Here is a 125,230-nt window from a genome sequence, read left to right as displayed (position 1 = left end):
ACAAAAAGACCCCTTTGAAACCTTTGATTCCCCACAAATACACTCCCTTCAGTCATCATGTTCTCTCCTCTACTTCATGGTCAAAAATGTTGAAAAGTTGAAATAATAACCAGGAAAAATAAATGAAAATAAGCATAGAAGCTACTGTTTGCCAGACAGTGCATTCTTTGTTTCTGCTATAGCCTTAAAATGTCTCAAGTTTCACGTCACTTGTCCTATAGACACTGTCTTTCTTTAGCTGTAACCATGCAGCCATTATCTCAGTGAATGACTCAGCCTTCTTTTTAAAAAGCCAGAGGTTCTCAGCCAGCACATTGAAATCACCTGGAGATCTTTAACGTCCTAATGCTTGCCCACGCACCCGTCAATTGTAATTGTCTGACACATGGCTTGGCATCAGCTCCCCAGAGGATTCTAATGTGCAGCCAAGACTGAAACCAATGTAAAGCTCTTGTGTGTGCACTTAAAGTAGCTAATAAACAAAATTTTTAATACATTTCTTTACACATATTAATCTCAAATTCTCTTGTATTGCCTCCTAAAAAAAACCAAAAAACTAGGGGAAATAGAGCATACATTGTTGGTGGGGGTATCAAATGGTATAGCACTTTGTAAAACAGCTTGGCAGTTTCTTAAAATGTTAAACATAAATTTACCATATGAGTCTGAAATTCCACTCCTAGGTATATATCCAAAAGATATGAAAAAATGTCTACATAAAGGCTTGTATGCAAATGTGCAAATGTTCATAGAAGCATTCATCATCATGGCCAAAAATATTATTCAAATATCTATGAACTGATGAATAAATTAACAAAATGTGGTCTATTTATACAACTAAATGGTAAATCCATGCAATTAAATGGAATACTATTTGGTAATGTTTTAAAGTACTAACACATGCTACAACATAGATGACCTTCAGTAACATTAAGCTAAATTAAAGGAGCCATACACAAATACCCTATTTCATGATTCCATCTACTTGAAATATCCGGAAAACCAAACCTATAAAGACTGAAAGTATCTTGTTGGTTGTCTGAGACTGGGAATGGGAACAAGGATTAACTGTAAATTAGCAGTTGGGTTGTTACCAGAGTGATAGAAATGTTCTAAAACTGGATTGTGTTGATGATTGCACATCTGGGTAAATTTACTAAAAATCATTGAATTGTATACCTACAACAAGTGATGTGATGTGTAAGTTATACCCCAATAAAGCTGTTAAGATCAACCATCCCTGGGCTTCTATGTGTCTGAGAAGTGCTCAAGGTTGTGTATAGATGAGGCTTATGAGTGCGGCAACATATAGGCCACTCCATGTCCCGTCCTCTTGTTTCCACAAGACCAATGGTTCTCAAAGTATGGGCCCCAAACAGCAGCATCCACCCAGTGTGTTAGAAATGCACGTTATCGGTTCATCCCACATCTCCTGAGTCAGAAGCTCTGGGAATGGACCAGCATCTGTGTTTTACCAAGTGCTCCGGGCGATTCCAATGATGCTAATGGGTGAGAAACACTGCACACAATCTACATGCCAGGCTCTCTCCTCTCCCACCTGCGGGAATAGGAGTGATTTATCTGTTGAGATTAAAAGAATAAGCGAGGCTCTTTTCATAAGACCAAAGAAGCTGAAATAACCCAAATGTCCATCAATAGGTAATGGATGAACAAACTTTGGTATATCACACCAGTATTTATACCAATGAAATACTAATCTGCATTTTTTTTTAAAAAAAAAAAAAGGAATAAACTACTGATAACAGTAAATCATTCTGCTGAGTGAAAGAAGCCAAACACAAAAATATTATTTTTATGGGACAGGCAAAACTTAATTCATGACAGAAAGCACCAGCAGTTGCCCAGGGCCGAGGGAACTTTGGGGGCTGATGGAAATGGTCTATATTTTTATTATGGTGCTGTTTATAGGGTTGTATTCGTTGGTCAGAACTCAAAACTACATTCTTAAAATTGGTATGTTTTATTGTACATAGTTCTATCTCAATAAATTTGGTTTTAAAAGGAAAAAAAAAGAAAAAAGGAACTGGGTCTAAGTGACCCTCTCTCCGTTCCTTCTCTCTGGTCTTCCTACCCAAAGAGGGGGCCCGGGCAGGGGACGTGGGGCAGGAGGCCCTTGTCTCTGCTCCTGTTTGCATGTGGTAAATGCAAGTAGTCAGGACCCAGGCCTGCCTCCTGGAGAAAGATCTGCCAAAAGCCAGGTCTCCCCTGCCTCCCCCAGTGCTGGGTTCCATGGGGAGGCTCTCCATGGGCATCTGAGTATGCATATCCGCTCTAATCCACACCCACAGCTCCCTGGGGAGGGCCTCCAGGTCTGGGAGACAGCCCCTTCCTAATTTATGTCTCCCTGTGACAAGGTGGCCATCTTGGGGCTTTTCTGAAACCCTAGCTCGTTGCTGTCTCCAGCTTGGCGCTTCATGCCATCCTTTCTCTGTTCTTTATTTTTCTTTCTCAGGTTTTTCCCTGTCTTCCTTACTCCGTCCTGGTGTTTCTCTCAGTTTTGCTCTCCTGGGCCTAAACAGCCTCATATTTCCTAGCTTTCAATTCTCCATCCAAAGGAGGTCTAATTGTCATTTCAGAAGGAACCTATTCAAATATAAATATTCAGTTTTATACTCTGTAACTCTTCCCTTCCCCAGTGTACCCAACTCAGTAAATGATACCACATTGGCTCAGGGTACCAGGGACCCTAGGAGTCACTGTTTTTCCTCCCCCACCCCAACAATGCCAACAGCCACTTCTCTATGTTTTTTCCAAAATGTATTGGATACATCCAGATAAAGGTCTCCAGGCTCCCAACTCTCTCCTCTGGCCCACCTGCAAGCCACCACCACACAATAGAGCAGGGCTGGCAAACTTTGTCTTTAAAGGACCAGATAGCAAATAATTGAGGCTTTGCAGGCCATATGGTCTCTGTAGCAAGTACTCGGCTCAGCTGCTATAGAGCGTAAGCAGCCTCAGACTTAAGGCTTATGGCATGTAAGATACTTAGACAAATGGGTGTGGCTGTTCCAATAAAACTTTATTTATAGTAATAGCTGTGTTTTGTGCTGGTCTTAGCCTATCGATAGTGAGGCTATCGGCTAGAAATGCCTGGGGCAAGAGTTCCATCCATTTCAGGAACTCTTGCCTGAAACTTACGGAGTGCCTCTTTAAGACAATCATTAGGACGCTCAATGAGGCCAGCCAGCTGGGAACGTTTACCTGGGTGGAAGTTCCAAAGATAGAAGTTGGAGAGTCTGCTGTCGAGTCTCCTCAGAGGTGAAGTGTTGCCCTGGTCAGTCAATGTCTGTCTACCCAAAGGGAACAAGAATCAATGCAGTAAGGAAAGAGATGACCTGTTCTGAAGAGGAATTCCAGGAGGAGTCCCCTGTAAGTATCCATGATCCTGGGGCTCTATCTGGAAGCCCAGCAAAGGGGACAGCTGGCAGATGAAATGGAAGAAATCCCTCTGCAGGAGAGAGTGTGGTGGGCCTTCTCGGGAATGTGTCCCCTTCTGGATAGCCTCTGTCGTTTGGTCTGGGAGCAGAGAGTGTACTTGTCTACCAGAACCTTGGCTGCCAAAGAGGGATTCCCCTGGCGTGAGCCCAGGCTGTTCAGGGGTGAATTCCCTGATGGCGAGAGGTTGCATGGCCCATTTTTCAAGTTGGTGAAAAGGGTTTGTACTCTGAGGCGTCTGTACTTGGCTGCGTGTGGAGGGCTAAGCGAGGGAGTCCGCGATAGCGTTGAAAACAGCGTCTGGTGTGGAGCAGTTCGTGTGGACAGAAACATAAGTAGCAACGATAGGAACTGGGGACCCTGCTCATGTCTTCCCTGACTGGCTGCCCCAGGTGGGTGTGCCTTGTATGAGGAAATTGTCCTCAGCGGTTGGCGAGAGCAAACCTCAAGGCCTGGCAATGGCCCAGGAGCTTGAAAATGTAACTGCCTGAGGAAGACCCCGTTTTAGGGCGTCCCTGAGGGCACTCTGCCACTAGCAAGGAGTCTGAGGCGGTGGGATGCCGGCCACCAGTGCTGCACCGCATACAGGGGTGGTGCGGCCATCAGTGAGGAACCTGACCCCCTGTTCTAGCTCAGGCTGCTGCCCTGTCCCCTCGCTCTTGCCCGGGGCTTCCCAAGTGGCCAGAGGGGAGGGAGCAGGGAGCATGGCTGCATCCTCGCAGGCTCTCCGCGAGGGGCTGAGCTTGGGGGAAGCCACGTTCTCCTGTCATTTGAAAGGCCTTTGACATCAGAGTTACCCTCTCCTGAAGGTACCATTTCTACTTCACCATTTCTATTCCTCTATCCCAGCGCCTATAGGAACTTGGGTACAGAGTGGTACTGGGTGGGGGCTGATTATGGCCTCTGTTTCTAAAAGAGCCTAACAGGATGCCAAAGCTGGCGTCTAAGGGGAGAGTTTCAGGCTGCTGGGGCTGGGGCTGGGGGCGGAAGCTTAGTCCAAACCCACATGGGAAGTCAGATAGACATGTTTGGTCCAGAACTCCAGGAGGCACAGTCAGGTGTGGCCACGGACTCAACTCGGACTGTGGAGCCAGCGGGACAAAGGTAAGGCTCCTTGGACTGCCTGTTGGGCAGTTTCTAAAGCCCACTCTCAGGCTTTATCCCAATGGGAGCTGGCAGACCTGCGTGTGGCTGCAGAAATAGGTGCAGAATCAGTGAGAGATGAGGAATGTGTTCCTGAAGGACATGAGAAGACCCTGGGATGTGATTGACGGTTGACTGTTGGGGGAATTTCTCGGCCCTGAGACGATGCCCAGAAACTTGATGGTGGAGGCGGCGCCTTGAATCTTGTGGAGGGCAGTTGCCCAGCCGTGTTGCTGTGGGTGGTCTGTGCGGGTGAGCGCATCTGCCTGTACGGCCTCCTCAGAGGGACCCCTGCACGTAGGTCGTCAATATAATGCAAGATGGCACTTTCCAATTGGCGGCAGAGTTTATGTGCAATTGCAGGACTGTTTCAGTACCTGGTTGGGAGCCTCGTAAATGAATATATACTGAGCCCCTTCCAGAGTGAAAGCAAGTTGGGCCTGGGATTCCTCCATGATAAGCACAGACTAGAACATTCGAGCTAATTCAAAAGTTGGAAGGATGCTCCTCAGCCATTGTATGTCCTCAGTCAGTTGTGTATATAGTTTAGGAATTCGAACCTTCATCACGGCAATCTGAGCACTGAGGTGTCAGTAACCAGTGACGGGTCTCCAGCCAAACGGGGTGTTGAAAGGGGAGGTTGTGGGCTCAATGACCCCATCTCAGGTTTGCTGTTAAGACGGGGCATAAGCCTTCAGCGCCCTGCTTCAATGAGTGTTTACTGTCCTGACCTCAGGAGAGAGACTCACCGCGGGTGTCCATTTGGTGAGTCTCACCAGGAAGACCAAGAAAATTGGGCTTGTAACACGGGGCACGGGCATGCCTCCGGGTCTCCATGTCTACAATAAGGAAGGAACCAGCGGGGCCACCAGATGAAGCTCTTTGGTGTGAATGGTCCCAAGAGTTACATCCGAATGGGTTTGTAACCTTTGATGGTTTCACCAGCAATGCCCTGTAGGTAGAAGGGCTTCCTGTTTGGAAATCTAGAGGGATGGCCTGGAATCACAGTGCCTGAGCCCTGGATCCAATAGGGCCGCAAAGAACTGTGCATGTTTATTTTCCCAGTGGACCACCAGCATGGCGCAGGGTGGTGGTCCCTGGAGGTGGGACAAGACCTGGGAGCTGCCAGCACCCTAAGGTGGGGACTTTGGTGGCTGCCAGTCCTGGAGGCGTGGGAAGCGGGTAGTGGGAGTAGCGGGGACTGGCTGGGCCTGAGGGTTACAGGGCAGCTGTGTGGTCAGAGGCTGGACCACAGAAGGATGCTGGTAGCTGGGACAATGCTGGTTTCAGGGCCTGGAGCTTAGAGTCTGGAGGCCCAGAGATTAAGTGGCCAAGAACCCTGAGTGGTTGTAACTCCCAGGAGAGGTTTGCCTGTGCGTGCCAACTGGGGCAAAATTAGGTGGGGGTCTTATGGGGAGGGAGTGGGTAGCCCTTTCCATTGAGGGGATTTGGAGAGGATGAGACTGAAGCATCTGGGCGTCTGCGAGGGACTCCCTCCCTGTCCCACAATCGTGTCAGCACCCTCCAGTGCCCTTCGGATGGTTTGTAGCCCAATAAAATGTGGCAGCTCTGTCCTGTAATTAAGGGGAGCTCCTGTAAAAGGGATTCTTTGGATTCAGGGTCAAATGGAGTCTCTTCAGGGGTGGAAGTAAAGATGGAGTCTCTCTCTCTCCCTCCTTCCTTCCCTTTCATTCTCTCTAAAAACCAATGGGGAAAATATCCTCGGGTAAGGATTAACAATGAGAGAGAGAGAGAGAGAGAGAGAGAGAGAGAGAGAGAGAGAGAGATATGCCAGGGAGTTTGCTCACCTGTGCTCCCCACCCACATGTGAGGACAGAGAGAGGTGGCCATAAACCAACCAGGAAGCAGGATCTCACCAGGAACCAATAGGCTGGGGCCTGGATCCTGGCCTCTGGCCTCCTGGGGGAGAATGTGTCTCTGTTGGTTAAGCTGCCCATTCTCTGGCCTTTTGTTGTGGCAGCCTGAGCTGACAAAGGCATATCCCTTGCAAATTACTTTATATTCATTCACATTCTGTCCCCCCAATGCAAACAATCTTTGTGGTGTTTTTCTACTTCATATGTGTTTTCAGCGTCTAATTCTCTGTAGTTAGCAAGAATTTGTGGTGTTACAGTGAGGACAGAGAAGAAAATAACTAAGCTGTCTTTAATGCCTACCGAATGCCAGGTACTATCCGAAGTATCGTACGGACACCATTCCCATTTCACAGTCTCGTCATTCCTGTGAGGCGGCGCCCCCTTTTCTTTCCAAATATCACACAGCATAGAACTCTCGCATGTGAACTCAACTGTGTCTGACTCCAAAACATGAGCTCTTTCCTCTGTGAAATTATTTACCCTTACACCTAAAGTACACAAAATAAAACTCTGATGTTCAAATGGGGGGAGAGTGGGCCTAGAGATAGAGGTATATCTTACAGTGAAAGATTAACATGCAAAAATGAAATCAAAGCCTGCTGTACAGTGTAAAGGTCAGTACGCTCTCAGTCCAAAAGCTGTCAGAGGAAAACACACAGCTATCTGCCCAGGACGCACGTTCATGCAAGAACAGAGGCCCACATCTTACTCTTCAGATTTTAGCCTGCAGAGCACAGCTTCGGGGCGCCAGTTTTCAAGACTCATCCTGCTCTGCTGGTTAAGAGGCTGCCAGATGCTCTGGAGGGCAGAACCCACACTTGCAAGTGCCTCATCAAGTCCCTGAGACATTGTTGGGACTCGTCTGAGGTTGTCAGGGGTGTGTGCTGATGGTTATTTTCCATAGAGATGGGAAGGACACGTGAAAATATGAAAGTCACACCTAACTGCTTACCAGCTCTACTCCAGGTAGCAGGCTCATGGGCAGACACTGACGTTGGGATCTCGGCTCTCTACTCAGCCCACCTCAGTCCCACCTCTGACACAAGTAACCAAAGGGAGGAGGTGGAGGGCAAGTTTGGAGGTCCAGACCTGCTGCTTTGCGCATAGTTACTACAACTAATAATGGGTCATTCCATCTGTGGGTGCACGGGCAGTGTTTCAGGGGAGCCAGCGGAGTGTAACAATAGTCCCGGTACTCAAAGCACCTTCAGATCAATTAGAGAAAAAGGTGCCCTCGTGTCCAACAACTAGGGATCTAGGGCCAGGCGCTGGGATAGTATGTCGTTACAAAGACAGATGTCGTTGTGGGCTGAGGTAAGGAGTCCCGGAGACGACCTTGAGAGATGAATGGAACTGGGAGAGGATAAGGACGGCAGGAGGTGTGGTGCTCCGAGATGTCCGTGTCCTCATCTCTGTAACCTATGAATTTGTAAAATGGTAAAAATGTGACCAAATTGAGGATATTGAGATGGGGACATTTCCCTGGGTTATCTGAAGGTGCCCAATATAATCACAGGGTCCTTATAAGAGGGAGGCAGGAGAATCAGCGAGAGGAGAGGAGAGAGGAGATAGGACAACAGAAGCAAGAGATGGGAGTGGAGCAAGGAAGGGACAATGGAATGCAGGCATCCCTCTCCGAGCCGACAAAGGCAAGGAAATGGATTCTCCCCTCAGAGCCTCCCAAGAAGAAACCAGACCTGCTGACACCTTGACTTTAGCTAATGAGACTGATTTTGAACTTCGACCCCCATAACAGTGAGATAATAAACGTGTGGTAATTTGTTACAACGTCGATAGGAGACTAATGGGGGGAGGGGTGATTCAATTTGGAAAAGCAGCAAGATGAACAGCCCAAAAGGCAGTGACTCTGCGTGACAATAAACCCCCAGTCCCAATACTGGAGAAGGATGAAAAGTGTGATGCCATGACCTGTTAGTTTGCTAGGGCTGCCATACCAAAGCACTACAGATTGAACAGCTGCAACAACAGGAATGCACTGTCGTGCAGTCCGGGAGGCTACAAGTCCAAGTTCAAGTTGGCAGGGCCGTGCCTCCTCTGAAGGCAGTGGAGAAGCCCCCAGACCAGGATAAGTAGGTAAATGGAAAACTGAGAAAGGTACTCCCAGAGGTTGTGCCGACCCCTTAGCCCTGCCCAGATTGGGAGGGTAGTTAAAGCTGGCCAGCCCTCCAAAGACCTTAAGCCTGTGCTCTCATCCCCGCATTCCGCCTTCGCAGAGCTCAGTCACCATGTGGGCCGAGGCAAGCTGGTTTTCCTACCTCTACCTCCACGGTGTCCTTGATCATTTCCTTTCAAGGGAACTAAAAGAATAGTGATTTATGTCATTTTATTTTTAAAACTAGGTTGCCTCGAGTTGTTGTTTTAACCCCCCCAAAATAAAAATAGATTGATAGTCAATTACTAAATACTTATTCAGAGTGCTCTGATACTCAAATGCCCTTGTTATCCAGTACAGGATAAGAGAAGCATTCATTAAATAAAAACTGAGAGCGGGTTTGTGCCAGGCACTGTATTAGGCACTGGGAACCCAGCAAAGATGAACTAGTCATAATCCATGTCCTCAAGGGATTTCCAGACTAGGTATGAAGGCATGAGAAGAGTCAACACTCACCACACAGATGGCAGATGCTACAGTGGACACACCGACAGGGGGTTTCATGTGTCCCCTGAGGGACCCAGCCTGGATGGAGCGTTAGGAAGTGTCCTGGAGCAGATACTGGGACATTAGTGGCATTAAGCAGATTAAGGGAGTCTTAGTCCATTCAGACTGTCATAACAAAGTACCACAGACTGGGTGGCTTATAAACAACAGCACTTTATTTCTCACAGTTCTGCAAGCTGGGAGTCCAAGAGCAGGGTGCCAGCATGGCTGGGTTCTGGTGAAAATGCTCCTTCCCGCTTCAGACTGGAGGGATCTCTGTGGGGGCTCTTTTATGAGGGCACTAATCCCATTCATGAAGGTCCCACCCTCTTGACCTGAGCACCTCCCAAAGGCCCCACCTCCTAATGCCATCATCTTTGGAGCTAGGATTTCAACGTATGAACTTGGAGATAACCCAGAAATTCAGATCACAGCGATGGGTTAACAGACTTCTCCCGAGAAGGGCCAGATGGTGACTGTTCTTGGCCTTGCAGGTGGCCTGTTCTCTTTCTCAGGTTCTCAGCTGTCATTGTAGTGTAGTCCTGGCAACTGTAGACGATATGCAAATGACCAATGTGGATATTTCAACTACACATTATTCATAAACACTGAAATGTACATTTTATATCATTGTCATGTGTCACAAAATATTATTTTTTTAAAAAAATATTTTTTATATGTTTTAACCTTAAAAGCCCGTCTTAGCTGGTCGGCCATTACTAAAGCAGGTGGTGGGACAGACTGGGCCCGTGTCTTGGACATTGCTGAGCCCTGAGCTAGATGGGGAAGTGAGGAAAGCCGGAGTGAAGAGGAAACAGCTCGGGAGAGAGGCACATAGGCAAATTCAGGAACTACAAGCAGTTGTTAAAGATTAATTTTTTTTTAAAGTTGAAATCATGAGTCTTATGCAAATATAAGCAAACATGTGACAAAGATTTAATTTTTAAAATTTTTTTTTGAAAAGGGTTATAACATATGATGGCAGGTACCAACTCCCTAATGGGTATAAGGAAAGATGCCAGACAACCCATTCCATCTAGGAGCTGGGGAGGGTACGTATCTGACCTGGGCATTAGAGGGGCGGGGTGCACTCACTACCCTCAGCAGTGAATCAAGACCAGCAGCTTCTCTCTGAGAACTCTGCACCAGGAAGACAACTGTCAGGCTGTATCTCTAGTCTCGGGAAAGATTTTACTTAACTTATTAATGAATGAGAGAACCAGTAGAACATAACTCCTCTGAAGGAAACGTTTTAAGACACACACATATAAGCTATCAGAAATGCTGGGGTCAGTTGGTCGATGTCGGTAAGGCAATGGCCAATTGTGTCTCCACAGGACACAGCGTGCATTTCTGTGGACAAGAGTCCTTTGCATTATCATCCGTGTTCTAAGCCTTAGAGTGTGACATAGCTGAGAGAGCGAGATAACCAGGAAGATGCACTGCACAGGAAGCCAGTCTTTTTTTCCTCTCATTTCAAAGACTTTCACAGTCTTCCTGGCACAGTTCAGCTGATTGGAGGGGAGGGCTCTGGGAGGATTGTTGTATGGTAGGTATCAAAACCTGGTCTAATTTATTATTTCTGCTTCTTCCTTATGAAATCAGCTCATTTCAGGGAAATTAGAGGAACTATTAATGTCTGTGTAACCATGGGCAAGTTACTTAACTTCTCTGTGCCTCCGTTTCCTCAGCTGCAAGATGAGAATAACTTGGCACCTACCTCACAAGGCGGATGTGGGAATTAAATGAGGGAGTATGCCCCGCTTGCTAGAGAATACTTCCATTTCTCTGGACTCACTGACACCTCAAAGTGTGCTAGCGTGACAGCGCCACGAAAGTGCGACAGCAAAGAATGAAACACCAGAAATGTGGCCAGGCATCATGGGCTGTTAGAGTGGCAAAGAGGCAGGATGCTGTGGAGCCACGGGTGGTTTGAGCTGAATCATTTCACTGTAGGTTTTGGTTTCCTCACCTTGAGGGCAAAGAGAACTATAATTATCCATGACTCTTTGTTAACAGTTTTACTTAGAAATGACACAGCTTGCCCCAGCTTGGTGTGGCTCAGTGGTTGAGCGCTGTCCTCTAAACCAGGAGGTCATGGTTCGATTCCTGGTCAGGGCACATGCCTGGGTTGTGGGCTTGATCCCCAGTGTGGGATGTGCCAGGAAGCCTCAGGCCCCAGTTCCTCTGGCTGTATGAATTGTTCCATCCTCCTCTGTAAGGAAAGGTACTAGGAAAGTGGGTTATAAAAGAAACTGAAGGGTAAATCGACCAGAGTTCTCTCCAGGTGCCAGTGGGCTCTGCCTGGGGTCACTCTGAGGTAACACAGGGCAGCTGACCTAGCCTGCAGGGAGGGCTTTGCAGGCAGGCCCACGCCCACCAGCCCTTGCAGCTTTGACAGCAGGTGTCAGCTCAGCGAGCACTGATCTTAGGTCACTCAGGTTCCCCGAGTCTTATTAACGGCTGGTTGGCTGTGCTTAACCTCCACGCACCCCGTCAGGACTTGCCAGCCCTCTGGTGCCCCGTGAAGACTGCTGAGCCCTCGTGAAATCTCCTGGAGTCCGGACAAGCCTCTGTGAGTGCTGCTTCCTCAGCCCGGCCGTTAGGTGGACCCCCGAGGGGGACGGGCCTGGGGTCACAGCTGGACAAGGGTCACCAAGGAATTCTGGTTGAGATAAGGCTGCTATCTCTTGTTTTTTTTTCCAAAAAGAAAATAGCTTGATTGCTTTTCCTGAACAATAATAAATGCTCTTTTCTTCCCAGGCTGCCTACGTAGGGGTATGAAACGTTCACTTCTCCCATATTTGAGTTCAACTAAATGCATGGAAGTGTGCTCTTAAAACAAGTGGATTTTAAAATAATAATAATAATAATAATAATAATAATAATAATAGAAAGGAAGAAAAAGTGGACTTTACGGTATGTAAATTACACCTAAAGGAATTTGCCGGTTTTGTGACTAAGAAGTGGAGCTGGGACTCCATACTGCTGACCTGGGGCCTGGGCCTGCCTTCCTCTCTTCCTCAGAAGAGGGAGCAAGCAAGAACAAGAGTGAGTGAAGGAGGGATCGGGAAAGATGTCCACAGAAAGACCGTAGGCTTTCAGGTGATTTTTATTTTCTTCATGTAAATGAGCATTTTTATTATCGTTCAGGAAAAGCAATAAAGCTATTTTCTTCTTGGAAAAGAAAACAAGTTATGCCAAGACCTCTGTTAAGAAGAGCTCGCCCTAGCTGGTTTGGCTCAGTGGGCAGAGCATCGGCGTGCGGACTGAAGGGTCCCGGGTCCGATTCCGGTCAAGAGCACATACTCTCTGGCCCTGGTCCAGGTGTGTGTGGGAGGCAACCAATCGATGTGTCTCCCTCACACCAATGGTTCTCCCTTCCTGTCTCTCCTCCTCCCTTCCACTCTCTCTGCAAATCAATGGGAAAATATCCTACGGTGTGTTAGATTTCATCAAATAGTTGAATCGACACCCCTTCCCCTGGGAACTGAGCTTTAGGCCACTTCACAATGGACATTCCCTTTCGCTTAGAGTCTAAGCCAGTGATGGCGAACCTATGACACGCGTGTCAGAGGTGACACACGAACTCATTTTTTTCGGTTGATTTTTCTTTGTTAAATGGCATTTAAATATATAAAATAAATATCAAAAATATGTCTTTGTTTTACTATGGTTGCAAATATCAAACATTTATTTATGTGACACGGCACCAGAGTTAAGTTAGGGTTTTCCAAAATGCTGGCACGCCGAGCTCAAAAGGCTCGCCATCGCTGGTCTAAGCCTAAGACCATTATCTCTCCCTTGCGAACCTTCCCAGGGTCTGGACCTGCACAGAGAATTCTCTGCCCAGAAAAAGCCCGCCTGGAGTCCTTTAGAAACCTCTGACTCCCCATCTTTGGGTGCTGGCGCCATTTGGGGGCTCAGCCCATCTGGTATCCAGATGACCTAATAAATTTATAATCCCTTACCACTTTGGCCTCATGAGTTCCTCCTTTGGTGATCCTACCAGGGTGAGGATTAACAACAAAAAAGAGCTATCCTGAGGGACTGCTTCAAATTAACTTGCAGACTAACTTTTAGATTTAATGGACAAATTATTGTTCTTAAAAAATACCTCCTCTCTGACAACACTCTGACCATAAACTTAATCCTAAGAGGTAAATAATTAAGCCATTATGAGATGAAGGCATATATCCTAAGAATATGCCATCAATTAACAGGAAAAAAGTCATAGTCACCTATACATGGTTATTTGAAGGCAAATTTCTGAAATTTGAACAGTGTTGTCACTTTAATTATAACTTTTAATTATAATTTTTATTATAAAATTGGAGATACAGATATCAGGAAGAAACCCCTCAAGATATAATAAAACCACTCAAAAAATACAGCAAGCCTTTTAAATGTATATATTTAAATAATGTCTTTTATGAAATTCCAATGTTTGAGATAACTTTAAATACATGCAAATATTATTGTGTATGGTTTTATATTTTGCATCATAATTTAAAAGGCTTCAGGGGAAATAGTATTCGATTAATAAAGCAGATCACAAACCGATCAAATAACAAACTGGAAAGTCCCTCCATTAAGTCCCTTCATTTTGCTTAAGCTCCCCATTGGAATTTCTACCTAAAAACCAAATGCTACTCTTTGGTCTCCTGCCACCTGGTGCTGTATGGAAGCTGTTGGTTTGTAAAAAGAAATGAAACAAGTGAGTTCAGCTGATACTGACTGCAGGCGTCCTCTCTGCTCAGCCCTGAAATGGGAAAGAGATGATGCCAGTCCTCTAGGAGTTTGCTGTCCAGTGCACCTGCAGGGAATAAAATTAAAACCAACCGTGGCATCAATTTAAGATATAGCAATAAATAAAAACATGCAATTATATAACAAGTAAGAACCTTTGAAAAAACACTTTAGAAAGAGCTGAAAAGTCTATAAAATTAGTGTTTGGGGAACATTTGTTGAATCTATTCCCTAATCTGATACATACCTAGGTTGTGGGTTCAATTCCCAGCTAGGGCATGTAGGGGAGGCAACTGATCAGTCTCTCTCTCTCTCTCTCTCTCTCTCTCTCTCTCTCTCTCTCTCTCTCATCAATAAAAACATATCTTTGTGTGAGGATTAAAAAGAGAGAGAGAGCCTGGCCAGCGTGACTCAGTGGTTGAGCGTCCACCTATGAACCAGGAGATCACAGTTTGATTCCCAGTCAGGGCACATGCCTAGGTTTCTGGCTTGATCCCCAGTGTGGGGTGTGCAGGAGGCAGCCTATCAATTATTCTCTCCATCACTGATGTTTCTATCTCTCTCTCTCTTTCCCTCTCCAAAATCAATAAAAATATTTTTTTTTTTAAAAAAAAAAGAGAGAATGGTGTATTCAGGGACTGAATATGTAGAGCATAGCTCTCATGGCGAGTGTGGGAGAGATGTTGCCGCCAGATTATAAATAGGTTTTGTTATGCACACTAAGAAGATCAGGGCCTGTAAGTGAAAGGGAGCCAATGAAGGTTTGTAAGCAAAACAATTTCACAAGTATAAGTGTGTGTTCCCTGGTGACAATGAGGAGAATAGCTCAGAAGAAACCAGGACAAGATTTAGGAGGCAGCTAGAGTCTTCCTTAGCACAGACAATAGAGTTGTGAAGGCCTGAGGCAGGGGGCGGGGACTACTAGAAGAGGTCCATGGGGGGTGGGGGAGGGAAAGTGGGTATATGTTATCTTTTCCACAATAAAGATTTTTAAAAAGTAAAAAAAAGAAAAAAAAGAAATGATGGCAGCCCCAACAGACATGCTGATGTAAGGCTGCAGAGCACAGAGCAAGTGGAGTGAAAAGGCTGACTTAGGGTTCAGAAGCTGGGGGTGGCCTTCATAGCAGCATTTGATGATCTCATCTTGGGAAAGCTAAGTTAAGAGTCAATCTGAAAATGTAATGACTTAAAACGTTCTGCTTTAAGCAATTGGGGTAATACAACTTTTTGGTCATCAAGACCCGGCCACAAAATACTAAATTTGGTTTTTCTAAGCAAAATAAAACAGTTCAGTCAATACTATTCAGCTTCTTTCTCCAACCTCCTCCCTTCCTCCGCGCCAGCCCACCCCCTACTGTTCCTGAAAGGATCCTAAGCGTAAACAGGCCAGTGAAAGGCGAGACCTTCTGACTGACTAACAATCTTGAGTAGAAGCGGTGAGAATCAGGTGCTGTTTCCAACAGAAGGGAACAAAGAAGGAAGCACCAGAAGGACTGAGGCTTTACCTCTCTCCGTTGGGTGATGCTCGGAGACCCAGGCTGAGCCCAGCAGCTTCTTTCTGAAAGGACACGATGGTCCTTTCTGTGGGGTACTCTCCATGTCCCCCCTGCTGCTGGTGGAGGTGGCTTCCTGGGATGCCGTTGGAATAAGAATTTCTGGAAGCCCCATGGGAGGGTGAGGTATCATGGAAAGTTTCATTTCTGTGGATTTAAACCCATGAATTTCCAAGGTCACCTCCCCCTCCGCCCAGTCCAGGAAAAAGTCCCATTTTTGTCTTCAGCGCAGCTAGACACAAAGCCACTGCCCAGAGTTTCCACTCCTTATTCGCACAGCTCAGTCCAGCATCTGGGTAGCTTAGAGAGAGAGAGGGAGAGAGAGAATGAATATGCCTTTGTCTGGGGATTTTGTGTTTCCAAGTTTTCACAGGCTCACATGGGCTCCAGGCCTCCGGCAATTATCTTTGTTCCCAGGTTAGACTGACAGGCAAGCGCCTTCTCTACGTCACCCCACCTTGACTGCATGTTTCCATCTTCCCCTTTGTTGCACCTCTTCCCCCAGTGGTTTGCAGGAATTGCAGTGGTTCCCTGGGGAGTGAAAAGTTTCAGCTTCCTGGTGAAGCTGCCCAGATGACTATGCTTATAATGTCTGGCCGTCCCTTTGCTTTCTTCCTAATATTAATATTAAAAACTGGCTAATTACAATGTGACACCAGTTCCAGCAAGCCACGGTCAAAGGAAAGTCACTAATACCGCACCAAGCACCAGCCTATGCTGGGAAGAACACAGGGACTTTGGGGGAAGCAGCCGAAGAAATAGTCAAGGCCACTTCCCCCTTTGTCACTGAACCCCATCAATGGTTTAGGGAGGCCAGGCTCCGAGATTTTGATTGTGTGCCTCAGGGGAATGAGAGGGAAAGAGAGAGATTAAGCATAGCTGAGGTCCCTGACTTGAGCAAATGAGTGGGTAAAGATGTCATGAACTGAGATGGTACGGAAATGAGGGAGATGGACAGGTTGGAACGACTGTGAACAGTGTTATGCTTGAGGTGCTGGTGAGTCATCCGGATAGAGATTCAATCAGCAGTTGAAACATGAAATCAAAGTTCAGGAAGCAGGTGGGGTTAGAGTTGGAGAAAGAAGTGGTTTAAGTTAGTAAATAACCCAAATGAGTTGCCTGAGGAATACACACAGAAAGAGAAGATGTTCAGGTGGCAGCGGAGGAAACACCAATGCTCACGGGGAAGGTAGAAAAGAGAGTACTTTCTGCTTCATCTCCCTGGGATCGGAAAATATAAACAACTTTGTTTGCTTGGTGACTTTCTGATATATTCGAATCCAATTAAATAATGGAGAAATAAAACCTATCACCCCAATCTAGTAAGTACCTAATAGTATCGTTTCCAGAACTTCACATTATAGCTTGCACTACCAAAGTATCCGGGTAATGGTGAAAATGGAGAGACGTTTTCCAAGACTGAGTGAATCCTGAAAGACTGGCCTTTTCCATCCTGAGGATGAGCCCATGTTGTGCTGCAGCAACAATTATAGGCAAGGACTGCAGCCTCCTTGGCCCAGCCACAATCTAGCCTCTGGAACTTCTCATTTCTTTCTTTTTTCGTCTTTTCTGTTTGGTATGAGCCATTTCTCCCTTCTTGACAGATGCCAATATAAATCAATGAAACAAGTTAGTTAATGTTGTCTTAATGTTGTCTCTGTAGAGATGTTTACCGCTCACATTCTAGAAGCCAAAATATGCCATGGACTGTCTCGCTCTTCCTCTGTAAGTTTCATCAGACACAAGATGCCTTTCTGAAGGTAAAGCTGGATGATCAAGCAAAAGACTCTACAAGTTAGTGAATCGTGAAAATGCCTGCATTTATCACTCTTTTCCAGGTTAAGAGTGTGCTTTATAAAAGTATTATTATTGCAAGTAGGAAGGAAAATGTGTTTGAATAGGCCCATAATTTTCACCCACGTGAACTTAGAGCATCTCCCCAAACAATTCATTCCTTGAGAGGGTGTTGCACCTCTGTGGCTTTTGTGAGCACAATGTAAGCTTTGATTCTCTGCGAGTCTTCCTCCTGAATTTCACACTGTAGGAGCAACAAATCACTTAAATCTTGGTTATATATTTGGCAGGAATGTTGCAATTTGGGGCTGTGGTCCCTGATCGCAACTCCCGTAGTCATTTTCAGAAGTTTGGCACATAAATACCGTTTGCTGTAAAATCGAGCTCTGTGTGTGTGTGTGTGTGTGTGTGTGTGTGTGTGTGTAAGTCAGTCAAAACCTAAGGCAAGTAACTTTACAAATCACCTTTTTTGGCAAGTTTTGGAATACCTCTCTCTTTTTTCCCTACCCTCAGATGCCTCAGGGAAAACATTTTCTACTTAAATTGACTCTCACTTTCAGGTGTGCCTTTACATGCCCTGCCTGCTGCCTGCGCCTCTCAACAGACTCTCAAATCCTGGTAAGTCTCACCTTCGATCTCACTGGCAAGTTGGCATTTTTTGGATTAAGTGAAGGTATCAGCAAGCTCAGAATTTGTTGGGTATGTGGGGAAGCAGCATAGAGTATAATATATCAGAGCATAGAGTATAATCATTGTTTTTACAGAAGGATCAATAATCAGACATGCATATATCATACAATACCCAATGGGAAGAGTGGAAGCTTAGTGCACAGTGGGATGCAGCCAATGACCTGACGTTCTCTGTTCCTTGAAGGAAGCACGAAATAAAATGTTGAGCTGCACCATTTAAAATTGTGTATTAGGTAAATGCTTATTTCACTATGGTGATACAACTTGTGACAAGTTAGAAAAAAATTCAAATTCTATAGAACTGTGCGTGTCTTCAAAATGTTTCTGTTAATATCCTAGGTGTGTGTAAATACTGTGTTAAAAAACAACAACACGTACTTTCTGCTGTAATTGAAAGGAAATAAGCTTTATAGCTTCCAGTTCTGCATTCCTCTCTGTGATGCAATTTAGGCAACACAGCTGAAATATCTAATGATTCCTGATGCAAAGTGGAAAAAGATATTACACAAATAAGGGAAAGTTAAACATAACTTCGTTGACTGAGCACAGCCTGCAAGTGAGGGCAGATGAAGTAATGATAGTGAATAATCAGTAAATTAAAATCAATTAGCAATGCCAGAAAGTTAGATATTTTATTGTCTATTGCCACCCTTCATACATTCTGAGACCTTTATTGCAACACAATATATTTTAAGACCTGCGTCCTCCAGCACCATTCATTAAACCAGGGGTCCTCAAACTATGGCCTGTGGGCCACATGCAAATACCAAATATTGTATTTGTTCCCGTTTTGTTTTTTTTACTTCAAAATAAGTTATGTGCAGTGTGCATAGGAATTTGTTCATAGTTTTTTTAAAAAAAAACTATAGTCCTGCCCTCTAACGGTCTGAGGGACAGTGAACTGGCCCCCTGTTTAAAAAGTTTGAGGACCCCTGCATTAAACAATGACCAAAGTACATCCACATGCTTCTCATCCAAAGAGAAGGTAATAGTATATTTATTCATCCCAATTACTTTCACAGGCATCACTTAAACTCACCAGTACAGTTAGCAAGAAAACATTTCACGCAGCCCCTGTGAGGCTTTGCAAATGTCAGCTCTGATAAACCAGCCTGAAAAGCAGCACCAACTAAATGGGCAGCTCGAGGAAGGATGGTGTGGAGGGGATTACCACGGCAGCTCGCCGGTGCGGCATGTGCCGCTGTGGGCTCCATAATGCCTGTGTAGGTGACTTCAGATAATAGAACTCCTAAAAGCTGCCAGACTTACCATAAGACTCATGTAGTTTGGGGCTCAGCTCACCTGAAATGGGAAACAGAAAACAGGGAGTAAGACCAGAGCTGAGCAATTTATAGAAACAGAGGGTGGGATGCCAGGCCCTGGCTCAGGGCGCGGAAGCCACCTGCAGTTTCTCAGACTCAGCACGGTTGATATTTGGGACGGGATAATTCTGTGTCACGGGGCTGGGGTTGTCCTATGCATTGGAAGATATTGATTTCGGGGCATCCCTAGCCCCTACCCACTAGGTGTCAATGGTATCCCTCTCCCCTATTGTGACAGCCAGACGTGTCTGCAGGTGTTGCCAAATGTTCTCTGCAAGGCAAACCAACCCATTGAAAACCAGTGCACAACACTTTTCTGAGAAGCAGAAAAGCTGATCTGGGCCTAGGATTTGCAGCGTAATTACAGGGATCAGCCATAATCCACATTCACTGAGAAAGAAGTCAAGGGTTTATTTGCAGTGGGACGTAGAAAAGGAAGAAAAGCGGGCATGAGTTAAATCGCTTTACCACATTTTACTGGATCATTTCAGGAAGAATACTTTTAGCAGCCTGAATTAACCAGAATTAACCCACCTCTTCAGCTGCTGTGCCTCAGGCTTTCAGAGATCGCTGGATTAAAGGATTTTAAATCCCAATGTTCAGTGGGGCCACTTGCATTCTTTGGGGGGAGGAAGAAAGCTAGGGACCCCAGCGCTTCCCACCTTCTTCTAAATGGGCCCTGCAGAAGTCCCTGGTGTGAACGCTTTGGACCACAGGCCAGTGCTCTGACTTGGAAGCTGTGATTCCTTCACAGGATGTGGTTCAGGATCTTTGCAGAAAGCCTAGTTCTAAGTGAAGACAATAAGGGGAATGAAGCCCACCATAGAATGTCTTCCAGCTATGATATAAAAAATTAGGACTATTGATGGGTGATTATCTCTATAACCCTCTTTGCCTCCCAAGCAATTTCTATTACAATATTTAAATTTTCAGATTTAAAGACAGCCCAGTTTCACACTGGGGCTCTGGAAAGCAGATATATATATATATATATATATATATATATATATATATATATATATGAAATAGGGAAAATGTTAAGGACTAAAAGCCAGAAACTAGGCCATGGGGGAAGAGGCAGGTAAAAGGTCAGCACCAGGGAACAACCAGGACTGGAAATTGATGCAGGGATCTCAAAATCAAGGTTACAACAACCCGGCAGGAAAGGGAGCCTCCAGAGCATAACTGAGACTTTCAAGTGGGGGTGGATGAAGTGAGGTTAGTGGAATAGCCAGTAAATAAAAGTCAAGCTAGAATGCTATGCTGCAATTAGTGTCAAGGTTAGACACTGGTGTATTTTAACACACACACACACAAATGCAAACTACAATTAATTCAAGTCAAATGTTTTTTTAAATATTTTTCTGAGTACTTATTTAAAAATATATTTATTGTTAAGAGTATTATGGATATCCCCCTTTTTCTCTCATTGCCCCCTCCATCTGGTTCCCACCCCACCCAAGGCCTTCACCACCCTATTGTTTATGTCACTAGGTAATGCATATATGCATTTTTTTTGGTTAATCTCTTCCCACCCACCCTTCCCCTTTCCTTGAGATTTTTCAGTCTGTTCCATGTTTCCATGCCTCTGGTTCTATTTAATTCATCAGTTCATTTTATTCATTAGATTCCTTGTTCACTTATTTTTATTTTTATATTCAATTGTCGATAGATATTTGTTATTGCCAATTTTTGTTCATATTTCTCCTCCTCCTCCTCCTCTTCCTCCTCCTCCTCCTCCCCCTCTTCCTCCTCCCCCTCCTCCTCCTCCTCCTCCTCCTCCTCCTTCTTCTTCTTCTTCTTCTTCTTCTTCTTCTTTTTCAAGAATACCCTTCAACATTTCATGTGATACTAGTTTGGTGGTGATGAACTCCTTTAGCTGTTTGTTTGTTTGTTTGTTTGTTTGTTTGTTTGTTTGTTTTGTTAATCCTCACCCAAGGTTATTTTTCCATTGATTTTTAGGGCAAGTGGAAGAGAGAGGGAAAGACAGAGAGAAACATAAATGTGAGAGAAACACATTGATTGGTTGCCGCCCACATAAGCCTGATCAGAGCCTGGGCCAGGGAGGAGCCTGCAACCAAGGCATGTGCCCTTAACTTGAATTGAACCCAGGGCCCTTTGCTCTGCAGTCCAATGCTCTATCCACTGAGCCAAACCGGCTAGGACTCCCTTTAGCTTTTTCTTGTCTGTGAAGCTCTTTATCTGACCTTCAATTTTAAATAATAGCTTTGCTGGGTAGAGTAATCTTGGATGTAGGTCCTTGCTATTCATCACTTTGAATATTTCTTGCCACTCCCTCTGGCCTGCAAAGTTTCTGTTGAGAAATTGGCTGAGAGTTGTATGGGCTCTTCCTTAGAGGTAACTAACTGCTTCTCTCTTGCTGCTTTTAAGATTCTCTCTCTTTGTCTTTAACCCTTGGCATTTTCATTATGGTGTGTCTTGGTGTGGCCTCTTTGAATTCCTCTTTGTTTGGGACTCTCTATACTTCCTGGACTTGTAAACTATTTCTTTCACCAGGTTGGGGAAGTTTTCTGTTATTATTTCTTCAAATAGGTTTTCAATATCTTGCTCTCTCTCTTCTCCTCTGGCACCCATATAATGTGAAAGTAGGTTGGAAGAAGGGGAGGATCAAATCAGCAACTTAGAAAACAAGATAGAAAAAACAACAACAATCAGAGCAGCAAAGAGAAAAAATAATTTTAAAAAATGAGGATAGTTTAAGGAAAATTTTGGATAACACGAAGTGTAATAACATCTGCATCATAGGGATACCAGAAGGAGAAGAGAGAGAGCAAGGAATAGAGAACTTATTTGAAGAACTAGAGAGTAAAATCTTCCTTAACCTGGTGAAAGACACAGAAGGTAAAAGACACACAAGTCCAGGAAGCACAGAGTCCCAAACAAGATGGACCCGAAGAGGCCCACATCAAGACACATCATAATTAAAATATCCAAGGTATTTTTATCAAAAATAGACCCAGAGACATAGAAGCAGGAACAGATTGTTGAACCTCAGAGGGAAGGCAGGGCAGGGTGGGTGGGAAGAGATCAACCAGTGAACCTATATGCGTATTTGCATAACATGTGGACACAGTCAATGGGGTGGTGAGGGCCTGGGGGGCAGGGTGGTGATGGGAGCAGGCTGGAAGAGGTTAATAAGGGGGAAAGGTGGACCTATGTAATGCTTTCAACAATAAATATTTTTTTAAATAAATAAATAAATAAATAAACATTAAATGCCCAAGGTTAAAGACAAACTGAGAATCTTAAAAGCAAGAGAAAGTCAGTTAGTTACTTACAAGAGAGCTTCCATAAGACTGTCACCTGACTTTTCAACAGAAACATTTCAGGCCAGAAGGGATTAGCATGAAATATTTAAAGTGATGAAAAGCAATGACCTATGACCAAGGCTATTTTACCCACCAAGGCTATCATTTAAAATTGAGAGAGAAATAAAGAACTTTCCAGACAAGAAAAAATAATAGTAGTTTGTTATCACCAGATCAGTATTATAAGAAATGTTAAAGGGCTTGGAAAAAGAGGAGGAGGAGGAGGAGGAGGAGGAGGAGGAGGAGGAGGAGGAGGAGAAGGAGGAAGAGGAAGAGGAAAAGAAGAAGGAGGAGGAAGAGGAGGAGGAGGAGGAGGAGGAGGAGGAGGAACAAGGGGAGGAAAATGAATAAAAAATGACCCTCAAGTTTCTGGCCTAAGCACATTGATCCACGGTAATGACAGTGGATTCCCAAACTTTGTTACAGATGGAATCACCTGGAATCTTTAGAACATACTGATGCCAGGACCTCACGTCCAGGAATTCTGATTTAATTGGTATGAATGTACCTGGGCAGCAGGGTGTTTAAATCTCCCCGGGTGATTCTAATGTGCAGCAAAGTTTGGGAACCACTGGGTTATGCTCTTCCCTTAGAATGGAATCCAGGAGAAGAGCAGGCATGTTGGGCAAGTTAATGAGGTTTAGGTGTTTGTGAGCCATCGGTGGTTCTCAACCCTGGCTACACATTAGAATCCTCTGGGGAGCATCTTAAACACATTGACATTTGGGTCCCACCTCCAGCGATACTGATTGAATTGACCTGGGATGGGCCCGAGCATTGGCAGTTGAGAAATCTCCCCAGGTACATAGCATAAAATATTATTCAACTCTAAAAAGGAAGGCATGAAGCATGCAGGCAGGAGTTCTGAATCCAGAACAACATCAGGATTTGAGATTTCATGCTACCAAACGTGTAGCTGGGCAATTGACCAAAGCCACATGCTCTGACTGAGGAAAAGGCAACAAGAATCTGCCACCTAGAAAAAGTGCTCAGGGTCAGGTGTCCCACACAGAGCCGACTTCCTAAGGCTCCATTCTGGGCTCCCTATAGGTCTTCACTAGGTTGTGTATGCAGTTATTATACCCAAATCGCAGATTTTTAGGACAGATAGAGCTCACTTTCAGCTGGAGATGCTTCCAGAGGGCTGCTTCTCACTCGGTCATTGTCTTATGACATTGGACATCTAGAATGCCCCCCAGGCTGTGTCAACTTGGATCACCGAGTGGGAAATTCGTCTAAAATCGGGCATTTCAAAATACTGTCTAAAGGACTTCATAAGGAGTCAGGCATTTGAGTTTAGGAGGGTGGCATTCAAGGCAAAGGGCATGAGAGGAGGGTGCAACAAGCAGAAAGTGGTGTCCTCATGCTAGAGTTCAGGGAATGTGAGGTTAGAGGGATAAAGATGTGGGATTAATAAGATAAACAATTTATTAGGACAGGCCTTGAAGGCTAGAAGGTCAAAAATAATTCTCACATGTAAATAGATGAAAAATATTTTTATACTCACTACCATTCATATAAATACATTAAAATAATAATAAGGTACAATTTTTTGCTTTTTAAATTGATAAATATTTAAAAATTCATGATACTCAATATTGGTAAGGGCTCAGGTCAACAGCTGTTCCCATAGGCTGTTGATGAGAATCTAAAATGGGACAAACTTTCTGGACAAACAAACTGAATGGCAGTTTGAACATCCAAAGCTGTACACACACCACACACACACACACACATGTATGCACACATGTATATATGCAAATGTGTGTGTACTCTTATGTATGCATATATATGTCTGTATACACACATGCTGTTTGATTCATTATTTCCACTCCATTTAATATATGCTGGGGAATAATTACGGATATAAACAAAGACTTAGCAAAAATATTTATAACAGGAAAATATTGGAAGCAAGGTACACATCAACCAATAGGGGATTTGTTAAAGAAATTTTGATTCAGAGGAATACTATTCAGTCATTTAAAACCAACGCAGAAGAACATTTTACCTTCTCTCCTTCCAATCCACTGAGATGCACGTACACTTTCATCCGTGTCAGGGCCCCCACAACAGTGACTTGGGGAGCCCTCTGTCCAGAGGGGCCTGGCTGAATCCACAAAGGGGTCACCGGTTTGGTTGGCGGAAGCCCCCAGGTGATTCTGATGCCCCACTAGGCTGAAAATTGCTTATGTGAAAATATATTGCTGGTACAAAAAGATGTGTAGGTTATATTGATTGAAAGATGCATATGATGTGATATCATTTTTAGAAAACATTTATATGCAAGGAAAAAAGTATGGAAGAACATGTAGCAAGATATTAACCACTTTTCTCTAGGTGGTAGGGCTATGGATAATAATTCTTTCATTTTGACTGTCTGAATTTTCTGTTTTCAATAATGAATGCATACTAATCGCATAATTTTTTTTTAAATAATAAGATGGGCAAAGGAAATTATATTTGTTCCATATTATTTCCCACAAATGATTGCATTTTGTGATTTCAAAATAGAAAACAAATATTTGTAAAAGTTGTATGTATTCTTTTTTGTTGTTGTTAATCCTCACCTGAGGATATTTTTCCATTGATTTTTAGAGAGTAGAAGGAAGGGGGAGAGATAGAGAGAGAGAAACATTGATGTGAGAGAGGCGTATCAATTGGCTGCCTCCCACATGCCCTGATCAGGGCCAGGTATCGCCCTTGACCAGAATTGAACCCAGGACCCTTCGGTCTGCAGACCAACACTCTATCTACTGAGCCAAACTGGCTAGGGCTATTTACTCTTATTTTTTAACATCTTGGGCACTATAGGTATTTTGTGTCCCTAAAGGATAAGAACCATCAGACAGTTTTTCAAATCATTTATAATTGATGCAATTAATTGAGTTTATCAGTAACTGATTTAACCTCCTTTTTTTTTTTTAACTCAGCAGAATTGGGTTTAATCATTTCCTGACAAAAGAATGCAATTTCAACTGACCTTTCTTTTGCACCTTGGTGAGTATTGCCAAAAATCAGTGTTCAGCTTGCATTACATTGTTTTAAAATATTTAATGGAAATAGTTTTTAAACATATTCACCTTTTTTCTATACTGCTATATATTTGCATAGCTCTTCTGTTGTATAATTGTCAGGCAACTAAAAAATTTCTCTCAAATATGTTTAGTGTCCACACATAGTTATTTCTATCACTCTTTCATGGAAGATTAGCCTCAGTAGATAAAGTAAGATATTATTAAAGAAAGCAAAATACTTTCAGATTCATAATTTGCAACTACAATGCATTTCAATTTTTAAAAATAGCTCTGCTTTGAATGTAGCACTTGTCCCAGTGATGTGGTCTCATGAAGAGCTTATAGGCAAAATCCCCTCTTCTGAATAAGCAACAGCTCTGAGCTAAAAGGCCAAATTCTCTATGTCTGTGCTATTTTTAATACGCTGAGAATAATTTACATTAGTCATAGAAAAGATGTTTCCAACAATTTCTCTCTTTGATCCAGACTTTTCTGTCTATAACAGACCTGCTTTTGCTTCCTGAGTACTAACTAACTTGCTTAGAATCTTTTCTTGAAAGATTCATAGTGAATCTCTTCATGGCAGCAAAGTTTAAGAATCTTGTCTTTTGATTGGGTTGTTTTTCTTTTGTTAAGTTGTATGAATTCCCTGTAAATGTTGGAGATTAAACCCTTATCAGTGATAACATTGGCAAATATGTTCTCCCATGCAGTGGGCTTTCTTGTTGTTTTGTTGACGGTTTCTTTTGCTGTGCAGAAGCTTTTTATTTTGATGTAGTCCCATTTGTTTATTTTTTTCATTAGTTTCCATTGCCCTAGGACAGCGGTTCTCAACCTGTGGGTCGCGACCCCTTTGGGTGTCGAACGACCCTTTCACAGGGGTCCCCTAAGACCATCAGAAAACACATATATAATTACATATTGTTTTGTGATTAATCACTATGCTTTAATTATGTTCAATTTGTAACAATGAAATTGGGGGTCACCACAACATGAGGAACTGTATTAAAGGGTCGCGGCATTAGGAAGGTTGAGAACCACTGCCCTAGGAGCTGTATCGGTGAAGAAATTGCTTTGGTATATGTCTGAGATTTTGCTGCCTGTGGATTCCTCTAGTATTTTTAAGTCCTTTATCCATTTTGAGTTGATTTTTGTGTATGGTGTGAGTTGGTGGTCTAGTTTCATTTTTTTTGCATGTATCTGTCCAATTTTCCCAACACCATTTATTGAAGAGCCTGTCTTGACTCCATTGTATGTTCATGCCTCCTTTGTCAAATATTAATTGAGCATAGTGGTTTGGGTCGATTTCTGGGTTTTCTATTCTATTCCATTGGTCTATATGTCTGTTCTTGTGCCAGTACCAGACTGTTTTGAGAACGGTGGCTTTGTAATACAGCTTGATATCTGGTATTGAGATTCCACTTACTTTGTTATTCTTTCTCAGGATTGCTGCAGCTATTCAGGGTTCTTTTTTATTCCAGATGAATTTTTGAAAAGTTCGTTCTAGGTCTGTGAAATATGCCATTGGTATTTGAATGGGGAGTTCATTGAATCTACAGATTGCTTTGGGTAGTATGGACATTTTAATGATGTTGATTCTACCAATCCATGAACACAGTATGTTCTTCCATCTGTTTATGTCTTCCTCTATCTCTTTTTTCAGTGTCCTGTAGTTTTCCACACATAGGTCTTTTACCTCCTTAGTTAAGTTTATTCCTAGGTATCTTAATTTTTTTTGGTGCAATGGTAAATATATAGTAAATAGTTACCTTTCGAAAGAAGACATAAGGAAGGCCAAGAGACATATGAAAACATGCTCAAAGTCACTAATTATCCGAGCGATGCAAATCAAAACGACAATGAGGTACCATCTCACACCTGTCAGAATGGCTATCATCAACAAATCAACAAATGACAAGTGCTGGCGAGGATGCGGAGAAAAAGGAACCCTCGTGCACTGCTGGTGGGAATGCAGACTGGTGCAGCCACTGTGGAAAACAGTATGGAGTTTCCTCAAACAAACTAAAAATGGAACTCCCATTTGACCCAGTGATCCGACTTCTAGGAATATATCCCAAGAAACCAGAAACACCAATCAGAAAGGATAACAAAGCGGCATAATTCACCATAGCTAAGATTTGGAAACAGCCTAAGTGCCCATCAGCAAATGAGTGGATTAAAACACTGTGGTACATCTACACAATGGAATACTACGCTGCAGTAAAAAAGAAGGAATTCTTACCATTTGCAATAGCATGGATATACCTGGAGAGCATTATGCTAAGCGAAATAAGCCAGTCAGAGAAAGATAAATATCACATTATCTCACTCATTTATGGAATATAATGAACAACATAAACTGATGAACAAAAACAGATTCAGAGACAGAGAAGCATCAATCAGAATGTCAAACCTCAGAGGGAAAGTAGGAGAGGGTAGGGGTAAGGGGGAGAGATCAACCAAAGGACTTGTATGCATGAATATAAGCCTATCCAATGGACACAGACAACAGGGGAGTAAGGGCATGAGTGGGGGTGGGGGGGTAATGGGATAAGAACACATATGTGATATCTTAATCCAGTGGTTCTCAACCTTCTGGCCCTTTAAATACAGTTCCTCATGTTGTGACCCAACCATAAAATTATTTTCATTGCTATTTCATAACTGTAATGTTGTTACTGTTATGAATCATAATGTAAATATCTGATATGCAGGATGGTCTTAGGCGACCCCTGTGAAAGGGTCGTTTGACCGCCAAAGGAGTTGCGACCCACAGGTTGAGAACCGCTGCCTTAATCAATAAATTTAAAAAAAAAAAAAGAATTTTTAAAAAAGAATCTTGTCTTTTAATTTTGCAATTTTTAAACCCCAAGGCAATTTCCCAATTAGATTTCCTGATTATGGAGGAAAGACTAGCTCTAGAAGGGAAATGCTCGTTTGTTCTCTGTTGAAAATTCCCTGCCTCAGAGAGGTGAGTCACAAGCCAGTGGGAAGGAACAAGGTGTGTCCGGCTGCACCCCCAGGACTCTAAAGCTCAGACCTGGCCTCAGGTAGTCAGAGAAGAGTTGTCTCATCTACAGCTGGCTTCGATGTTCTCTTTGGGATGAAACCACCATTCAAAATGAGAAGCAACCACTGAAGATGACTGTGCCTCCTCCCCAGCCTCGATAGTGTGTGACTTACACCTTGCTCAGAGTCCTCCACAAGGAGCTCCCCCTCTCTGGAGGAAAAGTCTTCAAAACTAAATTAGCATAATGCTCTCCAGTTCCATCCATGCTATGGCAAATGGTAAGAGTTCCTTCTTTTTTACAGCAGCATAGTATTCCATTGTGTAGATATACCACAGTTTTCTAATCCATTCATCTCTTGATGGGCACTTAGGCTGTTTTCAAATCTTAGCTATGGTGAATTGTGCTGCTATGAACATAGGGATGCATATATCCATAGTCAGAGAAGGATAAATACCACATGATCTCACTCATTTGTGGAATATAATGAACAACATAAACTGATGAACAAGGACTGATCCAGAGACGGAGAGGCATTGATTGGACTGCAGGCCTTGGAGGGAAGGTAGGGGAGGATGGGGGTAGGGGGAGAGATCAATCAAAGGATTTATATGCAAGCATATAGGCCTAACCAATGGACACGGACAACCGGGGGGTGAGGGCATGAACAGGGGGGTGGGGGGGGGAGGGTATAACATGGGGATAAGGACACATATGTAATATCTTAATCAATAAAAAATGTATTTTTTTTTAAAAAAAACTAAATTAGCAGAAAAGTCTGAGCTGCAATACATCCTGGATTTCTAAATCCAAGGTTCCCTGATCTAACCCAAATGTCTAGGTTTGCCTGTGGTCAAACCATAAACCAGGGAAACCCCACATCATCAGCTGGGGCACTTTCTGGTTTGACCCCAGGCATTCATATAAACACCGAGTCTATCTGAACACTTTGTCTTGCATTCTGACTAAGGAAAACAAGAAGAAAAGCATCCTAAAACATGCACTGGCCCCAGGTTTGGGGAACGGGATGCAAAGTGCAAACCTCATCTGACGTGCATTCTTTGGACTTTTCCTTACCCATATAAACAATGCGTGTGAGTACACCAGTGTATGTTTACAGCCTCTAAAACTCTGAAGTGCACTCCAAGGTACATGAAAACATCTTACGTGTTTCCGAAAATTATAGCAATATACAAAATTACTGAGAGATTATATAATAATGGTTATTTCTGCAAAGTGATCCTTTGTTTTACAGAAAATTTGCTGTGCATTTTCTTTAAATGACCAGCTCTACATTCATTCTTAGTAAGTTTCTATCTTTAAGTTGTGTGTCATTTTTTGAGGAAAATGTTGATTTTCTAAAGACATAAACATCTTTATCCTTCATCTTTGTTGAATTAGTTCCAGTGTAATAATTACCAGTGTAATAATGTGGCAGCTGGAATCTCTAGCCCAGGTAGGATATTGCTCAGTTTATCTTCAGGCATGAAGCCTTAACTACTTATGTTTCAGGCCACTTTTTGCCAAGTATTTAGACCATAAGTTCATATTTGCACTAAGCATATTACATGAATAATGGTTAACTAAGTCCCAGAATACGCTTATTTCAGAAAAGTACACATCTGAATAAGACAAGTTTGGCCAAGTTAGGTTATAAAAGCAGGTTAAATCTCTAAGGCAACAATTCCAATAAAAGACTTCAGGATGGAACTTGTCTAGAGAATAAAACCCTGAAGGGAAGTCTTAGTTAATCCACATGTAGCATTAGCAGAGATTTTATGTCTGACCCTGTTTCAAAAAGCCTCTATCTATTGGAATCCCAAATTCTAATTAGTTATTTGTGCTGGATGCCAATTCTAGGAATAAATGGAGCTCTCCATTTGGATTATTGGGTGAATAAAAGGTAAATTCATGTTAAAAAATCTAAGATCATTTATCATACAATGAAATAAAAACTGCATGATGGACTGTTTCTTCACGCATCTATCTCAAAGAAAGAGAAAGAAATGTTGGGCCTTTGTTTTAGAAGAATAATCTTTGCCATGAGATTGAAGATAGAAAATATCCTATTCAAACTGACATTTGGTAGCCTGTGGGGAAGTAGATATGATGTATCATATTCTTAACTGTGGAACTATGACCTATGTATGTTTACAGACTGATAATAATAATAATAACAACAAATAACCAGATTAAAAGAATGCTTCGTGTGGGAAATGTATTCATAAGAGAAATAACATTATTTTTCAGAAGTCTGTATTTTTGGAGGAAAAGTTGAAGGAAAGAAACCCATTAGATATAAAACAAATAAATAAAAAATTATTTATTTTTACAATTGAGAAAACTGAGAAGAAACCAACTTAATTCATAGTACGGTAATTTTTTTTTTCATTTTAGGCCAATCCTCTCACTCCTGTCTATTGAAATCAGGTCTTGGCATAAAAGGTCTCAGGGGAAAAGTGCATAAGAGCAGCTGGGACAGGGGTTTACTTGATTCACCATCCAGAGGCCAGTGGGGTAATTTTGAAAAAGAGAGAATTGTTTGGACTTTTTACTTTCATTTTGAGATCATTGCCGGTTCTCATGCAGCTGTAAGAAATAATACAGAGATATCCCACATACCTTTCACCCAATTTCCCCTGTCTTGCATAACTGTCGTACAATATCCCAACCAGAAAATTGACATTGATATATAGTCCATTGACCTTATTCAAATTTCACCAGTTTTACATACACTCGTGTGTGTGTGTGTGTGTGTGTGTGTGTGTGTATCACATGTGTAGGTTCCTGTATTCACCACCAGAGTTAAGATACCAAACAGTTCCATCCTCTTAAGGATCCCTAGCGTTACCCCTTTATCTCCACCCCCACATCCCTCCCTGCCTCCCCAAACCCCTGACAATCTACTCTCCATCTCTACAATTTTGTCATTCAAGAAATTGAATTGTGGAGTATAGAACCATCTGAGACTGGCCTTTTTCACTGAATGTAACTCCTTTGATATTCGCCCACACTGTTGCATATTTCAGTGATTTTCACTCCTTTTTTATTGCTAAGTACTATTCCATGGTATGGATGTACCACAGTTTGCTTAACCATTTACCTATTGAAGTAAATCTGGGTTGTTTCCAGTTTTTTTTTTTTTTTTTACTATTATAAGCAAAGATGCCATGGATATTTGTATTTAGTTTTTTGTGTAAACATAAATGTTCATTTCTCTGGGAGTGCAACTGCTGGACTGTATGATAAGCACATGCTTAACTTTATAAGAAACCTCCATACTTCCCCCCAAATGGCTGTGCCATTTTACATTCCCACTAGCAGTGTATGAGTCAGCCAGTTTTTCCACATCCTCTCCAGCATCTAGTGTTACTGCTACTTTTTTTATTTTACCCATTCTGATAGGTATGTAGTGCTATCTTATTGTGGCTTTGATTTGCATTTCCCTAATGGCTAATAAGGTTGAACATCTTTTGGGGCGTATTTGCCATCTGTTTATTTTCTTCAGTGAAATGTCTACTTGTGCCACTTGCCATTTTCTAGTTGGTTGGTTTCCTAATGTTGAATTTGGAGAGCACTTTACATATTCTAGATCAACACCTTTGTCAGATTTGTGATTTGCAATTATATTCTCCCAGTCTGCAGCTTGCCTTTTTACTTCATGAAGTTTCTAATTTTGATGAGGTCCAATCTATCGATTTTTCTCTACATGGATCATGGTTTTGTTGTCAATTCTAATAATTATTTGCCTAAGCCTCAAAGATTTTCTTTTACATGCCATAGAAGTTTTGTAGCTTTATAGATTTACTAGAAGCCCAGTACATGGGATTTGTGTACTGGTGGGGGGCGTGGCCTGCGGGAATCAGCCCGCTGTGGGAGCAGCCACTCATCCCGGTCAGCCCAGTGGCTGTAGACCCACCTTCTGAGTGGCTGCTCCCACTGTGGGAGCACACTGACCACCAGGGGGCAGCTCCTGCATTGAGCGTCTGACTCCTGGTGGTCAGTGGGCATCATAGTGACTGGTCAACTGGTCATTCTGGTTTTACCGCCATTCAGTCACTGGACTTTTATTATACAGGATATTTTACACTTAAATCCATGATCCATTTCGTGTTAATATTTGTATAAGTCATGAGGTTTGGGTTACAGTTTAGCTTTTGCCTATGAGTGCCCAATATTCATCACTATCTGTTGAAAAGGTTATCCTTCCTTCATTAATTACCTTTGCACCTCAAAAATCAGTTCAGCCTTTTTGTGTGGATCTATTTCTGGATTATCTGTTCTGTTGATCTATGGGCCTATTCCTCCACCAATATTACCCTCTTGTTTACTGTAGCTTTAATATCAAGTAATTCTGGGTCCTGTGTCTTCCATCTATTTTATTCCTTCCAAATTATCATGTCTATAATTTGAACTGTCATCAGGAGAAAACTAGTGCCTGGGTTTGGGCCTTGAGACTCAAAACAGAATTTTAACCCTTTCATTAAATTTAAAAAGAGTGTCTTGTTCAAATATACTTTTAAAAGAAAAAATAGAACTATGTCTATAAATAGCTATCAATAAAATATTACAGTCGACTCACATTGGATTTGCATTTAACTTTATATGTGTGTTAACCTTAGAACTTAGCCCCAGGGAGATTCTACTTTGTTTTCTTCAATCTTCCCAACAATAAACTAATCTATTCATATGTATGGGTTACAAAAGTGTAACTTGAACATAATAGAGCAAACCCTGGGCGAGAACCATACAGGCAGGAAAGAGTTAGGATTACCCTACCCACCCCTCATTTACATGGAGAGATTTAACAGTTATTTTAACTCGAAATTTAACATTTTGAAACAAATAAAACTTTAAAAATAGTTTGTAAACTGAGAATTAAGAATGTTATCTCAGAGGCTGTGCATGAAAAGTAGAGACTTGAGGTGACAATTGAGATAGAGTTGCTCTTGCAATCATCTTGTATCTCTTGTGACCAAATGCCTTCCAGACAGATCTGTTGGACAGCAGGTCTGAAGGCCTGCATGGGCTATACAGACTGAAACCCAAGGGGCATCAATTGTTCCAGGACTCATCTGAGCCCAACAATCCATATTATTAAAAGGATCAATTGGCCCTGGCCGGTTTGGCTCAATGGACAGAGTGTCAGCCTTTGGACTGACGGGTCCTGGGTTCGATTCTGGTCAGGGCACATGCCCAGGTTGCAGGCTCGATCCCCAGTGGGAGGCATGCAGGAGGCAGCCCATCAATGATCCTCTCAAATCATTGATGTTTCTATCTCTCCCTCTCCCTTCCTCTCTAAAATAAATAATATATATATATATATATATGTATATATATATATATATATTTATAAAAAGATCTGTTGAACTTACACACATTTTAGGAGAAAATTCTTTTCCAAGAATTTTAAACTCTGGTTGATTTGGTACAGGTTGAAACAGCAGGTGTAAGAGGCAGACTTAGGATTCTCGCTCCTCGTGTCTGTTTTTTGCCCTGCAATGACACATGGAGAATTCCCAGTCCAGAGAAGCTGTCCCTGATCGGCTTCTTAGAAGCAGAGCCTGAGAGGGGGATTTGTGTGAACGTGGTTTACTGAGGGATGCTGAGAGGAGTAAGGGAGAGGGAAGTGCAGTCGGATATGGTCCCAGCTGCAGGCAGGCTCCAGCCTCCTCCCAGCGAGAGGTTCTGAGCATAATTTGCACAGTGAAGTGCAATGGAGCCAGCCTTCGAAGTAAGCATTTATCATTCATTGGCTGCAGGATGGCCCAGGTGGGGACATGAATGCAGGTGCTATAACCCCGCAGGCTAAGAGATTTCCATCAGATGAGGCCCCAACAACATACAGGACAAGGGTCTTAATGCTCAACAGAAATGGTACTAAAAATAGATTAACTTTTCGAACTTAGCCAGTTGCTTCTTTAAGTCTTCTGCTGCCCTTTCTAAGTAGCTGTTTCTGTTGTGTTCAAGGGTGGCTCAGTTATGCGAAAGCTGAAGATAAATGCAACAGGGGTGCCTGTCATCCCCCCACCGGCAATCTCCTAGTGGGACGCAGCACACAGCTCACGGCTTCGTCTACCTGTGGGCTGGATGGAGCCCAGAAATACTGCATCCTCAGCTACCTGGAGGTGGGTTGGTTCATTGTTTATTTGTTGGGCTGCTATTTAATCAATGATGTAGATTCTTCCAGGTGCCTCTGGGGCTGCTCAGACAACAGTGTAAGAGACACCATTCCTTTCAGAACATCAGAGACACAGGAGACACAACTCAAAGCCAGGAAACCTTGATAGATTAGAAAATAGGGAAGATCTGCTTCGTCTATTTATTGTAACCTGTAGGATTAGAGAGAAACGTCTTTTCAGCTCAGTCTTTGAAGGGAATTACTATGCAACGTGGCTGCCTTGGCGACCCCGGGGAGTAAGCATAATTGACTTACGCAGTGAAGCTTGAGGACCTCTCAGGGCCTCAAGGCCATTCTGCTAAACATGAGTCCTCATGGCCGGGCCCTAGAGATAGCGGGCGCAGCTTGGAATTCCCTGTGCAGCCTCACAAGCCTCTTGGAAACTGCCTTGCCTATAGTACCCCTCTGTGAATGTATTTGGGGCCTTTTTTTTCCTCTTAGAGACCAGTTTATTCAAAGGACAAGTTGCCTTGCAGTTCTTTTCCTCCCCGTGTTCTGGGAGCAGCGCAAGTATCCAAGGTCATCTACGCCTCGTACCTGCTGACAAGCCCGCGGCGGTCACGTCAGGCCTTCAGTGAGAGGACGTTCAGGAAGGAAGTTGGACCCAGGCCGAATGTCGATGGCCCAGGCTTTTCCGCGCATTGTTCTTTAAGGCATCTCCTGGAGGCCTCTGGGAAAGGCTTTGTATTCTAATTGGTTTCTAGTAAAAGAGGATGATTATAAATAAGTGGAGACACTACCTGAGAGCTTAGCGCTGTTCTAAGTTTGGGAAGTGCTTGTGTCAGAAAGCAAATTCTCTACATGTGCGAGGAAATGGCCCTGGGGACGTGCTGCTCAACTCTAGGCCAGGTGGGACGGAGGACTCTTTAAGTAACTTTACGAGTCCAGGGCCTGTGGACAAAGAAGTGGTTCTCAGCTCTAATATTAGAAACTTTCCGACCCAGACGCCAGCCATCTTGTTCTTCTGCCACTGGCATTTACTTACTATGGTCATAGCCAACTCATGATATACTCAGACAATAATCAGAAAGTCATATTCCTACATCTTCATTTCACTCAACCAAAACCAGAGAAAAATAAAAAAAATTAAACTTCAGACGCTTTTTTTTTTTGGCCTAGAGCAGTGGCCGGCAAACTGCAGCTCGCGAGCCACATACGGCAATTTGGCCCCTTAAGTGTGGCTCTTCCACAAAATGCCACGTGCGGGCGCGCATGTACAGTGTGATTGAAACTTCGTGGCCCATGCGCAGAAGTCGGTATTTTGTGGAAGAGCCACACTCAAGGAGCCAAAGAGCCGCATGTGGCTCGCGAGCCGCAGTTTGCCAACCACTAGCCTAGAGAATCACAGAAATCTTAAAAATCTTAGAGCTAGAAAGAAATCTCTGGATATCTCTAGGCTGACAAAGTATCACAGGCAGGGCTGTTCTCCCATCTATTATCTGGCAAGTTGCTGCCAAGCAGAGCATCCTCTCCAAAACCTGCAAGTCATCATGGACCCACAGTGCTACCCAAGCGGGACCTCCACTTCGTCACCACAACGAAACATCCCCTGCAGCCAGTCTCAGCAAAGACTAGGCTCCTGAAATGTTTACAGGAAGAGTAGCCCGCAAGCCCTGAGTATAAACATCTCGCCCAGGAATCTGTGTAGTATTACTGGAAGTACTTTGAAGCCTTGACATCTTTCAGTGGAATCGCAGGGCTTCTGCTGCTCTTTCAGCCTCCCCATAAGCAGAATTGATCTAGTTTTCATTGTCCCACGATTTCCCAAGTGCATTTTTGGTTTTCTCCTAGTAGAAGGTTTATGATGGCCAGTGATTCTAAAAAGGTGATATGGATCTCCTGAAAGGCTGGTTTATTTTTAGAGACTACAGCTGAAAGAGTCAGTAAAATCATTATGCATTAGCCCTGGCCAGTAACTCTGTTGGTTAGAGCATCGTCTGATATGCTACGGTTGTGAGTTTGATCCCAGATCGGGGCACATGCAGGAATCAACCAATGTGTGCATGAATGGGTAGAGAGGAAGGTTGATGTTTCTCTCTCTCTCTCTCTCTCTCTCCCTTCCTCTCTCTAAAATCAATTTTTTAAAAAGATATTTTTAAAAAATCATCAGGCCGAAACCGGTTTGGCTCAGTGGATAGAGCATCGGCCTGCGGACTGAAAGGTCCTAGGTTCGATTCCGGTCAAGGGCATGTACCTGGGTTGCGGGCACATCCCCAGTAGGAGATGTGCAGGAGGCGGCTGATCGATGTTTCTCTCTCATCGATGTTTCTAACTCTCTATCTCTCTCCTTTCCTCTCTGTAAAAAATCAATAAAATATATTTTAAAAAAATCATCAGGCATTCATTCAATAAATTTTATTGAACATCTGCTATGTTCCAGACACTATAGTAAGTAAGGAGAATACAGCCATAACCAAAACAAATTCCTTGCCCTCATTCATCTTAAAGTCTAATGATGGCAACAGACAGTATTCCAATGACTATACAATATAGTCTCAAATAGTGATAAGCGCTTAGAGAATATTGCAGAGCAGGATAAGGATAGACACTAGCGGAGGCCATAGGGTGGGAGGAGGTGGACTTCTAGAAGTCAAGGAAAATCTCTCTGACCTGAGAACAGCTTGTGTTAAGCTGTGAATATTCCAAGGCAGGAGAGTTCTTGGAAAGCTCAAGGAAAAGCAAGAAGTGCGCACAGCTAGGGCTGAGTGCATCAGGGAAGACAAGCAAGAAGGTGGCCCTGGTGAGGTCATGTAGGCCCTTGTAAGCCATGTCAGGACATAAGCTCAATGTTCACCAGCGCATTCGCTGTTGTAGGCAATTTCCACCAAAGGGAATTATGATAACCAGCTCCTGCTCCCTGAAAGCTTTGCAAAAATGCTCCTCCAGGGCCCCACATATCAGCCAGGAACAACTGTGCGGGTCATTGGCATCGTTCAGAAATCCCTGGAGATTTCCTTAGGAGTTTTAAGTGAGTATAGCTACAAGCAGACATGAAGTTAAGCAAACTCCAAGGCCAATCTCAGCAGTATAGCTTTTGAAAATATATCTCAAGCAAAACTAGTTCCAGTTCCCAAAAAGACCTTCTAGCCTGTGAGACAAGAGGTGGGGCTCTCTGATGTGAGTTTATAAAAATCTTTTACAAAATCCACAAGTGTAATACGAAGATTTTGGCATTGGAAGCTTTTCTACCAAAAACTGTCTGAGAGAGAGAGGGTGATGATTGCAGATAGCCTAGTGGTCCACTGCTTTATTAGTTTCATAGCAAATATTCTTATTTTTTTTTTTACTAAAGGAAATAATTCCACTGAAAGAGTATATTCTAATTACTTCTCGGTAGTTTAAAATAATCTCCAGATCATCTGCCTCTTGTATGAGAAGAAAATTAGTTCCACATGTTTGCATTTTTGCTCCAACTATGTAAATTTATAAAAATTCTTTCATATTTTAAATTCATTTGTTATTGTATTTAAGCACCTATTGAGGGAAAAATTGATGTCTTGTTATTTCCTTTGCTGTTTATTTTTAGATTGAATGACAAATATAGTAAGTACAGCTTGTTTTTAAGTTTAGGTCAACAATAAGTAATTACAATTCTTTATTTTAAATTTTAATGGTGACATTTTCCAGGGGGAACAAAAATGCTTCATTTGTGACTCCAGATTTCCATACGATCCGCACACCCATCCCAACAGCCACACCATTGAGAATGTGATTACAAGTTTTGAACCAAATAGAGAAAAGAAATGGTGGCAATCTGAAAACGGTATGAATAAGATCCTGTCCAATTTTTTCTTCGTATTTTTAATAAGGTGTCTTTCTGTATGATTTTAACAGTGTCAGGCAAGGAGTGTTTTTGGAATGGAACTGTATCCATCAGAATGTAGAGCCCTGTATAAGAACAAATTTCCTTTTCATTTTAAGAAAGATTATTTTTTTTCTAGAGAAATAGAAGTGTATTTTAAGCAAAGGCTCAGAATGTTTCACTCTTTCCATGTATGAGAAGAAAATATCTCTGCATTCTTTTGTTCTTTGTAAAAAAAATAATGAGGAAATTTATGAGGTGTTGGTAAATAAAGGCTAATATAAAACACAGTAAGTGGAATTAATAATTCCAGGAGAAGTCTCAGAGTTCACGCCATGTGCTTCTCCTTCTTCAACACATGAAGAAAGAGAGAAAAATGACACTTTGCTTCTTCCCGCAAGCCAAAGGTTTTAATATAAAAATTGAATTGAAAGGATAGTTGGCTACTGACTGACGTTCTCTCCCTTCTGGATTTATGCCCTTCTCTGGTCACGATCAACTGTGATATTGAACCTCACACTGGCCCTGACTATTCTAAGTTTGAACCTGACTGAGGATTCCTCATGTTCCCCGCTCCGCCACCCTCCCCAGCTTTGGGCCTTATGTGCTTAAGTCAATGTAGACTGGCTCACTCATGATGGCTCCTCTTCAACACGGTGCCAGTTCTGCTTTATAGCTGTCTAGACTCCCATGCCAGCGTTTGTCCCACATCTCCTCTCAGAAGGAATCCCCTCTGTCAGGGCTGATTACATAGAACCAGGGTTCTCACCCAAGCATTTTAGAGAGGAAACGGAGATCTCCTTCCTGGAAAGGGTGAGGAGCCCATGACAGAGCCTGGGATGTGGCTGCCTGCTCAGCAGCAAACCCTGCCCCAGCCGCTCACCGGAAGGTAAGCTGCCCGCCGTTCACGGCAGCCCAGCTGCTGTGCTGTGAGCTGTGCTGTCCAGTATCGGGGCCCTGGCCACATTCCTCCTGAGCACGTAACACATGGCTCATTCAAACTGAGATGTGCTAGACGTAGAAAACCATCCCAGATTTCTAACACTCAGTTTGGGGTGAAAATGTGTGACAAAACATTGCTAATTTTTGAAACATTGATGGCATGTTCAAATGAGAATATTTTTTATTTATTGGGTCAAATGTATTAAAAATAATTGCACCTGCTGAAATGTAGCTGCCAGAAAAATCTAAATGACACCAGCGACTCATATTTCTGTTGGACGGCGCACTTTAGCGAGATCAGAGCTTCCGTCGGGTCCAGACTAGGGCCAGCCGTCCGTGTCCATGATGAGGTGATGGCAGCAAATAGCCTCCATGCAAAGTCCTGGCCAGGACAGCTCCGTCTTCTCAGCCACAGAGGAGCCCACAGATCCTCACCCCAAAGGAAGGCTCTAAGCTGTGTTTTATGCTGACTGACAATAAAACTGGTGCAAATGATTGTTAGCAGCTGTTGGAAGGACAGGGTGTGTCGATTGTACCATGCCCTGGCTTGCTAGCTCACACTGTGTGTAGTCAAGATGTGAGTTCAAGGACGTGAGCCCCGTTGTTCCACCTATGGGAACTGTCCCGGAACTCCTTTGGTGGTATGTAATACTGCCACACGGTGGCCATGGGCATGGATGTGGGCACGGTCTGGGTAAATCCCATATTGCTCTCCCATAGACCTTCTCCTGGGCATGGAATGGCATGGAAACCACTCCAACAGACTAGGAAAGAGTGTTGATCACCAGCCATGGGCTTTCAAAGGGTTTTATTATAGACAAGCCACAGTGAGGGGTTAACATGATAAACAAGGGTCTCTCAAAATCACTGATTTTCTCCTTTCTGGATTTTTCTTTAGGTCTTGATCATGTCAGCATCCGATTGGACCTAGAGGCATTGTTTCAGTTCAGCCACCTTATCCTGACCTTTAAGGTACAGATGTGTAGGTCTGCTGCCCCTTTTATCTACTTACCAAATGCTGGGCTTACCTGAAAGTTTGCTTCCCCGCTTCCTTGCAGAGAACGAAGAGCTGTGTATCCCAGGCTCCAGCTTTGTCATTGGGGTTTTTGTTCTTGAATTGAATCAAAATGCCACTGCTCATTAATTAGTAACTTACATGGCCAACGACAACAAAAAAAGTCTTAGAAGATATAGCACGACGAAAAATGTCAAGCACTAGGGGATAGAGACCACAGAACAAGAAAGGCACTTTCAGGCAAACAGGGCAAGAACTGGAAATTACTTAAGGAAATATGGAAAGATTGTGATCAAAAAAGGAAGAAAAATTAAAGGGTCTTTGTTAAGGCTGCTGAGGTACCAGAGAAAATCCTGTGCTATAGTCATTCTCTAATCATGCATCAAAATTCGAATTTTGATGTCAGGCCTGGTGCTAAGTTGTTGTTATAAAAAATGAATATAAAATAAAAATTTGTTTTTTAAAAAAACATTAGCCTTTGCCCCCCAAAGAGCTCACAATCTAGTCATGGATACAAATTTATATATTTATATATTTATATATAAAGCACATATATAAATTTAAAATCATAATACGGGGTGATAAGTGCATAGACATATTAGAATGGTGGGGAGTTCGTTGACAACACTAAATCTGCCCTGGGGAGCCCAGATAAGCTTCATGGTAGATTTTCAAGGATATAAGGGTTTGCCAGAGGAAAAGCATCCTAGCCACCACCTCCCCCCAAAAAAGAAGAAAAAAAAAACATGCAAAATGCTGTATAAAATATCCATTACATTAGCTTTTTAAAAATTAATATGCCATCTTTCTCCAATTAATAAATCACACGGCCATAAACATTTTTAAATGAAATTAGATCTTACGGCAAAATATGTGCTCATAAATACTTGCCCACTTTTGGAAAGAGATTTGGTATGTTCACTGTATAGAGATTTTAAGGGATACAAATAAAGTTTGAAAACAGAATTAGAAAATATAAATGTTTACTGTGAAGCGGTAATTAAATCTCCCATTGTGAAGTATTACAAGTTTAACTCGTTTTTCCATAGACTTTTCGGCCTGCTGCAATGTTAGTTGAACGTTCCACAGACTATGGACACACCTGGAAAGTGTTTAAATATTTTGCAAAAGACTGTGCTACTTCCTTTCCCAGCATCACATCTGGCCAGGCCCAGGGTGTGGGAGACCTTGTTTGTGACTCTAAATATTCGGATATTGAACCCTCAACTGGCGGTGAGGTAGCATTTCCTTTCTTGGATTCCTTTGCTGTAAAATAAGCCTGTTGTGGTTGTTGTGAATGTGGTTGATTTAGATGAAAGCAGTGCTTGCTGAAAAATAACTTGAGCTGTTGGGTTTTAAGAATAACAGTTTAAATTGAAACGAGTCCTGAATCCATCTCACATTCAGATAGATAATAAATGCCTTCTAAGAAACAGTCCTGCACTGTGTCCATCTGAAGGTGAGCGGGGACCAGCATCCAGGCTGGGCACCAGGGCCTGGGGGTTCAGAGGCAGGAGCATCTGTTTCGAACCCTTGCAAGGGAGCGCGTAGGCGAGTGCAGCCCTGGACTAGTTGTCTCATCTCATCTTAATCTACAAACCACCACGCAGGTGGAATCTGCCAGGAATCTCCCCCTGAACAACGCTGGTAACTGGCAGAGGGTCAGGGTGGGAGTGGGGTTGGCAGGTATTATGTATCACGTGTCATAGAAAGAATAGGTGGTCGGCAGTAGCTCCAGAATTCCCTGCCAAATCCAAATTCGTCATGATTTGCTGACCTGTGACCCCATCACTCCACCCAACCCAGAACAGGAGCCCTTCTTGCGAATGGTGTCACGACGGCTCCCCCGAAGACTGTTTGTAACTTTCATTTTCCTTCCTGGTACTTCTACATATTCATATGAAAACCCAATGATAGCCGGTATCCTGGGCTAGTTGGGAGGCAATGGCTCGGCCTGCGGGGAAGATCAGGATCTCTTATATAAGAGCATACCCTTTAACAATCAAGTTCTTGGGTGAAATACTTACATTTGCCCACATTTGTTTTACAGGTTGTTTTTAAAGCTTTGGATCCCAGCTTTGAAATAGAAAACCCCTACAGCCCCCACATCCAGGGTATGAATTGCTTTATATTTTTTTCACATCCATTACTTTTCTAAAAATTTCATGTTAGAAGTGTCCTTGTCATTACATTTCTAGAGGACATTAAGGGGACGTCAGTCAAGAAGGGTGCCTTGAACCGATACAACCTAAAGGCACTTCGGTTCGTTGTTTTTATTATGATTTTCCTTTCTCTAGACCTTGTTACATTAACAAACCTGAGGATAAACTTCACCAAGCTCCACACCCTTGGGGATACTTTGCTTGGAAGGAGGCACAATGACTCCCTGGATAAGTACTACTATGCTCTCTACGAGATGGTGGTCCGCGGCAGCTGCTTCTGCAATGGCCACGCTAGCGAATGCGGCCCGATGCAGACGGTGCCAGGGGATGTGTTCAGCCCTCCGGGAATGGTGAGTCACGCAGCCAAGAGACCAGCTGGCTCCCCTACCCTTCTGTCCTGTCCCGGAGCTCCATGGAGATCGGACTTTCCACCTGGGGATCCACACAGTGCCAGCCTTGTGTCGGGGCAGGTCTGGTTCAGCCTGGCCTGGCAAAGCCTTGTGGATTCTGCCGCTCACGGGCATTGTTGAACTTATGACCAGAATGTCTAACTATGACTTTAAGGCAGCCCATCTTGCTCTCTCTTGGCTATTTGTTTTTTTAGGGAATGGCGATTTGGTGAGGAGGACCCATAAGTTCACATGCGTTCCCTCACACAAACTTATGGATGGTCTACTGTAGCCAGTGCCGTGGTGTTTGAATAATAGCTGCTATTGTAAGGATGGTCACCCAAGTAGCAACCTTACACTATGATGACTGTGTCCTCCTAGTGCCAATCTCTCCCCTTCTTGGGACTAGGCTGAGGGAGTGATGTAGTAGAAGAATTGTATTGTCATGCAGAGTCCTGGGGTGAATCTACTAAATAATTTAAACTAATCATAACCAGACCAGGCATCAGACAAGGCTTGAGGCTGAGGCTATTGTACCTTCTTACTCAGCTCTCTCCATGTGTCAGTGGAAATAGAACTTCTCCCTTTGAACTTGGTCATTTAGGGCGTTTTATGGAGAATCACACACCTTTCTCCCGTTTTTCTGTTTTCTAATTTCCTCTTTTCCCTTATGCTTCTAAACCACCCTGGACACACATGCACGTGTACACACACACACACACACACGCACACACACACTACACACATCATCCCTGCAGTGTGCTGCCCTGACACTAGCATTCAGAAATACCAAAAAATTTATTGTAAATGTTTACCAAACATCTTAAATTTTTTAATTGTAAAAGTTATTGCATCTAAATAAAAAAAGATCGTATAGGTTGGTATTGTAACTACCATATGGGAAACTAAACTTCAAAGAGGCCCATGGTCTGGTATTTCATTTTCCATTTAAAGAACTGCAGCAATGCTTGGCCAGTGTGGCTCAAGGGTTAAGCATCGACCTATGAACCTGGAGGTCATGGTTTGATTCCCAGTCAGGGCACATGGCTGTGTTATAGGCTCGATCCACAGTGTGGGGCAGGCAGGAGGCAGCTGATTAATGATTCTCTCTCATCATTGATGTTTCTATCTCTCGCTCCTTCTCCCTTCCTCTCTGGAATCAATAAAAGTATATTTTAAAAAAATAATAATAAAGAACTGCAGCATCCTCAAAGATGAGCCCTCCTTTAACACTGCTTGCTTGTCACACAATGCAGGTCCAGGGCCGGTGTGTCTGCCAGCACAATACAGGTGGCACGAACTGCGAGCGGTGCCAGGACTTCTTCCAGGATGCGCCGTGGAGGCCAGCCGCGGGCTCCGAGAACAACACTTGCAGAGGTGAGTGGGGAAGAGTCCTTAGCACAGACTGAGGACATTTTTTTGTTCGTTTGGAAGGTGGTGAACCGGGGCTCCCAGCTCCAGCTGGGTGATCTGCTGATGTCTCCCGTTATCTCACCCGGAAAAATCACCACCGTATCAAACCTTCACACCAAAAATTAACATGAATTTGAAAAATGAAACAATGTGATTATTGGGTGAGCCCTTTCTAGGGGAGGGACTGAGCCCTGTAATAATATCAGTGGGGATGGTACCAACCCAGGAATTGGGTGAGGACTAGATTCAGTACCAAGATCCCTACTATTGCCCTGAATCACCAGACATTCCATGAATGTGACCTTAAACTCAGATGTCAGATAATAGGAGAAATGAGGTCTGGGTTGAGTTTGACTGGTTATTATACGTTTTATAAAATGTTTAGGCTAATAAAGTGCAGGTTTTTTTGTGATGTACTTGCTGCCTCTAAATTTTGATAAACTTCCGAACGAACTTGTTATTGCTTCTGTTCCCATATTTGGGGGATATAAGATTGAGCGGGGAAGAGGTCACGAGGAGAGCTCGTGGAAAAGCCCCATCCGTGCGTCACGTATACATGGCCCAGCACATGTTTATGCATTTATGGGGGGAAAACAAACACAAACCTCACAGACACTGCCACGAAGACAGACAAACTCCCCCAAGCAGACTGCCTTTCCCTGTCGCCTGGCGCCACCCCAGGTGGGTGGAAGGCCCCTGGCCACCCTCCCAGCGCTCGGCCCCGGAGAAGGAGAGGCGGCGAGGCTTGGTTTTAACATCTCCCCTGAGAAGCCCAGGGCCTACAGAACACGCGATGTAAAAATTTCAGACTTACAACTTACAAAGTAAAAGTATTCTTTACCAAACAGCAATAAAAATATTGCACTTTCGGGCTTCTGGATCACCCAAAGGATTTACTTTTGTTTACTTGATTTAAAACAACAACAACAACAACAACACACACACACACACACACACACACACACACCTAAATATTAACGTTTTGGGGACACATTTCAGAGAGAGTATATGGGCAGAATAAGAGTCCTGGACAGACCTTGGAAAGCACCTAGTTTAACTGTTTGTATACGTGTGTCCATAAAAGAAGGTGGAGGCTGAAGAAAGAGGAGGGGGGTGCAGGGTTCGTGTGCGGGATGCCAGCCAGGCTGCTCCCCAGACCCGGTGAGCCTCGCGGTGACTCTCCCCTTCCCCAGCTTGTAGGTGTAACGGCCACTCGGACCGCTGTCACTTCGACCTGAGCGTGTACCTGGCGAGCGGCGGGGCCAGCGGGGGCGTGTGCGAGGACTGCCAGCACCACACCGAGGGCCAGCACTGCCACCGCTGCCGGCCCCTTTTCTACAGGGACCCCCTCAAGGCCGTCTCCGACCCGTACGCGTGCCTGCGTGAGTCCCCAGCCTCTGGCCGCACCCTCCCACTGGTTTGAGCAAATGCTGATGGAGCAGGCCTCATGTGGCTTAGCAGCACCTCCACACGGCCCTCTTAGGGGCAGTGCGAGTTTGCAAAGCCACTTTAACTCTAAGAGCGTTTCTTTCTCTTTGCAAATTGGGCCAGATGCCTGGGGTCCCTCGTGGTAGTCTTGCAGCAGTCAGTGGCTTATACTAGAGCATCAGGAAACTTCTGGATTCAGCCAGGAGGCGGCAGATGGTTTCAGAGGATGCCTAGACACCTGGACTTTCCCGGAGGTCAGCCCCAGCCAGGAGCTGGCTGCTGACATTAGCTACATTTGACTGCTGTGGGCCATTTAACTATGTTGTTAAGATTCATGAGCTAACTATTATTACCTTTTTAAAAAATATATTTTATTGATTTTTTTTTACAGAGAAGAAGGAAGAGGGATAGAGAGCTAGAAACATCGATGAGAGAGAAACATCAATCAGCTGCCTCCTGCACACCCCCCACCGGGGATGTGCCCACAACAAAGGTACATGCCCTTGACCGGAATCGAACCTGGGACCCTTCAGTCCGCAGGCTGACCCTTCAGACGCTCTATCCACTGAGCCAAACCGGTTACGGCCCTTGCTTCTTTTTTTAACCTTAACATTTTTTTCCTTTTATTTCTAATCTCAACTTCGAAAAATAAAATATTTCAAATATATACAAAATAACAGAATAATATAGTAAACACCCTTATAACCACCAGCAGCTTTGTCAAAACAGAATGCCTTACCCTATCATCTTCAAGACTTTAATAGAACAGGACAGGTACTATGATGTCCTAGGTGCACATCTGTCCCACTATCTTTGGTAGTTATCACCATACTATTTTCACATATGTTTGATCTACAAACTATATATATATATATATATATATATATATATATATATGCATATTTTCAAACTTTAGATAAATGATATTATGTTGTGTGTATCCTTGAGTATTTCATTAAACACTATGTTTAAGATTTTTGCTTATCAGGTGGCCCTAGTTTTCCAATTTTAATTTCTGTGGCCTTATCAGGTGGCCCTAGTTTTCCAATTTTAATTCCTTCCTTCCTATAAATGCAACAAAATCTATTTGTCCATTTTTCTTCTGATGCTACAATACCGTATACGTGGCCTTGTGCACATGCACAAAGACTGTCCTTAAGAGTCATACCCAGGAGTAGAGTTACTTGGACATAATATGAACTCTTTCAAATTAATTAGATAATGCTGATTGTCCCCTAAGAGGGTATACCAATTAACAGCCCAACCAACAGTGTATGAGAGTGCATGTCGCTCTACATTCTGGCCAACACTTGGTTTGATCACACCTTAATTTTTGCTACTCAAATAGTACCTCACCAGTACTTTAATTTACATTTCCTTGCAGGAATGAAACTAGAGTGATGCAAACAAAGCACCTAGGCCCCCAAATTTAAGGAAGCACCATTCTCAGAGTCATGTAAGCATAGGGTTGCCACTTGCACTAACCTGACAGTGAGTGCCTCCTTAAATGTTGTGCCCTGGGCACCTTGCTTTCCTCTCTCTAATACCAGCACTGCTCTCAATTATTGCATAGATAAATACTCCAACCTGATTTCAAACACACGGTGCCAGTTACAGATAACTCTGCTGTAAACTAACAAGTTAGCCCACTATTACTTCATGGATGCTGGTGGAGGACATGAAACTCCTGGGTCAAAGACAAAGGACTTTATTACTCACAGCACAGCAAGCAGCAAGATGCTTGTGTTGGTCTGAGTTCCCAAGTCCCCAAGCCCCAACTCCCATGGGGCAACTCAAGGATACCAGATGGTTCCTGTACACCTAATGGGCTTACCTCATAGCCAAGGAAGACTGGAAGAGGATTCATTGCTTTTATAGCAGTGGAAGCAAGCTCATTCTTTGTCTGGGAGGAAAGGTTTTCTCGTTCCTCAAAGTAGCTGGCTGCAAACACAATCTTGAGCTATGGCCTGGATAAAGAACAGTTGGGCCTTGCGTTGTTGGCACACTCAGCAAAAATGTTCGGGTGCCCAGTACCCAGAAATCCTGCTTCTTAGGCTATCTCATCAATAGGATGTTGTATTGGATTGGGGGACTTGCTATGAAACTACAATTTCAAACTTTATTAATCACAATACCTAAAATGAAGTCTTACACAGAAGTAATTCAGTAGCTACCTGAATACATACAATATTCTAGATTTCAAACTTTAAACCATCTCAATGTATAAAAAGCAGACATGATGTTTTTTTCTCAGATTACTTAGTTGGTACCTAACTGCATGAAATTTTACCTTACATGGCCTGTTTAAAATTGATACAAGAACTGGATTCTCATGAAAAACATTTTTTTAATCTCTGTCCTAAGTATCCTACATTTTTTTAACCAGAATCTGTAATTACACACACACATACACACACACACACACACAACTTAAAAGAAAATAAAATTGCTCTCCTAGGTACAATCAGTAAATTATAATGATTTGAAACAGGTAATCCAAGAGTATGGAAAGAGATTGGGAATAACTAAACCAAGTGTTTTGAACACATTGAACAAAGTCTTGTTCCTTCAGAACCATATCAACTAGATGGTGCTTTTGAAGGAAACCGAGGGAAGAAAACGAGTCCCCTGATATGAAATTAAAAAGCCGTGCTTTGTAAATAAGTTGTTTCTCGAAGAAAGGCAGATGAGGAGCTTGTAAAAACTACCATCATGAGACTCCCAGCTTCTCCCACTTTACCTAAACACATGTTTATGTGTGTGCGTGTGTGTCTGTACAAATGACGTGTTTTAAGACTGACTAGCAGCAATCTCATATAAATTTTCTCTAAGTTGTTTTTGTTTGACTCTAAATATTTACATAATCTGATTCCACGCATAAGAGTTGACTAATTTTAAGTCTTCCATGATTAAAACACATTCAAATGTGATACAGGAAAAAACACACACAAAGATTTGGTAGACTCAGCCACTGATAATAAAAGTTTGTTAGAATTAAGTTGTGTAACACCAAGTTTATGGAAATTCTATCTTAAGGGCCCTGACATGCCAAAACCGGTTTGGCTCAGTGGATAGAGCGTCGGCCTGCGGGCTGAAGGGTCCCAGGTTCGATTCCGGTCAAGGGCATGTACCTGGGTTGCGGGCACGTCCCCAGTGGGGAGTGTGCAGGAGGCAGCTGGTCGATGTTTCTCTCTCATCGATGTTTCTAACTCTCTATCTCTCTCCTTTCCTGTCTGTAAAAACTCAATAAAAAATATATTAAAAAAAAAGGGCCCTGACATAGGGTTATTTCAAAGTAAAGTTACTACCCTCTCACCCACATCCCCCAAAGGCTGCTTCTGCACATAATTAAATTATACTCTGGAACTCAGCGCTGACCCCTTGGAGAGTGTCCCAAATAAAGCTGAGCCTCTTCCTTTTGGCTACTTCTAAAATGAATCCAGTTTGTTCCTTCCTTTCTAGAAGCAACTGGCTTTAATTACAAAAGAATTGTGGTTTTTCCAAACTAAACAGAAACCCAATGCTGTTTTTCCATAGTAAGATTTTCTCACCAGTCACAATCCAATAGCAAACAATTGAAATCCAAAGATTCTGTCAGACAACCAACTGATTGCTTCAATGACGCCAAACAACGGGGTTTGACTAGATTTTATCACTATGACCTAAATGGTAGTTATGTAAACATAGCCTTAGACCTGAGGGTGTTATTTTTGTTAATCTAAAGCAAACATGTATAAGTGTGAATAGAATTGGTCCTTAGAATCAGGATATTTATTTTAAAAAAATTTTTTTGCATTCCTTAAAAGTGGAATTCCTTGAAAACCCAGCACCACAAAGATACAAGAGACCATGGTGGTCATCTGATGTCTCCAACTTGTCCTCTAAACCAAACACCTCTCTGCTGATGAAGGGGTCACTGCTCTCTTGGGCAGTCCTAACCATTAGTTCTTTCTTATACTCAGTTAGGCTCTCCCTTTTGTAACTTTCACCCTCTGGAATCATTCACACTATCAGCATCCTTTATCCTTGACATTCCTTCCTTCAGTTCAACTGTCTGGGGAAAAAAGCAGGGAAGGGGAAATTGTACATTAGCTGCTCCTTTGCTACAGGTGACGGTTTATCTTATTTTCCAGAATCTCTTCCAGGTTTTGCCCCAGTAGCAGGCATCCCAAAAGAAAACAGGATATGAACATTTCTTGCTCTTGCCCCTTTGTTTCTTGTAGGTGCTCCTCCCAGGAGCAATTCAGTGGCACAGTATTGTACAACCACCACCTCTGCTCCAAACATTTTAAGACCCCCATAGTAATCAATCTGTTTTTAATGTTCAGTTCTCACAATAGCCATCTTCCTCTGGTCCTCTTACTTTAGAATCACTTAAAAGTCTTTTTTTTTTAATGGATGGAATTTTTCAACATTTTTCAAGACCAGAGGTCTAAGAGATATTTCTAAGCAGCCCTTATCCACTTGTCTAATTATTTAAACATATTTAATGACTTTAAAAAAAGTAAAATAGTTATATCATGAGTAAAATGCTATGCTTACATTTCAGGCTTCCCACAATTTGCCGTTAACTAAGAGAATGCATGTCTATGTCCCCAGCTTGTGAATGTGACCCAGATGGGACCATATCGGGTGGCATTTGTGAGAGCCACTCTGACCCTGCCTTGGGATCTGTGGCTGGCCAGTGCCTGTGCAAGGAGAATGTGGAAGGAGCCAAGTGCTACCAGTGCAAGCCCAACCACTACGGACTGAGCGCCACTGATCCTCTGGGCTGTCAGCGTAAGTCGACAGCGGCTGGGCAACCAGCCTGGATGTTTTAAAGCCTGGGGCTGCCTGTCAGCTTTAAAATCTGGTCATTGCGCCCTAACCGATTTGGCTCAGTAGATAGAGCATCGGCCTGTGGACTCAAGGGTCCCAGGTTCGATTCTGGTCAAGGGCATGCACCTTGGTTGCGGGCACATCCCCAGTAGGGGGCATGCTGGAGGCAGCTGATCAATGCTTCTCTCTCATCGATGTTTCTAACTCTCTATCCCTCTCCCTTCCTCTCTATAAAAAATCAATAAAATATAAAATCTGGTCATTGCAGTGTGGTGGTTGCCAGAGGGAAGAGGGTAGGGAATGAAGGGGGTCCTAATAAATGGTGATAGGAAATTTGATTTTGGGTGGTGGGCACACGGGGCAATATTCAGATCCTGTAACAGAAAGCCACACCTGAAACCTGTATGATTATATTAACCAATGTCACCGCAAGACATTTAAATTTTTAAAAAAGAAAGAAATTAAAATTTGATCATTGTAAATACCTAAGAGTCCTGCCAGCCTCTCAGGGTTTTTTTGTTTGTTTGTTTGTTTGCTTGTTTTTGGCTACCATAGTTCTTTTATGCCTTTTCCCTTTTTATTAAGTTTACTGGGGTGACACTGGTTAACAAAATTATACAGGTTTCAGGTGCACAATTCTACAGCACATCATCTGTGTGCTGTATTGCATGTTCACTACCCCAAATCAGGTCTGGATTCATCATCATTTATCCACCCATACCCTCCTCCACCTTCTCCGAACCCCTTTCCCCCAGAAATCACCACATTGTGTCCAGAGCCTCTCAGACTTTAAAAGGGACACAGAAACTCCCATGAATTTTATTCAGTTCTTGGTGGTTTGCCGAGTTTGTCATAAGGGACCAGCAGGGGGTGCTCACATTTTTTCTGCTGGAGCAAACAGTGGAAAATGCCAGGAATTTAATGCCAAGTTGTGAAAAACAGCCTCCACTAGGACCCTCCTACACAGATTTGTTAAATCACATTATGGGTTTCTGTAAAGACTGATGACTTCTTGAGCAATTTTCATATGATGGTTTCTTTTGATTATTTTTAAAAATATATTTTATTGACTTTTTACAGAGAGGAAGGGAGAGGAATAGAGAGTTAGAAACGTCGATGAGAGAGAAACATCGATCAGCTGCCTCCTGCACACCTCCTACTGGGGATGTGTCCACAACCAAGGTACATGCCCTTGACCGGAATCGAATCTGGGACCTTTCAACCCGCAGGCCAACACTCTATCCACTGAGCCAAACCGGTTAGGGCTCTTTTGATTTTTTAAAACTACTTTTCCCTTTTCTTCTCACGTCCCTCCTAGCATTTTTATGTTCTCTGACAAAGAAAAGAAAAAATTAAAAAGCCAGGAGAGGAGCTACAGGGAAATAGAAAGAACCTCAGAGTTTTCTGGGGCCAAATGAAGGGACCCTTGTCTTTAGGATCACACACATTTACAGCTGCCTGGGGTCTCAAACAGCCGTAGCATCTTCAGGGAATCCGGGTAAATAAGGTCCCTTCTGTCACAGCATCACACTCCACATTTTTCCCACATAAAGAACTGTATATTATTTGTATATTTTGAGAGCAGCTTGCTGAATCTTAGTGTGATAAAATTTTCTTCTTGAATTTAATAGCAAAATTCAATTTCAGGAGAATGAATTACATGTCAAACCAATTTCCCATCACACTTTGCAGAAACCAGGCATTTCCCCTAGCTCACTGACTGACTTTATGCCCTCAGAGAACAGGCCAAATAGTGGTTTTTGTTTTGTTTTTTTCTTTTGTAACAGCTTTAGTGGGGGTTTAATTCACATACCATGCAATTCACCTTTTAAAGTGTACAGTTCAATGACTTAGTATACTCAGAGTTGTGTAACTATCACTATAATCAATTTCAGAATGTTTTCATTATCCCGGAATGAAACCCCATACCCTTCTTCTGGCTATACACCCAAAAGATTGAAAGCACAGTCTGGAAGAGATATGTGCACTCGTATCCATAGCGGCATGTTCACAGTGACCCAACGGAGGATGCAACTCAATGTGCATCCATGAATGGGTAGATAAACAAAATGTGGTGTGTACTACAATGGAATATTATTCAACCTTAGAAAGGAAGGAAATTGGCGCATGCTACAACATGAATGAACCTTGAAAACATCATGCTAAATGAAATCAGCCAGATAAAAAAGGACAAATATTTTATAATTCCACTTACATGAAGTACCTAGACTAGTCAAATCTATACAAACAGAATATAGAATGATGATTGCCAAGTGCTGGCGGGGGAAGGGAGAAATGGGGAGAGACGGTGTTTAATGGGTAGAGAGCTTCAGTGTTGTAAGGTGAGGAGTTCTGGAGGTTGGTTGCGCAGCAATGTGAGTGTACTAACCCTACTGAACTGTAAAATGGGAAAGATGGTCAATTGTATGTTAAATGTATTCTTGCACACAAAAAAGAAAACCCACATTCTTTACTTAAATGGCAAAGATGGCAATTTTTTAAAAATATATTTTTATTGATTTCAGAGAGGAAGGGAGAGGGAGGGAGGGAGAGGTAGACACATCAATGATGAGAGAGAATCATTGATTGCCTTCTGCACACCCCCTACTGGGGATCAAGCCTGCAACCTGCAACCTGGGCATGTGCCCTTGATCAGAATCGAACCCAGGGCCCTTCAGTCCATAGGCTGATGCTCTATCCATTGAGTCAAACCGACTAGCAGTGATGGCGAACCTTTTGAGCTCGGCGTGTCAGCATTTTGAAAAACCCTAACTTAACTCTGGTGCCATGTCACATACAGAAATTTTTTGATCTTTGCAACCATAGTAAAACAAAGACTTATGTTTTTGATATTTATTTTATATATTTAAATGCCATTTAACAAAGAAAAATTAACCAAAAAATGAGTTTGCGTGTCATCTCTGACATGCGTGTCATAGGTTCGCCATCACTGGACTAGTGCAAGATGGTAAATTTATGTTAAATGTATTCTGCTACAAAAAAAAAAAATACAACACCGAAACTGGTTTGGCTCAGTGGATAGAGCGTCGGCCTGCGGACTGAAAGGTCCCGGGTTCGATTCCAGTCAAGGGCATGTACTTGGGTTGCGGGCACACCCCCAGTAGGAGATGTGCAAGAGGCAGCTGATCGATGTTTCCCTCTCATCGATGTTTCTAACTCTCTATCTCCCTTCCTCTCTGTAAAAAATCAATAAAATATATTTTAAAAAAAATACAAACAACTCATACTCTTTATCTACTACCACCCTATTATCCCATTCCCCCAGGCCTCAGTAACACTAGTCAACTTTCTGATTCTACTTATTTGTGAACATTCCGTAAACTGGAATCCTATCATTTGTAGTCTTTTATGACTGGCTTCTTTCGTTTAGCAGGGTTTATAAAGCTCATCCATGTTATAGCATGAATCAGTACTTCACTTCTTCTTATTGCTGGATGATATTCCATTGTATGAATATATCACACTTCATTTATCCATTCATCAGTTGATGAACCTTGGGTTTTCCCATGAACACTGGCTTTTCCTGCATGGGAAAGATACAGATCTTGTTCTGGTAGCATAATTTCTTAGTCTTCATAACATAAGCAGGACTCAGAAATGTCTACGTGCGGAAGAGAAAGGGGAGAGGAGAATGAAATGTAACAAGGCAGTAAGAGAGGGAGAAAAGAGGCAGGGAAACAATAGGTGCATCTGCCAGAGCGGGAGCCGTCGGTAATTACTGTGACACTCAGACACCCTTGCGCCGAATCCACGACCCAGCCAGCATCACTCAGGATAACAGTGCCAGGCACTCAGCTTGCATGACTTTCTCCACTTTCTTGTCTCCTCCTAACGGCCATCCAGTAGGTCTACACGAGGGCTCTGGGAGTGTCTGGCACTGGATCTCCTGTGCAGGGTTGTGTGCCAGACAGTAATCATGCAGCCAGGCAGACAATGAGCTTGGCAGGCCTGGCTGCTCTGTGCTCTTGTGGCCACGTGTCTTGCTCAGTGTGGGCCACTAAGGACATTTACAAACGTGGGGAAATAGAAGTGAATGATTGTGTTCCTGTGCTTTCAGCCTGCAACTGCAACCCTTTGGGGAGTCTGCCGCTCTCGACCTGTGATGTGGACACGGGCCAGTGCCTGTGCCGGCCCTTTGCCACCGGCCCACGCTGTGAGGAGTGCGCTGTACGTATTTGCCTACGATTTTCCTTGTAGGTTGGGATGCAGATTTCTATGCCATTGCCGAGGAGAGACTTGGTCTTGTTCATTGCTTTCCTTGTCCTATTGTATTTCTGTATTTACACTACAGAAATCAGCAAACACTAGGAATCGGCCCCCACCCTCCCGCGGAGAGCTGGTTGTTAAACATTCACCAGCACGCCAACATTTACCAGATAGATCTGAACAGACCCAGGCACCGTGTCAATATTTTGTTGTTTTCATTTTTGTTTGTTTCATTTTTATTGTGTTTTGCTTTATTGAGCTTCACAGATGTTCCTGGCTTTTAAAATTTTATTTTTAATTATACTTGCCATTAGTTTCAGGTATATACAAAATAGTGATTAGACATTTATATCCTTTACAAAATGATCACGATTAGTACAGCAGAAGGAATATAGCTCATGTCGATAGCTTTATTCTTTGTTCACCTAAAAGTGCCAAGCGGTAGACTATACAAGCATTTATCTGCCCCCTCCTTCAGGCTCACCAGACCATTGGGCCTCCTCTTCTGTCTTCTGTCCCCAGTCACTTTACCACCCCTGCCACTCCTTGCCTAAAAATACTTTGGATGAGCTCATTAGAAAAACCAGACCAGAAAAAAAAACCAACTTGGATTTAACTGTATTGTAGATTCCTGTGGGAAATAAACTCTTGGTTTTGTTTTTTGTTTTTTTCAGACTCCACTAAACATATGAGCATGTATGTCTAAAATTAGTCAAATAAGACATTTTTACTCCATAAGCAACGTGTTATGCAATTAGGGAGTTCAAACCCCACTCGTTTCTTTGTTCTCTGATCTTGGCAGCCCATCCTGACATTTTAGAGAAAGAAAAAACAAAAACTTAACCTAGTAAAGGAACAGTGACCTTGACGTGTCTGAAGAAATGTAGCTAATAAATATGAAACATGTGCCTATTAGGACATAGTTTTGTGCTAAAATGTTAAGTAATTTTACTGAAAACATATGAGGATGGAGCAGAGGAGGTGGGGAAAGAAAGCATGGAAGTAGGGATGCAGAAGGCACTGTACATGAGCCAGGGCACGTCATCTCCAAGCTTTACTCAGCCACGAGAGCCACGCCAAGCGCGGTGACCACGTGTGGACAGCACGGAGAAGCATGCAGAGCTGTCTACCAGGATCCATGAAAACACATAAACCTTAGACTCAGGCTGACGTTTTTGATGGGCAGGTTAACGGCCAGTTTGCAATTAACCCGATTGTATTTGCAGAAGGAAAATAACGGAGCAGTGGGCACTTGTCCACTGTGACTGAGCCCGTGCATCTGCCAGGTGCCCCCCATCCACATCTGTCCCGTGGTGCCCTGGACCTGCGCAGAGGCGGCCACAGGACAGCATACCCTGCCCGGAGGGAGTTTCACAGCCACATCCTGAGTGAAGCAGTCCCTTTCACATTGTTTGCGCCTAAACGGAAATTTGGTCTGGGGAAACTTATCAAAAGTCCTTTGCTGCATTTTGTAACAAATAATAACTTTGAATGTTTAAAATAAATATTTTTGAGTAAAATTGGCCATAAAATTTTACCAAGATAAAAAAAAAAAAGTGTGGGTATTAATAAACCCACTTCAAACAATAGTTCCATGCCTAGTAAGAGCTTAACTTTATCTGAGCATGTTAAATGGAGATTTGAGGGGAAAGTATTTTTCTGAGCATTCTATAGTAAATCTTACCAGATTTAAGAAATAGTTGTTGGTTTTTCACCAGTTGTTTATACTGACTAAAGGTCAAGATGTTGCAATGATGAAAAGTCTTAAATAACAGAGCTGACTCTCTCAGGGAGAGAGATTATGCCAAAACTACTTTATTTATAAACAAGTGATTCTACTAAACGATGATATTCATATAAGAGTTCAAAATCGGTTTGATTGATTGTTTTATCCCAAAACGTTTCAGTATTGTGTAAGTGAAAATCCCTAGGGATTTTGCAGTAAGGGCATCTGTTGGTTTTATAAAAGCAGTTGCAAACAGGCTAGTTGAAGGACTTCTCTTGACTGGCCTTAACCCAGCTTGAGGCTAAATTGGTTCTGTCGGAGGAACTGTGTGGTTCCCATTGCATTTCCACTTGATCCAATACACAGACATCTCACCTGTCCCCTGCATTTTAAGTCCTTGGAATGGGAGCTCTGTGTCCTTGAAGGTCATTACCAAGTGCTCAGGCAAAAAGGGCTCCCGTGTGATTGTTCAGGCTGTGTGGCCATTTGACAGGCATCAATTGAACTGTAGTGCATTCAATATTATAGGCCAAAGCAGCAAATATCTTCACACCGGAATCAACTGAGCACTTTCTCTTTGTAGGTGGGATACTGGGGACTGGGAAGTCATCTCCATGGATGTTCTCCCTGTGACTGTGATATTGGAGGCGCTTATTCTAATGTGTAAGTCGGGAAAATGAATGACAACACTTTGTGACAATATTCCTCACTCAAAAAAAAATCACATAAAAGCACATTTTTTCTGATATGCTCATCGTCAAAGGTGAAGGAGTTTATTTCATGACAAGCAAAGGGCATTGAAAAGCGATGATCTCGAGACATGAACCAGAGCCCAGTTGACTTATTTTACTTGAAATATTTTTAAGGCTGAGATGACAGTTCTACTGCCCGGGTCTCCCGTGAGAAGATGGGCTAGATGCCTGCAAACATGTGATCTGACCGGCCTAAAACACTAACTTTTTACCACCCTGTAAAGAGACCCTAAGGTCTCCTTTTCCTGGTTTTAGAGCAGAATCAGCCACTGAGGAAAGAAGTGGCTACTTGGTTTCATGGATCTGGATTGGCTGTTCAAGACCAGACTTATAGAGCCCATGGCCTCTCCTCCCCCTCCCTAGGAAAGTGGATTGATCAATTCAAAGAATGGATCCAAACGTGGGGTACAGTTTGCTCAGCACCCCCATGCCTTCATTTTCTGTGTCCCCTCCACGTTTTTTCAGATGGATTTGTTTTTCCCCAGGTGCTCTCCCAAGGATGGGCAGTGTGAATGTCGCCCGCATGTCACTGGCCGCAGCTGCACTGAACCGGCCCCTGGCTACTTCTTTGCTTCTTTGAATTACTATCTGTATGAGGCCGAGGAAGCCATGCCTCTCCAAGGACTGGCCCCTTTGGTGCGTATTACATTTCCTTTCAGTACAGACTTCATTTGGTGGAGTGTCAGTAAATACATACAGCACGCCCTTGAGATCATGGGTAAGGTTCCTGGGAAAGCGTGGTTTTGCCCACAAACGCAGATCAGAGTAGAGTTTATTCTATCGTGGAACTGCAGATTAGAGAGACTCTTGAAGGCAGAGTCTGCATTTCATTGACCCGTCTACCCCAGTTCTAGCCTAGAGCCTGGGACATAAGGGCAAAGTGGATTAAGTTGTGATAAAACAGACTTGACTTTTGTTCTTTCATCACATAGAATGTGTTTATTGAGCATGTACTTGTCTATCTCCCCCACGACACTATGTGGATCCCATTCACCATTGTGGCACCAGAGCCTGTCATATGGGAGGAACTTGATAGATCTCTGCTGATGAATGAATGAATGAATGAATAAAGTACATGAAAGCAGTGTAAACGTGCTCTCACCTCCTGAAGTTGCTCTGGGATTAGCCGTTGTCATTGAAGTCAGCAATGGTCACAGGAGTGTGTGATCGCAAGTGTCACTTCATCTCCTACAAGTCACATTCCTGTGGGATATGTCAACATAAGAAACATCCAAACCTGTAAGAATTTTTATCAGTTTATTTGAGCCAAACTGATGACAGTTGCGGGGAAGCAAAATCTCAATGGATTGAGGAAATGCTCCAGGAAATGGCAGTTTTACCACTTATTTTATACATTACAATCAAAGGAAAAGACATAAGGGGGTGACATGAAATTCATTGGTGATAGATGAGGGAGGTGGGAGCAAGCAAAGTGGGAGAAATCTCTGGGACTGTATAAAAAGTAAAACAAATAGACACATACTTCTTTTCCATAGGTGGGTGTAGCATAGTTAACAGTTAACGATTAACATGGTAACATTAATTAGGAGGGCTTCCCGTGGTTGTGCACTCTGGTGAGAGACTGTACCCTGAGGGGTTTGGAAAAAGAGGGTTTCTCAGACATTCCAAAGTGTGTTGTCCTAGATGCAAAGAGACTACAGACAGGCTCAGGGAAGGTACAGATTGACCTTTGTCGGGGAAGATGCCAGCCTAGGACATGACTACCTGCCATGACCTGCTTCTAGTTAGAAAGTTTAAATTCAGACCATCCTATGTGTTATTTGAGTTTGTAAGGCCGCCAGGCAGGCCTCCCCTGAACTTGTCAGGTTTAGTATGTGGCCCCTTTTTCATCCACAGATATTTTCCCTAAAAATACTTTTCTTCAAGTCTTGTTAGAAGCACAGGTTCACACATGTAAAACGATGAGAGAAAATACAAATTAGACGCCCATGCCATTCTTCAGCATGTGACTCCAGCCATGTAAGGGATTATGACAAAGGGAAATGTAATGTGAGGTGAAAGGTAAGGTCTTGAAGGAGAGAAATCATGCGAAAGTTCATTCTGAAGACAGGGTTTGGACAGGAAGCTGGGAACTCATTCCAGCTTCCAGGGACTAGGTCATTTCCTGATGTCCCTTCCTTATCTGGACACTGATAGAAATTCAAAGACATAAAAATTCATAAGCGATAAGAAAGGCTACTAAGAGTCTTGGAATTTTCTCTTTTAGCGACTGGAATTAGGGCAGCTACAGGAGGCTTTTATTGTCCCCACATAGACTTACACCTGAGGTGGGTGAAATGGAAATGAAATAATTCAATGTCTGCATTCTTCCTGATGGTTTTTAACATTACATCTTTATAATGGTGATGAAAAAAGACTTTTGGAAATGAATGTTGGTATTTATTTTTAGGCTATACCAAATAATAGAGAAATCTCTATAATAATAAAAGCGTAATATGTTAATTAGACAGGACAGCAGAACGACCTTCCGGACGTCATTCCGGACATCCTTCCAGACGAAGCTGCAGCAGTGGGGGTCAAGGCAGAGGCAGTTAGGGGCAATCAGGCAGGCAGGCAAGCGGTTAGAGGCAATGAGGCAGACAGGCGAGTGGTTTAGGGACAATCAAGCAGGCAGGCAGAGGCAGTTAGGGGCTATCAGGCAGGCAGGTGAGCAGTTAGGGGTGATCAGGCAGTCAGGCAGAGTGGTTATGGGCAACCAGGCAGGCAGGCAGCCAAGTGGTTAGGAGTCAGCAGTCCCAGATTGCGAGAGGGTTGTCCAGAAGTCAGACATCTCTTGAGGGGTCCCGGATTGTGAGAGGGTGCAGGCCAGGCTGAGGGGACCCCCCCCCCCCGCACAAATTTCATGCACTGGGCCTCTATAGTTGCCTTGGCCTGGCTCCTGACACAGAGTGCCTACATCCTTTGGAATTCCTGAGTAGTAAGAGCACTTAGGAACATCTTTTGTTATAATATTTGGTCTTTGACCTGACTCCTGCTGCAGAGCATCTAAATCCTTTGGAACTTCCTGAGTGATAAGAGGAGATAGGAGTGTCCTTTGTTCTAGTGAGGCAACTCTTGATGGGATCCTGGATTGCTTCGGGATGGGGACTGTCACCAGAAAGACCAAGCCATTTCATTAAAAGCTTGAAACTTCCAGCCCCACCCCCATCCTCCAGGAAGGGGAGAGGGCTGGATATTGAGTTAATACCTGTGTAATTATACCTCCATAAAAATCCCAGAAGTACTGGATTCAGAGAGCTTCCACATTGGGGAGCACATTCATGTGCCGGGAGCATAGTGCACCCCAACTCCAAGGGGACAGACGCTCCTCTGGAAGGATTGTCCCTTCCAATCCTCACCCTATATATCTCTTCATCTGACTGTTTATCTGTATATTTTATCATATCCTTTATTATATAATAAAGCAGCGATTGTAGTATTTCCCTGAGTTATGTGAGCTATGCTAACAAGTTGTTAAACCCCAGGAGGGGGTCACAGGTAACAGCCTCTACTGCTGATTGGCATCTAAGGTGGGAGGCAGTCACATGGGACTGATCTCATGCTAATGTTATCAGTGGAAATGGAGTTCTTTGGGTGCCTCAGGGAAAATAATTTCCTGAGACCCCCACAGGAGAAGGGGGTCTCATGGAAAGCTTTATTGATGATGTGAAATTAAGGGGGTTCACCTCCAAGATCCCATCTCTGTCCCGCCATGGAATCTTGGCTTCAGCGGGGCTAGAATTAAGGCCACTGTCCAGAGTTTATGTTCCATATGAAAGTACAGTACAGTACAGCATCTGGCTGGCTTACCTGTGTTCCCAGCTACAGTCCATTGCGTGTGGGATCCACACAGCCATGGGCCATGTGGCTGCTTAAGACCCTAGGACGAGTGAGCATACAGAATGAGTACAGGTCATGGAGCAAGTGAGAGCAAGAAGAGGGATGGGATTTTAACTTTCCAAGATGTTGAGCATTTGCAGTGACTTCACCCCCACCCCCTCCCAGCCAATGATCTTTTTCCCAGGCCATACTGACAGGCAAGCACCTTCCCTATGTCACCCCCACTTCACTGCACATGCACCCAAATCTTTTGTTTGATCCCTTCCCCAGTGATCTGCAGGGAATGGACTGGTGGTTCCCTGGGGAGCATGAAGCTGTAGCTTCCTGGTGAAGCTGCCCAGGTGATCATGCTTATAACGTCTGACCTCCCCTTTGCTCTCTTCCTACTATTAATAGTAACAAACTAGTTAATTATGACGATAACACTAACTCCAGGTAGATAGTGTCAGAACTGAATTAAATTGTAGGACAACCAGCTGGTGTCAGAGACTTGGGTATGGGAATAGCCCCACACCTCTGGTGGTGTGAGTGTGGTAATAGTGTGAGAGTAGAGAGAAAACACAAGAGTGTTGGAATATATATATATATATATATATATATATATATATATATATATATGGCTAAGCGATCATCCGACAAGCTGGTAGGTATGGCATGCACTGACCACCAGGGGGCAGACGCTCAGCGCAGGAGCTGCTGAGCTGTGGTGACTTGGCAGCGGTGGTTCTCCGGTGATGCATGCCAGAACTAGAGAAGAGGGAGCCCTATTCCTCATGGGGCTGCGTGATTCCACCTTTGGCCATGGGTTATGTTGTTGCTGGGGCATGTCGCCCCGAATCTGGTTTACTGCTGAGCTGCAGTGACCACAGATGCCCTTAGAGCTTCGGTGCTGCCCCAGATGCGATTGGCAGGGAGGGACCACAGGAGGTTGGCTCCAGGGCATGTCCGGCCCATCTCGCCCAGCCCCACCCCGCTAATTAATTTCCTTATAATTAATTTCCTTTCAATGTGAACGAATCTGTGCACCAGGCCACTAGTACAACTATAAATACGATATTTCCCATTTTTTAGGTAAGAAGACACAAAACAAACATGATTATCTGAAATAGATGGACTGTTACTTAACATTTATTCAGTATGCACCATATGGTGGGTGCTGACAAGCAATTAAATAAGATGATATCACATATACTAATATAGCTCCAAACTGTGAATATAATGACTAAGATGAATCCTTACTCTTCTCTTCATGGCTTAAAGAAAAAGATGGGGAATACAGAATGGGTTTAAAGGGCGAGGAAAATTGCTTAAAGGATTGGAAAGTAATAAATATGACAGAGGAAAGGAAATTAAATGTTAAGTGTTTAAAGGTTAATAACATGAGTAATTTTCCTCACCACTAAGAAAATGATTTTTAATTATAGTGTAAAGGATTTAAGTTAGCTACCATTTAATTATTTGTGCATTCATTTAACAAAGTTTATGTGTGCTGTTATATAAATAAAACTTCCACTGATTTAATGCTCTGTGCTTTACACTTTATATACATTATCTTATTCAACTTTCCAAATATCCTACATATTATCATCTGTAATTTCCAGATGAGGGGAAACATTAGAGTGGTTAAGTAACTTGCCCAAAGTCACACAGCTGGTGGACAGTGGGTCCTGGATTAAGAGCCAAGTGTATCTGCTTTCAAAATTTGCTCTGAATCCATCAATATATTGCCCATCCACATACATTATGCTGAGCTTCAAGCTAAGGGTGGCATTGAAAGGGATTAGTTGGAGACCCTGCCCTCCTGGAGTTTTTAACTATAGCAACTATATTTACATAGCTAGCTCAGGATTGGGGCAGTGCCATATGAAAGGGAGAATCAATAAGTGCACTAGGATTTTGGAGCCTGAGTGACCCTTTATGAACAAGCTTAACACACAGGTAGAATAATCTGGCCTGAGACTTGCAAACAATAAGGGTTTCAATTAGTAGACTAGATGAGAAGACAGTGCAGCCAGGTAATGGCTCAGAGGAAAAACAATGCAGTTGTATTCAATACAGGTAGAACAGGAAGTTTATAGAGGGAAGAAGTATTGAAGCTTTCTGAGCAAGGGAATGATGTGATGAAGACTATCCTCGGTGTCTTATAAATGCAGTCTCACCCAAGAGAAGTCTGCACCAGTCCAGACGGGAATAAAGGTCTAAGCTGAGAGGTAACAGCAAAGACAAAGGATGGAGATGGAGATATGAAAGGGCATGAATTCCAGATCACATCTATGAGCAATTGTCAGGATACTCAAATTGGAGAACTAAGGATGACAATGAACTCTCTTCAAAAGGTTATATACGGCATGCCTCAGAGTGTTGCGGGTTTGGTTCCAGACAATAGCAATAAAGCAAGTCATAATATTTTTGTTGGCAGAGGGTCTTGCCTTCGGCTGTAAAAACAAACAAACAAACAAACAAAAGCAACATCTGAAAAGCACAAAGTGAAGCACAATAGCACAATAAAACAAGGTATGCCTATATATAGGGTGTCTCCAAAAAAGTAGACACACACCTTGAATAATCATAAAGGAAGTGTTTATTAAAATACATTTCATCGAGCTATCAGCTGTTAAAGTGTGTATACATTTTTGGGACACTCCCCCAAAAATATTTGTCTTAGCCCACTTGGGCTGCTATAACAAAAACCATAGGCCAGTGGCTTGTAAGCAACAGACATTTATTTCTCACAGCTCTGGAGGCTGGAAGTCCCAGATCAAGGCACCAGCAGGTTCAGTGTCCTGTGAGAGCCCTCTGCCTGGTTCACAGACACCTGTCTTCTGCTGACGCCTCACAGGGCAGAAGGGGCAGAAGGGCTCCCAGAGGCCACTTTTATAAGAGCACTAATCCCACTCGTGAGGGCTCCACCTTCATGACCTAATCACCTCCCGAAGGCCCACTTCCAAATACATCACATTGAGGGTTAGGTTCCAGCATATGCATTCTCAGGGGAGGACACAAACATCCAGTCTGTGCCAACATCCTTGCTGCTCAAACTGTGGTCTGTAGAGCGTCGATACTGTCATCACCTGGGAGTCCATTGGACTCGGAGAATCTCAAGCCCCACCCCAGACCCACTGGATGAGGTCTGCGGCTTAACAAGATCCCAGGCGGTTCCTGTGCAGCTTGGGAAGCACTGGTTTGTTTTCTTATAGAAACTGCCTGTGGTCACCGCAGTTAATACTGATTGCATTTGCCATAGTCTAGAATGTACTATAGTATGTAGATAGTTAAGTCCATGATGTGTTTTCTGTATAGAGTTGGTCCAACAGTGTATAATTTTGTGTAATGAGAGGAACACAATTGGTAAGGAAAAGAAAAAATAGACGAGGACCAATTTACATAATCTCAGTGTGTCTTGTCCAAAGGGTTCTCCTCACAGAAAAGTGGAGGAGCAGCCAGTCAGGCGCAGTGAAACTCTGAACAGCAAACACTAGAATAAGAGGGTCTTAAAGTGGCCACCGCTGACCTCAGAGCTGCCTGCCCATCATGAGCCGCCTGTGAAATTAAAAACCTGGTTTATGCCCAGCCAGTGTGGCTCAGTGGTTGAGCATCCACCCATGAACCAGGAGGTCAGGGTTCGATTCCCAGTCAGGGCACATGCCCGGTTGCAGGCTCGATCCCCGGTAAGGGGCATGCAGGAGGCAGTTGATCCATGATTCTCATCGTTGATAATTCTCTCTCCCTCTCTCCAAAACCAATAAAAATATATTTTTTAAAAATCTTGTTTATGAAACCAACAATGAAACATCAAGCAAATACCAATGTCCAGGGTACAGTGAAATTTTGGAAATGAGCAACTGGAGATTGTAACTGGGCTGGCAGCTGAATGACTAAGGAGAAGATATAAAAGAGGAGCCCACAAAACCAGGATTTTAAGGAAACTGGAGTTGCATGAATGCAATTCCTCTGCTTCAGGCTGGCTGGTGCAATTTGGCTATCCCGGTATAACCCCGCCGTGGGAACTTACGAGGCCAAATCCCACAAACTGTAAGAACTAAGAGCAATTGGTCTGGAGTGTGTCAAAAGTTACAATAGCTAATTAATCTAAAAAGTTACAAAGCTAATTAATCTTTGATCTTTGTACCATGCCTATTGTTGATTTTCTACAGCTTTCTTCTTGAGATTTTAGGTTAAAACATAGCATTTTTGTACTTTTTCTTAAACACCATGAGACCAGTAGATAAGAATATTTTCCCAGTTCAGAATTTCACTAGTATAGGAGCCCTTAAAAATAAAACCCAAAAATCTTAGGACCACCCAAAACTCTCTGTTTTCACAGAAAAACAAAAAATTATAAACTGCCTCCAATGACTGCTTCCTGAGGCTATTAAATGAGGATCATAATTACCTTTTAAATTATGGTATAATTTGAAATTCTTCAACTATGGTATAATTGGGTCTTTTGTTGCTTACTTAAGCTGTCATTTCTTTTCTTTTTAAGATATTAGCAACAGCTTTGCCTACATGTGATGTGTATTTGCAGCAACAAGGAAGCTATTTCATAATTGACAGAGGAAATATAATACTGAAGAGAAATCAGGAACAGAGCGTCCATGCTGACCAGCAGAGCGAGGTAAGCCATTTCTTCATGGCCATTTCTGTGGTGCCTTCAACCACTAACCCAGATGCACCCAGAGCTGTGCCTGGTCTGTGTGAGCACCCAGTCAGTGTGAGCTCTATTAGCCTCAAGAATAGAGTGGGGGGAAGGAAGAAGCAAGCCCCAAGTAGTTAGAGCCCCTGGGCAAAAACTTCGATCGCTTTATTTCTTTTCACAACAAAAATTCCTGGAAAGCTGGATTCTGAAGAGTTAGAGACTCGGGTACTGGGAATTCACAATTTCTTGTCATTTTAGTACGAAAAAGGTACAGTTCTGAGAAATGGCTCTCCTCCTAATTTGAGAAATGAAACATGCTCATGTCCCTGGGATGATGGTGCATGGCTTGGCCCTCGATCCCAAGGCGGTTGTAATCTGTCAGTGCTGGTGTGAGGGCCAAGGCGATGCCACCTCCCCGGGGCCCTGCTCCAATGGCTCCAGAAGGCTGGAGGGGCCTGAGGACCTCACAGCCAGCCAACCATTATCCACTCAAAGGTGGGACTGCTTCAGGCCCATGTCCTTCGTTCAGTCGCTACACCGGGATCTTTACTGAGAGTCCCCTGTGCATGTGCGTGAATGGGCATGTTGCAGAAGCAAAGGAAAACAGACGTTGGCTGTCTTGTTTACAAACCTAGCGCCTGAAACGATTCATTTCATATAAGAGACCTTCTTAGGTGAATGAAGTGGTTGAATGAATGGCGACAGAAATATGTAGCCATGGAACCTGTCTAAGATTGTTGTTGGGAAATGAGCCATGTGCACAAGTGACTGATGTGTGCCAGGCGGGCCAAGTACACAAAGGAGGTGCGCATACGTGACGTGGACTTCAGTTTAGGGAGAACTGGCTCCTGCTGACGGGGTCCATGAAGGCTGGGTAGTGGTGTTCCTCCCTGTGCGTGCCTACATGCCAGTGGTGGCGGCCTGGCTCTCTCCTGCTTCCGTGGCCCTGCCGCATGCCCAGGAAGCCTTCTCTGGCTTCTCAATCTGAAGTCCTCCTGAATGAGAAGGGCGGGGAAGCCGTCACTGCCCCCTCCCGGGGCTCCCTGTGACACAGACCAGTCAGCCTCAAGTTTTACTGTGTGCAACTATGACCCTATGAGTTCATTTCGAATGCATGTTGTAGGGCAGTGATGGCAAACCTATGACACGCTTGTCAGAGGTGACACACAAACTCATTTTTTTGGTTGATTTTTCTTTGTTAAATGGCATTTAAATATATAAAATAAATATCAAAAATATAAGTCTTTGTTTTACTATGGTTGCAAAGATCAAAAAATTTCTGTATGTGACATGGCACCAGAGTTAAGTTAGGGTTTTTCAAAATGCTGACACGCCGAGCTCAAAAGGTTCGCCATCACTGTTTTAGGGCCTTCCCCTTGAGATGCTGGGTCTGAGGATGGTCAAGAAATCTGCCTGTTTGCCAAGCACCTCAAGGTGATTCCGATTTTGCAGACCCAATTTAATAGACTCCTGATTTAATAGACAAAACTTCTCAACCATTACTTGTCATATGTGAAAAGTAACGCCCTAATTTTAAAATTCTTTTAACCCAAGATTTGCTTTCAGTTAAATTAATAGGTTAATTTTTTTTATTAATTCATTGTTATTTTTAACAAATTTTAGCAAATAGGCCATATGTTGGAAGAAACACTATAGTAATTTCATCGACGTAAATAAATATTACATATCTACAACTATAGTCTACGTACATATTTAAACTGGAGTTACTACTCGCAAACAATGTTCCCCGAATAATTAGCATGTGATCACACTGCATCGTACATGCTAACGGGTTCTCTTGTCACATGGTGTGACTTTCTGCAGAAGTTTGAGCACATGCTGGCCTATGTTCCGACCTGCGCTAAGCCCCGCCCCTCCATGTGCATTTGTTTATTCCCAGTGACTGGTGAATGCATGCATTTACTAGACCTATTCAGTATACATTTAAAATTACAGTAATGCATATAGAAAATTTTACTGCAAACTTAAACTTTTCATACATACTTAATTTTAATTACACAAAACGTGTCTACATAAGTAAAAACAGATAAACTAATTTGTTAATTTTTTAACATACACATTCGGAAAACCCACTTTATTATATAACTAGAGGTCCAGTGCACAACATTTGTGCACTGAGGGGGGGGGTCCCTCAGCCTTGCCTGCGCCCTCTCACAGTCCAGGACCCCTCGGGGGTTGTCTGACTGCTGGTTTAGGCTTGGGCCTGAACTGGCAGTCGGACATCCCTCTCGCAATCCGGGACTGCTAGCTCCTAACCACTGCATGCCTGCCTGCCTGCCTGATTGCCCCTAACTCCTATGTCTGCCTGCTTGATCATCCCTAACCACTTGCCTGCCTGCCTGATCACCCCTAACTGCTCACCTGCCTGCCTCATCACCCCTAACCACTCTGCCTGCTTTCCTGATTGCCCCTAACTGCTCACCTACCTGCCTGTCTGATCATCCCTAACCACTCGCCTGCCTGACTGATCGCCCCTAATCGCAGCTTTGTCCAGAAGGATGTCCGGAATGACATCCGGAAGGTCGTTCACCTGTCTGGTCTAGTTAGCATATTATACTTTTATTATTATAAATTCCTCCATATCTCTCAATGCCAGAAATATTACTCCTGCCAGTGCCTTCCCTTCCCCTTTGTGCTGCCCCAGCTCTCCGGAGATGGCAGTGTTAGCAGTTGCTCTGCTACTGCACCCCAGGGACCATCAGTTGTGTTACTCACGGGGTTCTCACTGCCGGATGAACAGTACATGAGCCACCTCCAGAACTGCATCGGAGTCAGTCCACTTTTAGGGAAACTGGTACCAACTGTCTCAGGTCAGAAGCCTTGGAAACAGAGCCTAACACTGGATTCTGGTACAGATGATTTATTTAAAAAGTGTTTTTAAGAAAAATTCTTTTTTTTAAAAAAAAAATTGATTTCAGAGAGAGCAAGATCCATTGCTACACTTCATTTATGTATTCATTGGTAGATTCCTGTGCCCTGACCGGGGATCAACCCCGTAACCTTGGTCTATTGGGACGACACTCTAACCAACTGAGCTACCTGGCCAGGGCTCCAGGAAAAGTCTTTGAGAGAGCGAGGAAAACAAGATAGAGAAGGGGAAAGGGTAAGATGTGGTCTCAGGTGAAACAAGCCTTGATCCACAGGGTGCTCAGAAGTGAACACTGCAGACAAAGCTGTTCCGCTCCTCGAGACAACCAGGCCAACAGCCTTGGCTGCGAGCTGTCTTGGGGGGTGTAGGAGGGCAATTCTCCAGAGAAGAGGAGGCAACACACACACAGCAAGTGGGTGACGGTGCACCAGCCGGGTAAGGGGATCCCAGAGAGGTACCTACAGCGTCTACTGCAATTGTGAGAGTGTTTCTGCAATGTTTGAAAATGTTACATGTGATTGAGTTTACATACACCCCTGTCTACTGAAACCTAGGGGTACAGTTTCTCATTCCCATGTCTGTCTCCAATGCAAGATTCTAAACTGCTCTGTGGCAGGAACTCTGTCCTACCCATCTTTTTTTTTTTTTAATATATTTTATTGATTTTTTACAGAGAGGAAGGGAGAGGGATAGAGAGTCAGAAACATCGATGAGAGAGAAACATCGATCAGCTGCCTCCTGCACATCCCCCAATGGGGAAGTGCCTACAACCCAGGTACATGCCCTTGACCGGAATCGAACCCGGGACCCTTCAGTCCGCAGGCCGACGCTCTATCCACTGAGCCAAACCGGTTTCGGCTGTCCTACCCATCTTAGCATTCCTAATTCAGAGGCTGACACTGAATTGTTACTAAGCAAATGTGTGTCAAGTGAAGAGAAGTTTGAGGTAGATCACAGAGCAACTTGAACTCCAGGCTAAGTAATTTGGGCGTGATTCTGTTGGCAGTTAGAGTTTGAAATGCTTGTTGGCAGTGGTGTGTAATACGTATTGGACTTGGGAGAAAATGGAGAGAACAGCCAAGAGACGGTTGCAGCAATACAGGCAAAAGCAACAAGAGGGAGGATTCCCGTGGAGGCTGTGAGTATGGAGAGGCAGATGCAAAAGCCATTAAAGAAAAATTATCTACAGGATCCAGATGGCCCCAGGCTGACATCTAGGACAGAGCCTTTTGGGGATGTTAATCAATCAAGTGAGTTTAGTTTTGTGCTTATCTGCCTCCAAGCAGATAGAAGACCATTTCTCATGTTTGCATGGAAGAAATAGCTAAATAATAAGCACATGTGAGTTTTCTCATTGTCATCAGACATTTAGGCAAAATCCATGAACTAGGCATGGGAATCTGTTCTTTCTTTCCGTTTTTTTGGCCGGGATCCTACAGCTGTATCTGAGAAAGCCCAAGGTCATCCATGTGGAATGTGCTGAATTCATTAGCACATGGAGTACTTAAAATTAAGGTGGTTTCCAGTGACGCTGCTTTCAAATCAATCATTCTGTACGTAACATATGTCCCAAAGCTGCAGATTGAGCACGCTATTCTCAGCTGTACTCTGGCCTGGATCCTGGGTGGAATAATTTATCCGTGACTCAGATGGATCATATATGGAAATATGTGGGTTTCTTTCCTTTTTTTTCTCCAAACTCGTCCAGGCCTTGACTATCGGCAAAGCTTATGTACACTTCTCTCTGATTTTAGGGCTCAGTGACTTTTGGCTGGGTGCCTGCCGTTCACGTTGTTTTCCGAGAGCCCGTTCCCGGGATGCCCGTTACGTGGACGGGGCCTGGATTTGCCAGGGTTCTCCCTGGGGCTGGCTTAAGATTTGCTGTCAACAACATTCCCTCTCCCATGGACTTCACCGTGGCCATTCGCTATGAAACTCAGGTATCCTTTAAGTCCAACGGCTTCGAATGGTGAAAAATTGGAATACATTCTTGCACTAAATGTTTCCATCCCAGTCTTGCTAGATATGTTTATCATCAAAGTATTTGCAGAAGAAGGAGAACATCTGGAGAGCATTATACACCAAAGGGTTTCCTAAAGATACTAAAGCAACATAGCGAGCCACATGCACACATGCTTTATTCCAGGGAGAGAAGCTAAAGTTGGAGTTATATATTTAAGGCCCTCGATCTAAGGAAGTGGTGATGGAATGTTTATATAAGAATAATAAATAACTAAAATAACATAAACCCTGCCTCTCCTGGGACTTTTTTTCTAAAAACTTAATAAACTAACATACATGCAGAGATTCAGACTCCAGGGTTGCAGCAGAAGCATTTATTTGCATTTGGATTTCCCCTGAAAGAAGAGAAAAGCTGAAAGCAGGCTGCTCTCTTATCTCCCATTGCCTTACTACCCTTCCTGGCCTTTTAAGAAGTATCTAAACAGAATAGGGAACAAATTAGGAAAATACTTGATTTAAAGCAATAGTTTCTAACCTTTTCTTTATATAAACTTTTCTTTGATAATTTGAAACCCCACAGACCATCCCCCCTGAAAAATATTTTCTATGGCGGTGGCAGCGGCGGGGAGGGGGGAACAACGATCGTTCCAAAGTCGCTCTGGGGACCACACTCTGGAAGCGCTCACTGTGTGCTTATGGCCAGAGCTGCTGATCCGTTTTGAAAATCTTGATATGACATATTTCTCTGTTTCCCACTTACACTCAAAAGCCAAGGGACTTCAATGAACTTTGACCTAGTGAGTATGACAAGAAAGTTTTAAATATATCTATATATAAATTTTTCCATTGAGAAGACACATCTCTAACAGCTTTAAAATGCTTTTTCAAATTGTAGGGCTTTCAGAGGATAGCTAATTGGCATATAAACAAATATAAATACATCTAGTAATATAATAAATACATCTAGTAATAAAATAACTAAATCGTATAATTTATATACTAATATTTACATGATAATGTGGAAAAAAATGCATCTCCTTTTGTGGAGAATTCCACACTATTATTTTTGTTCTGTGATTTATGAGCGTGATGAGTTAACTGCTGCTTGGAAGGCAGGGGTTAAAGGGAAGACGTGTTGGGAATACAGGGTTCTCTCAGGCTCGTGAACTATGTCGCTATGGCCAGAAACAATATTCCTCTACCTGGGTCACAATTCAGACACCAGCGAGGTGGGCCTGAGAGTGAACCTCTAAGACTTTTTTCAACTAGAAAATTCTATTTGCCAAAAGGGCCCTGGGTAACAATTCAATTCCATGCAGTCTTCATCAGGTATATGTTTGTGCATGCAAAACAGGCTCCCACATCCTCCCCGTGACATGCTTTTATGTCCTGCCCATCTAGTCCGCAGCTGACTGGGCTGTCCAGGTTGTGGTTAACCCCCCTGGAGGGAGCAAGCACTGTACACGCAAAATCCCACCGCAGAAGCCTCCGTCTTTCGCCTTACCCGCGACCTCCAGGTATGCTCCGGGCCTGTCCTCAAACACTGCAGGTTTCCTAGCATTTTGTTCATCTATCCGTAACATGTATTCAGGAACTAGTGGGAGAAGAGGTGTAATAACCCTTTCCCATCCTCTCAATGGCTTTGAGATGTGAGAAAGTGAAATGCTACAAGAATAAGAGTAAAATATTCAGTTGAGTTCTCTCAGCTGAGAGTCTGTGAGGTAAAAAGCTACTACGTTTGCCTCATCAGAGATTTGTGGCAAAATAAACCAGAGAGCCTGTTGGTATTAGCATGGCAGGTAGGATGGAGGTCGTTTGTATTATCTTTTCCCCACCGCAGTCATGACAACCCATGGCCAATAGTTTCTAAGGCTTTGCTCTCTGGCACAACCTGTGGAAGAGCCACGGAGACTCTGCATTTACTGTCCACCTGGACCTTGCCGCCACGCCACGGTGAAACCCACATCACGGCACAGGTGGAACGCTGCCAAATACCGGGGTCACTTCCGTTACATAACTGTACTTTTGTCGTTGAATTGTTGCTTTATTTCTCCTAATACAGAGTCGTGCTGCTTCCCACACCCATCTGTTTAGAACCAGATGTACAATATTCTATAGACGTCTATTTTTCCCAGCCCTGGGAAGGAGGGTCCCACGCTCATTCACACATCCTTGTTGACTCTGTAAGTATCACAGAGCTTGGTGGGTGCTGCCTTCCAAACTGAGCTCCATTAAAATCCCACGTTTAGACTCTCTGGTGAAATGTTTCTTGAGACGTGTGGATGTATTTGTTTCCTTCCAAAAAATCACCTATTCTCTCTAAAAGTCACCTAATAACAATTGCAAATCTTACAGAACAGGAAGTGCCTGTAATGGTTTGAAGTGCATCTTGCTCATATTCTATCATTTACTCATATAGAGTCAACACCCTATAAGGTCAGTACTAAGATTATTCTCATCTGTAGACGACAGGGCTAGTTCAGGGTCACACAGCTAGTAGTGAGGAGTCTGGAGTCAGAGTCAGACTGTCTGATTCCAGAGCCTCTGCCCTGAGCCAGGACAGCATTACTGAGTTTCGGGGGAAATCCCACCACGTTAAAATTAGCATCTTGCAAGCTCCCATGTATACATAGTCTGCTTTTATGTTGTAATCAGAGTGCTCATACAAGTATGGATGTGGACATTTTTCACTTCGCATTATATCATAAGCATTTTTTACTATGTTTATGTAGTTTTCTTTCTAGGAACAATGCATAGTATTTCTTTGAGTGACTTTTTAAATTGTATTTTTCAATTACAGTTTAATATTTTTTTGTATTAGTTTCAGGTGTACAGCGTAGAGGTTAGATAATCATACACTTTACAAAGTGCTCTCGGCACGTACTTACTATAATAGTATGGACTCTATTCCCTATGCTGTGCTTTAGATCCCTGTGACTATTCAGTAACTACCAATGTGTACTTCTTAATCCCTTCACCTTTTTCACCCAGACCGCCAACACCCCTCCCACCCAGCAGCTATCAGTCTGTTCTCTGTGTCTATGAGTCTGTTTCTACTTTGTTTGTTGTTGTTTTTTGTTTTGTTTATTTTGAGTGACTCCTTTCAGCATCTTTCCCCCACAGAGCAGGACCACAGGTGGTCCTTCTAAACCTCCACTCTGTGCACTGCAGACCCAGGCTTGTCACTGGGCAGAGTTTGGCACTGAGTGAATTTATGTAATTTACTTATCTAGTCCCCTACTTGTGGAATAGTTTCTTCTATTTTTCAGTATGTATAGTTGGTATATATTTTTCAGTGTTTTAAAATATAGTCCTATTTATCTAAGGTTTTATGGCTCTTGAAATAACTTATCAAATTAATTTCTGGAGCTATACTTCAACTAATTTTCAGGATTCCCAGTGAAAGCACCAGTTTCATCCATCTTCAGCAAAATTGTATAGAATTGTTGGGGGATTTTTAAAAGTAATTTTGTGTATAAAAATCCAATTGCTTTGTTTAAATTGTATTTTTAAATATTTCTAAGAATCTTCTAATATCTTGATTTAATTGGCAAAATGCAACCTACAAATTATATTAGAACACAGCCATGCCCTTGTTTTTAAGTATTATCTACGGCTGCTTTCAAGCTACAAAGTCAGAGCTGAGTACTCATTACAGAGACCTTAGGGCAGTGGTTCTCAACCTTCCTAATGCCGCGACCCTTTAATATAGTTCCTCATGTTGTGGTGACCCCCGATTTCATTGTTACAAATTGAACATAATTAAAGCATAGCGATTAATCACAAAAACAATATGTAATTATATATGTGTTTTCCTATGGTCTTAGGCGGCCCCTGTGAAAGGGTCACTCGACCCCCAAAGGGGTGGCGACCCACACATTGAGAACTGCTGCCTTAGGGCCTCAAAGCCAAAAATATTTACTACCTGGCCTTTTATAGGAAGAAGTTTGTTGATCCCTGATTTAATTAGATGTATCCATATTTTGTGAAATGTGTCTTCAGTTTTTTGCCATTGAACATTTTAAATTTATATCCTCAAACTTTGTTATTTCATCATCTACTATAAAATTCAATATGAATCAGGTATATCTTGGATTTTATTCAACAAGCTCATCTATTATGGCATCAAAAAAACAATTGTTTTAAGATTATTTTACCAATGGTAGATTGTAAGATTTAGCAAAAAAGGAAAGGAAAGAAGGAAGGAGTGAACATGTCTTCTTTTCTTGTTATTTGAAAAGCTTGGTCTTCTTCCCCAAATCGACGCATTGGAGGATTTCTACAGCAAGCAGTATGTAGATGGACATCAGCTGCACTCCTGTGTTGAAATTGCCTCAGAACCAGGAGCTCAGGAGCTCCCCGGTGCATGTGAAAGGCTTACAGCGAGCATGTCCGCCAGGCTACACAATGGGGCAGTGGGTGAGTCTCCCTGAGTAGGCTCTCCTGAAGCACTGCTACTTGTAAAAATGCTTTTTGGAACATGAGTGAATCAACTTAATTTATTTTAGCATCTATTCCAAACAACCAATCTTGCCCGATGATTAGATGCACAGAGCAATCTAGGGATGTGTTGGAATCAGAATGTGCAGTACAGGAGCTGTATAGAAAGAGGAGCCTTGCAGTAGTAGCATTAAGATGCTAGATTGCAGGAACAATCATCCTAAAAGTGTATTTCTTTAGAAGCCTGGGATTTTAGGACTGAAATGAACTCTAAACAACTTCTTTCATCCCCAAACCGTCACTGAATAAATGAGACCATTAGGGTCTAAAAACATTACTTGCCCATTGCACTAAGTTTAGAGCAGGTTTCTCACCCTCACTAGTTTCCAAATTTTGGCCTTGTTGTGGGGAGGGGGTGAGGTCTGTCCTGTGCATTATAAGATGTTTAGCAACATCCCTGTCGTCGACGTACCTGATACCAATAGCACCCTTACACTGGTTGTGACATCCCAAAATGTCTGCAAACTGTGACATATGTCCCTTGGGGGCAAAATCCCCCCCACACACACACACCAGTTGAGAACTACTGCTATAGAGTGACAGCTGTAGTGATACCCTGGTCTTCCTAAGTTCCAGGCATTTGCTTTTTTTAAAATATGTTTTTCTTGATTTCAGAGAGAGGAAGGCAAAGGGAGAGAGGGATAGAAACATCAATGATGAGTGAGAATCATTGATTGGCTATCTCCTGCACACCCCCAACTGGGGATCAAGCCCGTAACCCAGGCATGTGCCTTGACTGGGAGTTGAACCGTGACCTCCTGGTTCATAGGTTGATGCTCAACCACTGACCCACACTGGCCAGGCCCAGGCAAATGCTTTTTCTTTCATACTGAAGGGCTACCCATAATCTCACAAGAAGTATGGAATAAGAAAATTCAAAGGTATAGTCCAGCACTAACATAAATCATCGGGAATTGAAGTAATAATAATATCAATAATAATAACTAAATTGGAGCAATTAATGACTAAAACATTTTAAGCCTTTCATTAACTTGAGTAATGTTTATTGTTGTTATATTTAAGTAATGTTTATTGAGCATTTATTAGATGCCAAACACTGTTCTAAGTACTTCATAAACATTGTTACCTTTAATCCGTATAATCCTACATTATGCCCCTTTCACAGAGAAGGGATTAAGGTACATGAAAGAGAGGAAAACCAAAGCCTCTAGGGGCATGAGGTGCTTCTCGGCCACTTCCTTCACCTCTAACAGCCTTCTTTCGTTGCCTGCAGCCTGCCAGTGTCACCCCCAGGGCTCAGTCGGGACCGGCTGCAGCCCACGTGGAGGCCAGTGCCCATGCCAGCCTCACGTGGCCGGGCGCCGCTGTGACAGGTGCTCAGCAGGAAGCTACGGTCTGGGGCATCACGGCTGTCACTGTAGGTAACAGAAAACAGACGCTCTTGTTCACAACCTTGGAGTTTCGAAGGGAGGAGAATTGATGTGTGGCGTCTCAAAGGGGAGCAGAGTGGGAATTGACTACATTACTCAGCTGTCAATGTAGATAAAATGTATGGAATTTTTTTTTCTACCATCCTTCATCTAGCCATTCACTGGGCACTGAGTGTGCAGAGCTCCGTAAGGAAGTGTGAGTGATGAGAAAACCACGGTTCATGCTTCTGGGAGTTTGCAGTCTATGTCAAATAGAGGGTAGTCCGGGTAGGCTGTGGGATACCATGAAGGGAGTTGGCTGTGCAAACCCAGCTGTGTGATTTGGTCCGTAAGCCAGTGGCTGGAAAGGCTAAAACAATGATGAGATTGGGAAGTGGAGAAAGGGGCCAACACTGCGACCAGGATATGACGCTTCTTGATGCTGGGGTTGCAAAGTCTCTGAACTCATTTTGTAATCTGCCCGTTAGTAAGGACTTGGATGGGGCTTCACCCACAGTAGTAAATTCAGTTATCCTACATGTCAACGTATGTAGTTCTCTATTCTACCATGTAAACTATTAGTGAAATACTGTTCCCCACAGAAACCTGCCTTAGGAACCATGAAAACCATCAGGTACATCAATTCTCCTTTCAGGTAGGGAAACATCTTGTCAGTCACAGAGAGATGGCACACCTTCCTGGTCATTGCCTGTCCAGCAAACTGCCCATAAAACAGCTTGGGTCCATCACCACCTTTTTTTAATTTTTTAAAATTGATTTTAGAGAGGAAGGGAGAGGGATAGAGAGATAGAAACATCAATGATAAGAGAGAATCATTGATCGGCTGCCTCCTGCATGCCCGCTACTGGGGATGGAGCTCGAAACCCAGGCATGTGCCCTGATGGGAAATGAAAACTTGACCTCCTGGTTCATAGGTTGACACTCAACCATTGAGCCATGCCAGCTGGATCATCACTGCTCTTTTTTCCCTTTTCTTTAAAAAAATGAATTGCTTGAGATACACAAAGGAATATATATTTTTTCCATGTAGCACCCTGTAAACCAAACAGGCATCACAATTTTTTATAGGAAAGATGAGCTCAAGTAATTCAACAATTTAGCAGAAAAGGGTTGAGCCTTTACTATCTTGTCCAGGACAAAGAAAAACCTGACGGTTTTGAGAGGTGTGTCTTATATTTTTTATAGTCTTAAAGTTTGACTCACAAGATATATGGAAGTTCAAGTCATTAAAAGCACATTACTTGGCTGGGGCTTTTTTCTGGTTCAGGGAGCACTGCCTCCCCACCCCACCCCCACCCCTACCCTTTTAGGAAAAAAAAAAAAAAAGCACATTACTTGTTCAGTTCCTCTGCATAAACAACATTTATCAAACCCAGTTGTTCACAGCTTACCGTTTGTTGAGTGAATTGGTGAATTGCTATTTAACCAGCAGTCCCCTGGTGCTGCTCTATGCCAGGCTCCGCTCTGGGCCCTCTAGAGACTCCCTCTCTTCCCCTTGATTGGGGTGAGCTGGAAAGTTAGGGACTGCAAAACCAGGCCTGTACCTCTTTCACCAGCACACCATTGCCCCCCACCGCACCGTGTTCTCTTTGCTTTATCTAGTGTGTCACTGCCACCCTCAAGGCTCAACGAGTGCTGTGTGTGACCAAATAACCGGACAGTGCCCCTGCCAGGAAGCGGTGGCTGGCCGCAGCTGTGACGGGTGCCTGCAGGGCTATTTTGGATTTCCCAGCTGCCACGCCTGCCTCTGTAATTCGTTCGCTGAGCTTTGTGATCCAGAAACAGGATCATGCTTCAATTGTGGGGGGTTTACAACTGGAAGAAACTGTGAAAGGTATGGAATTCATATGTACTTTTATTATTTTTAATATATTTTTATTGATTTCAGAGAGGAAGGGACAGGGAGAGAGAGATAGAAACATCAGTGATGACAGAATCATTGATCGGCTGCCTCCTACACACCCCACACTGGGGATCGAGCCTGCAACCTGGGCACGTGCCCTATCAGGTATCGAACCATGACCTCCTGGTTCTTAGGTCAACGCTCAACCACTGAGCCATGCTGGCTGGGCTGGACTTCTATTTAAAAAAAATTTTTTTTTGTTCCAATCTCACAACACTCCCCAAAGGGCCACTGAGTAGTAACTAACAGTATTGAAGTGCAGAATGGTTGTTCTGGGTGGGAAGATAATGTCATTCTGTCGTCCTTCAAAATCTTGTTATAAACCAGACAGTGTCTGATTAAATTAATAACAGGCATTTGCCTGGCACCTTGCTTTTTATATTCCTGAAATAAGACATGTAAATTGAGTGCTATTGTATGGCGCTTAATGACTATACCATGGGACTTTCAACAGCAAAAAGTCCTCATGCAGAGCATGAAAAATGAGTTTTCGGAGCTGCACGGTCCTAATGCATAGCAAATGCACACTGGCTAACATGTAAGCTTTTCCTGGGAACATTTTGGTGAAAATAAATTGCCTTGACAGATGCATCGATGGTTACTATGGAAATCCTTCTTCAGGACAGCCCTGCCGTCCTTGCCCATGTCCAGATGTTCCCTCGAGCAATCAGTACTTTGCCCATTCCTGTTATCGGAATCCTTGGAACTCAGATGTAATCTGCAATTGTGCTCAAGGTTATGCAGGTAGGCAGGAGGCTTCACTGATGGTTGTTTTGCTTCTATTTCACACGGCTATCTGAAAAGTAATCACATATTAATAATTTATCTACCTTGACCAAATGAATGTTGCAGGATATAAGTTAATGGTAAGAAGACACAATGCGGTAAATTGCTGCTTTATAAACAAAGAATTTGAATTATTCAAAAACCAGTGACTATTTAAAACTCATCCCCACTGAGCTATAAATGTTAATGCTGTTCTGGAAAACTAATGGACCAAATGAGTTTAAGTCAAATTAATTTATTTAAAATAAAACCATCACATGTTAAATATATATGTGATAAAATAAATATATGTGGTATATATTACATATAACGTAAGCAATTAAAAAGTAAATAATAATAATAATAATAATAATAACCAATCCAATGCTTTCTTTGTATAATTCTGACCAATCAATTTGACTGGCATTTCACAGATACAAATAATTTTTCCAGAAGTCTGGAAGCACTGATTTGGGCATGGAATGGAGACTGCATAAGTTAATTCAATATTTGTATCTGTTGCTCAAAAATTTTATTTTGCATAGATTAAGCATGAGTGTAAACATGTTATGTAAACAAGGAAGAAAACTTACAAAGTCCACTTGATTTAATCACACTTAGAAATATGGTGCTCGTATTTTCTTCAGTGATAATTACCATAACAATAATAAATTACATGGATAATATTTTTATTATCCCTATGGTTACACATCTCTTGTTAATTGCCTTTTCTCTTACAGTCTCTTCTCCCTGTACATTTTGGCTTGGTTGACCATTTTTTAAAATATGTATATTTTTTATTGATTTCAGAGAGGAAGGGAGAGAGAGAGAGAGAGAAAGAGAGAGAGAGAGAGAAACATTAATGATGAGAATCATTGATTGGCTGCCTCCTGCATGCCCCCTACTGGGGATCGGGCCCACAACCCAGGCATGTGCCCTTGACTGGAATTAAACCCGGGACCCTTCAGTCTGCAGGCCAACGTTCTATCAACGTTTGGCTCAACTGAGCCAAACAGCCAGGGCTTGGTTGGCCATTTTTTAAGAACTGAGCCCATGGTTGGGCTCCCAGAGCATTTCTAAATGGGATGAACCAAAATGTGGCGAGTAGACCCACAGTTTGGACACCTAAACAAGTGCAGTTGCCTCATGGTTGGAAGGACAAAGAGTGTCGGAGAGAAGGGATGGTTTCTCCATGCAGTGCTCAGTAAGAACAGCCTCTTGGACTCATACATCGAGGAAACTGCTCTCAGCCATCTTCACTGCTAGACACATATCTCAGGCTGCTGCTGCTTCACCTCCAGGCCCGGATGGGGTGGGCCCCGGGGAGAAGAAGGGCTGACATGAACTTTGGGCCTGGAGTACACTGTTTTGACCCTGGTTCTATAAGGATCCAGGGGTCCTGTGCCCACAACTTTTAGGTTTTAAGAAAGACTAGAATCCATTCTTCACCAAAGACATTTTAGCCCTGGATAATCATTTTGCCCTCCGAATGAATAATAAGCTAAAATGGATGTTTTGTTTTAAATTAGAACACTTTTCCTTATTCATCCTCAATGTGTTACCTCTCATTATCTCTAGAGGTGCCCAATTATTCTCTATTTATACCAATCTCCATCCCCCCTCTCCCAACACACACACACACACACACACACACACACACACACACACACACACACACCTCTGTCACCTCATTCCCTTTTTCTCTCTCCATCTTTCAGGTAAGCAGTGTGAAGAATGCTCTGCTGGTTTCTATGGAAATCCCAGAATTTCTGGAGCACCTTGCCGGCCCTGTGCCTGCAACAACAACATTGATGTCACTGATCCAGAGGCCTGCAGCCGAGTAACAGGGGAGTGCCTTAAATGCCTGCACAACACTCAGGGGCCCAACTGCCAGCATTGCAAACCGGGTCACTTCGGATCAGCCCTCAATCAAACCTGCAAAAGTAAGCCTGCAAGGCTCCTGGGGGGAGGGGGGGGGGGGAGACTGGCAGCAGAGTGGCAGCTCACGAGTGTTGTAGCAGCTCTCCCATGCCCGTTTCAGCTAGGCCAGGGGTGTCAGCACCCCCTGGGTGGTGGGCTGGGGCACTGAACTCATCAGCAGAAACCGGTGCAGCTATCATATACTCGCTGGTGTCATTAGTTTGCCTGTTCTGACTATTGCTCTAAGTGCAGTGGTTCTCAACCTTGGCTGCACATTAGAATCACCTGGGAATCTTTTTAAAATCCTGATTTCTGGGTCTCATCCTCCGAAAATTCTGTTTGTTTGTTACTAGTGTTGTGGCCTCACCCCATAACAAAGAAACAGAATTTCTGGAGGATGAGGCCCAGAAATCAGGATTTTAAAAAGATTCCCAAGTGATTCTAATGTGCAGCCAAGGTTGAGAACCACTGCTCTAGTGGATTTTTAGCATTATTCCTCGGAGTGTGGTCCAATGTGCACTGAGCCAGAGTCTTCTAGGGGTGGGAATGAGGCATTAAAATGCAAATTCCTGAGCTGTACCTCAGACCACGGAATTGACACTCTGGGAGTGAGACCCACAAATATGCATTGTGACAAGCTCATCAAGTGACTTTAATGTATAAATATGAGAATCATTGATGTAGACGAGGACATAGGTTTAATTCTAGGAGAAAGAAAGAGGAGAAATAAACTTCTCTTTTTTAGGAGATATCAGTTGGGCGATATTTCAGTTCACCCAATTTGGTAAACCATTTGGTTTCAGATCTCTCACATAAATGGAACTTTGGTGCGTGTCATAAGGGAAAAAGTGAGACTTGCAGTCTTTCTCAGTCTACTTTGTGAGCTCTTCGAACATCGTAGGCACAACCAGATGAAACTGCTGTTCTGGGGGATCAACAACAGCTGAATGGGTTCAACCTACTTAATTCTTTGATAAATTCTGTACTATTGTAAGGTCTTGAGCCCTTTGGAGAAATGATCCATTTCTCCAAGTTTGCATGGGTTGTTGACAGCCATTGTTTTCACTGAATTTACCTCCTGTTATCTCAGGATGCTCCTGTCATCCTTCTGGCGTGAATACCTCTGAGTGTCCCCCTAGTCGGGGAGCTTGCATTTGTGACCCAGACTCTGGCACATGCCCCTGTCTGCCCCACGTCACAGGGAGGACCTGTGACCATTGCGCTGATGGATACTGGAACCTCATCCCTGGCAGGGGATGCCAGCCATGTGACTGTGACCCCCGGACCTCTCATGGGAGCCACTGTGACCAGGCAAGATACTTTAAAGTTACTAAGCTCCTCTTGTCTATTTCCTGCCCCTTTTCTAGAATGGGCCATTTCTTCAGGGGGTGCTGTTTCCTTTTGTTGGAGAATGGTACTAGAAACCAAGGTCTGGGCACCAGATGACCATGTCTGTTTTATGGGCTCCCCTCCACTCCTCACACCCGCAACCGCCAAACGTGGAACAAATTGGTAGATCGCCACATGACGGCTTGGCTTCCTAATTCGTGAGGAACTCCTAATGTTCGTGGCATCACTCTCTGACGTGATTCTTAGGCCTTTGGGGAAGCATATTTGTAGCAGCTCAACCAGGAGTGCAGTTCAGTCATGGAGATTGGGGGGAGCCGGAGAAGCTGGAAATCAGATGGCGCTGGTTTAACCCAAGAACCCCTGACAGCAAGAAGATTTGGGGTTGTCTGACCCAAAGGGAATGCCTAGGCCCTAGGGGAAGGCTGCTCTTCACAGTGAGAAAACTTTCACTCGAGCACAGAGGACACATATGAATGTTTAGATCCTCAGCTGTTTAAACACTGTGATAAATGTCTCTCTCTCAGCCAGTAGGCGGTCCCCAGGGCATTCTTGCAGAGAGATCCAAACGTGCCGTCCAGTATTTTCATCAACAGTTTAAGACGGAGCTGGAGAAACAGGTTTATGAGATTTGTGGATACTGCAAAGTTGTAAGCTAACGTGATAAAGACAGAACAAGAGACAAGATATCCTAACAGGCTGCCTTATTGTCTGGAAACCAGATGAGATATTAAGAGGATACAAGTCAAGTTTTGCAATTGTGTTTTTTAAAATTTGCATATCTATTGGGTGGGAGTAATACCTTGGCACCAGCTCATGCGAAAAAAACATTTGAGGATTTTCACTGTGTGCTTCAAGTGAGCCAGCTGTGTGGATGGGCTATTAAGGAGGCGATGCCCATTCCGACTAGAGTCGGAGGGGGGGCGGGGGAAGCCATACCCAGGTTCAGGGCAGTCATTGTCCCACTGTCCTCTCTACAAGACAAACGGCTCCATGAGCACAGTCGTCATTTCTGAGTGCCACATTGTAAACATTATATTAGCAAACTGATATGTGTCCAAAAGAAGACAACCAGGATAGTGGAGTAGAACCATGCTACCCTCTGGCAAAGGCCTGAAGGAAGTTGGGGTGCTCAGCCTGAAGAAGAGCAGCAAACACAAGTTGCGAATGACTGTAGTTGGGAAGAGGGCTGTAAGAGGAAAGAGGGAGGCTGCCAGTTTTGTGCAACCCATTAGGCCTCAGAACAATGGGGGCACGCTACAAGGAGCAGATTATACACCAGTGTAATAAAGCATTGCCCATCAATCAAGGACAACCAGCAATATGACAGCCTTCATGAGCAACAGGAGCCCCTTACCTCTCTACATTTGAACAGAAGCTAGTGGTTACTCCAAAGATGGGTAGCAACGTAGCCGATGCCGTTACTTTTGTGATCATGCTGCGTATTCACGGGAAGATACTGGAAGAGGTGTTGTTTAAGCAGATTTGGTCAAGTATAACCGCGGGCCACTCTACTAGTGATTTGCTTCTATGTTTTTCTCTTAATTTTGCAACCTCCTCGGTTTTCAAAAAAGCTGCTCAAGAATCCAGTGGGGGTGGTACAAAAAAATTCAACCCTCTTCCCCAAACACAATTAAATAACTATTATTAAATGATCAAATTTCAAGTGCAAAAAAAAAAAAAAAATGTTTGTTGAGCAAAACACTGGCCCAATTGGGAGAAACTCCATCGGACATTCCATCGTGGAAACATTATTTGCCAAATTAATTGATGAATGTTAGTCCAGGCCTTTAGCCTCTCTGTGTTTTGGGGAAACTCCCATAACTGTAGGGGAAAAGAATGTGGCCCGTTTCCCATGATGTGTTTTGTTTTCATTTACATCTGTGTATGTTTCCCAGTTTGGGGCCACCTGTCCTTGAACAGCTGGAAGCAGGCGGTATATTCAAGCGCCCTGAGCCAAAACACATTGACTCCTGATCCTTGGGATTGTCGGGGGTGGTGGCTGGCCGTGGGAATCATCCCTCCTCTGACTTTGCACAGCTGTATGTTCTAAATCACTGGAGGGAAAACTGTTTTGTATTAAATGCATTTTTTTTAGATCAGAAAGCTTGTCAATTCCTCACCCATGAATGTTCTCACAGGTCACAGGCCAGTGTCCGTGTAAATTAGGCTACAGTGGGACACGCTGCAGTGAGTGCCAGGAAAATTATTACAGCGATCCACTCGGGCGATGCGTTCGTAAGTATTGCTATTTCTAAAAACATGAGTATAGTCAACCTGGTCCTACCACGCGCATGCTATGAACCAACTGATATCCCAACTCCTTTATTTTCTAGAAAACTCCAAAAGTTTAATTCCAGTTTTGAAAATAATATCTTTTGTAGCCCTATAAAAGAAGATTTTTTTCTTCCTTACTAAAACTTTAGGCTGTATGAAATATTAGCCTAGATCAGCAATCGCAATCATTAGAAAACACATATAGCATATCAGATATTTGCATGACGATTCATAACAGTAGCAAAATTACAGTTATGAAGTAGCAACGAAAATAATTTTATGGTTGGGGGTCACCACAACATGAGGAACTGTATTAAAGGGTTGTGGCATTAGGAAGGTTGAGAACCGCTGGCCTAGATTCACACTTGTAGCCTATATTAACATTTCTCAAAGTCATTAAAATGGAACAGGCCTGTGAGATCATAAGTTGTAGCCAGTTTTCTGCTAGTTGGAAGCAGGTTGACAAAAGCAGCTACTCTGGAGTGAATTACAGGCTGGGAGACGGCTCAGGGCTTCCTCAACGTGGCTCTCATTCTCTGGGTCTACCACATGGTCACGTACTCATTGACTCTACAACACACCTAGAGTGCCTACTGAGAGCTCTAGGAAGTGAACATGGAAGACAAGGCCCTGACCTCATGGAGCTTGTGTTCTAGTGCCTCTCCTGCCCTGCCTCAGCACCCGCAGGACTTAGAGATGTGCAGCCAATAGAACTTCCTGCAGAGGTGGAAGTGGTCTACGTCTGCGCCGTCCGGTGCAGGAGCCACTAGCCACGTGTAGCTGTTGCGCATTTGCAACGCGGCTAGTGAGAAAAATAATGGTTTATTTTATTGAATTTGTTGAAATCTCTCAATAGCCCCATGTGGTTAGTAGCTACCATATTGGACAGGACAGATTTAATGTCTGGATTAGGTCCTAGGACAGTGATGGCGAACCTTTTGAGCTCGGCGTGTCAGCATTTTGAAAAACCCTAACTTAACTCTGGTGCCGTGTCACATATAGAAATTTTTTGATATTTGCAGCCATAGTAAAACAAAGATTTATATTTTTGATATTTATTTTATATATTTAAATGCCATTTAACAAAGAAAAATCAACCAAAAAAATGAGTTCGCGTGTCACCTCTGACACGCGTGTCATAGGTTCGCTATCACTGTCCTAGGAGAAAGGACTTTTTGCATCTCTATTTAAAGTCAGCTTCCAAAAAGAAGTCAATTCAAAGAAATAACAGATGTGATGGGCTTATCGTCATGTCACCTCTACTTATATTGTAACTCTTTCCTCCTTTCCATTCTTTCATAAATGTGCTTTTGCGACAAAAAAAAAAAAAAAAAAAAAGGCCTGCATTTTCTTGTCCCACTCAAATATATATTCTGAATGGTTTTCTCCAGTCCCACGCAGTTTCAGTGGAATTACTATTTTTAAAACCAGGGAGAAATTTTGGTTCTTGGAAAATCTGTCTTCCAGAGTGCCTTTCCTTGTGTCCCTTTAATATGTCAATAATCTCATTTTATAAAAATGCTTTCATCTCTTATAGAGGAAACGTTGCAAGTGGTCAACTAAAGCCACAGACCCCACTAAAGCTCCTGGAGAAGAACAGTTAGCGAGGGGGAACCGTGGCTTCCAGCTGGGGAGGTGACTTAGTGCCACCCTCAGGCCTCTGGACCAAAGCAAACCTGCCAGACAGATGTCTAGTTGAGGGGCCTAATACGTTCATCCGTTTTTATCCGTAATTGGCGTTCCTTTATTCAAGCTGGCAAACGCATTTTTAAATCGCTTGTTCCTTGCAGTTAGTCCAACTACAGAGGCTAGTGACTCCCTGGCCTTTTGGAAATTGAAGTAACTTCAGTAGCTCTCTCATCCTCCATCCTTAGACTTAATAAAAAAATCTAGTTAACCAAAGTGCATGTAGCATAGGGTGTGTGTTTTATTTATTAAGACAAATTAAATTTATTTTTCTTCCTTTTTAAAAAATATATTTTTTATTGATTTCAGAGAGGGATATATATATATATATATATATATATATATATATATATAGAGAGAGAGAGAGAGAGAGAGAGAGAGAGAGAGAGAGAGAATCATTAATAGGCTGCCTCCTGCATGCCCCACACTGGGGATTGAACCCATAATCCGGGCATGTGCCTAGACATGTGCCCTGATGGGGAATCGAACCGTGACCTCCTGGTTCATAGGTCAGCATTCAACCACTGAGCCATGTTGGCTGGTCTAATTTTCTCCCTTTTTAAAAAAAAACATTTTTAGAGAAATTTTAGGTTCACAGCAAAATTGAAAGGTAGGTACAGAGATTTCCCATATACTTTCTGCCCCCACAGATGCACAGCCTACCCCATAGTCAACATCCCCAAGAGAGTGGGTATTATACTTAATGAACCTACATTGAATATTATAATCACCACAGTGCATAATTTACATATGCCCACTCTTGGCATTGTCCATTCTGTGCATTTAGACAAATGTATAATGGCATGTATCCATCACTACAGTGTCATGCAGAGTATTTCACTATCCTAAAATTCCCCTGTGCTCTGCCTATTCTGCCTACCCCCATCCCTAGCAACCATAAATCTTTTTATTGTCTCAATAGTTTTGCCTTTTCTAGAATGTCCTATAGTTGGAATGATACAGTAATTAGTCTTTTCAAATTGGCTTATTTCACTTAGCATTTAAGTTTCCTCCACATCTTTTCATGACTTGAAGCTCTTTAGTGTTTAACACGGAATAGTATTTTTATTGTGTAATTGTACCACAGTTTATTCATCCGTTCACCTACTGAAGGACATCTTGGTTACCTTCAAGTTTTGGCAATTGTGAATAAAGTTGCTATAAGCATTTGTGTACAGATTTCGGTGTGGACGTAAGTTTTCAGCCCCTTTGAGTAAATACTAAGGAGTAATCCTCCACCCTTTTTTTGAGAATGGGAAGTTCTCCTTATGAAATGGAAGGCAGCATAAGTCAGCACACCCAGACTGGATTACACTGAGAAAAGGTGTGGTTATGGGAATTCTTAGAGTCTTTGACATGCCTGAGTCACCCTTGTGGACACGAGCAGTAGTCACTAGTACGCTGTCAACCATTAGACCCATGTCCCTCATTGAAATAGGTAAAGAACTCACACACACTCACACTCACAGTAAAAAAAAACAAACAACACCTAATTTTCCTATATAATAAAAGCCCAGCAACCGAAACGGCAGAACGATCAGAGATCAGAACTACCAGCCCCTTGCCCAGGCTGGCCCCACCCCCCAGTGGGGACACCCACCCCGATTGGGGGTATGGCCAGCCTGCAACCTGTCCATGGCCCCTCACCCAGGCTGGCCCCGCCCCCCCAGCGGGGACCCCCAGCCCGATCCAGGGGCCCCATCAGGGCAGGCCAGCCAGCCAGCCCCCACTTGTGCACCAGGCCTCTACCCTATGTAATAAAAGGGTAATATATAAATTGACCCTAACAGTGGAAGGACCAGAATGACCGCTGGACCAGTCACTATGAGGTGCACTGACCACCTCTCGGTCCCTTTCCCTGGCCGTCAGGCTCCGATCGCCTGATGGCGAATGGGGAACCGGGGTTGGGTGGCAGGGAATGTGGGTGGTGTCAGGCCAAGGCCCCCACCCCGCCGGTCACCCCACAGACAGAGGGCGACCTGTGGTGGGGGCAGGGTCGGAGAGCGGGTGGTAACAGCTGACCTCTCGGTCCCTTCCCTGGCCGTCAGGCACCAATCACCCAATGGTGAACGGGGAACCAGGGGTGTGTGGCGTGGGGGGGGGGGGGAGGGCGGGGCCAGCTGCAGGCAGCCAGGAAAGATGGCCCTGATCGCAGGCCAGGCCTAGGGACCATACCCATGCATGGATTTCATGCACCAGGCCTCTAGTTTCTATATAAAAACCATAAACTGATTCATTGGTGGAATGAAAAGAAGAATGCTGTATTTTAATGACCATTGCACGGATCTCTGAAATTTTAAATGTTCACCTTAGAAACGGGAGTTGGGGAGATTCTCAAGGTCTTTATTCTTGAGCTAGTTATAAGCAAAAGACCAGGTGATGACATCTCTGCTCCTTCTCTCTCTCTGTAGCATGTGACTGCAACAGGGAAGGTACCCAGAAGCCCATCTGTGACCGGGACACTGGCTTGTGTCACTGCCGGGAAGGTGTCAGCGGCCAACGGTGTGATCACTGCGCACGGGGTCATGGCCAGGAATTCCCTGCTTGTCTTCGGTGCCACTCATGCTTTGATCAATGGGACCACGCCATTTCTTTCCTCTCCAGCTCAGTGCAAGGGTTAATTAGGCTGGCTGCTAACATGCAGGATAAAAGAGAGACCCTGCCTGTCTGTGGGGCTGACTTCAAAGGCCTTGGAGAGAACATGTCTGAAATAGAAAGGATTTTAAAACATCCTGTTTTCTCATCTGGGGAATTCTTAAAAGTCAAGGATTATCATGACTCTGTTCGGTAAGATTTGTGCTCAAGCAATAGACAGTGAAGTTCCTGATTTATCTTAACTTCTACTTTAACAGCCTTCGGTTTAAAAATGTACTTAAATGTGTGTTGACACTAGAGAAATAGGACAGTAAATCCAGTTAATAGTCAGACTGGTGATTATGTTTGTCTGTCTCTTTTTAAAAATAATTTTTATTTTTAAATTAGAGTTGGCATATAATATTAATTTAGTTTCAGGTGTATAACACAGTGATTAGACACTCATATAACTTATTAAGTGATCTAGTACCCATTTGACACCATACATAGTAATTACAATATTATTGACTGTCTTATCTATACTGTACTTTACATCCCCATGATTCTATAACTACTAATTTGTACTTCTTAATCTCTTCACCTTTTTCACACATACCCCAACCCTATTCTACGTGGCAACCATCAAAATGTCCTCTGTATACTAGTAAGTCTGTTTCTGATCTGCATGTTTATTTATTTTGTTTTTCAGATTCCACATATAAGTGAAATCAAATGATATTTTTCTTTTTCCATATCATGTATTTCACTCAGCACAACACCCTTTAGGTTCATCCATGTTGTTGCAGGTGGCAAAATTTCATTTTTTTATGGCTGAGACATATTTCATTGTATATATGTACCACTTCTTCTTTATCCATTCATCTAATGGATACTTAGGTTGCTTCCATGTATTGGCTATTGTAAATAATGCTGCAATGAACATATGAATGCATATGTCTTTTCAATTTAGTGTTTTGGATTTCTTCAGATAAATAACCAGAAGTGGAATTGCTGGGTCATTGGCTGTCTCTTGTTATAGCCTTGTTTTAAAGTCTATTTTGTCTGGTATAAATATTGCTACCCCAACTTTTTTTCATTTTCATTTTCATTCAATATCCTTTTCCATCCCTTTTTTTCAGTCTGTGTTTGTATTTCAATCTCAAGTGAGTCTCTTGTAGACAACATATGTAAGGGTCTTATTTTGTTATCCATTCAGCCATGGTATATCTTTTGATTGGAACATTTAATCCATTTACACTTAAAGTAGTTATTGTCATTTTAGTATTCATATTTTTTATCTTTTCTTTTTCTTCTTCGTAAAGAAGACCCTTTATTATTTTTTTACCAGAGACCTGGTGCATGAATTTGTGCATGGGTGGGGTCCAGCCAGCCCACCCTGATCGGGGCCAATCGGGCCAGGCTGGCTAGGGGGAGGGGCCCTGGGTAGTTGGCAGGCCAGCCCTGCCCCTGGTTGAACTCCTGGTCAAGGGGACAATTTGCATATTACCCTTTTATTCTGTAGGACTAGAGGCCCAATGCACGAAATTCATGCAAGAGTAGGCCTTCGCAGCCATGGCTGCAGCCCTGGCTTCATCCCAGAAGGACATGAGGAAGGACGTGCAGTCTGATTTGCATATTACGCTTTTATTATTATAGATAATACTGTTTGGTGGTGATTAATTCCTTTAGCTTTCTTTTTGTCTTAGAAGCTCTTTTTATGTCCTTCAATTCTAAATTATAGCTTTGCTGGGTAAAGTAATCTTGGTTGGAGGTCCTTACTTTTCATTACTTCAAGTATTTCATGCCAGTCCCTTTTCGCCTCCAAAATTTCTGTTGAAATATCAGCTCACAGTCGTATGGGAGCTCTCTTGCAGGTAACGGACCGCTTTTCTCTTGTTGATTTGTCTTTAACCTTTTGCATTTTAATTATGATGTGTCTTGGTGTGGGCCTCTTTGGGTTCATCTTAGTTTGCAGCATCAGAAAAGAAGGTGATGGCAAATGCAAACACACAAGGTACACTCACCAACAAGGAACCTCCTTGTCACCTGTGATCATTAAAAGTTAAGACCATGTACAGAAGTAGCACTAAAAGGAACCCTGCTAGAAGCAGATTTATTCTAAATGAAGAACTGATCTTTCCCCTAGGCTGGGCAGGGGTTGTATGTTGAGAGCTGAATGTAGATTGGCTCTCTTAGACTGATTTAAATGAGCCATGTCTGAATACATGTTTTTGAAAACCCAAAGCAAAGGGAGACAGAGAGATGATAAACAGTTGATACTGAAAGATTCAAAAACCTTTTTATTCTAGACCTTGGGTGCTGATCATTTTTTAAGTGAATGATGAAATATTCCAGTTAACAAGAAAGAGATAAGTCATAAACTGAATTAGAAATTGCCAAATGAAAAATAGGGGGTGAGGAAATACATTCTAATTTTGAGGTAATTGCCCTAATAATGAGGGCAATCTATCAAATGTAATACAAGCTTCACTATGTTTACTCTCATTTTCCCCTGTAGGAAACAAATCATGCAGCTAGGTGAGCAACTGAAAACAGTATATGAATTTCAAGATGTGGAGGAAACAATATTGAAAATGAGGAATGAATCAGACCTCTTACTTGAAAATCTCCAGGAAGAAATTGATTTGTACTCCAGTGCCCGTAATGCAAGCATCATGGGTAAGAGAGAAAATGCACTTCAACTGTCTGTTTCTAGACAAATGTTTATAAAATCCATAGTACATTCCATTAGTGAGTCACCCTGTGCTTACTGCCATAGCACCCCAGCACTTCAGAACATGAAAACACACCCATTGAAGACATTATTTGTATATGAATATTTCAACTTTTTAAACATTGCAGAGCCTAGATAGTATTTGCTCAACATAACGAATGTTTGATACTAAACAAATACCAAAGAAACCTTCTAGAGCCAAACCATGCAAGTGGTCTTGTGAAATCAGCAACTTAGAAATGCTAACATGCATAAGGAAATAAGAAAGATATGTTTCTACAGTATGTCACCCTGAGTATAAGCCACTCCACATCCAGCAACCAAAAATGCAAAGGAATATGAAGCAAAAAGGACTTTCTCATAAGGACTTTGCAGGGGTGTGGAGTAATGTAACATACTAGAAGCCCACAATTCACATGGCATAGTTCTCAAAAATGAATGGGCGCTGTGTCGAAGCCAAGATCAGCTTGGAGGAGAAATGGAACTCTGAAGCAAACCTTGGATTAGCTCTTCTCCTGATCTCTGATGAGATCTCTGTTATACTTGGAAATGGACAACTTGATACTACCAGGGGAGGCAGCACTGAACTTGTTCACACCTAATTGGGAGGTAAAGCGAAAATATGCATGAAACTCACCTCAAAGGCCATAACACTGTCTGCTTTTCTCTGCCCTATGTGTATGCTCCTGTTTTTCATCGGATCTTGACTTTAAAGAGAAAAAATACATGACAATTATGACCCTAAAGGAAGACTTGATTTAGTGAAATAACCATCGATGATACTCAATAAATCCTATGTCAAGAATAAGGAATTTGCTGATTCCTAACCTGGAAGAAGGTGCCCACTGAAACAAGCCAGGTCGAAGAATGGAAAACCGCCCTCAGGCGAAGCCTCTCAAACTTGCAGCCCAATAGCAGTGCCTGAGGTTTTTCTCAGTGCCTGACACTGTGCTGGGGAGATGAATACTCAAAGTCCTTGTCCTTAAGTTATTCCAACCTAGTGGGAAGACAGGCACATAAACAATTGCAAATAAAAGGACTAAATGAGGGCATCTTCAATTGCTTCCAGGACAGAGCAGTGAAAATGAAATTCCTTCTGAGTTTATTGGAAAAGGCTTCAGGGAGTAGGTGACCATTGAATTGGGCTTCACAGACTGAAGATAAATTTGCCAGAAAAAGGAAGAAAATCATTCCAAATAATAGGAACATGGTTTTGTTTTATGTTAAACGAAAATCACGTATGTTAAGAATATGTTAGTGTAACAGCCAGGAAGGTTTAAAAGATAAGGTATGGATGGTGCCTGGACTCTGGTTATGTAGGGTGCAAAGAGTAGGACCGTGGGCCTCTGTTCCCTAAAATATGGAGTTATAGATATAGCCCTAATTTGCCATCATTTACATTAAAAAATACCATATTATTTTTATGGATTTGCATTTTAATAACAATATGGAAAATATAGAGAAGTGCTTAAGGACATTGGCTCCATAGTCGAACCACCTGGCTTCAAATCCTGGCTTTGCCTCTTACTAGCAGTGAGACCTCAAGCAAATAGATTACTTCATCAGAGCCTCATTTCCTCACTTAGAAGGCGAGGGTGGTCACAGTAATAAACGCCTCACAGTGCTTTGAGAAGGTTAAGGAAGAGCATGGATAGGAAGTGCAGGCCTATAGAAAGCACTCTACAAATGCGAGCTATTGTCGTCAGCCTCAACATCAGAGGTGAGCAAAAGACAGCCTGCCAGCAAACCCTACCCACAGCCTGTCTTTGTGAATAAAGTTTCATTAGAAGACAACCTCCCCTATTTGTTTACTATTGTCTGCTGCTGCTTTCACACAACAATGGCAGAGCTGAGTCATTGTGACAGAAGCACTATGGCCGGGAAACCTACTAATACACTTATCCCCTGACTCTTCGCAGAACAAGTTTGTCCACTCCCACTCTATTTAATTAGGTGAATTTAGTTGGATTATCTCATTAGGGTTCACAGTTAATGCATAATTAATACATTTGTGGAACACTTCACAAAGTATTTTCATAACTCACTCAATCCTCACAAATTACTATCACCAATGTACAGATAAGGAAACTCAATCTAAGAGATTAAACAGTTTGATCAAGGACCTAGCCAGACAGTAAAAGGTGAACCAACACTCAAACCCATGTCTGCAGATTTGAATCTTAATGTTCTACATCTATCATATCTATCTATATGTATATATATATAAAATACTACATCTAATCCTTCCTCATAGAAGTGTACATTCACGGAGAGAATGTTGACTTTTTGTACTGTCATTAAGACAAAGATAGTGGCCAAATTGTGAAATAATTATCTTAATAGTCAATGTATAACTTCATTTGTTTTCAAAACATTTATCTTACTTCAATTTATGTTGCTGTAGATTTCTCAGAGAACATCAAGAAGTATTATCACAGATCATCATCTGCTGAAAAAAGAATTAGTGAAACTACTTCCATCACAAATAACTCTGAGAAAACCAGGATTGACTTACTTACCATCTTAGATACATTAACCTCAAAAGAAAACTTGTCATTGGAAAAATTAAAACAGATTAAGATACCAGATATCCAAATACTGAAGGAGAAGGTAAATATTCATACAGTGAGTAAAAATGTTTGTGGCTTCTACTTGGTCTCTTCAATTATATTTTCCTGTCTTGCATCTTATTTATTTTTTATTTATTTTGTAAACGTATAAATATATATTACATATATAAATGCTCTGTTAACAATGTATAAATAATATAAATATATTTATTTTTATTTCTTAAGTCAAAGTTTAAGAACAATCAAAGAGTAAAAATTGTGCCTTCAGTTTATTATTTTACATTATTTACTGTTTCCCAAAGGGTACAGATTTCTCCTCCTGCCTCATTATAAGTAAAAGGTAATTTTTATTTATTTAAAGGAAATTAACAGGGAAATGCTAGACATTTGACAATTTTCCCCAAAAACTGTAAGTATAAAAGTGGCACGGATTGGCACAATGCTGATAACAAATAATTTAGATACTGATTCAGTTCCCTAGGAAGCATGTAACGGGTCACTTCTGTACACTAAGCATGAACAGCTATTGAAGAAACATGTACGAGTAGAGCAGTGCCTTGCCTCCATGAACCTGGATGGCATTCAAAACAAATCTGCCCGCGCGTGGCTTTTTCACAGAAGTCGTTTCTCCGTCAGGTGTGTGGAGAACGAGGGGACACACCATGTGTGCTCTCGTCATGTGGTGGCCCAAGCTGTCATGACTCCCTGACCCTCTCGAGGAACGCCCTTCAGAAAGCTCAAGAAGCGGAGTCCATGATTCAGAATTTGAGCAGCCAGGCTCCAGGTCTGAAAAATCAGGTAAATGATGTCTTCAGTTGCTTTATTTGTAAAGCTGTAGCCATAAAGAAAGAGCACTATTTGGAATTTTAAAAACTGCCATTTAGCTTCTAAGCAGATGGATGATTCTAGATATTTGGTATTCTTATGCCTGGAAATATAGGGTAAAACTATAGATGTCTATATAAATGTAGATTTAGAAGTAGATGTGAATATTGACATATTTTCCATTTCTATAATATTCCTATTGCTATGTGTTTGTAGGACATAGACTTGTGTAGATATATTTCTTTTATAACAAACACTACATAGAAATGTGAAGACGCCTAGCTTTGAAGCTTTGGAAACTACAGGTCTCCCAAAGTAAAAAATAATTTTTTATCAATTCAAGGGTATATATGAAATTCTACCAAATATAGACAGTTAAATGTTAGAATTTAAGTTAATGTTAGGAAATATTTTAACAGGAATATACCCTTATGCCTTGAATTCCTTCTCTAATAATTTTAAAATATTTCATTTTCTGGTCACATTGATGAGTATACTTTTTAATTACCTAGTTTTCTTTAGCGTTTTGTGAATACATTATATTCTTTTTAAAAGGGTGAACACAATTTCAGGTATTCTGTGAATAATGCATTGTATTCATCTTGAGAACAAGATGATGAAGTGCCCCCTAGCTTCGCTCCTTTTTTGACAATCTACATAGAGCCTTTGATGAAAAAAAAAAGTTCTTAAAGCACTGAGGTGTTTTAACCAATGTAAGTTAAATATGATATCAGTCAGCACTCTTGTTTGCAAGTAACAGAAACCAATTCCTAAACAAAAAGGAAATGTATGCGGAGACATCTCAAATGGAGAGGAGGATAGAGGGTCAAGCTTGGGAAAGGGTTGAGAACCACGGATGATACATGTGTGAGCACCTACACACCAGTACATGTGCATACACACATACACACACACACACACACACACACACGAGCAACAGTTTCCTCCAGGAGCTCACCTCCATGATTCTGAGGCCCACCTGGTCCTGTGTCCTTGCTCCACATGCCCCAGAACCCAAGAATGGAGCGAGCCTCTGAGTAGCCAAGCTGGAGAAAATCCCTTGCACATAGGAAATGTTGAGACATTTTATTTGCATAGTCATAATTCTGTATTGCTACATAGTTTTTCACTTACGTTAGTCTTCATTACTCTAATAAGTATTCATGAGGACTACTCTGTGCCAGACATTTATCTAGATGTTGGAAATACAGCAGTGAACATCACAAATGCAAATCCTGATCTTGCATCCTGGTGTTTAAAACAATCCTTAATTGTTTAATATAATTTTAAATTATTATATTGACCCTTCTTAAAAAAAAAAACCAGAAACTGTACACAATTTAAACAAGCCCCATTAAACTATACTTTTAAAAGACAGCCCCTGAGGTAGGTGTTAGCAGAATCTGGCTTAATCAGCACATTAGAGAACTGGAACAGGGTGGGGGTTGTCACGCTGATAAAATGGTGAGCTATTTTCCCCTTGCTTAGAAGGGGAAGCGTGCCAGAGAGATTGTGAGAGAATTCTCAGGAGTCAATTGTGACAGAGGTTGGATTGCAGAGAGATGTTTTAAGAGTGAAGTAATTTAGCACTCTCTTTCTTTCTGAATATGGCATCGACTAATCTCCGCTGAGATTTCGTCTGTATAATTTGGCACTTTTCTATCCGGAGTATTTATTTCTGTAATTCTTACTTTACTGTTATACATTCTTACTTGCCACTACCCACTTTTTTATATTGAGATATAATTGGCGTAATATTGTACTCGCTTTAGATGTACAACGTAATGACTTGATATTACTAAATGATTCGCACAATAAATTTAGTTAGCATCACCACGCAGTTACATTTTTTCCTTGTGAGAACTTCTTGAGATCTACTCCCTTAGCAATTGCTACCTACTTTAAAGTTTAAAAAATTCTAGAGAATCAAGGAACAACTCAAAAAATTAAGATACGTATTTTTAATCAGGTAAATATTTTTTGTTCCATCATTTGCCAAGGATATAATTGAATCCTTTTTCACAAAATATGTATGGCTCAATTAAGCTGGCTTCATTGTGGGGCAATAATGGGAGGACCGACCCCCCCCCCCCCCCGCCCCGTCCCAATCTGTTTGGTCCTAATTAGCCCAACTTCTGTCACAACCTATTCAACACAGCTCAGCTGGTGGGTGATATTGTCCTTTGGCTTCATGTTTTTACTTTTCCTCAAATTTGCTGGAGTCCCAAGAAAAAGCCCATGACCTTTCTCAAATCACACATTTAAGGATTTACATTTCTAGGCTGCAAGCCTTTTAGTCCTATCGTTCCTCTGTCAAATGTGCAAAGTGTTTGGGATTTAGCTTTGCGGCCTGCATTGAGTTCAAACTCATTTCTTAATACAGGGGGTGCTTTCTTTTAAGCTTTCAAAGAAAAGCGCATTATTTGAATTTGAGGAAGGCTTAGAAAAATAACTATTTTAACTTACATAAAAGAAAACACTCTCTCAACTTATGAGACATAATGGCCCCTTGAAGTAAGTAGTCCTAAGTAATTTCTATGAAATTTGTTGATATTATGGAATGCTAAAATCTCATTAAAGTAAAACTTGTGTCAGGAAAAGTCATTAGTATTAGGTCAATATTGTTTTCAAATGATGATTTTGAATACTAATAACGTTGTAGGAGATAAATGTATATTATTAAGAAAACAATATCTTTTTAAGAGTCTTTTCAAATGTTTTAAAATTGTTTAATTATCTACACTTCTTTTTCACTTTTGGTGACAGTTTTATTTGGTCCAGCTAAGCAATTAAACAGCACAGAATGTAGCTAATCATTGTGTGTTTTTCTTATTCCAGATAAAAAATATAAGTAAACTGGCAGAAGTCTCCAAAAACAATTCCTTACAGTTAAGTGAGAAACTGTGGAATATGAAAAACCAAAGTGAATCTGAAGAAGAAAACATGAATCTTTTAATCAAAAAACTGAAAAAGTTTCTGTTAGGTAATTTTTTTAAATATTAGGACTAGTTTTTGTTTTTTTAATGTATACTCAAACATCACAACCAATTTTAAATGACATTAATTGGGAATGACATGCCTAACTCAGGAACATAATACACCCTTTGATTTAAAATTTCTTTCTTTTTTTTTTTTAAATATATATTTTATTGATTTTTTACAGACAGGAAGGGAGAGGGATAGAGAGTTAGAAATATCGATGAGAAAGAAACATCGATCAGCTGCTTTCTGCACACTCCTTACTGGGGATGTGCCCGCAACCAAGGTACATGCCCTTGACCGGAATCGAACCTGGGACCTTTGAGTCCGCAGGCCGACGCTCTATCCACTGAGCCAAACCGGTCAGGGCGATTTAAAATTTCTTAATGAAAATTATCCCAAAATATTAACTCAGTACCAAAAAAATTGACTCTCTTTTTGAGATTAATTAGTACTAAATACTAGAATTTAGTAAAAAAAAAAATTTCTAAAAATAAACAATGTTTAAAGTTATTTTACTTTCTTTTAAAAAGGAAAGTCCAACATAAAGTTTATATCAGATTCCCTGATGTTAGGATTTTATCATCTTCTCTGCTAACAGTGTACATAAGATCAAGGTATGATAAATTTTGGTTAGTATCAAATATCATAGTTAGGTAGCATCTAAAAATATTGGTTATTAACTATTATTGTCTATTTCCCAAGTCTCTTATTGGCTCTCTATGATTGGCCCAAAGGAACTATTTAATTCATTATTGTTATGAATTATTATTATTATAGTTATTATTGGTTAAAGATAAAAATTTTAAAATACAGCTGGATGCCTGGTTTGTAGACTCCATCCCCAGTGAGGGGTGTGCAAGAGGCAGTTTATCAATGATTCTCTCTCATCATTGATGTTTCTACCTCTTTCTCCCGCTCCCTTCCTCTCTGAAATTAATTTTAAAAAAGAAGTTATATTCTTATATGCATAGCCATGGGCAATAGGACAGTGAAGACCTGGGAAGGGGGGCAGTTGGGGAGGGGCTGGGAGGAAGGAGGGAAATGGGGGAAATAGGAGACATCTGTAATACTATCAACAATACAAAATATATATTAAAAAATAATAAAGAAAAGGAAAGAAAAAAAGAAAAAATTTTAAATGGGTTAGTAAAGCAGTCCAAGAAAATTATTTAAAAAAAATACAGCTGGAAATTGACATGGAACCTCATTCTCAAATGATGCAGTTTGGGCACAACACTGTGGAATTAATTTCAAGAGGCTTTGTGTTTCATAGTTCCCTTCCAAATTCAATAATTTAACACTCTACACATGAATTAATTGACAGTTGGGATATCTGTTACAATCTGGGCAATCACTTTATGAATCTGTTTAATATTTATAAATACCCCTATGGCCAACCAAGTATATTTTCCAAACTCATGTTTCTAGAAATTATATTAGCAGCTTCTAATCCTGATTTTCAAGATAAGGAAAAATTAGGCAGTAAAAAGAATTAATAAAAATGATCAAAATAATCAGTAAAAATGAATGGGGGTGGAATTAGTCTACTGGACATTTTGTTTGTTCAAAAGCAAATTTTCAATGAGTTAGGAACTCAACTGAGATGGAGGAACACGTTAGCTCTCTCTACAGACACCCGTTTATTTGGCACAAATTGAAACCACCAGACCAATTGTGTGAAAATGGTGGCATACGGTCCCAAGCCCCAGCAATGGTTCAGAAAGTAGGTTCTTGCTTTTCACTTAGTTCACTGGGTCATAGAGCTTATTCCTATATTAGTCCTATTTCTTATTGCTGCTGAAAAAAATACTTTAACCTGAAAAATTGAAAAAAACTGTTTCCAGATTGTTACAACAAATATTAGACTAGACAAAGAGAAAAATCCTGTTCTATAAAAGAAAATTCTCTTTTCTGAGTCACAGGAAGTGGTGCCTTTCACCCACCTGTTACTTCTCTTTTCCTTGCTAGAAAGCCCACACAAAATCATTAGACTGTGCGGTGGCCCATTATTCAGTTCTTCTTTGACCATTTTATTTTCCTTCTGATCTGAATTCCTTCTGAACTAAGCTATGTGTCGTTTCTCCTAAAAGTCCCATCTAAAAATCTGAGCTTATGATCTCATAATAAATATCAATAAATGTTTGATGACTGAAATTGTGGTTAAATTAAAATCACTCTTTATTATAACATTTTCACGATGAGAATTACCATTTTTAAAGAGCCAACTCCCTGATTCCATTTAAAATATGGTTTTAGTTTATTCATAAACATGCTTATCACATTTTTCCCCAGAAACATTACAGGGAGTAAAATATTTCTTTTATATTAAACAAAATAGCTAAAGCAAAAGTGATTGCAAAAAGGATATATACTCCTGTCACGTCATTCAAATACGAAAATCCCCTATGGCTCCCACTGCTTCCTGAACGAAGTCCAAGTTACTTCAGGGACTTCTGCGGTCTGCTCCCCATATCTGACTTCCATTCCTCCAATTTTATTTGTTTATTTTTTAAATATATTTTATTGATTTTTTTACAGAGAGGAAGGGAGAGAGATAGAGAGTTAGAAACATCGATGAGAGAGAAACATCGATCAGCTGCCTCCTGCACACCCCCCCACTGGGGATGTGCCCGCAACCCAGGTACATGCCCTTGACCTGAATCGAACCTGGGACCTTTCAGTCTGCAGGCCGACGCTCTATCCACTGAGCCAAACCGGTTAGGGCCCATTCCTCCAATTTTAGACACCCCACTCTCCCCCGCTCTCCCCCACCTCCCCGAGCTCCAAGAAGGAGCTGTGAACCTGTTTCTTTTATTCTGGTTCCCTCAGCTTGGAATGCCCTTTACCCCTCCCCTCACCCTGCGTCTTCACAACCCTCATCTCTGCTGTCCTCCAAAGCCGGGTTTAAAGGTCTTTTTGAAATTCTTCCTGAAGTCTTTCTCCTCCCCTGGATCCCACATCATTTTGTCTTATATTCATCTCTTCTGTTCTGTATGATCAGTATTTATATAGGATGACTTCTGTTCCCCCGCCTGATGCGAAACCCCTTGAGCAGCGGTTCTCAACCTGTGGGTCGCGACCCCTTTGGGGACGAACGACCCTTTCACAGGGGTCTCCTAAATACATCCTGCATATCAGATATTTACATTATGATTCAGAACAGTAGCAACATTACAGTTATGAAGTAGCAACGAAAATAATTTTATGGGTGGGGGTCACCACAACATGAGGAACTGTATTAAAGGGTTGCGGCATTAGGAAGGTTGAGAACCACTGCCCTTAAGGATCAGATCTGTTTCTAATTCATCTCTAACTACCCCTGTTGTGCCTCACTGAGGAGCCGGACAGTGACAGAGTTATCACTCCACACACTAACAGTCCACCTTCCACTTCAGTTCCCAAAGAGGGCAATTTTATTTTCCTGAAGAGCAGAGCATAGGTGTTCTTAAATGTTTCCTTATTATATGTTATTCACATGGTACTTTCTATATTGTCACAGTCCCTTCTCAAGACAGGCCTCTAAGGAGTAGCATCAGTTATAATTACCCAATTATACAAATGAGCAAAAATTCTGAGCCTTCTTAATGTCATGAAGGATTAGAATCAAGTTTTATGGGGTCCAAACGCAAGGCTTCTCCATTCTCATTCATTGTGTTTGAATCGTGATGACAGGTATCTAAGCACTTTAACTGCTTTTGTTTCCTTGCTCATAGTAACCTATTTTTTGTGAGGACATTTTGTAGAACATAGGCAATGTCCCAAATTGGTAGTTTTTTACTTTTCCAACAGCATTAGTGTAGCATGTATACAGCCCTACAGTAGCAGCGTTTCTTTCAGGGCAAAGGGAAAATGAAGCATGAAGAAGAACCTATGGGACATAGACAGTCTAATCCCTGAGTTCTGGGGACACCCAATCAAAAGCAAGGAGTTCATTGAAGCTATCCTTAAAAGATAGTGTTTGATAAAGAGACATAATGACCTAAAACCCACCTTTTTATTTCAGAGGAAAATGTGCCTCCAGAGGACATAGAAAAGGTTGCGAATCATGTACTTGACATCCACCTGCCAATAACATCACAAAATATAACCCATGCACTTGACAACATACAGAAACTTATGCGACTCTGTGAGGACTACAGGACAGATGAGGACAAGCTAAATAAAGCAGCAGATAGAGCCCAAAAGATTTTGGTGAAGGCAAAAGCAGCTGAGTAAGTACAGTTTTAATATTCTCATCTTGCCCTGGCCGGGTGGCTCAGTTGGTTGGAGCACTGTCCTATACAACAAAAAGGTTGCGGGTTCATTTCCTAGTCAGGGGTTCGATCCCTGGTTGGAATGCATATGGTCAGGGTGCATACGGGAGGCAACCAATCAATGTTTCTCTCTCTCTCTCTCTCTCTCTCTCTCTCTCTCTCTCTCTCTCTCTCTTCCTCTCTCTCTCAAATCAATTACATTTCCTCAGGTGAGGATTAAAAAAAGCCTGTTAGAGCAAAAATGCTAGAATATGCCAGTATTTTAAAAGGTGGTAGGATCACTGGTAAATTTTTCCCTTCCTGATTTTTTTCTTCTTCCTTCTTCTCCTTCTCTCTCTTCCTCCTCCTACTCCTTCTTTTTCATGTTGTACTTTCTAACTTTACTATAATGAGCAGTATATTGAAATCTAAAGAAAAAAGAACTACAAAAAAATGTATGGTGTGTGTGTGTGTGTGTGTGTGTGCGTGTGTGTGTGTGTAGGGTGTTATGAGAAAGGAAGGCTCCTGAACTCCCACTGTAACAATAGGGGGAAAAGTATAGACAGGAAGGCCTCATCCTGTATGATTCCAACTACGGGACATTCTGGAAAAGGCAAAGCTATAGGGAGAGTAAAAAAGATCAGTCGTTGCCAGGGATTGAGGGGAGGGATGAATAGGCAGAGCACGGGGGAATGTTAGGACAGTGAAAACACTCCGTATGGCACTATAGTGATGGATACATGTCCTTATCCATTTGTCCAAATACATAGAATGTACCCCAGGAGTGAACCCTAATGTAAACTATGAGCTCTGGGTGATTATGATGTGTTAGCGTGGGTTCATCAGTTGTAACAAATGTGCCCTCTGGTGAGGCAGGTTGATAGCGGGAAGAGGGATATGCATGTGTGTATTGGGTTGGGGGGGGGGGGTGGTAACAGGAAATCTCTGTACCTTCCTCTCAATTTTGCTGCAAACCTACAACTGCTCTTAAAAGAAAAGTCTTTCTTTTTTTTTTAAAGGAGAGGATGGGTTGGATGGGGAAGGGGATGTTTTGCAATTGAGCTGTTTTTGCCCCGGGCACAATCATTTCTAATTACGCCTCTGCAACATTTGTCTGATACTTCACTCACTTGGTACATTCTTCCTAAGGTGTTTGTGAGCCCGTAGATCTAAGTAGCTGGTGAATGTTCACTTGAGGTGAGCTCATTTCCGTAACATCGCCTATCACTTGGAATGCTTGTGATTTTAACCCCTGGCTGGGGCCCTGGGCGGCTGGAATGTCAGTGAAGCTTAAATAAACCAGAATAAACAGCCCGAAAATGCAGGCCTGTAGTTTTCTCTTTGCTCTCCGCGGAGCCTCTTGACTCTCTCACCCCCACTCCAACAAAGATTTAGAAACTGTTGCTTAAGTTTGAGAAATGACAGAACTGGAATTGGCAGAGAATAGTTTTTTGTTCGATAGTTTTTTGTTCAAAACTTGGCAGTTATAGCCCCAAACCTCTCTGTTTGTGACAAATTAAGAAGAAATACGAGCTTATATTTGATGTTCGTATCTGGTGGAATCTGTTTCTGCACATGCATATATGTGTGTTTTTATTGGCATTCCATATGCCTGTTTCTCAAAATGAAGACTCCAGCACTTTGCCTTACTTAAGAGTTTACTTTATAAATTTACTTTATAAATAATTCAGTAAATTCTTTGGTTGAGTTGAATGAATTCTCCAAGTGAAATATATGAATAATTGTATAATATTTTACATTAGAAAAGCAGCAAGGGTTCTACAGACTTCTGACCAAATGTTGAATAAGTGGCAACAAGTTGAAATCACTCAAGGACGGGCAAATTCTAACATCGCACAGCTGACTGCCGAGATAACAAAAATAAAAAAGAGTGCACTGCAGGTATTTCTCTATTTTCTTTGAAACTAACCTGAAATAGATTTTGTGTGTGGAAACAGCCCAGGTTTTACAAATGCCAATGTCACGCCTGACTTGCCTGTCTGATGGGATTGTAAGGATAAAATAAGATTATGGTAACATTATGCATTTACTGTTCTACAGACTTCTCCCAGCATCACTTCATTTCATTGTTGACCAATCCTGGGGGATAAAACAGGTGCTACCACCAGCTTATAAATGAGAAAATTAAAACTCAGGGAAGTTAAGTGACTTGCCTAAGGCCACACAGATAATTAAAATAGATTTGAGGTCAGAGTTTATCCCTTCTGGTACCAGGGAGAATAAGAGACTCTTTATTGTTTTTGTTGTTATTTTTAATCTTCACCCAAGGATATGTTTGTTTTTTATTTATTTTCGAGAGAGAAAAAAAAGGGGGGGGCAAGGGGTAGTGAACCATTGATGTGAGAGGAAAACATTGCTGGTTGCCTCCCGTACGTGCACCAACCAGGCATTGAACCCACAATCTTTTGGTGTAGGGGACAATGCTCCCACCAACTGAGTCAGCAGCCAGCGCATAGACTCTTTAAAGCTCACAACCCAAAGAAATAAAGTGTTTTTGTTGCCAGCTGTTTGTAACTAAATGTGCATAAAATCTCATCGGAATATCCTAAGACTGACAGAATATCTTACTCAAAAGTAAGGGTTCCATCCAGAGTTCAGAGAGAGCAAGACCATGGTTTAGCACATGTGATGGATCCAGGAAAGGAAGCCTGGCAACTAGAGGACAGGGCAGGACCTAGACCCAGGCTGTGTGAAGTCTCTTTCTCCCAGCTCCATTCTAGCACATCCCCTTCCCAGAAGTCTCTGCTCTTCAGCTGTGTTTGCTTGCTCTAAATACATGCATCCTGAAAAGAGGAGCAGAAAGCAACAGAACAAGGAGTCGCACACCAGGAAGTCAAAGGGTTGCAGATGAAGAGGTCGCATACACAGGGAAACAAAAGAATTAAGAATGCCTCCGGGTTTTCCTCCTTCTAGGAATATTCTCTACAACAGGAGTTGACAAAATATAGCTCCTGGGCCAAATAGGCACACCAACTGCCTCTGTCTCCAAAGTCACAGGGTTTTATTGGCATCCAGCCACATGTTGTCTATGGCTATTTTTGTGCCACAGTGGCTCAGAGTTGAATAGTTGCAAAAGAGGCTGTGTGGATTAGGAAGTGTAAAATACTCACTATCTGGCCCTTTATTAAAAACAAGTTGCAGATACCTGCTCCAGGAAAACTCTGACATATGCTCAAAGGCACAGGAAGGGACTTCTAGCTCTAAAAATCTGGTGGACCAGTACTCCAATGAGAAAGAGAACACAATACAGACACTTGCCTCTTGCTCTGGGTAGAGGAGGAAAGTCCTCACTAAGAATTGCTAACCACAAGCTGGATCTTCTAGGAGTTTGGGGCAAGGATTCACACTACCTGGGTGGCCCCAACAACCAAAGCTAAAAGTGTCATTAAAAGTGGTCCTGGATTGGTAGTTCCCTCAGATGCCTGACAGAGACAAACAGAAAAATCCCCCCTCCGCCCCCCCCCTCCCGCCCCCTTGCAAAGAAATGCACCTTAAAACCAAACCTCAAAGAATTCCGTGGATATGTTTCCCCAAAATATATTGCCTCAAACAAGATAGCAAACAACAGGATCAAAATGCAACAGACTGTGGCTCTTACCATTATTGGATAGGAATGTTTACTATGTTTAACAAAATTTTAAAAAAAGGTATAACCAAAGAATAAGAGACAAGAGATAACACATGACCAGTTAGATTTGAGAAATATTTAAATAGGACTTCTTGATATGACAAGTATAGTCATTGAAATAAGAAACAAATATAACATGTTCAGTAATTTTTGTAAGGGGGTAGGGAATTAGAAGCCACATGCATCAAGTGAAAAGTAAAAATAGAATAAAATAATGATATATTTGCATAAAGTTAAAAATATGGAACACTGCATATTGTTAGAAATACTGCATAGGCATACAGTTAAAGGCATCAAGAAGAACAAGGATGGTACATCTACACGATGGAATACTATGCTGCTCTAAAAAGGAAGGAACTCTTACCATTTGCAACGTCATGGATGGAACTGGAGAGCATTATGCTAAGTGAAATAAGCCAGTCAATGAAGGAAAAATACCACATGATCTCACTCATTCATGGATAATAGAGACCATTATAAACTTTTGAACAATAATAGATTCAGAGGCAGAGCTGCCTCAAACAGATTGTCAAACTGCAGTGGGAAGGCCGGGGAGGGTTGGGGGGCAGGAGGTAGGGGGGTAAGAGATCAACTAAAGGACTTGTATGCATGTGTATAAGCATAACCAATGGACATAAGACACTGGGGGATAGGGGAGGCTGGGGGACTGTCTAGGGCGGGGGGATAAAATGGACACATATGTAATACCCTTTGTAATACTTTAAGCAATAAAAAAATTAAAAAAAAAAAAAAAAAAAAAAAAAAAAAAGAACAAGGAGCCAAAACCGGTTTGGCTCAGTGGATAGAGCGTCGGCTTGCGGACTGAAAAGTCCCAGGTTTGATTCCGGTCAGGGGCCTGTACCTGGGTTGCGGGCACATCCCCAATGGGAGATGTGCAGGAGGCAGCTGATCGATGTTTCTAACTATCTCTCTCCCTTCCTCTCTGTAAAAAATCAATAAAATACATTTTTAGAAAAAAGAAGAACAAGGAATGATAAATATTAGATTCTGGTTAGTGGTTGCCTTTAGGCGGGGAGGTGATATGATGGAGAGCGGTGCACTGGGACCTTGGCTCACTGGCCATGCTTTTTTTTTTTTTAATATATTTTATTGATTTTTCACAGAGAGGAAGGGAGAGAGATAGAAAGTTAGAAACATCGATGAGAGAGAAACATCGATCAGCTGCCTCCTGCACATCTCCTACTGGGGATGTGCCCGCAACCCAGGTACATGCCCTTGACCGGAATTGAACCTGGGACCTTTTAGTCCGCAGGCCGATGCTCTATCCACTGAGCCAAACCGGTTTCGGCGCTGGCCATGCTTTTTTTAAAATATATTTTTACTGATTTCAGAGAGGAAGGGAGAGGGAGAGAGAGAGAGAGAAACATCAATGATGAGAGAGAATCATTGATCGGCTGCCTCCTGCATGCCCCCCTACTGGGGATCGAGCCTACAACCCAGGCATGTGCCCTTGACTGGAATCAAACCCGGGACCCTTCAGTCCGCAGGCCGACGCTCTATCCACTGAGCCAAGCCAGCGAGGGCATCACTGGCCGTGCTTTATTCTCACACTGGCTGGTGGGTGCATGGATATGTTTCATATTTTCTTTTAGACTCTCATAGGTCTGAAATATTTTATCATAACGTTTTTCTTTTGTAAATTGAACTGAAAATTCAAAGGAATGCTTTTCTTTCCCTTCGCACCTGGCTTATTTTCTGAAGGGTAATTACATCATTTCTTTTTGTTTGTTTGTTTGCTTCTTGTTACATAAAGAAACTCCCTTTTTTCTGTTCTTTAAACCAACAGCAGATGGAAAATAAAGCCCAGGAGACTGAGAATGAACTGGACTTAGCAAAGCAGCAGTCAGCCCTGGAGGATGGACTTTCCCGACTGCGGGTCAAGTTGCAAAGGAATCAAGAGCAAGCCATCCACGTGGGAGCTCAGGCTGAGTCGGCCCAGCGCCAGGCTGGGGGCCTCCAGGAGGTCATTAGTCCCACCCCTGCCACCAAGAGCATACGGTGCTTCTCTGAAGGCTGATCCTTCATCCCCAGATTTTTGGGCCATTCATCAGCATTTCCTGTAGTGCTGGTCCATGCTCAGTGGTGTAGGTTTATAGGGATCCCAATGGGCGTGACGGTGGTGGAGGGCTGTCTTTGGAGAAGCAGAAGTCCTCTGGCCAAATCCCCTTGGAGGGTTTACTCCTCACCCGCTCCTCCCAGGATTCTTAATGATCTAGTCACATTTGTCCTGAACTTCCAAACTCTCGCAGTTTATGCCACTATATTGTACGTGTTTGCCCTTTACTCTAATTAAGTCACATAACATATAAGGGAAACAAGAAGTGAAAGTCACCTGCCGGAGAATAGATGAAGTTACAAAAATCAGAGTGAGTTAATGAAACAGTTGTGGAAAGTGGCCCACTAATTTAGGGTGCTGAAAGAACCTATCAACTCGTTTTCTTAGCAGGATATCTTCGCTTGGTAGCATTAATATAGTAGCTTGAACAAAAGAAAAATGTTAAGGTGTTTTTACAATTGGTCTTTTATCTTGCTTTCAAGCCCTAATGCTCTGGGTAAAGTTTCCACTGACGGGAGCTGAGAACATTTTCTATGGAACAGAGGTTGAGAAAGGCTTCTTGCCCCCTCCCTATCCCCCTTCCATATTCCGTTCCTGGGTCCGGCCTTTATTCATCTATTTAACATCCTAAATTGTCAACCACATAGGCTGACCCCAAAGATTTCCATTCTAGTTCTGAGGGAGATCTTCATACTAACACTTCTGCTTCCCTGCCTGCCTCCCTTCCCACCTCATTTCTGTCCCACCTTTTTGCCAAGCAAACGATGTGTCCTTGCTGTGTCGATCTTCCCTGCTGGCTCTGCCCTGCATGGGGCACTGCAGCTGTTTGACATAACTGAGGAGTGTGCAAGGGCAGGACTGGGTCATTCTGTCCTGTGTGTCTCTCACCTTCACGTAGGTCAGGACAAACAATTGGTCCTTCATAAACATTTGCCTTCACATGGAGCAATGATTCATATTTTGTAACAAAGTTTTATTCTTAATTAACTAAAGCTGATATTTTTTTCAACCTGAAAAAAAATGCAATGAAAAGCCATGTTGGAAATATCAGAGTAATTCAAGTATATTGACTGGGTTATGGTTTCCTCTTATTCCTTTTATGAGCAGTATCAGGCAAACGCCATGTATGTGTACATGCTTTATCAATATTTTCTGATGATGGGAGTGTTGCTCTGTTACAGGACTTTGTTGAGCTGAAACATCAATACGCTCTTCTTCAACATAAGACCAGTGCAACAGGACTGACGAAGAAAACCTTAGGAAAAGTGAAACAGCTAAAAGATGCAGCAGCAAAACTGGCCGGAGATACAGAGGACAAGATAAGAAGAATAGCAGGTATCTCTTCTTTTCTCCCGCTTTACTGAGCTATAATTGACAAATAGACTTGTATATATTTAAACTGTACAGTGTGCCGATTTGTTCGATGTGTACATGGTGAAATTATTACCACAATTAAGTTAATTAACAGATCTATCTCCTCACCTGGTTACCTTTTTCTTTTTGGTGCCTTTGAGAATGCTTAAGGTCTACTCATGTGCACAATACACTGTTATTAACTACTAGTGGCCCGGTGCACAAAATCTGTGCACATTAAAAGGGGATTAATTAGAGGAAATATTTTTAAAGTGCTATTTGCCCTTTCTCTGTAATAGAAGTGTCAGAGATGAAAGAAAATTAGTAAAATGTATATGAAAATCTTCCTCCTGTCAGAGTCTGGGGCACTCCCCAGGACCCAGAGTCAAGTCCCCGCCCACGCGCGTAAGACCCAGACCTAGACCCAGCCAGCCTCACCCTTACTGGGCGAGATCCAGATCCGGCCGGCCCCACCCTTGTCAAGCCCTGCCAGGTGGGGGGCACAGCCTCAGGTCCCCTGGCCTGGCACCAGGCGGGGGGTGCAGCCTCAGGTCCCCCATCAAGCCCTACCAGGCAGGGAGTGCAGCCTCAGGTCCCCCATCAAGCCCTGCCAGGCAGGGGGCGCAGCCTCAGGTCCCTGTTGATTGCTTGTTAAGGCTCATTACAGGAACTCAGCCTCTGCTGTGGGTGCAGCCACCTTGTGTTACAGAATCCCTGCTTCTGCTGTGGGGGCAGCCATCTTGACCATTACAGTGGTGGTCAATTTGCATATTCCCTCTTTATTAGATAAGATAATCAGCAACATAAGTAGATCCTCAGAACTTACTCATCTTCTAACTGAAAATTTGTACCCTTTGACAAATATCTCCCCATTTCACCCTTTCCCAACCCCTGGCAGCCATCATTCCATTCCACTCTGTTTCTATGAGTGCAACTCTTTTTAATTCTACACATGGATGGAATGAGTAAGATCATACAGTATTTGTCTTTTTCTGTCTGGCTCAGCTGTCGCCAACCTTTCGGACCTCAGGGACCACCAGTGGTCCACAGACCATCGGTTGGCGACCACTGGTCTGGCTTATTTCACTTACCATAATGTCTCCAGGTTCATTATGTTGTAGCGAATTACTAGTATATATATACTAGAGGCCCAATGCACAAGATTCATGCAAGAGTAGGCCTTCCTTCCCCCGGCTGCCAGCACCGGCTTCCCTCTGGCACCCAGGACCCAGGTTTCCCTCCAGCCGCCAGCAGTCACCTGGGATCCGGGCTTCCCTTGCAGACCCAGCTTCGTCCGGAAGGACGTCTGGTCTAATTAGCATATTGTGCTTTTTATATTTATAATTTTCTTAGTCCATCCATCCACAGACAGACACTCAGGTTGTTTCCATACCTTGTCTATTGTGAATAATGCTTCAGTGAGCCTGAGAATGCATATACCTCTTTAAGATACAGATTCTGTTTCTTTTGAATCTACACCCAGAAGTGAGATTGCTGGATCATATGGTAGTTCTATCTATTCTTTTCCCCACGCCATCAATTTGACATACTCCATCAGGAGGTAGAATTTTTACCAATTTCAATGTATCATGGACACAATTTAACCACATATGAGTCCTCTGAGGAGAAAGAAGTAGGAGTTGGGTTTGTGCTTTGGGAACTTGCAAAGCCAGTCCTGGTTTGGGGGCAAAGGATAAATAGACAGGAATTAAGGGAAACAAACAAGGGCCTGGAGGTTCTGGGTGACGGCAGCAGGGAGAAGCCAGCAGCGTCCTGTGCCTGAAGGAGCAGGGGAGCAGATGGATGAATGCTGTGAAGTAGGCCTGTGAATGCTGGAACAGAAGGGAAGAGGCCAGGGTTTTACTTAAAAGCGTACTTCCCTGGCTGCTGTGGCCCAGTGGTTACAGCGTTGGCCCATGCACCAAAGGGTCACAGGTTTCCCAGTCAAAGGCTCATACCTGGGTTGCTAGTTTGATCCCTGGACCCGGTCAGGTCGGGGCAAGTGTGCAAGACAGCCAATCAATCTCTCTCTCTCTCTCTCTCTCTCTCTCTCTCTCTCTCTCTTTCTCTCTCTACCTCTCCCTCTCTACCTCTCTCTCTCTCTCTCTCTCTCTCTCTCTCAATCCTCTCCCTCCTTCCCTCTCCCTCCCTTCCTCTCTCCCATTGTCTCTAAAAATCAATGGGGGATATATATTCTAGGGTGAGGATGAACAACAGCCACAAAAGGGTATTAATTAGCATTCACTCTGTGTTAATCAGAACAAACTGAGATTTACCTTTGGTCACCTTGAAATATCCTTTTCTTAACCCAGTGGTTCTCAACTGGGGTGATTATATCCCCTCCTCTGGAGACAAAAATGTCTAAAGACATTTCTGCTTGTCACAATTAAGGGGATACAACTAGCATCTAGGGGATGGAGGCCAGGGATGTTGCTAAAGATCCTATAATGCACGGGATACCACCCCCAAACCCCAACAAACAATTCTTCTGCCCAAAGTATCAATGGTACTGAGATTGAAAAACCCTGTCTGAACCTATGCTGCTCATTTTCTCCCCTTGTGCAAATCACTCTTTTGGAATAAGGTGTGATCTAGACTCTAGGGCACCAGGTCACCTAGCAAGGCCAGTAGGTAGCAACCCAGAAGGAATCATATTCTGGACAAGGATTTTGGTCAAAATGGAGATCTTGATGCACACAAAGTGTACACACCTAGAAGGCAAACAATCAGAAAGTTCATTAGGATTTTTGCTTTCCACAAATAATACTCATGATTTCTCTGGGCAATCATGATGTCCTTGACTACCTCTAAGAAATATCAAATGATGAGTGCTTTACTTTTTTTGTTTGTATGTATTATCTCCAAAAGTTTTAAAACAACAATATTCATTTGTAATATAAGTAACTCTCAAAGTTCTAAAATAACCCCAAATCCTCACTTAAAAAATGCATATTATCACTATGACATGAAAAAAAAAAGAAAATGCAACATTAGTGTGGGCCAAACAAAGAGAAACACATACCAAACGGTTAACATTAGTTATCTCTGGGACGTGGCCCAGGGCGGGAGGGGGGGGGGGGGGGGGAGGAGGAGGAAACCGCACTCTTTACATTGATATAATTGTTTTTAAAGTAGTGAGCTTCTGGACACTTTTTTCCATGTTCAGTATTTTCCTAATAATTTTAAAAAAGAGATACTTGGAAAGATTTAAAAAGACAGACATAATGTTTTTTACTTCATACTCTGTCACACAGGCAATACCATGAATATCAGTTTCTCTTATCCTTGATCCTTCCAAAAGAGCAAAATCATGGAGAGCATATTTTCTGTCTTATATTTGATGTCAGGATCCAAATGGTTTCCACTTATCCCTGGAGACTAAAGCCTTCACATGGTTCTTTTTTTTTTTTTTTTTCTTCACACGGTTCTTGCATTTGGTTGGGAGAGAAGTTTAAGCTGGGGGACTTCTCCTCAGAGAGGTCTAACACAACACATTCCACTTTGCCAATTTTCATGGTAAGACTGCTTTCACAGCTCAACAAGATAGGAAAGACAGTCATGGGTTTGGCCACCTTCCCGACTCCGCCACTGGAGAAGGCGCTGAGCCACAAGGGAAGAGATGCCTGTGGGATCCCAAAAAGCAGCCCTTACTTACCTTGGCAGGTAACTCTCTTACGTTGAGAGAGTCGAAAATGGGCACCAGTCTGCAGCCAGGGTCCCTCCATAGGACTTTGTCAGTCAGGGTCCCAGAAAGAAATAGGAAGCATGGATGTGATTCTGGATCACATATTTATAAACAGAGTTGTCTCAGTTATCTATCCAAGCAGCTGCATGTGGCTGATGGGTCAGCTGGCAGGTCTGCCAGGGGCCAACCTTGGCTAAGAGGCTGGACTTCTCTCTATGGGGTCTTTCATCCCAGGTTGCTTTGCAGCACGGTTGTTTGAAGATTCCATGAGAATAAGTACAGAAGCTGTGAGTCTCTTGAGGTCCTGCAACATCATTTCTTCCACTTTCTATTGGTCAAAATAACTTGCAAAGCCGACCTGGTTTGGGGGGAAAGGATTAATAGACTCTTACTTCTTGACGGGAGAAACTACAAAGAATGTGCAAGAATTTGGGGGGGGGGGGGAGCAAGGGCCTGGGGGTTCTGGGTGACGGCAGCAGTGAGAAGCCATCAGCGTCCTGAGCCTGAAGGAGCAGGGGAGCAGGACATGAATGCTGTGAGGTAGGCCTGTGGGCGCTGGAACAGACGGGAAGAGGCCACCCTTGGGAGCTGGAGCTGAGCTGTGAGAACTGACAGAACCTGCTGCTCACCAGGGAGGAGTGTGCTCGCTCTCCCCACCCTCCCTCCCACCACCTCTCAGATCCCACAGTGGCCAAGTGTGACTGACAGCCAGACGTCAGCGAGCCAGGTGATGTCATCCATGGGGCCAGCTTTCCAGGACACAGAGCAGGGTGGAGACTGGGTCTGGTGGGCAAATAGAAAGGAGCCAGCACAGTCTTGTTAACGTATGTAGTAGAAACATGGGGGGCTTGTCTTGTTTTTAATAATACACTTTCAAAGCCGAATCCCCTTTTCAATCCCAAATGACCTGTATTTGAAAGTTTCCAGTGACAGAATGTTGACCGCCTTACATAGTAGCTCTTTAGTCTTTGAGCAGCTGTGACTACTAGAAAGTTCTTTATATCCAGACAAAATCTTTAGGGAGCTTTCACCTGCTGGTTGCATTCTATTTCCTCAGGCTGACCAAAGAAAAAGAAAACAAACAAACAAACAAAAGCCCGCATACTTACTCTGCTTTTCTGGCCCTCAGATACTTAAAAACAGCTATGGCACATGTCTTCTTTCCTTTATATGAAAATTGCCAGTGAACTCCATTTTTGTTCACAGGACAGTTTCAGATTTTTTTCATAATCCAGTTCCCTAGGATGTAGGCTACAGGCTAGTTTGAAAGTTCCCCCAAACCAACTGAATGGCCAGGTGTGATCTGACCAAGTGAAGTAGAACATTTACCTTCCTTCTTTGAGAAGTTCCACTTCAACCCAAAGCCAGTGTCTTTTCTAAAGGCCACCTCATTGTCAACCATAGCTCCTTATACCTCTTCCACCCACTATTCTATGGACTCCTTCTTACGGTTTAATATAATTCCCAGATATTTGTTGAAGAGTGGATGGATGGATGGATGGATGGATGGACGGACAGATGGGAGTGAAGCCAAGAAAGGCATCATGTTGCTTTTACTCTTCAAGGACTTCAATGTTAGAAGGAGAATATGAGGTGAAAATGTCAGTTCTTTTTACTGAAAGACTGGGAAACCCTAAAGTGAAAGATACATGTTAAAAAGAATAGTTAATATAGAAAGAACAGCCCAGTCGGTGTGGCTCAGTGGTTGAGCATCAACCTATGAACCAGGAGGTCACAGTTCAATTCCCAGTCGGGGCACATGCCCGGGATTCAGCTCGATCCCCAGTGGGGGGCATGCAGGAGGCAGCCGATCAATGATTCTCTCTCATCATTGATGTTTCTCTCTCCCTTCCTCTCTGAAATCAATAAAAATATATTGGAAGGAAGAAAGGAAGGAAGGAAGGAAGGAAGGAAGGAAGGAAGGAAGGAAGGAAGGAAGGAAGAAAGGAAGGAAGGGAGGGAAGGAGGGAGGAAGGAAGGAAGGAAGGAAGGAAGGAAGGAAGGAAAAGAAGAAAAGAAAAGGAAAGAAAAGAAAAAAGGAAAGGAAAGAAAAGGAAAGAAAGAAAGAATCTCTGGAAATATAGCACTTCACCAGATCCAATCAATGCTTATCTTCTGTCTCTTCATTTTTAGTCAACTTGAACTAGGTACAGATTCACGTTGATAAATGCCTTTAGGTAGAAAATACTTTTAGACAAATGTATCAGTTTGTCTACTCTGACTTACATGAAAACCTTGAAAAGTCTGGTGAAAATAAGTGTTTTATCTAATGAATCAAAACACCAAACTAAATATATCTTTATGCGATACATAAATCCCACAGGTTTGGTATCACTTGGGCACCCAGGAGGAATTTATCAAATGGAAATATATAATTCATTTCATTTTCTTTTTTAGATTTAGAAAAGAAGATTCAAGATTTGAATCTTAGTAGACAAAAAAAAGCTGATCAACTGAAACAGTTGGAGGATCAAGTCATTGCCATTAAAAATGAAATTGTTGAGCAAGAAAATAAATATTTAAGCTGCTAGCGTTAGGCAGAGCTGAAGTGCAAAAGCCAGTGCCTTTGTTTCTGGTTCCTGAGGAGCAACCTGAGGAGCTGTGCTGAACCTGGGAAGCACAAATGAGCAGCCTCTTCGCCTTCCTCCCGCTGGAGCCCTCCCCCTTGGCAGCTCTGCTCAGTGCTGGGGAGTGACACCAGCCCAGGAAACGCCTCTTCATGTAGCACAGGAGGGAGAAGTAAAGAGGTTGTCTCTGGTTTCAGAAACCTTTCCTCTTGCCTTTCCTAACTTAAAAATAATTAGTTACATATGACAAGTACAAATCAAAATAAGATTCTATTTACTAATACTAATACTAACTATTCAAGTGTCCAGGCAAGGGGTGGTAGAGAATGGGGAATTACTAACCAACGGGCATAAAGTTTCAGTTAAGCAAGATGAATAAGTTTCCAGAGATCTGCTGTATATTATATGTGTAGTAAACAATAATGTTTGTCCATTTAGGAATGTATTGAAAGCGTGGATCTCATATTAAATGCTCTTACCATGCTACAATAAAATAAAAATAAATTTAAACAAATTAAATTAAAATCAATTATATCTCGAATACTAGAATGGAATGAATATGGGTGGTATATATTAGTGTTTCTGTATTTTATTTGGATTTGCTTTATCTGTAAAACCATTACTCTATTCTGAATAAAGTGCATGTAACTCAAAATGTAACTTGTTTTTGCACCCCCTTTCCTACATATTTATTCTCTCAGCCAAAGGATTTTCTTTTCCCCAAATGGCACTTGAACAGTATTCAAAGACTACTTTTCATAATTTGTCTGCAAGCATTTCTGCTGACAATCTGCCGGCTTTGAAGATGGAAGGATGGAAGGGGCCCCAAGAAGACGGAAAAAAGAAGAAAACGGATTCTCTTCCACTGTTTCCGGAAAGGAACATAGCCACGCAATGCCTTGATACCTTGATTTTAGCCAGGGAGACCTGTACTAGACTTCTAACCTACAGAACAGTAAGATGAAGTTGTGTTGTTTTAAGCCACTGTATTTGTCACAATTGGTTACAGCTGTAAAAGGAACCTAATCTACCCTCCATTTGTTTTTTTCCCCTTCAATTGGGCGAGAATATGGTGAGCCAGCTGTAACCACGTAGATGATGAGAATACTGGTGAAACAAGATAGAAGAAATCTAGGTCCCTGGTTGACTGTACCATTGAGGTGAGGACGTGAGCTGGGACAGTTTATTAAGGGGACTGTTTTCAAAGATGTGGACAGGGTGGAGGAAAGTCATAGAGGACAGTGCAGCACCCCAGAGCCAGCACTCGACAGGGGGTCATCACCACCCTTAGACAGGGACAACTGCATTCTGTGTAGGAGGGCCACCTAAGAGGAACCGTGATCTCTGGTCAAGGGATGCAGCCCGCGGGGACAGCCCTGCAGAGGATCTGGGGGTATAAACACCCTGATGTCACTCTCCTTCCCTGTCCAATTTCTCGGGAGTGCTTCCTATTTGCTGAACCAAGGAACCAGGTTTACAGTGGGGCCTTGACTTACGAGTTTAATTCATTCCGAGACCGAGCTTGTTAAGGAGCTCGTTAACTCAAATTACTCTATCAACTCAATGCAAAATATCGGCCGATCAGCCGAGAGACAGCTGGTATCTCAAAAAACTCGTTAGTCGGGACACTCGTAAGTCAAGGCCCCACTATATATTCCCACTAGAGGCTCAGTGCAGGAATTCGTGCATCAGTGGGATTGGGCAAAACCGACTCTCTGACATCCCACAAGGGGTCCTGGATTGTGAGAGGGCGCAGGCCAGGCCAAGGGACTCCACCAGTGCAGGATCAGGCTGGGGAGAGACAGGGAAGGTTGGTCAGCTGGGGAGGGACCACAGAAGAGCCCCAGGGCATGTCCAGCCCATGTTGCTCAGTCCCAATCTGCTGGACCCCAGCAGCAAGCTAACCTACTGGTCAGAGCGTCTGCCCCCTGGTGGTCAGTGTATGTCATAGCGAGTGGTTGAGTGGCCTTTAGCATATCATTAGCATATTTTTTGATTAGTTGAATGGCCTACCGGACGCTTAGCTTATTAGGCTTTTATTATATAGGATGTAGGTCAGCCTCCTGGGGCACAGAAGAAGGGCAAGTTGATCGGGAGAGGCACAATGACCAGGGGTGGGCAAACTTTTTGACTCGAGGGCCACAATGGGTTCTTAAACTGGACTCAGAAGAAGGAGCTGCAGCCGTGTTTCCCGACGCTGCCATGTTAACACTGCTGCTGGTGAAGGAGCGGAGGGGAGAGCAAGAGAACCCTCCGCTCTTTCGGCTCCGCGGGCCGGATAGAACAGCCGAACGGGTCGGATCCGGCCCGCGGGCCATAGTTTGCCCACGGCTGCACAATGACCTTTTGGTTAAAGCTGTCTGTGCCTGACTCCCCTGGACTACCTGGTCCAGGCAGTCCTTGGACCATCACCAAATTACAATTTTTTCAAACATGACATGAAACCAGATCACCATATGGTTTCATCCCCTCTAAAAATGTATTTGAGAACAAGTCAAATATTTGCCTTAATATTTAGAGGGAAAATGTCAGAAAGGACTAGAATACGTGCACAGACAAAAATCTTTCCCCCCATCTCTCCCACTCTCAGTAACTGCCATGCTCTATAGCAGCTGCTGAAAATCCTCTCCTCTCGCTGCAAACTCCTCCCCACTAACAACTCCCCCAAAGCAGGGAGTTGTTCTCACACAACTCTTCATTCTCTTGGGCTCCCTCTTTCTTTTTCCCTCAGATCTAGCCTCTCCCCTTTGTCCTTGGTCACTCTCGCTTTTCCCTGCCATGTGTGTTTGTTTACAAGACTTGATACTTTCCAAGTCAGGCAGCCCTGCATTGGGGTGAGCCACTCCCACATGGAGGCCGAGGCCTCACAGAGGGGCAGCAGCTATACTTCCAGGCAGAGCTCACCCAGCCACCCTGAAGGGAAGCCTTTCCTTCTCATCCAAGTAGGCGTTGTCTAGGAACAAGCAATTGCATTAAGTGGCTAAGCCTACAACATTAAAGGACACATTTGAAAACATTTTATGTGTATAAAGGCATGTGTTTATATGCACTTAAGATGTATGCAAAATTTATATAAATGCAACTATAATGTGTAGGCTTCGCAGTAATCCTTAGCCATTAAACAAATTAGTTTAATTAAACCCTCCTGCATGCAAACCCGGGCACATGCACACCCACTCTTCCTCCCTCACACCCCATGCTCCTGCCTCGCCAAAACCAAGCTTGAATAGAACTTTTTTTTTTCATTCACTTTATGCTTCTAACCAAAAATTCTTTCCCGGCCCTGATTCTGGTGCTTCAGACAAGTGAAGAATCTAAAAACTTTGGTCAAAGAGTCCTCACAGGCTTTTTCCACTATAAGCTTTAAGGCCGTTAGCACCAAGCTGCCTGCCCTCAGCCCTGTTTCTTCCAGCTCCTGCGATAGGATGGAAGGAGGAGCTTCCCCCCTCTCCCTCCAACATAAAGCAGCCGAAGCAGAACGTTTCTAACCACCTGCTCAGCACTTAGCTTCTCTGCGGGGGCATCACTTGAACCTACACCTGACCTTCAGCTGCACTCATTACAGCTAAAGACTGGCCACTCCTTCTAGAAGGCTTCTACTGCTCTCCCACCCTGCCTCGGACTCAGCCTGCCAACTGAGTGAGCTGTTAGACAAAGCAAGTTTCCCACAATTTATATCAAACATTTTAATCAGAACATACAGGGTTTTTTAATAGAAATGTAGTGTTTTCTTCATGTTCATATAAATTGTGTACTTTTTAACAGCCAAGTCATAGATTCATAGGTTGTGGGCTCAGTCCCCAGTAGGGGGCATGCAGGAGGCAGCTGATTGATGTTTCTCTCCCTCTTCCTTATCTCTCTAAAATCAATAGACATATTTTTAAAATATACTGTATATATAACATATATATTTTTTATAATTGGAGCCCACTTTCCCCCATTATACCATAGAAATAGGCCTTATCATTTTAGGCAACTGTTTAGTATTCCATTACAGGGGTCTAGCTTATTTACTTACCTAATCCCCTATTGATGATTACTGAAGTTATTTCCAGTTTTCCTCTTGTTATGAACAGTAGTGTAAGCATCTTTATATGCATTATTTGGCATGTTTTTCCAGGGTTAAAGTGATATCTATTGTAAACTTTAATACATTTCAGATTGCTCTTTAGAAAGGCACAATTGTACCTTCCCAGTGATCACTTAGGCTCGTGCCTTCATGAACCTCTGTTTGAGGTCACAAGGCTTGGGGGCCATTTACTGACCATTATATCATTACCACCTTGCAGCTTCTCACATGATTGTGAAAGTGCAGTTTACTTCTTGGTAATCCTCATGTATATTACAGTACCAAGCAGTCCCTGGCAAGTTGGTTAACATTGTATATATCAGTATCTCATGTATCTAAATCACAGAAAACCCTTTTTATATTTCCCATGAGATAAATTAAACATGCTATCTGCTCTTTTAAAGTACTGGTGTGTATTGGGGATGGCTCATTCCGGCTAAAGAAGTACCTGTGAATGTTTTCTCTCCAGAGAGCACAATGAGCATAGTTCCCGGCATTTGCTAAAAGAATGCATGCAGCAAATATCTGCTGGGCTCTGCGTTCAGTGCTAGGGAAATTAGGATGCTCTCAAGGTACTTATAACTTAGCACATTTGAAAAATATATTAATATTCATTGCACACCTACAATTTTTTTAAATATATTTTATTGATTTTTTACAGAGAGGAAGGGAGAGGGATAGAGAGTTAGAAACATCAATGAGAGAGAAACATCGATCAGCTGCCTCCTGCACACCTCCTACTGGGGATGTGCTCGCAACCATGGTACATGCCCTTGACCGGAATCGAACCTGGGACCTTTCAGTCTGCAGGCCGACACTCTATCCACTGAGCCAAACCGGTTAGGGCATACACCTATGATTTTTAAATGATTTTATTAATTTGTGTGTGTGTGAGAGAGAGAGAATAACAAATATTTATACTTCAAAATGACTTTTGGTTGGAATTTTTATTTTTAGTTACACCAGTTGTAGACAAATACATTCTCCTTATTTAAACAAAGTTTAAACATTACAGATAAGGCAAGAGTCCCCTTTAACCCCCATCCCAAACAAAATTCCTGTACTGTCCCTTAAAGTACCCACTCTATTATCGACTTGCCATGCCTCCTTCTAAAACTTTATCGTTGTTATTCATGTATTTATACATTTATGTTTATATAGAAACAGAAAATTATAATGTTCTTCCTTTATCCTAAACCAGTGGTTCTCAACCTGTGGGTTGCGACCCCTTTGGGGGTCGAACGACCCTTTCACAGAGGTCCCCTAAGACCATCGGAAAACACATATAATTACATATTGTTTTTGTGATTAATCACTATGCTTTAATTATGTTTAATTTGTAACAATGAAATTGGGGGTCACCACAGCATGAGGAACTGTATTAAAGGGCCGCGGCATTAGGAAGGTTGAGAACCACTGTCCTAGACTTTAACTCTGTTGAACTTTAACAATAGTATATACATTTAAGATAACCCTGGCCTTCTCTAAATGTCGGGTATAAACCATTTGACCACAGTAGTGCTCAGCACATAGTAAATGCTCAAGAAACGTTAAAGAAGGAGAGAGAGACGTTGATGCTAAAGCTTAAGGTACTCATTGGGTAGATAGGTGGAGTTCCCAAGGTCAAAGGTCAACCAGAGAATGGTGATTACCACCACTTGGGATATCCAAATAGATGACTGAATTGTCAGCTCCATATTCCATGATTTCTAAATAGGGTCACCAAGAAATCATTTAATTGTAGAGGTTAGTAGCATTTCATTAGCCATCTTGAAAAGAGCAAACATATCCTACAGAATCTCTGTCTGGCAAACATATTGTCTGGCAATATGTAAAACAGCACGTAATCCTGGAGTGAACCCAGTGCTGACTTGTTTCTGGCGTGATAACACTGCACCGGCTCTGGGTGGGCTGGCGTTCATAAACCTGATTAGCAACCTTGGCAGCAGCAAGTGCAGCTGCTGTGGTCAAAGAAATTATCTCCTTCCCGTAGAGCAGTCTTATGCTTTTAGAGCAGCGGTTCTCAACCTTGGCTGCACATTAGAATCACCTGGGAATCTTTTTAAAAATCCTGATTTCTGGGCCTCATCCTCCGGAAATTCTGTTTCTTTGTTATGGGGTGGAGCCACAACATTAGTAACAAAGAAACAGAATTTCCGGAGGATGAGGCCCAGAAATCAGGATTTTAAAAAGATTCCAGGTGATTCTAATGTGCAGCCAAGGTTGAGAACCACTGTTCTAGATTTAGAAGGCCAAGGGCATCATGGTTGGGGTAGATGAGGCAGAACTGCTGATATTTGAAAGGAGATGGCTTTTACCAGCATTTCCATCACTTCTGATCAAAGAACCCATCCTCCCATGGTAAAAATACTGGATTGAGAATTAGGATCCACTCTCAGTACAAGCCATAAATAGTAGTGGGTGCTTAGCTTGCTAATTAAAGCCAGTTTCCTGGATCACCCTAGGTAATAATTAACAAGCCAGAACTATGGTTTGCAGCAAGAGAGTAGATAAGACTTATCACTTCAAGCCTCTGGTACAAAGATATTGCCTAGGTTCAAAATATAGGTTGAGTAAGGAATACTTTTTTATTCAGTAAATATATCCCAAGGACCTACTATGTGCTAGAAACTCATGTGGAGCTGTGTCAAGGACTGAACTTGAACTTTCAAATGGAGAAAGACAGAATCTGGATAAAAAAGCAGAGTAAAGCCAGAACCGGTTTGGCTCAGTGGATAGAGCGTCGGCCTGCGGACTGAAGGGTCCCAGGTTCGATTCCGGTCAAGGGCATGTACCTGGGTTGCGGGCACATCCCCAGTGGGGAGTGTGCAGGAGGCAGCTGATCGATGTTTCTCTCTCATCGATGTTTCTGACTCTCTATCTCTCTCCCTTCCTCTCTGTAAAAATCAATAAAATATATTTTTTAAAAAAAAGAAAAAGAAAAAAGAAAAAGCAGAGTAAAGAACGATTTTTAAAATTTAAAATATTGGAATACAGGAAGTTCTTTTTCGTCCTCTGGCTATTACTGGATTTCAGCATCCGTACAAAGCTGAGGAAAGTAACACCATCAGCCAAAATAAAACTTTCAAAATAATAAGAGATGAACTGAGTTCAATTAAGAAAAGTTTTTCTAAAACTTAACTATCAACCACTAAGTGTAGCTGCCTACTCAATTTGACATTGGTAATTTTCAATAAACATTTTAAAAGAAAAAGCAGTCTTAACACACCTCAAATTTTAGATGCTGATGTATTTTGTCCAAACATTTAGCTTAGATTAAAAAAAAAGAACTTTTTAAATATTTCTATAGTAAATTGTAATAATTTCTTAAACTTCTAATTATACAAATTTTTAAAGTTTGTGAATATAACTATTATAGGTGACAACAACTGGCCAGAGAAACAAACAAAAACTCTTATTTTTAAAGGCCTTAAATTTTATTATCTGTGAACTGAAAAGTATTTGTACTTTTTAAAATTCTTATGCTCTTCCTTCTTTAGGTAAGGCACTCATAAAGGAAGGTAAAGATATACCAGAAAAATGAAACTTTGGTTCATGACCAGTATTCAAGTCTTAAGGTGTTTAATTGACTACATTTAAGTTAGTCCTGCTAAGAATATGATAAAATGTTTAAAGAGCTTTCTTAAAACTTTCTTGTCTTACTTCAAACATTAATCTCTTTCCTATTCATTTTTGAAGTGCCAGGTTAGCAACCAAATACCAAAATTCATAAAGTATAAATAGTGAATTGAAAAAAACTCATCCCACTTAGAGTATTAAACATAGATCAGAAAATTTTTTAAAAATGGTTTGGAATTCATGGGCATAGATGGGTAGAAAGAGTCATTCTATTTATAGTACCATCCATAGTACTATCTTGAATCAACAGTACCATCTTGCCACCTTTGACTCTAAGTACCATCTTGCCATCTTTTGGGAAGGTGAAATGCAATAGATATGCAATCTTGCAAAAGGCCTGGAAAGATCATGGTTGAGACCTTCTAACACCTATTTTGGTGACTTATCTTTAAACACTACAATACAGTGATATGTCTTTGAGATGTTTTAGACAGATGACCATTTTTTAAGACAGTGCTGATAAAGACCTGCCTGAATCAGTCAGAATAAACTAGACTATACTGCAGTTTCAAACAAACAAAAATCCCTCCCAAATCACAGGCAAGAACAACAAAGATTTATAACTTCCTCATGCTACACATCCAGAAAAATTAATTAAGGGAATGCATGCTTGCTTCAGGCATAGCTGGATCAAGATACTCCCAGGTGGTCCTTCAGGATCTGCCCTCTGGCTTCCCTCAGCTGTTTTCTCTGTGCTGGCCCCCATCTCAGGGAGCGATCCCCAGCTTCAGGAAAGAAAGGTTTTATTCCCTCTCATGAAAATCCCAGAAATTCCCATAAAAGTCCCAGAGTCACCTAACTGAAACAGTTGAGTTGCATACCCATCCCTGAACCAATTGCTGGGAAAAAGGAGATGGAAATGCATTGATTAGCCTGGAGCCCATGGAAGGATCAGCCCCATCTGAATTATGTGGGTTGACAATGTGAAAGGATGAGTCCCCTCAAAAAAATCTAGGTGCTGCCCTAGCCATCTTGGCTCAGTGGATAGAGCGACAGCCTGTGGACTGAAGGGTCCCGGGTTCAATTCTGATCAAGGGCATATGCCTGGGTTGCGGGCTCGATCCCCAGTAGGGGGTGTGCAGGAGGCGGCCAATCAATGATTCTCTCTCATCTTTGATGTTTCCTAGCCCCCCCCTCCCCCTCTCCCTCTCCCTTCCTCCCTGAAATCAATAAAAACATTTATTTTATTTATTTATTTATTTATTTATTTATTTATTATTTTTTAAAATATATTTTATTGATTTTTTACAGAGAGGAAGGGAGAGAGATAGAGAGCTAGAAACATCGATGAGAGAGAAACATCGATCAGCCGCCTCCTGCACATCTCCCACTGGGGATATGCCCGCAACCCAGGCACATGCCCTCGACCGGAACCGAACCCGGGACCCCTCAGTCCGCAGGCCGATGCTCTATCCACTGAGCCAAACCGGTTACGGCAATAAAAACATTTAAAAAAAAAAAATCTAGGTGCTGTTACTAGATGAAGGGATGTTAATTGCAAGTGGTATCTATTGCATGGTCCAAGACTGAAAATGCCATGACTCCCTGTCTAATCCAGGCCCTGATGGAGTCCAGACTATACAGAGTGACAGTAAAGACCCTTATGTGCCCCCTAACGGTTATAAGGAAGGGTTATTCAGTTTCATTCGTCCAACAAGTAGATACTGAGTGTATACAGTACCCCAGAAACTTTGCCACCTGA

The 125,230-nt window shown here is 42.5% G+C and overlaps 1 protein-coding gene across 1 annotated transcript; it reads left to right on the top strand.

Annotated features, from left to right (window-relative positions):
• Positions 1–25,538: 25,538 nt before the first annotated feature.
• LAMB4 (laminin subunit beta 4) lies at positions 25,539–116,650 on the top strand (the record flags this gene model as incomplete). The annotated part of the gene is made up of 33 exons (XM_081102376.1): positions 25,539–25,572; positions 34,568–34,725; positions 38,406–38,541; positions 40,421–40,494; positions 41,587–41,775; positions 42,588–42,651; positions 42,835–43,049; positions 44,345–44,465; positions 45,695–45,883; positions 50,529–50,708; positions 54,826–54,935; positions 57,284–57,363; positions 57,938–58,088; positions 70,576–70,761; positions 72,185–72,300; positions 72,846–72,966; positions 75,025–75,202; positions 76,518–76,661; positions 78,277–78,508; positions 79,164–79,321; positions 81,061–81,285; positions 82,353–82,573; positions 84,751–84,847; positions 88,984–89,359; positions 91,665–91,825; positions 94,285–94,490; positions 95,087–95,248; positions 98,114–98,258; positions 102,261–102,468; positions 104,253–104,391; positions 107,949–108,122; positions 109,397–109,550; positions 115,651–116,650. The coding sequence occupies 33 exons, from the start codon at positions 25,539–25,541 to the stop codon at positions 115,782–115,784; spliced, it is 5,238 nt and encodes a 1,745-aa protein (XP_080958502.1). The 3' UTR covers positions 115,785–116,650.
• Positions 116,651–125,230: the final 8,580 nt, after the last annotated feature.

This window comes from Myotis nattereri, assembly GCF_964212035.1.
Source record: "Myotis nattereri genome assembly, chromosome: 11".
NCBI classification, from domain to species: Eukaryota; Metazoa; Chordata; class Mammalia; order Chiroptera; family Vespertilionidae; genus Myotis; species Myotis nattereri.
The sequence above is the reverse complement of the archived record's forward strand: the minus strand, read 5'-3'. Positions and strand labels throughout refer to the sequence as shown.